This window comes from Salvelinus alpinus, chromosome 4 (genome assembly GCF_045679555.1).
Source record: "Salvelinus alpinus chromosome 4, SLU_Salpinus.1, whole genome shotgun sequence".
Classification (NCBI taxonomy): domain Eukaryota; kingdom Metazoa; phylum Chordata; class Actinopteri; order Salmoniformes; family Salmonidae; genus Salvelinus; species Salvelinus alpinus.
In genome coordinates this window covers 47,861,672-48,005,850 of record NC_092089.1, presented here as the reverse complement: position 1 = coordinate 48,005,850, position 144,179 = coordinate 47,861,672, and the positions used below count along the sequence as shown (strand labels likewise).

At 42.3% G+C, this 144,179-nt stretch overlaps 6 protein-coding genes and 1 pseudogene across 8 annotated transcripts; 5 read left to right on the top strand and 2 right to left on the bottom strand.

Moving 5' to 3' along the window:
• Positions 1-1,090: 1,090 nt before the first annotated feature.
• LOC139573794 (tetraspanin-13-like) lies at positions 1,091-4,286 on the bottom strand. The gene is made up of 6 exons (XM_071397667.1): positions 4,044-4,286; positions 3,200-3,367; positions 2,700-2,780; positions 2,325-2,438; positions 2,099-2,212; positions 1,091-1,305 (listed from the first exon to the last, which is right to left on the bottom strand). Exons 1-6 carry the CDS (start codon positions 4,104-4,106, stop codon positions 1,231-1,233), a joined length of 615 nt encoding a protein of 204 aa, XP_071253768.1. The 5' UTR covers positions 4,107-4,286; the 3' UTR covers positions 1,091-1,230.
• Positions 4,287-5,378: 1,092 nt separating this feature from the next.
• LOC139573792 (ankyrin repeat and MYND domain-containing protein 2-like) lies at positions 5,379-12,124 on the top strand. The gene is made up of 10 exons (XM_071397659.1): positions 5,379-5,606; positions 6,070-6,134; positions 6,497-6,635; positions 6,761-6,859; positions 8,949-9,109; positions 9,466-9,680; positions 9,993-10,128; positions 10,582-10,710; positions 10,861-10,990; positions 11,238-12,124. Exons 1-10 carry the CDS (start codon positions 5,540-5,542, stop codon positions 11,390-11,392), a joined length of 1,296 nt encoding a protein of 431 aa, XP_071253760.1. The 5' UTR covers positions 5,379-5,539; the 3' UTR covers positions 11,393-12,124.
• A 524-nt stretch (positions 12,125-12,648) lies between these two features.
• Positions 12,649-14,823, bottom strand: LOC139572601 (leucine-rich repeat-containing protein 72). Its single transcript, XM_071395298.1, is given in 6 exon segments — positions 12,649-12,830; positions 13,079-13,214; positions 13,677-13,765; positions 14,381-14,450; positions 14,633-14,717; positions 14,818-14,823. Coding segments are annotated over 6 exon segments (549 nt in total). The 3' UTR covers positions 12,649-12,667.
• Positions 14,824-16,810: 1,987 nt separating this feature from the next.
• On the top strand, positions 16,811-19,280 carry LOC139573791 (sclerostin domain-containing protein 1-like). Its single transcript, XM_071397658.1, has 2 exons — positions 16,811-17,140; positions 18,245-19,280. Exons 1-2 carry the CDS (start codon positions 16,933-16,935, stop codon positions 18,691-18,693), a joined length of 657 nt encoding a protein of 218 aa, XP_071253759.1. The 5' UTR covers positions 16,811-16,932; the 3' UTR covers positions 18,694-19,280.
• Positions 19,281-20,066: 786 nt separating this feature from the next.
• Positions 20,067-55,314, top strand: crppa (CDP-L-ribitol pyrophosphorylase A). Of its 2 annotated transcripts, none has more exons than XM_071397656.1 (10): positions 20,067-20,425; positions 20,908-21,184; positions 21,940-22,089; positions 30,830-30,934; positions 31,252-31,297; positions 31,985-32,082; positions 35,138-35,215; positions 35,425-35,517; positions 38,039-38,176; positions 54,755-55,314. In XM_071397656.1, the coding sequence occupies exons 1-10, from the start codon at positions 20,217-20,219 to the stop codon at positions 54,857-54,859; spliced, it is 1,299 nt and encodes a 432-aa protein (XP_071253757.1). In that variant the 5' UTR covers positions 20,067-20,216; the 3' UTR covers positions 54,860-55,314. The 2 variants fall into 2 exon arrangements, with proteins under 2 accessions (XP_071253757.1, XP_071253758.1); XM_071397657.1 differs by having other exon boundaries at positions 20,105-20,373.
• Positions 55,315-80,195: 24,881 nt separating this feature from the next.
• meox2a (mesenchyme homeobox 2a) lies at positions 80,196-90,059 on the top strand. Of its 2 annotated transcripts, XM_071397655.1 has the most exons (4): positions 80,196-80,898; positions 81,040-81,605; positions 86,926-87,098; positions 89,194-90,059. In XM_071397655.1, exons 2-4 carry the CDS (start codon positions 81,059-81,061, stop codon positions 89,410-89,412), a joined length of 939 nt encoding a protein of 312 aa, XP_071253756.1. In that variant the 5' UTR covers positions 80,196-80,898; positions 81,040-81,058; the 3' UTR covers positions 89,413-90,059. The 2 variants fall into 2 exon arrangements, with proteins under 2 accessions (XP_071253756.1, XP_071253754.1); XM_071397653.1 differs by having other exon boundaries at positions 80,196-81,605.
• Positions 90,060-93,159: 3,100 nt separating this feature from the next.
• On the top strand, positions 93,160-136,319 carry LOC139572488 (alkylglycerol monooxygenase-like; annotated as a pseudogene).
• The last annotated feature ends 7,860 nt before the right edge of the window (positions 136,320-144,179 follow it).

Genomic DNA, 144,179 nt, shown 5'->3' with positions numbered 1-144,179 from the left:
GGTGACCAACGGTCATTTGCATGGTGAAACATTTTACCACTGACAGCTAGTGGCACTATACACTAGCAACACATTACCATCACAGAACAGCTCACATTGGTTCCACATGTGCTAAGTTGATCATACAAATATAAAGAGCCAGTTTGTTCAGCTTTAACATTGATTTAGGTATAGCGATGCCTTCATGAACAGGTTGGGCAGCCTAAAGAAGAATGAAAGGGAATACACAGTTGGGTCCTGGTTCCCATCCTGTTTGGAAGGCAGGGATGTAGCCTTAGGCGTGACTAACACAGCACTGAGCTACATATTTTTACTTTGTCATAAAACTGCATTGCAACTCACTGTGCTCTGTATCTAAGGTAGATCTCAGAGGGTGGGGGGGTGGCCAAATTAGGAAAGGCAAGTTTCTATGCAAACCCTAATGTTAACTGGAGAACAGTTAAACTAGTGTGATGGAGGAAGAATTGAAGTCACACTACACCAGTTCCAGTGAAGAAATCACAGCAGTAAACTTCCTTCCTGAATCTCATTTTGAGAATTGTATTTTTGGTTGTGACATTAAGGTAATAGCCTACACCAGATGTTTAGAAATGGGTTGTAATATGAACTGATACCAAATCAGTTTGTGTAATGCTTGACGCTTTCAGATGAATAGGACAATATAGCCTAACGGTTTAGAAATGAAGACAAAAAAAAGCTTAATGTCTGGATTGGTACATGTTCTGTGAAGTGATCGACTATTTAAACTTTAGTAGGGCTGAATCTGAAAAAAAGGATGAATCTGTTGGCATCCGTGTGACATCTAATACCCCCCCATACACTGCAACAAAGACAGCACTGTGTAGGTACCCAAAGAAAGCCGGGTTTGAAACTGGGAATCCACAGACAGCTTACCAGGAAACATTGCTCGCTGCCTTTACCCTATGTCTGTGCTCTGTTTGCATAAGGTGCATGACATTTGCTCACGACTCCAATCAGTGACCTCAGTCAGATTAAACCTTAAAGTAACTGCTCTCGATTTCAGTGTCCATCACTCAAGATTTAAATTGATTGGAATCGTTTTTCACAAACTTTGTCGGAAAACAGCCAATAGTATTAGATATCAACGCATAGTTATATTATCACAGCAATGAAAATATCCTAATAGGAAACATAATCGTAAGATAAAAGTCACACAGGATCTAAATACAAATGCATGACAGTGCAAAGTTGAGTTTATGAACAGGCTAGTTACAGAAATGCACCAGAGTTCGGACGGGAATCCTTCTGATTTCTGTATCTGTGTGTTAGCCACACTCCCAGGATCTGAAATTAGATGGAGAAAAAAAATGGGTGAATATGTGATTCAATTAATACTAAAGCACAATATGTACAAAACATGTACAAAACATTAGAACACCTTCCTAATATCTGAGTTGCATTTCCTTTTGCCCTTAAAAGCCACAATTCGTTGGGGAATGGACTTTACAAGGTGTGACGTGTTCCACAGGGATGCTGGCCAATGTTGACACCAATGTGTCCCAACATTGTGTCAAGTTGACTGGATGTCCTGGTGGACCATTCTTGATACCCATGGGAAAGTGTTGAGCATGAAAACACCAGCAGCGTTGCAGTTCTTGACACACTCAAACTGGTGAGCCTGGCACTCATTACCATACCCAGTTGAAATCTTGTCTTGCCCATTCTCCCTCTGAATGACGCAGACACAATTCATATATCAAGACTTGAATCTCCTTCTTTAACCTGGCTCCTCCCTGTCATCTACACTGATTGAAGTGGATTTAACAAGTGACATCAATAAGGCATCATAGCTTTCACCTGGTCAGTCTGTCATGGAAAGAGCAGGTGTTCCTAATGTTTTGTACACTGTGTTAATAGATTTGGAATTGTTTAATTCATTCCTGACGTCAAAATCAAAAGTCTAAAATGTAGAGTGTATTGATGACATAATATAAAAATGCAGACAGTAAAAGTCCCAACTACAAAGTGTTGTTTTCAGTTCCAATTTACATAGGAATCCCACAGCCTTTTACTATGTTACACAGCAAATTCCACCCATTGCCACTGCATTGCTATGAGGCTACAGCAGGTTGCTAACCTCTGTGAAGCTGAAGAAGCATCCAATCCCACCCACAAAGCGTAAAACCTCCTCAGCATGACTTTGGATGATTGGACCACAAGGGTTGCAGGATAATGGGTTGGAGAAACAGTCCTGTAGTGTGAGGAAGCAAGTAGACAGGACAGAATTTAAGTAAAGTGTCCATCACTCAAGATACTGACAAACATGTTGCTGGTTTTTACTGCTAACAAGCCAGCATCTTTACCGCGTCACAGGTGCCATTATAGTTCGGATGGAAGAAGCCACAGCAGTTTAGAGTTTTCTCCACATCCTTCTGAGTGGCCTCGGACTTGTTCCAGCCCACCTCTAGGAGTTCTTTCTACAGTGGGGGAAATAGATGAAGCGGTGCAGGGAGATGAGGCTCTGGTCACATAATTCAATCAGCATGTCATCAGAGTGCTTCTTTGAGATCAACTGGAAATCATTCACACTTTCCATTTATGTTGTGCATTAGCCATTTGTCAAATAGCTAATACAGGACATAGAAGTAAAGTATGAATGATGTCCAGTATTTATTTAAGGTGTTCTACAGATTAAGTGGTCATGAGTCACATAATACACATCATTTATTGTCACGTACCTGCTGCTCTTTATTGATAGCCAGACATGCGGCAGACACTGACAGCTGCACCATGAACACCAGGAACAGGATAATCATGTACTGAGGCCAACTAAGGAAGCTCACATGTGACAACCAACTAGGCAACACTAGGCTGTGTATTTGAAAGAGAATTGTTCATAAAGTGAGAAAATAGCAGTTAAGTGTAGTCTGGATAGAGCAGTTAAAAACACATTGAGACTAGGATCCTCTAGTATACAACAGTTCTCTGTGTTTGTTTCAATATGTCTTGTGTTGTAGTAGTTTGTATTCACCTGACTATGTAATGATGTGACATGAATAAAACACATTACAAGTACACAAAACCAACCTTGTGTAATCATGTCACATGGTGATGAAAGGATCTAGGATCAGCTTCCCTTCCCCCAATCCTAAACATTAGCTGTAAAAATGCAAAAAAAAAACATGACCCAAGTTCAGTGTCTAGGGGCAACTTCACCCTACTCCTGATTGAAGGATACAAAGAACAGCAGGACCTGGTGGTGCTTCAGGGCACCACAGAGGCCCACGAAGGCCACAAATAACAGGAAGATGCCCACACCAATGATTCCAGCCACCACCCGAAAACTGGAGACCAGGCCAAACCATTTCCCCCAAGCAGCTACTCCAATCAGCAGCAAGCTCACCATCTGAAGACCAAGCACAATACAAAGTGATGACAGAAATCCACTGGGAACGGAAAAGCACTGAAAAGGAAACTTCATGCTGATTTCTTTGATGTGGGCAAAGTCAACACCATCTGTATTCAGGCTACCACATTCAGGCTGATTAAAGTCTGTTTAGATGAAATAAATACATTGAATACATAATACAAGACTTGTTAAGACATTTACAAAGTATCACATTGAGTACTTTGATTATATATTAATTGCAAGAATTGTATGACGATAATTATCACACTTTACAGATATGGTTTAGACAAATGGTTCCCAACCTTTTTCGGTTACTGTACCAACAAAATGTTGTTCTGCCGCGTGTAACCTTGAAGTAATCCCATAAATACATTTTACTAGTAGGTTTATGGTATCATGAGGCTTCTTAAGTACCCCCAGTGGATAGGCCAAGTACCCCTGGTTGGGAACCAATACTGTAGACTGCATTAACTAAGAGACATTTGGGCAACTGTTTGGAATGTAGCCTACCATCATTTTGATAGGTGTCACAACGACTTAATTTGCACGACAGCCTTCTTGCCCTGGCTATATCATTCTTGGCTAGAATCATGTTGTCTTTTGCACTTTCATTAATAGCCTATCATCAAGAACAATACGGTCCCATATGGAAACATCTGTGCGTGGTACTTACAACATAAAGTATGTTCAGAGCGCATAGGGAATTCTTCGTGCAAACAAATCCTCCGCAAACCATTGTCGATACTCGTTTTTTATCCTCTCGAACAAAGCAATTCTCAGACTCAAACGTATCAGTGTTGAAAAGTAATTAAGTCTTATCATTGAATGTCAAACAGTGCCTGTGGCGTTTTACAGGTGGGTAGGATTGCAAGGAGGGCTCAGTCCAGGGAAATAGCTTTTCAACTTACCTGATTGGTCGTCTTGAAATTATGACTTCACATATGCAAATATCGCAAAAACATGGTGTGATGGCTGAGCCAAGTGATTACCAAGGCCAAGTGATTACCAAGGTGTTATTTTAATTCCCAGATACTGTGCATGTTTATTTATTTATCATTTATTTAACTAGGCAAGTCAGCTAAGAACAAATTATTATTGACAATGACGGTCTACCCGGGTCAAACCCTAACCCGGACGACGCAGGGCCAATTGTGGGCGTCGCCCAATGATACAGCCTGGAATCGAATCAGGGTCTGTATTAACGTCTCTAGCACTGAGTGCATTAGACCGCTGCGCCACTAGGGAGGTTAACTAGGACTAGACTGCACTCTAAGACATTTCACATGAAATATTCCCGAACGAAAAATAGAGGGCAGTATGCTGCAAATTCTGCATCCAAAAAGTTTTTTACTGCAATAATTTTGCAGTGTAACTGCAGTTAGAGTGCAGTATAACTGCAGTTCAACTGCATTTGCAATTACTGCTTCAAAATACCACGGTGGACTGCAGTTTCAAAACTGCACTCTTTTTTTGTAGGGGTTTAATCTACAATGGATGAGGAAAAATACTTTTGAAACAATGGGAGCATATAATGACTGGTTATGACACTAATGTATCTCGAATCTTTATTTTTTATTTGGGACATTGATAAACAACACTATTGCTTTTCAATAAAACACCTTAATATTTATTATTCAAGTTATGAAAGTGTGCTAGTGCTTATGGACAAATGTGATGAATTATACCCCACTAAAACATATTGAAGAACACCGACGGCTAGAGCAACAATGTATAATATATGTACAGTCTAAACGCTTCAACATATCAATAATTGACTTTCTAAACTTCTGTGGAACTGCTAACAAATGTTGAAAAAGGGGGGAGAATGGGCTTTGAAAGCAGTTCATATTATGCTAAATAATTAAGGTGTTGCAATTTTGTATACTGCAATAATATCTGTGCTTATTATTTACTTTCTGTTTTAATGTCTTCAACGGAAGAGAAACATTTGAAATAGTTAATATGAATTTCAATGCCCACCCCTGTATTGTACAACGTGGTCCAGTCTGACTACCTTTTTAACCCCAACAGCCAGCTAGCAAGACTCGCAAGCTTCAGGATGAAAACCAGACATCGCGATAGTCTATAATTTAGTGTCACTCATAATTATCAATATTTGTCTTATTTCATTCATTGATTTTTTTTTTTTAACACACAATTGTAGCCAATATGTCAGCTCCGAAAAAGGGAGATCTATCTTCCACTGAGAGGGAATTATTCGTAGTTATTGCTGCAGGTAAAGCCTCTTTACTTTAATGCTAGCTAGCTAGACAATACGCTTGCTACTGTAGTCTAGATAATATATCTGAGATTCATGTACCATTTTTCATTTAGCTAGTGCGTTATCTAATGGGTTAAATTATGTTTCTAATGGTGGTGGCTATATGGCTAACTTGATAGCTCAATCCAGCAAGTTGCATTGGAAGGAAACTTGCTAACTACTGTAGCTAGCTAGCCAAGCTAATAACGGTACTACAGATAGTTATAACTCTACTAACGTTAGTACTGTTCTAGAAGTTATGTTAGCTAGCTAGCCAGTTCATGAAATTGCTTGAACAGTTTTCTAGACAAGACAACTGTTGGTTGTTTCAAGCCTTGGTTAGCTTGAGGCAGTGTTCATAGCTTTAAATGCAATACAATCCCTTGAACGTACAGCATGCGTGTACAAGTAATGATTGACCTTTGATGCTTTTTCTCAGGAAATGTTCAAGAAGCCTCAAGATTATTGGGCTGCAAGGATGTCAGAGTCAACTGTTTGGATGAGGTAAAGGCAGAAATGGGTTCGAATTTTTCAACGATATTCTATTATAACATTCGTTTTTAAGTTATTGATTTATGCTCTTCATAATTTGTCAGCAAACTGGACAGTAAGAAAACGACAGGCAGCATGTCTCTTTTTGTTTCATAACATTGCCTATGTCTGCTCCTCAAGAAGCAGGCAGTGCAGTACAGGCACTCCACAGTTTAGCAAAGGCTATTTTCCGTAATCTCATTGTGCATTCTACAATGTTGTGCAATGGGAAATTTCTTTGCGTAGATTTAATTCAGCATCATTTGTCTAATGGGCTACTTAAATTATGCATATCTACAACATACACTACTGACAGTTCTGTTTCTCCTCCTCAGAATGGGATGACTCCCCTCATGCACGCTGCATACAAGGGCAAGGCGGACATGTGCAAGCTGCTACTGCAACACGGGGCAGATGTGAACTGTAATGAACACGAGCATGGCTACACGGCACTGATGTTCGCTGGGCTATCAGGTAGGCACATTTTCTCATAGTTTGTATCGCTGAGAAAGGATATCCCTGTATATCAGGTGCACCATGGGGGAATTCGTTGATTTGACTGTGTGCGGTAACTCTTTTCTCCCCGCCTTGCCATATAGGTAAGACTGATATCACCTGGATGATGTTAGATGCAGGAGCGGAGACAGATGTGGTCAACTCCGTCGGGCGAACAGCATCTCAGATGGCTGCGTTTGTCGGTATGTACAGTAAGGATTTCACACATAATAAAAAATCTAATCAAATCACATTTTATTGGTCACATACACATGGTTAGCAGATGTTAATTGCGAGTGTAGCGAAATGCTTGTGCTTCTAGTTCCGACCGTGCAGTAATATCGAGCAAGTAATCTTAACAATTTCACAACTACCTTATACATACAAGTGTAAAGGAATGAATAAGAATATGTACATATAAATATATGGATGAGCGATGGCCGTGCGGCATATGCAAGATGAAGTAGATGGTACAGAGTACAGTATATACATATGAGATGAGTAATGTAGGTTATGTAAACATTATATAAAGTGGCATTGTTTAAAGTGACTAGTGATACATTTATTACATCCAATTTGTAATTATTAAAGTGGCTAGAGATTTCAGTCAGTATGTTGGCAGCAGCCACTCAATGTTAGTGATGGCTGTTTAACAGTTTGATGGCCTTGAGATAGAAGCTGTTTTTCAGTCTCTCGGTCCCAGCTTTGATGCACCTGTACTGACCTCGCTTTCTGGATGATAGCGGGGTGAACAGGCAGTGGCTCGGGTGGTTGTTTTCCTTGATCTTTTTGGCCTTCCTGTGAAATCGGGTGGTGTAGGTGTCCTGGAGGGCAGGTAGTTTGCCCCCGGCAATGCGTTGTGCAGACCTCACTACCCTCTGGAGAGCCTTACTGTTGTAGGTGGAGCAGGTGTCGTACCAGTCGGTGATACAGCCCGACAGGATGCTCTCGATTGTGCGTTTGAGTGTTTTTGGTGACAAGTCAAATTTCTTCAGCCTCCTGAGGTTGAAGAGGCGCTGTTGCGCATTCTTCACCACGATGTCTGTGTGAATGGACCATTTCAGTTTGTCTGTGACGTGTACGCTGAGGAACTTTCCACCTTCTCCACTACTGTCCTGTCAATGTGGATAGGGGGGTGCTCCCTCTGCTGTTTCCTGCTGTTTCCTGAAGTCCACTATCATCTCCTTTGTTTTGTTTACGTTGAGTGTAAGGTTATTTTCCTGACACCACACTGCGAGGGCTCTCACTCACCTCCTCCCTGTAGGCCGTCGTTGTTGGTAATCAAGCCTACCACTGTAGTATCATCTGCAAACTTGATGATTGAGTTGGAGGCGTGCATGGCCACGCAGTCATGGGTGAACAGGGAGTACAGGAGAGGGCTGAGAACGCACCCTTATGGGGCCCCAGTGTTGAGGATCAGCGGGGGGCGGCCCTTCAGAAAGTCCAGGACCCAGTTGCACAGGGCGGGGTCGAGACCCAGGGTACTATGGTGTTAAATGCTGAGCTGAGCTGTAATCGAGGAACAGCATTCTTACATAGGTATTCCTCTTGTCCAGATGAGATTGGGCAGTGTGCAGTGTGATTGCGTCATCTGTGGACATATTGGAGTGGGTCTAGGGTGTCAGGTAGGGTGGAGGTGATATGATCCTTGACTACTCTCTCAAAGCACTTCATGATGACGGAAGTGAGTGCTACGGGGCAATAGTTGTTTAGCTCAGTTACCCCATCTTTCTTGGGAACAGGAACAATGGTGGCACTCTTGAAGCATGTGGGAACAGCAGACTGGGATAAGGATTGATTGAATATGTCCTTAAACACACCAGCCAGCTGGTCTGCACATGCTCTGAGAACGCGGCTAGGAATGCCGTCTGGGCCGGCAGCCATGCAAGGGTTAACACGTTTAAATGTTTTACTCATGTTGGCTGCGGTGTAGGAGAGCCCGCAGATTTTGGTTGTGGGCCGTGTCAGTGGCACTGTATTGTCCTCAAAGCGAGCAAAGAAGTTGTTTAGTTTGTCTGGGAGCAAGACATCGGTGTCCACGACGGGGCTGGTTTTCTTTTTGTAATCCGTGATTGACTGTAGACCCTGCCACATACGGACACCGATGGAAATGTTTTTGATGTCTGTGAAGTAGAATTAACTAGAATGACTCCGTATTGGCATTGCCCCCCTTTATTCTGATTGTGTTCATTAGGGCACATTCTGTTTGGAGCTTTATGAATGCAACCTCTGTCACAGTGAGACTTCGGTACTTGTTTCTCACCCAGGTGTATCTCCTCTCCCTCTCCCCAGGGCAGCACGACTGTGTGACGGTGATCAACAACTTCTTCTCGCGGGCCAAGCTGGAGTATTACACCAAACGCCAGGGGCTGGAGAAGGAGCCCAAGCTGCCCCCCAAACTGGCAGGGCCCCTCCACAAGATCATCATGAGCACCAACCTCAACCCCGTCAAGGTAAAATACCATCACTGCTGTCTCTGGGCCACATTATGGAATAGTGGTTTTGGAGTGAGATATTAAGTGATGCATATTTGATCAAAGCAATGTGTACACTGGACCACTCAGACCAGCAAGGATATCAGGCAAAAAAAAGAAAGCAGACCTTTTCTGTGGGAGAACTGTAAAAGACAAAACACAAAGACCACCAATATAACCCTATCTGTGCTTTATGTCACCTTTTATAAAGCATAGCTTTTTGGGGAATAGTGGTTTATGTGGCAGTTGGCAATGCATCCTACATAGGGAGCTGTTATGTCACCCTTTATAGTGTATGAGACACCACCCCCCCCTTCTCTCTCTGTCTCTCCCAGATGGTGCTTCTGGTGAAGGAGAACCCGGTGCTGGCCGAGGCGGAGGCCCTGGAGAAGTGCCGGCGGGTGATGGAGCTGATCTGTGAGAAGTGTGTGAAGCAGCAGGACATGAACGAGGTGCTGGCCATGAAGATGCACTACATTAGTTGTGTGCTGCAGAAGTGTGCCTCCTTCCTCAAGGAGTGCGACGACAAGCTGGAAGGACTCATCAAGAGGTGGGCGACGGTTTTGGACTGTATGGGCTTGTTTCCCGGACATGCATAGAGTATACACATATGAACATGTAAATACATATGGGGCCGATTTCCCGGACACTGTTATTACAATTTATTTTTTTATTAAACTGGACGGACAGAGGATCTCAATGCAAAAAGTCAGAAAGATGAGGAAGAAATTGATGTGTGATGCATATATCTGGCTGCACTGATGATGTGTAGAAACACTCTGACATACTACATCTTTTTGATTGTTATATATACTGTATTGCAATGTATATAACCCCAGATGTCATTGCTGTCCCAATGCAGCTTGTTGAAGGGCCGGGACAGTGACGGCTTCCCGCTGTTCCAGGAGAAATTCATCAGAGAGTGCATCCGCAAGTTCCCCTACTGCGACGCCACACTGCTGCAGCAGCTGGTCCGAAGTATCGCTCCCGTGGAGATCGTGAGTCAATCAGTCATCAATCAAATTGATTTATGAAGCCCCTTTTCCATCAGTAGTTGTCACAAAGGGCTTTTACAGTCATGCTCTCTCTCTGTCTCTCTGTCTCTCTGTCTGTGTCTGTCTCTCTGTCTGTGTCTGTCTGTCTGTGTATTTAGTAATGACTAATTTTGCAACATCAGTTTAAGTAAAGCTCCACTCGTAATAGTTTCCTGTTGTGAGCTTAACCTTTTTAAGCTTTTATACTGTTAGGCCCGGTTTCCCGGACAATGATCAAGCTTAGTCATGGACTAAAAAGCATGCTCAATGAGGATTTCCCATTTTAAAATATATATATTTTTTAATTCATGACTAGGCTAAATCTTTGACCCTTAGTGTCATTTTCAATTGTTTGTACTGTATATCTAGTGTATATTTAGACTTTTCTCTCCCATTTCCCCTTTCTGTCCTGGTCAGGGTAACGATCCTACAGCCATCTCAGTTTTGACCCAGGCTATAACAGGACAGGTGGGCTTCATGGACGCGGAGTTCTGTACCACCTGTGGGGAGAAGGGAGCAGAGAAGAGATGCTCCATCTGTAAAATGGTAGGCACAATGCGCGTTTCTACGGTAACTTATAGCCACTGTCATCATTCATAGACCTGCAATGGTCAATCTGTCATTATGTATCCTTGCATCCGATGCATGGGCCTCTATTTTTCCACCAACACGTGCAACGTTTTTGTGTTCCTATAGGTGATATACTGTGCCCCAGCCTGCCAGAAAATGCACTGGTTCACCCATAAGAAGGTCTGCAAGCAGCTTCAGGACCAGAGAGAAAAGCACGAGGCAGAGTCAGCCAAGCTGATGGAGCGACAGAGGAAAGGTATTGGAGAAATCTTCTTGGGCTGTACATTTTCATGTCACCTCTTGTTTAATTTGTATATGTCTCATTGTAATTTCCAAGTGACCATGGATTACATTAAACACCTACTGTACATTGGTTACGAAAGGATTCTTGGTTTTGAATAGGACGCCTCAGCTTCAAAAGTGGTAGTTAGCTTAAATAGTCTTTCCATTGCGTTGTGTTACAAGGCATCATGCTAACAGTGGGCTCCTTCTGTGTTTCTCAGAGCAGAGCCAGGCGGTAGAGTCGGCGACAGGCTCCATGCAGGACCTCTCAGTGGGACCCAATGAAGACTCTCCGTCTTCCCCGTCTCCCTCTGACAACCAAGCAGACCCCCCTCTCCCCAGCCCTGTCTCCACCACTCCAGACACGGAGAACTGAAGGGGGGCCTGTAAGGGACGTCCAACACAGGTGCACAATGCCTATACACCCTGCTGTCTCCCCTACTCCAGGTCTACACTGTTGTCCTAGAAGGTCTAAGGGAGGCCTGCCGTGTAAGGCACAACAGTTAACCTGGGGATGAAGTAAGCAGGAGTTTCACACAAGCTTAAGGCCTAAACCCATGGGAAAGGATCCCTTATTTATTGATGATCTGACATTGTTTTCCATCAAAGCAACGCAACATTATTGCACACGATGGAAGAAGGGTTAGGGTCACGAGTGTCTATGCTTTAAAAAAATATATATACTTATTATTATTATTATTATTATTATTTCCATTTTTTTTCATCATTCATATTCAATGTTAAATGTCTATGTAGACTAATATAATTATGTTGGTGGTTTTTGTTCAAGAGTAATGGAAAGTGCTTCAGGGAGTGTAATGTGAAGAAGTAGTAGTAGATTTAATTGCTATTCTGTTTGTTCTTGTCCTTTTAAAACTAATAATTCTGCGTCTAGTCATTTCCCTAGTTAATAGAAAAAGGACATTGTTTCCAAACGTACAGTGGCTTGAATTGGCCAAGAACAACATTATTTTGAAGTTACTTTAACCTCCGGAAAAAGAAACTTGGCAAATCCCTCTAACAATGTTGCTGTTTTGTTGAATACTGATGTTTCAAAGATGTCAAATGACTGATTGTAATACAACAGAATAAACACAGCAGTACTGTTTCTATGTGCTTTTGATCGTATGACAGAGTAGACTCGCCTGGGTATCAGTCTGTTGGCATGATGACTGATACAAATCTCTTGCCACTCCTTGACATGCCAAACACTGTTTCGTATGACACTGAGTTATGATAGCACAAACATCTGGGATCAGGCTAAGACTAGACTCCACTCACATGGGAAAGCTGCTTAATGTAGACCAGTGAGGATTCAGACTCCCAGAGTTCATCCTGTACTGTGTAACAATAAACTGGGGTGTCTGTAGTGTGTTAGTAATGAGGAAACTGATTCTATTGACTGGTTTAATTCAGCTAGAGCTCCCTCTACAGGCTCATACAGCATGACACCACACTGGTATGACCTTCAGGTGAGAATCTCAATTGTATTTCCTCACATCCTCCTCCTTCTCAAAGCGTAGTGGGGCAGAAGATCTGAGGTTCCTCCCCTGGGATATTCTCTCCTTGGCTTCTCAAAATGCATTGGAGGAGAGGACATGAAGAATCTGTTAAATAAAATTGAGATTCACCCCTCGTGTTGCTGGTGCAGTTAGCTGAAGATGACAGTGAGGATGTTGGCCCCTGGCCGGTTCCATTCCCCTAGCTTTCTCTGTTCGGCGGTGGAAATGGCCTTCCAGTCCACAGTGGAGAACTGCATGATGGATCTCTGCATGGCCCTGCGCACACTGGGATCTGCTGTTTCATCCAATGGGCTCCTGGGCAGAGATAAGCATCACAGAGAAGCACATGTATATAGACATTGAAAACATTCAATACTTTAGGAGTCATACATTCAATTGTAGAATTTGTATCATGAGATAGTCACCCATATCCCTTATTTGTCTTGAGCCATAGTGACCTGCAAGTCAGATGAAAATGATCAAATTGACTGCATATTATCTACATTTTTCAAGTCAATATATTAAAAAAGCTCCTTTGGTACAGTACTATGGTACAGTACTATCCCTCCCCATAGATGCCAGTCTCTCTACTGGCAGAAGTCTCTGCCCGCCTGCCAAATGCCAGTGACTGGGGGACACAATGGCGTTCTATACTAAACAGCTGTAATGAACTGTTCCTCTCCTCCTGCTTCACCACTGGCAACCGGGCATCACTTTAGGTTCAACAAGGATCCCAGACTTCATATCCACTCCATAATGCTCTGTAAATGTTTCAAATTAACAAACTCTTCTACCATTTCCTCAACTGTTGCATAACAGAACATTAGCTCCAAAATAATAAAATATCTATTTCATGTAAATATTACAATCTTTGTTTTCCTAAGCATATGCTATAGCATTGCATTGCATGTTCTCTGTGTGAGTTTGTCTTGTTGTGGATCTGTGTTTTCCATCCCCAAGTGCAGACATGCCTATCCTGTCTTTATAGCCTGTTCCCAGATCTGTTTGTGCTCTTGCAAAGTCCATTACTATCATTGTCAAGCCAAGTTCGGCATGACAATTTCACATGGAGTTGTTAAGAGAGCAGAAACAGGCTGGCACTCAGGCTACTGTCTTTACTGTATGTTTCCCATTCCTTGGCGCCCTGAGACACCTAACCTGCCATTGGGTTCTTCTTCTGCACAAACACCAGATGAAGAGGCTGGAGGACTGCGTGGCTGAGCTGAGGAACTTGCAGCATCTCCACACTGTCAGTGAGTGAATAGGGATTCCACTGATACTGTGCAGTCCAAGGCCCTCACATTTGACATGGTTATGTGAGGAAGAAACAGATCGGACCCGTGGAGGCTGGTGGGGGGAGATATAAGAAGATGGGCTAATTTTAATGGTTGGAATGGAACAAATGGAACGGAGTCAAATGTGGTTTCCATATGTTTGATACCATTCCATTAATTCCATTCCAGCCATTACAATGAGCCCGTCCTCCTTTACCTCCCCCCACCAGCCTCCTTTGGATTTGATACAGTATTGTAGATCAAAGTTTGTTTGACAATTGCTTTTCCAGCTTTTTTCCTGAATCGCTACTCACAATAGACCAGATATCATCAATATGTGGTCCATAACTTGCCGTCAGTGCAGTTATTGGATAGAAGAGGTATGTCAACAAATATTGAAATCATATTCCAAAAATGGGAAAATAAGCAACTTACTAGTGAAACTGTTACAATACATTGTTGTGTCAAAAATTTTATTTTTCCTTTCTTGGCTATTCTGACATGATATGCCTCGTGTTTGAGTGTCACACATTCCCACATTTAATATAACTGTATACAGTATCATTATCTGTTTGTGATGTTGGCTACAGTATCTTGTTGTTATTCAGCCAATAGTATCTCAGCATGGATAATCTTGACAAGTCTGGAATATTGACAAGTATAATATGATTTAGTTAATTTGCAAAAAAGCATTTTATGTAACATAATACTGGCATATACTGACATGATAGATATTTTCCAACAAATTATAATTTACAGGTCACATCACATCCACAGCCTTGCAATGAATAGGGCCTCATTTGACATTCTCAAGTTATAGATTCCGTAGTTAGAAGTAATGATAAGACTACTATTTGCCAAGGTAAAGTTGACAGACATCAATGTCCCTCCTGATTTCATACTCCTGGAGAGCATCATCAATGTCCTGTAGGAATATGCAGTACAATTCTAAATATCATTACATCTTCAAAATATTTGATCAATCTTTTAGGTAAGATATATGAAATATAGTAATTCAGACACACCTCCATGTCTATCACCCTACGAAGGACAAACCAAACCTGACCAACCGCCCTACTACAGTAGGTCTACCTGTAACCAGGAAACCCCTGTTTTCATTTTGAATCATAACAATCAAAGAAAGCTGTTCTCTTGTTCATCCTCAGATTGCACAGGTTTCAGAAATGTATTTATTCCCATGCTATTAGTTTTTTTTGTGGGACAGGAAGCAATAATATATATATTTTGTTATAATGTGAGGCTAAATGATAACATTCATAATATCACCTTAACCATGCTGCAATTCAATTCCTTCAACAATGGCAACAACTGGTCAGTAGATGGCATACTATCTCTACCCAGTGTATTGACTGTAGGGTGATAAGTTTCAGAATGACATAGGTTTTCCCTATATTGCATGCATTTATTTCATTACATTATCGTGGGCCTGTTATTGAACTGTGGCCCAAGTTCACAATTCTATTCTTCACAGTAAATTGGGATATTTCACAATTTTGACATAATAATTAATATCAATAATAATACACAATTGGGAAAATGAAATCAGTACCTTGAATCTGGTGGCTAAAGGCAAACCGAGAACAGCTCTCTCTAGAATAAGACACACATCCATTGTCTGCATTTATACACTGGGCTTCCTTGGGGATTCATACTGAATTCTACGCACCCATTAACTTTTTTCTCTTGGCTTTGTTCCCATGTTATGCATTCCTTTTGTCCCTCTCTAGTCCCCCCTTCCCCCCTCCTATTACCACATGAGGGTCCTTCCTGCTAATACACACACTCCTGTCATGTTGCTTGTCAATATGTTAATAACTCACTGTGTGTGTGTGTGTGTGTGTCCGTGCGTGTTTGTGCATGCAGGAATGTGTGTGGGATTGTGTGCCTGTCCCTTTACTTCCCACAGGATTATGTCACCTGATCTACTCCTATATGTCACCGTCTCCATGGTCTGGACACATACAGACGGTGCTGTCTCAGCTTTCTGCTCCTTTAGATGGGAGAAACATGACAGTGGCATATCGTATGAACTTCTGCATCATTCACCCCATCACCTAAAGGACTGTAGATGGGAAAGCCATCCATGTATTACTAGTCTCCTGGGATAAAATGGTGGTATTGTCTTTATTTTGTGGTCGGAAGTGAGGTAGGTGAAATACCTATTTAGTGAAATATGCCTTGTATGTAAGTAAAAAGAGACAAGGCCATTAGTTACAAAACCAACAATAGTATAAAAATATATTATGGCTTCACCTTTACATGTATTCAGGCAGATATTATATCACAAGATACAGTACATCTGATTTGCTTTCAATGCTTTCTGGTATTCTACACAGGAGGAAGGATGCCCCTATATTTTAGGTTCATATGATAATGACACTGAACAAAAGTGTATCAGATTTCCTTCACATGAGCAACAATTAGTGTCTATGTGTGACACTTCTTTTCAAATCTGGAAGACAAGGCTGAAGTGAATGCTCCCACAGAAGTAATTATATCTCTCCTTGCCATGAGTAGCACACACACAAAGACTCCAGTTAGTCTAGGCACTCCAATCATTAGGTGTAAAAATGACAGGGGATTGAGAGGTCGAGAGGAAGAGAATGACAGAGACCGAAAGCAAATTACACAGACCCTATCAGCTTTCATTTTTGAATTAAGAGAGTAGGTGAGACTGCGTGTCAGAACATGGAAGATGATTAAATGAGGGAATAAAAAAAAAAAACATTTAACAGAAGAAGAACACATTATTGCAGAGACCAAAAGTGGAGTCTCTTCTAATATTTTGAATAGATTAAATGTGACGAATAGATGGGGATCTGAAGAAACACAAATTACGCAATAGCACCAAATCCCATCAATTGGAGAGACAGGAACAGGATCACTCCAGATGTTGTACACGCGCTGGCTCTGTAGCGCACAGACAAATGGGCGTGGTTATCCAGTTACGCCCAGCCTTCAGTCAAGAGAGCGGTTACCTGAGCGGTTGCCAAAACAAGACTCGGACAGGCCTATATAAAACAAGCTCAGAACGTAGTAATTCTGCCGCAGACATCAGAGGCACAGAATCAATTTACCTGACACGGGATCTGCTTATTTCCTACATCCCCAGAAGCAATATGCACTTGAGCGCATGCAAGACGTGCCACCTGGTATTCTTGTTTTGTATTCTTGTGAGGAGTTGCCAGGCGTTCAAGAATGATGGTACGGAGATCCTATACTCGCACGTGGGTACTCCTGTGCAGGATGCCCCGAGCAATGTCTCTTTAAATCGGGCAAGAAACGGCGGGAGAGGCGCGGGAAATACTGCTGGGAACGATAGAGTTGGTGAGTATTGTTCAGTATTCTTTCTTAAATTGAGAAATTGTGCTTTAAGGTTTTTAACTATTTTCCTTGGTTTTTAACTTTTGTAAACGTTTTTTTTTTTTAATTTCAAGACAAGTGCATAGACATATTTATCCCAGCACAAGCAGGTTTATAGAGGTTTCTACAATTAGGTTGTTGAGATTATGTTCTCTAAATTATAATATACTACAGTCTTAATGTAAAAATGTAACTGCTAAAACTACAACCAGCTGTTATATACATAGTGGGCCTATATAGTACAATAGGCATGGATATATATATATATATATATATATAGTACAATAGGCATGGATATGATCAGCTCTGGTCAGTAGCTAAGTAGTCACACTCTCCAGAGACAGTATCAGATGCCCCCACTGAGTGAGACCAGGCAAAGCTTGGCACTATGATCTTCAATACACACACACTCCTGGCAGGTGTCCAAGCAGGGCAGTAGAGATGAGTCACCCAGGGCAGCCAGGCTAGTGTTTGGGGAGTGATCGTGTGTCAGCGCCACTGAATGGATGTGTGTTCCCATACACAGGAAGTCTGTGATTCTGGCACTGTTTGACTAGAGCTCTCTAAGGACCCCGAGCATGAAGTAGAGAAAGGGAGCCTCTCCTCTCTTCATTCATCAAACTCTGTCATAGAGAAGGGGGCACATTGTCACAGAGGTGTATGGCAGTCTGTGAATGGTGCCCTGGCTTGGATTACAGGGTGAGTGAGGAGCTGTAGCCTGGAGCAGAACAGTGCTGATTGTCCTACCAGTTGCCCGCTGATAATCCTATAGGAAAGCCAGCTCCATTGACATAGCTCAGAACACTAAAGCCCTTCCTCTCATGCAAGAGCAATGCACCATTTCCTCTCTACAAGCCAGTAATCGGTATAGGCTTATAGTCTGTGTCAAAAACCTCCAAATTAACTAAATAGACGGCTGTGTTTGTAAGGTTTTCTGATCGAAAACCCTTTATGTTACCTGCAGTAGAATTTAAAGTGAAACCAAATAGTTTGGGGCCACAAAAGGACATTTTAATCTTCACTAGATGTTCAAAGTTGTTTGATTCTCATCGTTTCTCTCTCTTACAGATCAGAGAAGTCAAGTTGGCTGTAGAGAGCTGAGGTCCACCAAGTACATCTCTGATGGCCAATGCACAAGCATCAACCCCATAAAGGAGCTGGTATGTGCTGGTGAGTGCCTCCCCGCTCAGATGCTTCCCAACTGGATCGGCGGCGGCTACGGCAGAAAGTTCTGGAGCCGGAGGAACAGTCAGGACTGGCGTTGCGTCAACGACAAGACGCGCACCCAACGCATCCAACTGCAGTGCCAGGACAGCAGTACAAGAACGTACAAAATCACCGTGGTCACCTCGTGCAAGTGTAAGAGGTACTCCCGGCAACACAACGAGTCGAGCCATATGAAGTTTGAGGAGCCTGCCTTGTCTCGGCCCCAGCTTCTCCACAAACACAAAGCCAAAGCCAAAAGGAGGCTAGGGAAGATCAAGCTAAACGAGAATTGGCATGAAGCAGAGCCCTAAGGCAGGACTGCAGAATGCCTCAGTGAATGTGGTCTTGGATTATCTTTTATTGGGACTGGCTTGTTGTGAGGAGGACCACTGAAAGTGACTTTGTAAAAGCGAATGGCATTGCTTGCTTGCTACATCTGAGGACCAATGGGCACCATTGAATCATTAGCTAATAAGATGAAATGAACCTAAATGGGGTCATCATGACCAATAGAACTGTCTGGAACTTTAAGATAATTCGCATCATTCAAGTTCTTGTATGACAATGTAAACCTGCTCTTCACTCCATTATACAAACACAGTTTTACAGCCAATATAATGTAATAAAATAAGCTCTGCATGAAAAGGGGTTTCCCATCACAAAAGCACCACAAATACACAATGTAAATATGTGTACATATATAGTATGATATCACATGTCCTCTGAAGTATGGTAACAGATGTATAAACGTTTTCTATAAGATGTATATGATGTAATATATATGTTGTATTGCTCTTCATTTGATAAACCTTTTAATATGCATCACACATATTTAGCAAAAAGCTGTCATTGCTCATGTTTTCATTTGAAAAAATAATAAATGTTAACGTAAATTTCACCTTATTGTATGTTGATTCTTACATTAGAGATCTAATTTGCCACTTTTAAAATAGAATATTACCCAGTATTATTTTTTTCCCCCTGCAATTATTTGTGGTCCTAAGGGCCGTTTTCAAGTTCTTGTTTCCTTGATGTAAATCCATGTTCTGTGGTAGGCTACTTACACATTGTAATTTAGTTTTAAACATATCTTGGGTGGCAGTGCATGTCGACCACCTACAACTATGTAGGCCTACCCCCAAATTGTTCTATGGAACATTAGATGGCATTTTAGTGTTGAAGCATGTAGATAAAGTAATCCCATATAGTATAAACCTACACATACAATTATCATATCACACTAGTTATACTTCTGCACCAGATCAAGCAAGCTTGAATAAATAAATGAATATAGCAGGTAGCCTGGCGGTGAAATGTTGCTGGTTCGAAACCCTGAGCCGACTAGGTGAAAAATCTGTCAATGTGCCCTTGAGCAAGACACTTAACCCTAATTGCTCCCGTAAATCACTCTGGATAAGAGCATCTGGTTAAATGACTAAAATGAAAATGTATGCTCAATTCCATCAAGCAGTCAAAATTAAAAAGGCATGAAAGCATGCAGGATAAGCAAAAATGTCATAAATAACCACATATACATAGTAGATATGATAGGTGATATTGAAATCTTGAGACATCAGCAAAGACCCCACAGATAACATCAGTGACGTAGAGCTGGTATGGGGCTTCCTTGACAGCGCGCAAGCGCAGCACTGTGGCTACAATGTAGCAGGATACAAATCGAATCAATCACTAGTCTACGCGACTCCGCCCATAAAGGAATGAATGAAACTGTATATGGGGATACCGATAGGACGTATTCGTGACATCAAGTGTTAGTCCGTTTTAACTTCAAATCACTCAATTGCCCTGAAGCACGTAAAAGGAAACGGGCGACATGGACAGGCCTGTTGAACCACGACATTTCTCAGCATGCGAAGCCCGGTTGGACAAGCACATTGCGGGACTTTGCAGCGTCGATTTCCCGGTAGCTGTGGTTCTTCCAGCTGGTGGCAGTGGAGAAAGAACGGGGCTACTGACACCCAAACAGTTCTGTACGTTTCTCAACAGACCTCTGATAAGCTACACAATTCAAACTTTCGAGAGGTAACACTTGAAGTGTCGAATGTTTGCATGCTAAAACATATGTCCCGTTTGGAATACTGTAGTTTTATGGCCCTGCCCCTTAATCTTGTCACTGCGCAAGACAGTGGCCACATGTAAACAAACCATTTCACTGGGGTTTTACGCTCTTTTATGTTATGGTTGAATAAATGTAAGGTTTTGTAATGTCTCATTACCTCATTTAATTGATCTTTACTGAATCCATCAGGTCACACATTTACACTTTTGAGTCTTTCTACAACTTCCAACAACGTCCAAAATAGTCTACTTGTTCTTGATACTACTAGGTATTTTTGTTTCATACTGACCATTTCAGTGGAATTCTGTTGAAATAATGTAAAATAATTGTTTAATAATAAGTCATGACACAAGTAATGAAACAAATATACTCAACAAGAATGATATGTTCTAACCATAGTGCGAAAGGTGTTGACTTATGACTATACACACTGTTTCTTTGACAGAGTGCCATGGATCCAAACCATCGTTGTGGTGGTTGCCAAGGAGAGCTTAGATTTGATGATGGACATTATCCATCGCTTCCACCACAGAAATGTCCTAGTGGTACATGGCGGATCCACTCGCCACAGATCTATATTCAATGGGGTCCGCGCCCTCAGTGAGGGAGAGGATGGTATGGCCCGCGTCAAACCAAAGGTGGTCATCATCCATGATGCAGTGCGGCCCTTTGTGGAAGAGGACTTCCTCCTCAAGATAACAATGGCTGCCAAAGAACAAGGGGTTTGTACATATTCAAAGTCCTCTATCTCTTCCAACGCAACACAGTCAGTGGAGCTCAGACGGAGCGATTCATTGCTCTCAACTGTAGCCATGTATACCTTCTGTAAGCCATGACAAATTAAAACCACATTGGCTGATATTAGTGGCTAAGGAAGACATTGATATGTTTAGATGGTGATTTATATTTTACTAGATGTGACGTGATATTGTTGAAGGCTGGTCACAAAAGTGAGAAGTGTGAGCAGGAGCTCTTTGACATTGGGGCTGACGTGTGTGTGTGACTAACTCTCAAAGCCAGCAGTCTGGTCTTCATTAACTTGCCAGTATCCTCGATCATGATAAAATGTCAGTATCCTCCGAAGAGCATGAGATTCATTTTGATTTTAATAACATGTGTAACACACATAACACATGTTTGCTTTCATTCCATTTTCTAGTCATTTTGCCCCCCCTTATCTCATTGACCGTACTTGTTCTTGGCACAATGGGGATTTTCATCCTCAATCATGTCATGGTCACAAGAAAATACGATCTCAGGAATGTTGCTTATGAAGAACTTCCAATTGTACAGGAAAAGCATTGTGTGCACAAGCTGTTGTTTAGCTGGGATTTATTGTTGTTATCCAGCCATGGTTAGAACAAGAGTGGTAAGCCTCAAGACACAATAGGATCGGAACCATTTGATACATTTTGGATTGATGTGTGTATTTCCATAAGGAAGAAGGACATATTCCGTTCCGTTTATTATTTTGCAGGCTGCTGGGGCTATCCGACCTCTGGTTTCCACAGTGATTGCTACCACATTGGAGGGCTACCTGGACCATTCTCTGGAGAGAACCATGTACAGAGCCAGTGAGATGCCCCAGGGATTCATCTATGATGTCATCTACCAGGCTTATCAAAGGGTAGGTACTTCTAGGCAGTTCTTGTACACAAAACATCACTTGTAGTCTACCCAAGGTCTAGTTAATAAAAACTGGTTGCCTGGTTTTGGGGCTATGTAAAAAAAATACATAACCCCGTGAACCCAGCCTGATCTCGCGATAACTCACATTCTGTTTCAATTATACAGAACGTGAGTGCACCGGTCAGTCTGTTTGACCTGGCCAAAAATTACTATGTTTACCGTGTACATTTGAATTAGGGATGTGACTCATAAAACAACAAACTATTGAATGATTTTCTTAAATACAAATATGCCAACAAGGATGCACCTTGAAACAAAGTCCAAACCTAGCCTTGTACAGTAGTTAGTTCTCATGTTTACATAATGTTTTTGTGAAGTTTCTTCACCTCTGGTCAGGGAAATTGAGAAACTTGGATGTCTGCAAAACCTTTTTCCACGTCGATCACTAGTCATGTCCTGCAGGTTTTGAATGTTCCCTCTCAATGTCAAATAATTGCTTTAAAAGGTCCCTCGAATCACATAAAATGACCGTCGGAGAGATTTATGCTTGAGAAATAATTTACCCCAGCAATGCGACTAGATGACAAAAGACTTTATGATTCTCATACATCACACTCAGTCTTTACAGTTGTCCATTGTTCACCAGATGTGCTGGAACCTGCAGGGTTTCAAGCTGAAGAGTTTGTGGTGTGGGTGCCATCATTTTCACTACGGCGTGATTATGTCTGGGAAAGAAATTACACATTAATATACTCTGGCACTGTGCAGCATATCACTCTGTCGAACAAAATAAAAATACCTCTTGGCTTTGGTAAAGGTAACGTAAAAATAACATTGAAGTAGTGTGGTTACTACAGGTCTAACAGTCTGTGATTTTTAAAAATCTTTTTTTAATTATCATGTGAGATGATTTGAACGTCCCAGAATAATTGCGAAATAATAAGGGAAATTATTTCACCTTTGGGTGATATCTCACGACAACTAGAACAACATTTTTTCACAACATTTAATCATAGAAGGGTCCTTTGGAGGAAGGTTTGTTGACATATATTTAACATTTTTATTTTCAAGCATAATTCAAAAATAATTAATTGAATTGGGAATATTTGGAATTTTGGCCTTGCCCAGGCCTCCTTTAAGATTTCATAGTGATTCACCTGTAGGTGCTACAAAACATTGGTGTTATATGAAGCTTTACAGCTTGCTCTGCACTATGAGTAGTATTTTACATTTTGATTTCAATAACAATTTTCTTACAATAATGAATGAATATTTAAAAATCTAAACATGAACAGAGTTTGAATTCGTTACTTGGAAAAGCAATCTATTACTTATTACTCGTTATTTGGCTTTTTTTTTATACTGTCCATTCAGCACGAAGCTCTACTATAGGCCTATCAGATGAGCGAAGGTGTAGATTTTCCTTTGGTACTTTTTGCCGTTGTTTGGTCGATTTCGTTAGACTTAAATACTGTAGTTCGTTGATGATAAGTTATCCCTTTGATTATAATCCTTTTATTTCAATGCATTATTATGTGTAGGATTGACCTGACATAGTTTGCATTTGCGCTGCGGTCAGTTAATGCGGGGTTATTTGAACTTTGACGGCGGCGTTTGAAGTTGGCCTTGTTGTGACTTGATAGCCTACATATTAAAGGCATTAAATACAGGCTATGTACTGTATCTTTTCGTAAAGCTGCCAGAATGTTTATGGCCAATATTCCTTTGATATGTTAGATTTATCAAGATATTATTTTGTTGTGATAAAATACACTTTTCCGTTTTGAATTGCATTTGTCAGTTGTCGATTGTTTATATGGAAATTGTGTTAGAACATATTAAATATTTATGTTTTATCATAATGAGTATAAATGTCTCTTTCACACATTTTTGTGGAACCATTCCATATAAGGTGAGTATTGGTTAAATGGGACACAGAGAAAAGTGACTTTTAAGCTTTCTAATAGATATCTTAATCAACAATCAATACCTGTGTGTTAGTGAGGAAGTACAGTTGAAGTTGGAAGCTTACATACACCTTAGCCAAATACATTTAAACTCCAGTTTTTCACAATTCCTGACATTTAATCCTAGTAAAAATTCCCTGTCTTAGGTCAGTTAGGATCACCACTTTATTTTAAGAATGGGAAATGTCAGAATAATAGTAGAGAAAATTATTTATTTCAGCTTTTATTTCTTTCATCACATTCCCAGTGGGTCAGAAGTTTACATACACTCAATTAGTATTTGGTCGCATTGCCTTTAAATTGTTTAACTTGGGTCAAAAGTTTTGGGTAGCCTTCCACAAGCTTCCCACAATAAGTTGGGTGAATTTTGGCCCATTCCTCCTGACAAAGCTGATGTAACTGAGTCAGGTTTGTAGGCCTCCTTGCTCGCACACGCTTTTTCAGTTCTGTCCACAAATTTTCTACAGGATTGAGGTCAGGGCTTTGTGATGGCCACTCCAATACCTTGACTTTGTTGTCCTTAAGCCATTTTGTCACAACTTTGGAAGTATGCTTGGGGTCATGGTCCATTTGGAAGACCCATTTGCGACCAAGCTTTAACTTCCTGACTGATGTCTTGAGATGTTGCTTCAATATATCCACATATTTGTCCTCCCTCATGATGCCATCTATTTTGATAAGTGCACCAGTCCCTCCTGCAGCAAAGCACCCCCAATACATGACGCTGCCACCCCCCATGCTTCACGATTGGGATGGTGTTCTTCGGCTTGCAAGCATCCCCCTTTTTCCTCCAAACATAACGATGGACATTATGGCCAAACAGTTCTATTTTTGTTTCATCAGACCAGAGGACATTTCTCAAAAAAGTACAATCTTTGTCCCCATGTGCAGTTGCAAACCGTAGTCTGGCTTTTTAATGGCGGTTTTGGAGCAGTGGCTTCTTCCTTGCTGAGCGGGCTTTCAGGTTATGTCGATATATGGCTCGGTTTACTGTGTATATAGATACTTTTGTACCTGTTTCCTCCAGCATCTTCACAAGGTCCTTTGCTGTTGTTCTGGGATTGATTTGCACTTTTTGCACCGAAGAACGTTCATCTCTAGGAGACCGACCCGCTCTTTCCTGAGCGGTATGACAACTGCGTAGTCCCATGGTGTTTATACTAGCGTACTATTGTTTGTACAGATGAACGTGGTACCTTCAGGAGTTTGGAAATTGCTCCCTAGGATGAACCAAACTTGTGGAGGTCTACAATTTTTTTTCTGAGGTCTTGGCTGATTTCTTTAGATTTTCCCATGATGTCAAGCAAAGAGGCACTTAGTTTGAAGGTAGGCCTTGAAATACATCCACAGGTACACCTCCAATTGACTCAAATTATGTACATTAGCCTATCAGAAGCTTCTAAAGCCATGACATCATTTTCTGGAATTTTCCAAGCTGTTTAAAGGCAAAGTCAACTTCGTGTATGTAAACTTCTGACACACTGGAATTGTGATACAGTGAAATATATCTGTCTGTAAACAATTGTTTGAAAATTACTTGTGTCATGCACAAATGAGATGTCCTAACCGACTTGCCAAAACTATAGTTTGTGAACAAGAAATGTGTGGAGTGGTTGAAAAACGAGTTTTAATGACGCCAACCTAAGTGTATGTAAACTTCCGACTTCAACTGTATATAATAATAAACAATGGGTTCAAAGGGTATGACATCATCATTGTGGGTGTGGCATCCTGTGTAATAACAGAGGCATAATGGTAAATAAAATGACAGTGTTATGAGGTAAATAATGTTACGGTTATAAAAAAAGGAAGAAAGGATATTCAGTGTCTCTTTACAACATATTTTGTAATGGGATGTAATTGAGAATGAAAATGACGAAGTGGTTTTTGTACTACAGTACTCTCACCTTGTTAAAATATTTTAAAAAATTAATAGTGTCCCATTATTTTTTACAACACTTATTTACCAGGTAAGTTGACTGAGAACACATTCTCATTTACAGCAACAACCTGGGGAATAGTTACAGGGGATGAATGAGCCAATTGGAAGCTGAGGACGATTAGGTGGCCATGATGACGTCCAGTTTGGGAATTTAACATCCCTACTCTTACGATGAGAGCCATGGGATCTTTAGTGACCACAGAGAGTCAGGACACCTGTTTAATGCCTCATCCAAAAGACGGCACCCTATACAGGGCAATGTCCCCAATCACCGCCCTGGGGCATTGGGATATTTTCTTTAGACTAGTGTAAAGAGTGCCTTATACTGGCCCTCCAACACCGCTTCCAGAATAATCTGGTCTCCCATCCAGGGACCGACCCTGCTTAGATTCAGAGGCAAGCCAGCAGTGGTATTTCAGGGTGGTATGCTGCTGCCTACTGTCAAACTGGGAGACCATGTTACTTTTGAACTGACACTCCCCTAGGTCATTTTAATGGAAAAATACTTTTTGGGGGGATTATGAAATACATGTTTCCTTAACAGAAATCCATTTTCTAAATAGGATCAAATGTTCCATTTAACTTTCCTTAAATCTGCTATCGGCTAGCTTGCTAGAGAAAGCTAACATAGCTTCATTTTACTTGGAAAGATATGACCTCACCAACATTTAAAAACCCTAGCTATCTATATTCATAACCATACAGGTACAGTGCCTTCAGACATTGTTCACACCCATAGACCTTTTCAAATGTTGTGTTACAGCCTGAATTTAAAATTGATTACATTTAGATTGTCTGGTCACTGGCCTAGACACAATACCTCATAATGTCAAAGTGGAATTATGTTTTTTGAAATGTTTACAAATAAATAGAAAACAAAAATCTGAAATGTCTTGTCAGTAAGTATTCAACCCCTTTGTTATGGCAAGACTAAGTAAAAATGTGCATAATAAATGGACTCACTCTGTGTGCAATAATAGTGTTTAACATGATTTTTGAATGACTACCTCATCTCTGTACCCCACACATACAATTTTATTTAAGGTGACTCAGTCGAGCAGTGAATTTCAAACACAGATTCAACCACAAAGACCACAGAGGTTTTCCAATGCCTTGCAAAGAAGGGCACCTATTAAAGAAAAAAAAGCAGACATTGAATATCTCTTTGAGCATGGTGAAGTTATTAATTACACCTTGGATGGTGTATCAATACACCCAGTCACTACACAGATACAGGCATCCTTTTTAGCTCAGTTGCCGGAGAGGAAGGAAACCACTCTGGGATTTCAACATGAGGCCAATGATGACTTTAAAACAGTTACAGAGTTTAATGGCTGTGATAGGAGAACTGAGGATGGATCAACAACATTCTTCATTCAAAGACTCGATCATGGACACTTACTGAAAGTTGTGGCTGCTTTGCGTGATGTATTGTTGTCTCTACCCTCTTGCCTTTGTGCTGTTGTCTGTACCCAATAATGTTTGTACCCTGTTTTGTGCTGCTACCATGTTGTGCTTCTGCCATGTTGTGTTACTACCATGTTGTCATGTGGTGTTGCTACCATGCTGTGTTGTCATGTGTTGCTGCCATGCTATGTTGTCTTAGGTCTCTCTTTATGTAGTGTTGTGGTGTCTCTCTTGTCATGATGTGGGTTTTGTCCTATGTATATATTTTTGTTTTATCCCAGCCACCGTCCCCACGGGAGGACTTTTGCTTTTTGGTAGGCCGTCATCGTAAATAACAATTTGTTCTTAACTGACTTGCCTAGTTAAATAAAGGTTAAATACATAAACATTTTTTTTTTTATTGTAGTTAATCCACAATACTAACCTAATTGACAGAGTGAAAATGATTTTTTTTTCTCTCCAAAACATGCATCCTGTTTGCAACAAGGCACTAAAGTAATACTGCAAAAAATGTGCCAAAGCAAATCACTTCTTATCCTGAAATAAAAAAAAATATGTTTGGGGCAAATCCAATACAACACATTACTGAGTACCACTTTTCCATATTTTCAAGCATAGGGGTGGCTGCATCATGTTATGGGTATGCTTGTAATCTTTAAGGACTGAGGAGTTTTTCATGGAATGGCGCTCAGCACAGGCAAAATCCTGGAGGAAAACCTGGTTCAGTATGCTTTCCACCAGACACTGGGAGATAAATTCACCTTTCAGCAGGATAATAATCTAAAACACAAGGCCAAATCTACGCTGGAGTTGCTTACCAAGAAGACAGTAAATGTTCTTGAGTGGCCGAGTTACAGTTTTGATTTAAATCTGCTTGAAAATATATGGCAAGACTTGAAAATGGTTGTCTAGCAATGATCATCAACCAATTTGACAGAGCTTGAAGAATTTTGATTAGAATAATGGTCAAATGTTGAACAACCCAGGTGTTGAAAGCTCTTAAGAGACTTAGGCAGAACTGACAGCTGTAATCAATGCCAAAGGGGATTCTAACGTGTTGACTCAGGGTGTTGAATACTTATCTAATCAACATATATTAGTGTTTTATTTTTCATATTTTCTTTTACAAATGGTATAATATTTCTTCCACTTTGACATTGCAGAGTATTTTGTGTAGATTATTAATGTTCCACAGAAATACCTAAAGAGTGTTTTAATACATTTAATTTGTATGAATAATTGATGTTTATCACGAATATATATTATTTATTCATGTATATATTATTTACTCTCTCAATTATCCTTCTTTACAATAAATAATTAAGTGTCCCACTTTGCCAATCGAGGTGGCCCAATTTGCCAGTATTGGATGCGTTACTTGAAAAAGTAACTAATAGTATTACAATATTTTAACACGGTAACTTGTTATATTACTCCATTACTGATAGAAGTAATGCATTAGTGTAATGCGATACTTTTGTAACGCATTACCCCCAACACTGAAAATGTTTTGATTTGCAAAATTTTTCAATATATTTTTTAGCATAATATACTGTACGGGCATTTCAAAGTTCCATAGTGGGATCTCTTCTACTGTTCGAGTTATGATCCAATTTGTCAGCATTACAAACAGTGAATGTGAATATCAATTCAAAACAGTTGCCCTCTGCTGGTGATTTGCAGGATGTGCAGTGATGCAAGTAAAAGGAGGGCTGTGATTGGTTACATTGATGACAATTATGACAATTTCTCTGTATAAAATTGTCCATAACATTAAAACTAGCAGAGATCCCACTTTGAAACTTTGATATGCCTGTAGAGTATATTATGTTCAACAATATATTGAAACATTTGTCAAATCAAAAATGATATATTCTCTATATTCATGTTTCTATTTTTAAATATTCATACATTAATGTAAGAAAATCATTATTCAAATCAAAATATTACTCATATTACAGAACCAGCAGTAAAGCTTCATATGAAACATATTTTTCTTTGTAGCACCTACAGAGGAACATTATGCCTGGGTAAGGCCAAAATGTCACATGTTCCAACTTCAATTAATTATTTCTCAATTGTGCTTTAAGATACAAATCTCAACAATCCTTCCTCCAAAGGACCCTTCTATGGATTAAATGTTGTGAAAATCCTCCCAATATTTTTTTTCTTCTTCTAGATTTGTGAGGAATCAGCCTTTTGACCAAAACCATGAATGTGTGGATTCTTATCATAAAACATAGGCTTATAACTTTTACGTTGTAACATTTTCTGTCTATCACAAATCCGTCACTGCAAAAATTCACCAGATTTATTTTTCAAACAGCCCAGATACTTGAGAGCTCTGCTATTTGAACCTTGGCTCGATTTAGATGGTGATGCAGATACCAGTGTTTTGAAGGACGTAGGAAGCCTTGACTAAGACCCGAAGTATGGGTCCAATTGGAGCCCCATTTGTCTGCAGTTATTTTGGTTACTGGCACATACGAATTTTAGATTACCAGGGAGCCCTGTTGGTTTTGGCTTTGACTCTCTCTGAAAATGAGAGCACATTCACTATGCAAGAGAAGCAGAGTGTCAAGGCCAGTCAATTTTCAGTGAAATGCTACTTAAGACAAATTTGTAGTGATGTAAGTGTATTTGTGAAAACGAGAGGCTCTGGCGTGATGGGGAGTGCCCCACCCCCTCTCCACTTGTGTCCATCAAAGTTGGGAAAGTGTAAGGTGTCTCAAGTTAGCACTGTAGGACATTTTCCCCCCAAATCTGCGTGAGCCTCACATTTGTAGTTTGACATGCATTGAGCCTGGCAGAACTCTGGGCTGAAAAGACAAAGGGGAGACACTCTATCCTGTCCCCAGTGCACGCCTTTGTACCGGGAGAAAATGCTACAGGTTCAATTACCACAGGACGCAGTCATATTTCTCCTGTAATTTCTCCTTCAGTTCCAGGGTCCTGAGAAAAAGGCCCTCTCTTTTATAATCCTGATAAAATAATGCCCCCATATTATCTCAGGTAGCATGAGTTACTTTGATTTAGCCTTTGTAGTCCACCACAGTATCTTAAAAGGCATGAGCTCATCTCTTATATCAAATTTTCAATGCAATGCGAGCTACAGCAACGGTCATCTGATTCCAATGTGTTCTCACTGCACTGGGCCAAGCTGTTATGAACTCAACTCTCCTCTGATTTGGGGTGGAAGGTAGCCTAGTGGTTAAGAGCGTTTGGCCAATAACCGAAAGGTCGCTGGTTAGAGCCAACTAGGTGAAATATTTGTTTAGATGTAACAATGGTCGATGTGAGTTGGTGACCTATCCTTTATTTGTCCCCAGAAGACTTGCTCAACTCTGTTTATGAAATGGGAACTAACTCAGTTTGTTATGCATCGTCAACAATCCCACGTCTCTTGTGTCCTGTCCTCATAGTGCAGTGAGTCGGACTTTGAGTTTGGCACCGAGTGCCTTCATCTGGCTCTGCAGTACTGTGGCACCAATGCTAAACTCATCGAGGGCCCGCCAACCCTGTGGAAGGTGAGCCAGCCTGGGACACTAACTCAGTTTGGGACAATGCCTTTAAGCCTAAATTAGGCCATTGTCTTAGCTCTAATTGTATGCTTATTACTAGTTTGTTATACAGGGACAAGTACAGATTTAAATTCATACATTGTGTATTGTATTTAATACTATTTGATATGATGACTGAAAGTAAAGGGTTTTGATAGCGTTGAAGTACGCCAGTAATGGAGTAAGGCCTATGAATCTAAATATATTTTCACTAAAATGAACAATGCTTTTTAGAGCAGGTGTGATGCTAACATGTTGTTAAACTAAGTTTATTTGTCCTGTAGGTGACCTACAAACGAGATCTGGCTGCAGCAGAGTCCATTGTCAAAGGTATGTGACTGTGTATCTGTATATATTTTTATACACAACTTATACTGTTAAGTGCAGTATTTACATGATCGTTGTTTGCCTCCGACAGAAAAACCACGTACTTTATAGACCTAATGTACGTTAGCACTATTTTCTGTACAACAAAAGTGATGTAAAGGTGTTTTTGTCCTGTGTGAGACAATGCCAGTTTAGAATGGAATAGAGTGATGTCGACGAGAAATAAAATAGTCTTATTGTTCTCCCAGGAAGATAGTCTTGTTTAGGTTTGTCAGAAAGTAAGGGAGGGTGTTTGCAGTCTGTGATGTGAACGCCATCCATACAAGTCAGGGCACGGTAGAGCCATCATGGTCTCTACACAGTCATGGTAACATTCATAAAGTCATCAGTCCTACTCTTTACCTCTGTATGCACCTGGGCCGACCAACTGGATTATGACATATTGAGCATAGTAATTATACCAAGAGAGCTTTGTGTGTGAATGAATTCATTGTTAGTATGTGTTGGGAGCATATGCAAGAATACATCTTCGTGTGTGTGTGTCTTTGGCACATCACTTCCCCACGTAAATCAAGTTGAATCCCGAGTGGTGATGACTTAAATGAATTCTCACAATGTTTAAAGATTATTATCATTGCTAAGTAACGGAGATTTGCAGCAAAAGTGGTCAAAGTACACTTTCTTTTTCAGAGACTCTCTCCCAGTCGGCCTGTGTTGTCACAGGTGGCTCTGCACAGGCTACAGAGCTGGCCAACGCTCTGCAGAGGAGCATGAGCGCTTTGGACATGGTATGGTGATGATTATGATGATGATTACAATTACAATGTTTGTGAGATTTTACATTCGATCATCACATTGATGTTTCTTCCACCCCTCCAACAACCCCCCTCTCCCAGACCATGTGAGCTCCGCTTGGGTGGGCCCTGGTTAAAATTGCCATCTGTTGTTAGACCTATAATGGAGCTTGTCTGAAGGCTTCCACACCCTCCTCCCTCCATCCCCCCTCTGCCTCTCCACCTCCCGGCATGACGGAAAGCAGATGGCAGTCATGTAGTTCATGCCATGGGAATTATCTGATTAATTGAGTGTTCAGCGATGACTCTTCACTACCACCCTTCGCCCGTCATGTTGAATGGCTCCCTGTTTCCCCATACTGTCCCTGTATGACATGTCTCCCATTCATTCTCAGTCATGGTGAAGGGGTCACAGGTTGCCATATCGTCCCCACAAATCACATTGCACTTCTCCATTCTCATTCGTTTTAAAACAGACACCCCCGGCCTCCCACCACACCGTCCCCACATTGCCGCTGAGAGTCTCTTTCTTCCTGCGTATATCGGAAAGTGTGTATACATCCTCCCTCAGTAGTTGATAACAGAGGGGGGAAATGCATGGCGGGTGAAATGTTTTGGTGATACAGGGAGAGCACCGACAGCTCATCCTCCTGTGAAGCAGTGCCAAGCTCTTCATCAGGCAGTACGCGTCAAACAGGCAGCGGATCTAGCTGTCGTGGTGCTAGGCAGACCCCTGAGACGTACTGTATGGGATCCTAGGAACCTAAGGCTTTGGCTTTGATTGGAACCATTGTTCCCTGCACTCGGGTAGCCGGTGAGGTCGTGTTGTGGCGCACGCGTGTCTGGGACCAGATGCATCCTTCCCAGGGGTTCGAGGGAGATGAAAGGAGAGAAAATGGAGGAGGAGGAATTAGCTTTGTGATCAATGCCGTTAATGAATCTAATACAGGGGATAAGGGAGGTACAGCCTGAGCTGAGCTGGAGCTTGGAGGCGAGCACACAGTGTGGTGTGTGCAGGTGGAGGATTTTGCAGCGTGTGTGTGTGTGTGTTATTGCGGGGAGAATATGATTAGGGGATTCTCGTAGCAGGATGAATATGGATGTGATCCCATAATCATAGTGGAAGATACAAAATATACATTAAATTGTATTAATATGTAATATATTACAAACAATGTTCTTGTTAGCACTTTTCATTCTTGTTCTGTACATGATGTTGGGCAAATAAAATGTTTTTTTTTAGGTTTATAAAAGTATTTGCCTCAATAACCACCGATCACTTGTCCTTTAACAGACATTCCCAGACGTTATTCAAGCAAACAGCTTTTATAGCCGTTCATTATTCTTTTGATTAATAAGTAAACCTATTAGTGCCACATTTATTTCAGTCTCCTGAGACAAAGGAATTGGAATTTAACCACTAAACCATAATTCTGACATTGCATTAGAGCTGCAACTGAAACATCTGCGTCTTTTTTTAAATTCAGGCTCGGAGTCAATTTGTGTCGGAGCCCAATCTAATAGACATTAGTGTCATGATAGGAAGGGAGGATCTGATGAAGGGAGAACACCTCCATCCCCTCCTTATCTCTAACATTTTGAGCTTAGTATACGATAGTATTTCATATTCACTCAAGATTAAATACAATCTTGGAACACATGAATTATATCACTCCTTTTTCCAAAATATTAACCTTGACCTACTAGATATTTAGTCATGGACACAGCCAGATAGAGGAACAGCTAGGGCTAGGCCGGGACAAAGCTCACTGAACTACACTTTGAGCACTATATTCAAATCATGTCTATCCTTTCCCTTTGTCTGAGTTTCTCAGCATTTCAAACAAGCAACTCATAGTTTGAAAAAGTAATAGGTAACACTTTTTATAGCCTGTTTTAAGCTGGGACTTGGTATTTATATGGTTTTACTAGGAAACAATGTGGTAACATCTTACCACTTTCTGAATTGAAACTCATAGTTTGGGGCAGTTCTCTTTTTTCCTCTGGCAGCCTGGAACTTGATTTCAGACTCGGTCATGGACTCTCTGGTGTGTCCTGTAGTTGTTCCTTGACCTCCTGTCTCTTGAACAAACATCCCATTCCAGAATTTCATGCCCAACTAACCTTATTTAAATCATGTCAGAAAATGTAATCTTGCAAATCTACATTTCTGACTGATGGTTTTCCCTCAGAACCCACAAGCAACTTATCTTTCTGGACCAAATAACCCTCCACATGTTTCCCGTAACCATTTAGATTTCCAACTGTCATTGTTATTCTAAACGGTTAAAATTGTACAAGTCCCAGTCAGTGACAAACCCAGAGCGTGGATGTTTGTTTCTGTGTTTATTTCCTCTTGTGTATGAAATGTTAGACAGGACCAGGGAAGAATTACTGGGAAAACAGAAGAGATGGACATGAAATGGACACACTGACTGTAGCATGTTGTACAGCTTCATTCTATTTATATTCAAGGGCTAAATTTGTTGAAAGATACTCAGCTAAAATGTGGTTACAATTACAGTGAACAAAAATGATTTTATTATTTTGGACTGCACTGAATTTTGATTCGATTTACAGTGTAATGAAATTTAACTTGGCTCGTCTACAATTCTGTCTCCAGGCTTCTTTGTACCCTTTATCATTCTGCCAGCTCAGAGAGACAAAGAGAGCCCAGCAGTGGTTCCCTGTCTCTTTCATTTGTTATAATGAGCAATCCAGCCTTGGAGAGAATTTAGCTTAAGATCAATGGTGTTCAACTCTAGTCCTGGAGCTACGTAATGTATGCTGGTTTTGTCCTTGCTTTCTAATCAGGGACTAATTTATTATTGGGTAACCAGGTGTGTGGACTGAGACTTTCTGGCTGAAATTAATTGATTAAGTGCCAGGGAGAAATTAATACCAGCATGGAAATCCCTCTGGGACTGTAGTTGAGCTCCCCTGCATTCCAATGGAATTTATTAACAGCATTAACTAACATCATTATTTGGTTTATTTCACATTTGAATGTAGTATTTCTGTAAAATGTTTCTTTGTGTCTTTCTTCAAGGAGGTGGATGTGATCTCAGACTTGATAGGAGACAATGCCAAATCTCTGTCAAAAGAGTGGAACTTTATTCAAGTTTCTGTAAGTTCACACTTCAGGAGTTTAGGAAAACAAAATATAACTAAGCCTGTTTCAACATTATGAATATGGTTTGTTAATTATGTTATGTTTATGTTATTACCACTTTGGAAATAGAAGGTTATGCACGTTACATTTTTTTTCTGCTCAGATAGCCAACTCAACAATTTTCCACTATTTTCTGATACTTGCTTTAAATTTTTTATCCGTAGGTCAACAGTTCTTGCTTTTCTGAAGTTGGAAAAATGCTGAGTGCGTTGGAGGAGGCAGACCGAGCACTCCTGCATCCAGTGGTCATTATTTGGGTGAGTTGAGTTCACATGGGGATAAATGTGTAAATAGAGCCTCATATGAATTGAGTTGCCTTACCAACACTCGTTCTGGTACTGGAAATTAGACTGTCTTCAGTCCTCTATGCTTGGGGCTCTTTGCCCCTTACTGATCACTTTGCTTTATGGTGAGTTGGCCATGTTGCTTTAAGGATGGACTGTAAGCTTACGAAGGCCATGGAACGCTCTGATGTTTGGGTATCCCAGTAGCAATCGCACACATTCAGAACAAGGTGAGCTAGCAGTGTTAACAGAGAACATTGTGTATATGGGTGTTGTCTGTGCTTAGTGGACTTAGTGGACGTTTATCATGTCTCAATCAGGTTTCCCACACTGTGAATGAACTTGCGCTGGGTGTTTTCTAAAGCACACGTCTGGTCCAGGCAGGCTCTAGTTTCCTCAAGGTACATGTACTACATGGCCAGGCAACCTTTTTCCGCTTGTAAAATGTTCACTTTGCAGTCTACCTATGGTCCCTCCGACAAAACTATGTTGCTGTTTAGAAACCCTATACCCCCCCCTGAGAGCACTTCACTCCTTTCACTTACCGTTTGGCTCGTGATAGATGTCAATATCAACCACAGAGCAACATTAACTCATGACAGCTCAAGTAGAACCCCCCCCCCCCCCCGCAAATTGATCTAATTGGAACCCAAAATAAACATTTACGTTATGAAGGTACTGTTTACTTTTTGTGATTTTTACCTTTTCACCCCGGCAACAGCACAACTGCCAAAACAAAGTGAGGAGAAAAAGGTGCAGTGGGCTTGGGGAAGTAGCATTCTGGAATTTTCTCTAAGCGAGTCTTTACGTCTTCAAAACAACTCAGTTTTAATCATTGCAAATGTCATACAGGATAACTTGATTAAACCGCCTGCCTTGATTTGTGTTGTACGGCCTTGTTAGGTCCTCAGTGAACCTCTGTGCACGCAAGTGTGTACACACACACACACACACACACACACACACACACACACACACACACACACACACACACACACACACACACACACACACACACACACACACACACACACACACACACACACACACACACACACACACACACACACACACACACACACACACACACACACAAACAGCTCCTCTCCAGTGGTGTGGAGCTTGGTTCCAGGCTGCATTAGGGTGGGAGCAACACTCTCCACCGCACCAGAGTAAATGCATCTGTGTCTGAGCTTTCCCTACGGCTCTTACTGTGGACCAGATGCCCTTTTCACAGGTAGAGAACCCTAGGACCCCCCACATCCAGCACTTTATTCAAAATACATTTACTCCCGGCCTAAGTCGATTTCATGGAAGCTTAAGGATGTCCTACATTAAACATCAGCATCATGGGAAGGCTTAATTCCAAACAGAGTTAGCGAGGTGGGAGGGTGAATTCAAAACAAGAGTTGGCTCACCGAGCGATCTCAGAATTTCCCCTTCTTAAGCGAGGATGCAGAATTAACAGTGAGGGATATCTGGGTGGCGTTAGATGGCACACGTTGTTCTTTCTTAAGGGCTTAGTCCAGCGTTTCCCCAACTCGGTTCTCGAGATCCCAATGGGTGCCTATTTTGGTTTTTACCCTAACAGCTGATTCAAATGATCAAAAGTTGATGATTTGTTCATTATTTGAATCAGCTGTATAGTGCTATGGCAAAAACAAAAACAAAAACGTGCACCTCTTGGGGCCCTGAGGACCGAGGTTTAGGAAACCTTGGCTTAGTCTGTAGCATTAAACAATGACCTAGCAATCAGAGTGGGAGATAATCGAGTTTCACAGAGTGCGTGGCAATTGATTCAGTATGTGCCTGGTAATGATCTCGTCTAGACTTAAGCCAAACTGGCACCTTCTACTGCAGCAAAACAAATCAATAATATCACTTATTTGAATTGAAACAGATGTTGATAGATGACAAGTGACTTAATATACTTATTCAAGAAATACTTGACTTATAGTCATATAATGATGTATAATAGAAGGTTTATAACAGATTAATTAACACATTTGACATTGAGCTTACAACACACGTCCTGTATATGAAGACATAATTGGAGTGAATTCACCCTGTCGAGCGTCAGTCAACAGCCCAATTAGAAATCTAAGTTCTGCAGCAGCAGTGTAGATGCTTTCACATCCCATGCATGACACACTAAGTGACTCATCAGTGCTGGTTAATGCTGTCTTAAGGTGGGCCCATCTATCTAAATAAACACCGTGAGGCCTTTCCACCTGAACCAGAGGCATTACTACCTACCAGAGTCCTATCTGACGTGTGTTTACCCCGAACAACACACTCCTCCAACATCCCTCCCAAACGAGGACCTTTAAATAAACATGCTTGTTCAGTCGCAGCACGCCTTTCTTACGAGTGTTTTGAACAATGTGCTTTAATTGATCCAAAGGTTGAATCATTCTCTAAGTCTCCGTCAGAGAGTGTCGTTATTGGCAGGAGATGCATGTCTGACTGGGTGTGGCGGGGCTTCTTTTGATAGGTTTATTTGAACGTGTCGGAGGACGGTTCGTCCGCCAGCGAGCCGATGGGAGGAGAGCTGGCGGCCATGATGGAGCTCGCCACAGGAGCCAAGCTCGGAAATATTTTAGTCTATGGCATCCAGCTTCATCACTCAAAGGTATGCCCCCTTGTTTTGTTATTTAAAAAAAAAAATGTGCCTGGTCTTACGTCCTGCTCAAATGGATTTAGAGTACCCCTGGAATGCTTGTTTCAAAAAAGCCAAACAAAACACAATGAGACCTGTGTAAGTTCTTGCCTCCTCATGCATTTGGACTTCAGGCTAATTATTCTGTCTGTGTTAGATGTTGGACGTGTGTGTGTGTGTGCTTACGTGTGTGGAATATAACCTTTCCATCCAGACAGATATTCTGTTTTGTTTTTAATAAAAGAAACATGCAGGGGATAAAGATGTCCTCCAAGTGTGAAAAAGCCATGTTACACGTACACACACATTGGTTCAAGTGTTTTCCTTACCGCATACATACCTCAGCTGTGTCTCATGGGAAGGCTCTGCTCTGGATGGTGTTTGAGGTTCCCCGTTGGCCTGTCAAAAGTTCACTGGAGTTGTCAGGGTTGATGTGGTTGATCTGAAATGTGTTTCTGTCGGCATTTACATGATTATATGAATGTGAAACCCTCCTAACACGGGATTAGAGATGGCGGGATATGTGTTACTGAAGCGATTGGATTACTGCTGGCTAGTGGCTATGTTGCGCTCACCCACAACAGTAGGTCGCAATAGCTGGAAAGGATATAGAAAAGCCAGATGTTCTCACATTAGAACCCCCCCCCCCCCCCCCCAAAAAAAAGATAATAATAATATAATGGTTGTAATCTTGTTTGTGCAACAATTGATATACATGCCAGTGAGCTTCGTGTTTGTGATAGATTGAGCTATTTGGACAAATGACAGCTTCGATTTCCTGGCGGCAATAACACATCACAAACCAATGGCAGAACCTCACTGTTCAGGGCAGATCGAGAGAGGTTTCAGACATCTCTTTTGATTTTAGCCTTGTCAGCATTAGCTAGGGGGAATTCAACCTGAGTAATGGAGTGACGATGGATTTCCATTTTTTGGAGTGTAGACAACATGCGGTGGTCGGTCTTTGACGTCAATGTGTCATCTAATTAAAACAAGGTGTTTTGTATTCTTTACGGGGAACTTCACATGTGAGTTTGATTGCGCTATCAGTTGTTTCTGTCTTTGGTCTGCGATTCCCAGCATGCCAGAGTCTTCCACTGACCTATGGAGAGTGATGCTCTTAATTAGTCATTCCTGTTCCAGTTTTATGAGAAAATGCTTATCCTTATCAGATAGTGGAACACCGACTAAGACCTTGCATAAATCACTGTGATAGGTTTTCTGTTATAATGAGGATAATTCTTCCCATATGGGCTTATTCATACTTGTTAAAAAAGGGTTGCCAATACTCCCTATTTCAGTCCACCTGGCCTCCAGATATGTACAAATATATCTATGTTAATGCACATCCACAACTTAAACTCATTGCGTCTGTGTTATTTCATTTTCATATCACCCAAATGGCTGGACAGTATTTAATGAATTGTAATTTAATACAATATCCCAAATGTACTTAAGGCCCTGTTGAATCAGACATTGTAACTCCGTGACTGGGAAACCTAACCAAGATTGCATGTAGAGTTCCTATACTGTACATAGTGCAAAGAGCAAACCTTAGGTTACCATTGTGTGAAAACAAATTGAAATGTATCGATCTATGACTACGTTAGCCAAGCAGTCACTGACACACATTGACACTGTAATTATAACAAAAATTGAAAGTCAGTGATTGTTTAGTTGTGTGTTTGTCTCTCCAAACGAAATGTTAAATAGCAATATTTTTTTGGGTGTTCTCGAATTCCCCTGTTTAGAGATGGAATTCTTTAGTTAGTCATGTAGAGTGATTCTTGTTGTAAGAACTCGATAAGGATCAGTAAACCTACTCTCTGGTAAATACAGTCTCAAATATCATATTGAAAACAGTCGTTCTTATTGTCGGAGACTCGCCTGATTTCCCCTTTGACATTTGTAAGTATAGATTTTGTCATGTTTAATTTCCTCGTATGCCAAGACATTTGGCCATTCTATGGGACTGCTGCAATAATTCCACTGTGGAGAACGCGGGGCGAAATGTCACCCAATCTAATCGAATGTGAGGAGATTTGTTATTTTAAACCTTCACTGACTGGAATGAAACACATTATCTTGCTTATAATATACACTACCGGTCAAAAGTTTTAGAAGACCTACTCATTCAAGGGTTTTTCTTTATTTTTAATATTTTCTACATTGTAGAATAATAGTGAAGACATCAAAACTATGAAATAACACATATGGAATCATGTAGTAACCAAAAAAGTTTTAAACAGATTCTTCAAATAGCCACCATTAGCCTGGATGACAGCTTTGCAGACTCTTGCATTCTCTCAACAAGCTTCACCTGGAATACTTTTCCAACAGTCTTGAAGGAGTTCCCACATATGCTGAGCACTTGTTGGCTGCTTTTCCTTCACTCTGCGGTCCGACTCATCCCAAACCATCCCAATTTGGTTGACGTCGGGAATTTGTGGAGGCCAGGTTAGCTGATGCAGCACTCCATCACTCTCCTTGGTAAAATAGCCCTTACACAGACTGGAGGTGTGTTGGGTCAATGTCCTTTTGAAAAACAAATGATAGTCCCACTACTGTTCACTCTCTACATAAACAATATCGGTGATGAGATAAGAAAGGGTCAAATTCATTTATATGCTGATGACACTGTCTTGTACTCTATCGCTTCAACGGCTGACCAACCATTATCACTATTGGAGACAGATTTTAAGATATTACAAGGGTCTTTTATACAGCTGAAACTTGTTTTAAATGCAAAGAAAACACATTTTATGATTTTTAATAGGTTCAAAAAGTTGGTTGAAAATACACTTGCACTTACGAGCTTAGATGGTTTTCAAATGATCAGGTCTCTGCATATAAATACTTAGGGATATGGTTGGATGATAAACTGTCTTTTAAAATGCATATTGACGAACTTTGTAAACGGCTAAAAATCAAGCTAGGCTTCCTCTATAGAAACAGGACATGTTTGTCCTCTACAAATTGTGCAAGCATCTTTTATGTCTGTTATAGATTATGGGGATATTATTTACATGCATGCTACGGCATCAACACTTAAATCGCTGGATGCTACTTATCATTGCGCACTTAGGTTTATTACGGGTGCTAGCTACAGAACTCACCACTGTGTTTTATATCAAAATGTGGGTTGGACTTCGCTGTCCGTGAGACGAGAACAACATGCTCTCGTGTTTGTCTATAAAGCACTTCTGAATAAGCTACCTTCTTATTTATCATCACTCATGAATATTATAATTCCTATAACCAGTTCTCAAGCATGGACTCTTGTCCCCCTTGCTCATTTTCAATATTTGTTGGAGGATTTTTATTTTTGTATTGCTTGTAACTGTTTCGGGTAATGCAAGTTCTTGTGCTGTTAGGGGAATAACCTATGTGTAAATGTAATCTGTTGCTGTATTTCTTTTGTGTTATCTGTGATCATTTTGTTTGTATCGTTTAGCTTTTTTAATCATTGTACCTAAACTGTATGTGTAAACATGTATACGCAGGGCCCAGCTGTAAAGGAGACCTTGGTCTCAGTCTGTGTTCCTTGTTGAAATAAAGGTATAATAAATAATAATTCCCTAACAAGATGGGATGGTGTATCGCTGCAAAATGCTGTGGTAGCCATGCTGGTTAAGTGTGCCTTGAATTCTAAATAAATCAGACGGTGTCACAAGCAAAGCACCCCCACACCATAACACCTCCTCCTCCATGCTTTATGGTTTGAAATACACATGCGGAGATCATCCGTTCACCCACACAGCGTCTCACAAAGACACGGCGGTTGGAACCAAAAATCTCCAATTTGGACTCCAGACCAAAGAACAAATTTCCACCGGTCTAATGTCCATTGCTCATGTTTCTTGGCCCAAGCAAGTCTCTTCTTCTTATTATTAGTGTCCTTTAGTAGTGGTTTGTTTGCAGCAATTCGGCCACAAAGGCCTGATTCACAGCCTCCTCTGAAGAGTTGATGTTGAGATGTGTCTGTTACTTGAACTCTGTAAAGCATTTATTTGGGCTGCAATTTCTGAGGCTGGTAACTCTAATGAACTTATCCTCTGCAGCAGAGGTAACTCTGGGTCTTCCTTTCCTGTGGCGGTCCTCATTAGAGCCAGTTTCATCATAGCGGTTGATGGTTTTTGCGACTGCACTTGAAGAAACTTTCAAAGTTCTTGAAATTTTCAGTATTGACTGACCTTCATGTCTTAAAGTAATGATGGACTGTTGTTTCTCTTTGCTTATTTGTGCTGGAATTGGTCTTTTACCAAATAGGGCTATCTTCTATATACCCCCCCACCTTGTCACAACACAATTGATTGTCTCAAATGCATTAAGAAGGAAAGAAATTCCACAAATGAACTTTTAAGAAGGCACACCTGTTATTTGAAATGCATTCCAGGTGACTACTCATGAAGCTGGTTGAGAGAATGCCAAGAGTGTGCACAGCTGTCACTAAGGCAAAGGAAGAATCTCTAATATTAAATATATTTGATTTGTTTACTGCATGATTCCATATGTGTTATTTCATAGTTTTTATGCCTTCACTATTATTCTACAATGTATAAAATAGTACAAAATTAAGAAAAACCCTTAAATGAGTAGGTGTTCTAAAACGTTTGACCGGTAGTGTCGATCCCCTACTGCAGCAAGAGGAGGTTGCATCGAAATTACCTGATGGTGTCTGGTGATAGTGGAGTACATTTTCACTATTGCTCCATTGCACACTGGTATACTCTGCAACCTGAATGCCATGTAGTATATTTATCAGGACCAGTAATTGAGTGTTTTAACTGATATCTTACTGGGAGACAATGTTTTGTTGCATTAGGAGACTATGTCTTTGATATTACCTTCGGGGTCCCCCATTGGATCTATTGTTGGCCCCTTGCATTTCTTCATATCCCCCCCAAAACTAAATGTTCTTGTTGTTTCAGGATTATTACTGATTGGTTGTATTCTCTGTTTTTGCTCAGTATTGACTTTGTCCTTAGAGAGGAGGAGAAGGAGAAATATAATGTAGTCTACGTCTGAGATAATGTGACCCCAAAATGACCTGTTTAACAGCATACAGGTCTTGTTCCTCCCTAAATGTTTTCACTTTTGGTGTTAAATGAATGGTTGTTCTCAACCACAGTAAGTAGGGATAGAGAAGAACAATAATGGAGATAATTGAAATGCTTCTGTTATGTATCATACTGGGGGAATACAAGACACACCCTGAAGTCAGTACAGGATAATGGAGAACTGAATGTCTGGTGTTGAGTTATATTTATCTACAGTAGAATGGATTGCCACAAGTACACTTTTGCACATATTAATGGCAATTTTAGTAGTATTTTAGCTTTAAAGATTAATAAATGCGTGCCATTTTAAGTGTATAAAAATTATGAATTTCTTCATCCCCAACTCATTAGCCTTCAGAAAATGTATTTTTGGACCCAAAGTTGATCTACTTAAAGGAGCCATGACTGTGGTTTCATGTTATTCAAGGCAACACCCACAGCTGGAACGCAGCGTGGCAGAACCATTCCTATGTTTACCTAAGGTAAAGATTTCTTCCAAGCTGAACAAATGGAGTCACGGACAATGAACTGCCGCCTTTGTGGAAAGATCTGTGATCAAAGCCCCTCCACAGACCTGTTGCGATGGTGTTATTCTACCTGACCAAAGATGCACACCTGACATGTGTGCCATGATGTGTGAACACTGAACACTCAGACCATTTAAGCCGTTGGCTGAAGTTGTCGGTGGTGAGAGTTGGGAGACGCTCTAGTGCAGTAAACCGATCTGACGGTGTGAAAACTGATCGTATCCCCTATCAATGGCTGCCGCGGCGATAGGAAGTGTCACCGGATCCCCCACAGCGCAGGGTCCTGGCAAACTGTCACCGCATGAAAAGAGGGTTGTCACAGTGATATATGGGTGCTCTAATCCCCTCAGTGAGAGCCCTGATGTTTACCCGCCCCGCGTTTCCTTCTCCTCAAAGATCCCAGACCAGGAATACCTTAAACCTGAGAAGAGATTAGCCTCTGGAAAAGAAGAGAAGAATAAAGAGAAAAGCGAGAGAAAGAAAAAGGGAAGGCTTTATAGGTCTATTCTCTTCCCTGTTTTGGTCCACCATCCGAATGGCAGGCAGGCGAAACTGTACACCCTTCTCATAGTCTTACCTGGACGTGCACCCTCACCAAGGTCACAGGGGATCATGGGAGAGCAAGGACGACCACCGCCACTGTGGTTTCGGGCACGCTCCCAATCACTCTCAACCACAGCTCAAATATTCTCCTGGGCTAAGATGCCACGTGTATTTGTGTTAACTAAGATATGTTAGACCTTGAGTAACACCCTTCAAAAGTACTTTCATATGGGCGGCAGGTAGCCTAGCGGTTGGAGATTTGGGCCAGTAACCGAAAGGTTGCTAGTTTGAGTCCTCGATCCGATAAGGTGAAAAATCTCTCGATCTGTCCTTGAACAAGGCACTTAATTGCTTAATACCCTAATTGCTCCAGGGTCGCCGTGAATAATGGCTGAACCCTGGCCGTGACCCCACTCTACGAGGGTGTCTCAGGAGGAGTTGGGATATGTAAAAAACACATTTCCATTTCAAACCCCACACTGGTACATGTTACCTACTTGCAGTGAATGTACATGCAGTGAAACAGGACAAATGTAAGCACTATTTTACCTTTGTTAGAAAAGGACCTACACTGACACGGTGAGAATGCAAGGAATAAGGTAAACTGTAATTAAAACAGTAATTCAAATACATGTGGTTAGTTCGCTCTGTTGATTTGAAATCTGTCTTGTACCAGGGTTTGGAAAAAGTGTACTGTATAATTTGAGGCACTGCATAGGAAAAGTGCACGGCTGGGACGAACCATAGATAAAGTGAATCAAGTGCTTGCAAAAACTCAACCCCAATGTGAAAGCTGTTTTGCGTCACTCCAATAACATATCCGACAGCGCTGACAGATTTGGCCAATCTTCTGTAGATCTTCTAATGGTTAGCATCAGATTTATGTTCCAATATGCAGCCGCTCATCCACACAGTATTTTCCCCTGTCATAAGTCTAATTAGTTCTCGTTTGTTTTCTCATAATGACGTCTGTAACTGTTATGGTGGATCCCTGTGGAAACCAAGATAAGAAACCCCCTGGGTGAGTCTCAAATGCCACTCTTTCCCTCGATATAGTCCACCAGGGCCCATAGGGCCTTGGGAAGATGTGGACCCAGGAGACTTGCAGGATATCAAGCTTGATCTTTTGTGCCCAGAGTGCGCCAGATGTGTGTTGGTATGTGTGAAACTCAACCGCAGGAGTTTGGCTAGGCAGGACTTAGACATACCAAAAGCACTGTTTACTCAGCTTTGATTTGGTCGATTTTTAAAAAGACCAGCAATGGGTTTTCTCAGTGATAGGACTTGACTTAGATGTCCCAATCGGGGAAACGGCATTCCAACTACGGGAACTATTACAAACAAAAGGACATGTTCTTTTATAGTGGATTAATACATTCCAGGTCTCTCTAAATTAGTTTGTAAACATATACTCAGGCAAAGAACGCCAAAGTGTATTCATATGTGAATTTACTTTACCACTAGCTTTGTGCGCTGTGACCACCCACAGTATTGACCACCCACAGTATTGACCACCCACCGTATTGACCACCCACAGTATTGGCGGATAGAGTTAACACGTCTTTATAATGTTGTGTGAGAGAGATGTCACTGGAAGGATTACACTTTTGCTTTACAGGCTCCTTTATAAGGCTTCTTTGAGAAGTGTTCACCTTTCAGATGTGTGCTTGTGTCTACATTGGGGGCAAGACCTCACTGTGATATGGTATTGTGTGTTTTTTGGGCTGTGGAAAATCCTCACAGTAAACCTTGAATGTGATTACAATGTTAGAACATCATTACCTACAGATACTGTAGCTTTGAAGGTGATGATAATAGAATCCAATTCCAAACGTTTAGATTTGATTGAAATCAGTGATGCGTCTGTCTCAGCCACCTATTGGTATTTTTAGTGAAGTGTTTTGATATCAATTGCACGGCCCATTGCCTGCCCACTCAGTCTCACACTCATCGTCTGGTAGGCCGCACGGCCTGCATATCCCCTCGTTGTTTAGTCTGTGAGATGCGGTTGTTTTGACAGAAGTATAGAAACACATTGTTGCACCGGTGTTTGTATGCCTGGCTTATGGGAGATATGTCTGCGATTAAATTCTACCTCCGTGTTTGGAGTGGAAGTGAGGGCGCTAAGCCGTGACCAGGATGTACTGGGTTTAAGTCCAGGGTGTGTCATGTCTGGGGTGTCAGTGAGCAAAATACCAGTACCTGTATTTGACCTAAGATGTCCTACGATACAGACTGTGTCATGTTTATCTGTCATATGGGGACTTTCTACTATCATAACCAAATGAGGCGTGTGTGTGTGTGTCTGTGTATGTGGGTGGGTGGGTGTTTGTGTGGGTGGGTGGAGGTTGGTATTTCCCAGTGCATACATCCTCCCCATGTCTTCATGCCTCTAACTGAAGATTCATTGTCCTGGTTACTGTTTAGAGGTATGTCTGCCGGTGGGCCAAATTCAAGTCATCACTCACTCGAGCTTGTTGAAATAACACAGCATTCATTCTGAAAAGACCCTATGGAAACACAGACTTCCTTTTATTTTCTTTGCTGAAATGCTCTGTGTCCCATTTTGACTGGGTTTGTTGTTTGGTTAGATATTTTGGAAACCCCGTTTCAAAGTGAGTTTTCTCGCTGTACTGTGAGCAGTTTGTGCAACAGCAATTGTTGTGTCAGTGGGGTCTAAGAAGCAGCTATGTATCAATGCAGGTGCGGTTTTCCTTGGCTAGAAAGTCTGAGGAGACTCACAAAAGTTCCACACAAGTGGTGGAGGATAAACTTCTACGCACTTAAGAATTCTCATATAATACGTGTCCTTTTCAAATGAAGTGCAGCAGAATGGGAGGGACAAGGTCATCCCAAATACAGACATTCTGGCAACTTGCCACGTCCAACGCCTCACCCTAAAATCATTGACCAGCGGCCTGTCACATTTCCTCACTTCCAGACCCTTTGGCCTGAATCACTAATCCCAAGTCAATGGTTTAACTGTTGAGTTGGGTCCTCCTAATTTAGCATGGCCCAAGCAGTAGCCTTGTAGGCTGTACTTTGGATGAAGTTACTCAAAATCTTGGGTGTTAGGTTTGGGCTCATATCAAGTCTCTGAACCAGACATTAACCAGACCTGCTATCCCCCCCTGTCTGTTTAGCCCCTAGCTACCGCCTTCCCATAGAATTAGAGGGGAGGGGGGTGGTGGGTACTCAATACCAAGAAAAGGACATGCTGTCAGGAGGATGAAACACAATCCTTTTAAACCAAAGGGAATAGGTGTCTCCCCCCCCCCCCCCAAGTCCTATTGTACCAACGGGACTCACCTCATAGGTCATTTGGGGAGAGCTTCTTATACAACTTTTTCTTATTTTAGCCTACTATTTTAGATGATAATGAACAAGAAGCAAATGTTCAGCGTTTTTAGCAAGGCGGATCTGCTCATGGAAGAGTTTGAAACTGCCCACAGAAACTGATACTGCCCTCGTGGGTAACGGTACAACAAGCATAGAAGAAAATTACAATGCGTCCCAAACATTTTGTCATACAGTATGTCTCAACAGGCCGTTTTGGACGATTTCTTCGCTGGGTAGTGTGATTCTAACAACTCTTTCCAGGGCACTTGGCCCGGCGCTACTGAAAGCTTTTCCATGAGCTGTTGTTACTGAGGACTCCAGCTCCACTGGCAATCCATGAAGGGAACTGAAGTGGGAGCCCTCGGTAGCTAGTCCTCAAGGCTTGAGATCTCAAAATGACAGAGGCGTGCAAATTGTCACTGTTAAAACTCCTAATTGCTAAAACCCAAAGCTTCAAAGAGCCCCTTCATGTGTGGCGGTGGACTGCTATACACAGCTCTGCTTCCATGATGGAAAGGTTGATCCCATCTGTGGCATTTTAAAAGTAAAGTTAGCTAGTACGCAAAGGATTGCTTATTGTGTGGTCTGCTGATGCTTTCTCCTCTTTCAAAGACATATAGTTTTACTCCTGTCAAAATCCTCCTCTTAAACAGTATGTAAAAATAGACTCTGTAATGATTTGTAGTTCCATTCTGTAAACGTGTGGTTTCAGTTTGGAATAACAAGGCTAGTGTGTGTGTGTCCGTGTCCGCGTCCGCGAGAGAGCATTTGTGTTTATCCCGTATGTCACTAACTTTTGATACCTATTCTAAGTTAATTTGTCGACGCCCTTTTAAGTGAACACATCCACGTAGAAAGAACATGTATTAGGTACTAAAATATGAGATGTGGATGATTGCTGTAGAGGAGTAACTTTTATATGAGTATAACTGTATGCTCTGCTCTTGGGTTACATATGGCATATAATGTATAACTTGTGACACTTTTCCCACTAATATGTACAAGTGATGAACTTTTGTCAGGGAGATTTTCTATGTGAAAGTCCATGGCAGACTGTCATGATAAAGTGGAAAGTGAGGTTACCCCATGTGTAATATTGGTGAAATATATTCTATTTATATTCCGTTATCAAAGTGCTCTGTGGTTTTAGTCTAATGCTGCATTTGTCAAGCTCATTTGGGTTAATTTCGTATTTCCTAGTTTAATATAAAATGTCCCAAAAAATGGACCTACCCTTGTTGTGAGAGCACTAGGTCTCAGATACATGTGTTGGGACTTTTTTTCATTGTGTCCCACAACACAGGTGGGCAATATACCTGTGTGTATACGTATTTATACCTGTGTGTATACGTATTTATTGGTACACACATTTAGATCAGGCATTTGACAAGCATCGATTACAATGCAATCATTACATGTATACTGTTTCAGCCAATCAGCATCCAGAATCCAAACGGCCTGTTTTATAATACTTACTTCTACTCCAGGTCAGGTGTCTTTCTATTCCACATGTCTCAGCACTCCTCTATGCCTCAGATACTGTAGGCCTCTTTGTGTGTGGTGTTGCACCCCAACCAACTGTTTTCCCCATCCATATTAAACCTCTGGAAGACATGGTGAGACTGAGAGCCAATGGAAAACCACCTCGGCCCTGGAGGACATGTTATTGGGTCCGACTAGACTAGATGGTGCTAGAGACATGGAGAAATGAACCCCCCCCGCCCTCGTTTCAGATTCCCTCTTTCTCAGCAAGTGAATCAAATCAAATGTTATTCGTCATATGCTTCGTAAACAACAGGTGTAGACTAACAGTGAAATGCTTACTTACAGGCCCTTCCGAATAGAAATAGTGACACGAGGAATAAATACACAGTGAATAACAATTACGAGTAAAAATAACATGGCTATATACAGGGAGTGGAAAATAACTATACAGGGACTACCTGTTAAGTGTGCGTGTGTGTCTTGAGTGCATGTGTTCGTAACAATGGGCCAGATAGGGCCTCATTAGTGAGAGGGGTTTATGGATCCTGGAGCGCCAGCAGTGGAAAGAAGAGAAGAGGGGAGCACTGAACAGACAGAGACTCTGCCAATGACAGAAAAGTTTAGTGGGTGAGCTAGGGTCAGGAGAGGTACCCGCCATGTCTGGCAAGCCCATCCAGAGTAATTTGAGTGAGCTGCCATTATTTATGCCTCGGTTTCCTCTTTCTGTCATCGGATAGGCCTACATTTCAATCTGCAACCAGTTATACGCTGCATTCAGAAAGTATTTAGACCACTTCACTTTTTGTAACGTTACAGCCTTTTTCTAAAATGGATTAAATAAAAAAATGTCCTCATCAGTCGACACAGAATACCCCACAAGGACAAAGAAAAAATAGTAAAAAAATTAAATAAAAAGTATTACAATTAAAAAACAGATCACATTTAAATAGGTATCCAGAACCTTTACTCAGTACTTTTGTTGAAGCACCTTTGGCAGCGATTACAGCCTCGAGTCTTGGGTATGACGCTACAAGCTTGGCACACCTGTATTTGGGGAGTTTCTCCCATTCTTCTCCTTAGATCCTCTCAAGCTCTCAGGTTGGATGGGGAGCGTCGCTGCACAGCTATTTTCCGGTCTCTCCAGAGATGTTCGATCGGGTACAAGTCCAGGCTCTTGCTTGGCCACTCAAGTACATTCAGAAACTTGTCCCGAAGCCGCTCATGCATTGTCTTGGCTGTGTGCTTAGGGTTGTTGTCATGTTGGAAGGTGAACCTTCACCCATCTGAGGTCCTGAGTCCTCTTAAGCAGGTTTTCATCAAGGATCTCTGTGTACTTTGCTCTGTTCATCTTTCCCTCGATCCTGACTAGTCTTCCAGTCCCTACTGCTGAAAAACATCCCCACAACATGATGCTGCCACCACCATGCTTCACCCTAGGGATGGTGCCAGGTTTCCTCCAGACGTGACGCTTGGCATTCAGGCCAAAGAGTTCAATCTTGGTTTCATCAGACCAGAGAATCTTTTTTTCTCATGATCTGAGAGTCCTTTAGGGGCCTTTTGGCAAACTCCAAGCGGGCTGTCGTGCCTTTTACTGAGGAGTGGCTTCCGTCTGGCCACTCTACCATAAAGGCCTGATTGGTGGAGTGCTGCAGAGATGGTTGTCCTTCTGGAAGGTTCTCCCATCTCCACAGAGGAACTTAGTCAGAGTGACCATCGGGTTCTTGGTCACCTCCCTGACCAGTCCCTTCTCCCCCGATTGCTCAAGTTGGCAACAGCCAGCGACAGTTGTGTCCGCTCAAAGCTGTAGTGACTTCAAAGGGACTCAATTCTTGCTCATGTACCAGAGAGTGACTAGTTGATTTAATAATGCGTTGTTATGAAGTATAATTCATATTTTAAAGGCATGTATTTCCCGAGTGGAAAAAATTCAGTGCAAAGGCTTAGACAGGGCTTTAAACGTTGATCCTCCTTGGGGATCTCCAGTTGCTTTCTCTTGATTCCTCTCTTTTTTTATTCCTTTCTTTTTTATTTTCCAGCAGTTAGACTTGTCATGCTGCGCTCATAACCAAACAGACCTCGTTAAGGGGAGTGATCATTAGCTTGGTGGTTAGAAGGGCTGGGATTGTAGCTGTCTCAAATGAGCCCATGACATGGCACTATACTCTTAAATCTTTCCCGGACTTTCCCTTAGACAATGCACTTGGGTGGTAAATAATGGACTAATTAACATTTATCATCCTCATAGTCCACTAATGTCTCAAACACATGGAACATTCTGGAATCGATTCCGTGTGATGAACTGATTGCCATGGCCTTTATCAATAAGTTATTTTTCTGAATTAGATTGAAGACAGTTTGAGAGAGGAAAAAAAATAATGTATTGGTGATTTACTTATGGTGCAAATAAAGGGGAAGAGTTGCAATCAGGTTTCCTAGAATGCTTTGATTTCTCGCAAAGCTTTGGCTCCCAATCTCTGACAAACTAACGTGTATTTCTGTAATTTTGGTATATCCAGTCAACGTTGGGGTGAAAGAGTACATTTGCTGCCATATTCTGTTGACTGCTCACAGATGTATTGACCCCCCCATCCTCATTGCCCAACCTGGTCTCAGAGCATTTCATATTATTCTGTATGTAAATCTAAGACACTCCATTTAGTATGTTATGTTTCATATGTATTAATTGGTGGATGTCCATCATCCATTTCGTGTGGTATGTTACGAATTACAATTCGTATTATACATTACGAGTTTGCTAAACGTACAATAGGTTACGAATTTGCAAAATGTATGATATGTTATGAATTCTAACTAGGTGGCTACTGTAGCTAGCTGGCTAACTTTAGATAGGTTAGGGTTAAGTTTAGGAGTTAGGTTAAAGGGTTAGGGGAAGGGTTAAAAGGGTTAAGGTTAGGGGAAGAATTTGCTAAAATTATTAGGGGAAGGGTTAGCTAACATGCTAATTAGTTGCTAAGTAGCTAAAATTGTCCGTGATGAGATTTGAACTCGCGACCTTTGGGTTGCTAGACGTTCGCGTTATATCACCCCCATCCTCCCAGACCAACCACCCTACTTTAGTTTTTACCTTAAGTAACCAACCGTTTGGTATGGCATGTAGCCATACCAAACCAAACATATCTTACTAATTTGAGTCCAACGAAATTATGTTTACTATGTTACGTCTAGTCTATGAGACCAGGCTGCATTGCCAAGTACAAGTAATTAAAGGGATACTTCAGGATTTTGGCAATGAAGCCCTTTATCTACTTCCCCAGAGTCAGATGAACTCATGGATACCATTTTTATATCTGCATGCAGTTTGATGCAAACTCCTAGCATGCTAGTAGATACCATAGACCTCCAGTCATTGCGCTAACGCTAGTTAGCATTCACTCGCGAAATTGTCTCCAACTTCCTTCATACTGAATGCAGAGACATAAAAATGGTGTCCATGAGTACATCCACCAAAAATCTGTCGTTCTGCCCCGGAACAAGGCAGTTAACCCACTGTTCCTAGGCCGTCATTGTAAATTAGAATTTGTTCTTAACTGACTTGCCTAGTTAAATAAAGGTACAAATTTAAATCTGACTCTGGGGAAGTAGATAAAGTGCTTAATTGACAAAATCGCAAAGTATCCCTTTAAATAAAATAACAATGACTTTGGTATATCTTAAAGAAAGACATTTTTTTCATTCCCTGCGCTTTTCTGGTTTCTTAAAACCAAGGCCAAATGTAAATCGAAAAACATAATAGGCGAACACAGGAAAAGCTGAAATGAAATACTCCTGGAACCTGCTCAAAGCTACCATATTTTGACTCCATTATGATTTTGTGTTGCTTTAATCAATAGATGATTGCTGATCCATCTAGCAGCAGTTGTAGCCTCGGATCCCCTTTTGGTGTGGAAAATGATTGTCATCTGACTCCCCAACACTGGTTCTGATTAGGGAGTTGCTCCAGGAGTTCTGGATCCCAGTGCTCAGTCACATTAACCACAGTCAGGCCTGATTCCACGCTCACCGCTCTGAGCGCTCTCATACCTCACCACGTACATTCCCCTGCACCCCTACACGTCTTTTAGGTCTGGTCACTGATAACGTTTCATCTGAATAATACCCAGGAGGGGCTGAATTAGAAATGTTTCTATTACAATTTTACACAATCAAACAACAATCCAATTACACGTCATTCCACTGGGAGATGAGTGCAGAAACTAATTCCTTGTGACTCTGAGTCTGTCCTAATATGGACCCCGTAGCAATAGATTAAGCACTATAGGTTCACAAACGAGTAGTCGCTCTAACAATCATTCAAATAAATTCAAACGCGGAGAACGTAAGTCTTTAATGAATTCTCATTCCATCACAGTTTCCAATGCTTCGTGACTAGGATGATATTCAAAGCCGCGAGGTCCAATGTGAAATTGACCAGGCTGAATAGAGTAGAGTACATGTCGAGAGATCCCCCTCAGATCTCAGATCAGTGGTGGAACAGGGCGGCAGCACCATAGTTCTCTAAAACACTGCTGGCTCTGAAAGACAGAAACCAGACTTATCCCAACGTTGAGGCCTCATCAAGCAACTACTAACCCAAACCGGGAGTCACTCACTGATGTCAGGAATGGAGAAGGGAGTGAAAGACGATTACGAAAGGCATTCGCAGGCAGCCTGAAAAAAACACACAAGGCACAGAGGAATCACGAAAGCAAATGACCACAACAGTAGAGAGTCTGCCTTTTAAAAGCAGTGGGACCCTAGCCTGTTAGATCAGACACACACATTCTGTCTGTAGTTGAACGTGTGGTTTTCTGCAGATCTGTCCAATATCATGCACTGTAAACTGTAAAGAATGCCCTCGCCTGGGCTTACGAGTGCAACGGGACCTGTAATTCAGAAACGCACTTTCGAAAAAATCATAGAGGTTTAATTTTGAAGTTCTCCCTTTTCAAATTGCTTCCGTCTGTTGATTGAACTCTCTATCGAATCACATGTGGGCAACGATCATTTCCCCACCCACCCTGCAAATGGGAATTCTTAACAAAATTTGATTTAGGAGAATTCAGATGTGTGTTTGGTCAATTTCATGGACATGCGGTAGTCATTACAACACCGGAGAATGTGAGAAGGGCTGCTTTTCTAGGGAGGAATCCTCCTAAGAGACAATGGACTCGACATGGGACGTTCTGTGTAAATCACGGTATCTGTCAGTCACAAGGCTTCTGGTGTGATCCCAGCAGGTTGTGTGTGTGTGTGTGTGTGTGTGTGTGTGTGTGTGTGTGTGTGTGTGTGTGTGTGTGTGTGTGTGTGTGTGTGTGTGTGTGTGTGTGTGTGAATATCGATGGGTATACTTGGTGGATTGTACTGTTTTTGTCTGTTCTAAATAAGCTCAAAGGGCTGTGTATTGTATTTGAACAGTCAAACGTGTGCGAAGGAGATCCTCCCCACTGTGATTGGTTTGATAGATCAGGATATGCAGCAGCACAGTATGTCTGTCTGTGGATCAGATTATGCAGACGATCCAAACGCCATCTCTTTTTGTGTGTCTTTGCACTGAGGATCCTCACAGTGTCTCTCTGTAATGTATGTGGATGCTGCAGGAAGCTACACTTTGGGGGCGGTCAGTGGAGAAGGTGGCCCAGATGTCATGTGCTCTGATCCGGGACAGAAGCCCCGCCCTTACAGGACAGCTGCTCCAGGCGTGAGCCAACCCGGAAGAGCAGATCACTTCGTCCAGCCTCGCCTCGGACCACCTTTATCACTACCCACCTACGGCTTGGCCACAAGGTGTGTGTTTGAGAAACACTCCAAGCCTTCAAACTCTGTATGTCATGAACTGCACTAGAAAAAGGAACAGTGTGATGGATTGGGAAGAGTTTAACATGAGACGGGTGTATATGAAGACAGTTCGCTTTGCAAGTGTGTGAGACTGTCTATAGTCCTATGGTCTGAGACTTCAAACAGTACTGTGTTTCATTCACATGAAGAAATACTACAGTTTACTATAGAATACTACAGTACTTACTATATAATTCTGTAGTAAACTCTAGTATAATATACTACACACTGTAGTATCCCTCGATCATGTGTAGTCCTTACTATAGAGTGCTGTAGTATGCAGTAGAATACTATAGTAAATACTACAGTAATGTCAGCATTTTTTTTTAAACTATAGTAAATACTGCAGGATTTAATTGGCATACACCATGCCCATTACCCTCCCCCATATCCCTATTTGTGCCACCCATAATTGTGTTCCCTACAGGTTATAGAAAAGATCAGAAGCTCTGAACTATCCGTTCAGAACCCAGTCCTACCTACCTACAGGTTATGGAACATTTGCTCTTTTAGTATTTCCCCAATAGGTTTCCTGAAGGAAAAAAGCCTCCACTTCTATGTAAAAGATAATAAAACTACAGTAAATACTACAGTAATGTCTGCAAAAACACTACAGTAAATACTATAGTATACTACAGTCTGCAAAAACACAACAGTAAATACTACAATCTTCAAAAACACTTGCATTAATTACTATAGTATATACTACACTTTTTTTTACGATGGTATTTATATTATAGTTAGCTATAAATGCTACAGATTACTATAGTAAACACAGTCTGCAAAAACACTATACTTATTACTATAGTATATATACCATAGCATACTATAGTTTTTTAAATGTGGGATGGTCTCTAGATCACTGGATAAAGGTGCTGCTGAATGGAGGAGAGGAGTTGACTACTGTATACATGTGTGATTTTGTACTGCCATGTTTGAGTGGAGGTATAAAATGTTTAAATGTTATTAAAAGATTGCTTTCATTAAAATGACTTTTCTTTTCATTTTAGCCATCACATAAATTGTCTTTGTTTTGATTATACTATGACCACAACATTGAGGGTTCGCAGACCACCTCGGACATCTCACTCTCCCTTTGGTTTCATTGCTGTATCGACTGTTTTGTAGAGAATCTCCCTATGGCATTATAATGACACAATCCCTACGGTTATATATTCCATTCAAATGGATACAGTAGCACAGACCTTACATCAGTGTTTCTGATAAATATACAGAACATGAAAGGAACGAGTGTAATTGCTTTGTCTGAGACCCCACACATCAGTTGAGCCCATAATGAAGCAGCTTAGTCCTATTGAAGCTCCAGCTTCCTCACAGTAATTCCCTGGAGCTGTATGGACTAATCATACACAGTAAGAGGGAGCCCAAGGCAATAGTCTATCATCCTACTGTAAGTCTTTAAGTGAGGCATAGTACGAAGGTATACAGAACCCAGGTTAGTAGTGTAACCTTGTTTATCCCTCCTCTGTCAGCCATCACTCACACCTGTGTGCGTGTGTGAGTGCAAGTGCGCAAACGTGTAGGCTACAGTAGGTGTGTGCTTGTGAAGATAAGCGTGTGTTGTAAGTGTGCTTGTGATAACATGTGTGTTTGTGAAAGAGAGAGAATCACAGTGAGAGAACAAGGATTCCCTCAGGTTGATGTTTTTCTCACAGGAGTGGAAGAAAGTCTCAACATCAACGACTTTTTACTCTTTAGCCCTTAACATTCCACAGCAGACCGTACCGAGGTGGAGAGCGATTGGTTTTGTTGTTTCTTTGTATATGCCGTTTACACTTCCAGGGAGGATGCGATTTCCAACGTTTTACATCCTCCAAAATGTAGTGGAATTCCGACTGTTGAAGGAAGCTGCCTCAGGGAGAGTCAGGATCACTCAACTCTGCATGCTTCCAAACATGAGAGGGAATGTCTTAAAACATTTGTTTACCTTGTTTCAGTTTTCAGAGGGAAGGTTTTATCATAATATGATGACATGTCTTGGTGTTCAAACATTTTCTGCATGTGATTTGCACGTCTCAGTTCATCAGTTGATTGTCTGAGGACTAGACACAGATCAGAATCAGTGTACTCGGATTTACATTATCGTTCATCTCTGACAATATAGGGACACCTGGTGGATAATCATGGTACAGCATGAGCTCTTTAGAGTTGTAGTTTGTTCATTCTCCACAAGGGACTCTCATTGAGCTCACTTCCATGGTGGTATTTGCTGTAGCACAGCATTTCCCAACCCTGGTCCTGGAATACCCTCAACAGAACACATTTTTTCATTGTAGCCCTGGACAAACACACCCCATTCAACTCATTGAGGCTTGATGATTAGTTGACAAGTTGAATCAGGTGTGCTTGTCCAGGGTTACAATAAAAATGTGTACTGCTCTCATCGCGCTCTAGTGCCTCCTTGTAGTGGGACGGGCGCCTGCAGCTTGACTTCGGTCGTCAGTTGAACGGTGTTTCATCCAACACATTGGTGCAGCTGGCTTCCGGGTTAAGCGAGCGGCTGTTAAGAAGCGCGTCTTGGCGGGTCATGTTTCGGGGGACGCATGACTCGACATTCGCCTCTTCCGAGCCCATTGGGGAGTTGCAGCGATGAGACAAGCTCGTAATCACAACAGTGGGGAGAAAAAGGGGATTAAAAATAAAATAACAAGTCGTGTACTAATTGGGGGTACTGGAGGATCAGGGTTGGAAAACACTGCTGTAGCACACCATGATATGAGGAGTCACAATGAATTTAGCGTAAAACAGTTGTACAGGCAATAAACATATTTTTATTTTGTAAAAGAAGTGTGATCACTGATCTTTATCTCTTTTGTTTGTTAAAAAAAAAGTTATTTGGTAACCAGTGTTTCTGATCTAGACACCTTGGCTTACCCTCTCCCTCCTTTAGCCTCATGGTTCCAGCCTCATGGCCAGGGTTGTTGAGTAACGGATTAGGCCTAATGAAATCCATAGGCCTAATGGACACATGTTCATACCTGTACACTTTTGATAGACTTAAAGGGGCAATATGTAGTTGCTACATCTACTTTTGGACATATAAGTATATATACAGTACCAGCAAAAGTTTGGACACAGCTACTCATTCAAGGGTTTTTATTTTGACTGTTTTCTACATTGTAGAATAATATTGAAGACATCAAAACTATGAAATAACACATAAGGAATCATGTAGTAACCAAAAAAGTGTTAAACAGTGTTATATTTTAGATTCTTCAAGGTAGCCACCCTTTGCCTTAATGAAAGCTTTACACACTTGGCAAAGCATGCCATTCAATGAGTGCAGCATTTATTTTTCAACTCGACTCAATGAGCCCAATCAGTCCTCCATGACAACAAAATCATAAACAACAGAGTAAGGCTGGCTAATAAGTCCTTAGTTTTGGGGTCAAGCTCAGGTAAAACAATTAGGCTAATCTATACTTCCATATTTCCAAGTCCTATTCTTGAAGATCAGGGGTATAACATTTATTGGAATGACTGGAATTCTGATAGACTTTGGTTTTTAATGTAAAGATATAATTTAATGGTATTATTATATGTAATAGAAAGGTTAGATAGGTTAGGTTAGAAGACGCCTGCATAACCAACCCGTAGAGTCAAATTTAACATCCATTATGGCCAGCTATGCAAACTTTGACATTGATTTATCCTGCAATAGATGTCTTTCAAGGAGGAGGCCCCGAGGCGTGTGCTCGCGCGTGTGTGTGTGCGTGTGAGAAAGAGTGTGTGCGTGTGAGTTTGCGTGTGTGCGTGTTAGGGTTTACTCTAAACTTGGATCACTACTTGGATCACTAAGTTTAGGAACTCTGGGCCAAAGGGTCCCTTAGAACACAAAGCAGCAGAGAATACACCCACAGACCACAAGAAACCCGTTCTTCCTGGATACTGAAAAACAAATATATCAAGGGTCAAAAGAGCAGTCAAAGCGAAGAGGATACCGTATACAGACGGGATGCACAGTTCAGGGCGTGGAGGAGATATGGTGCCAAGTACAACAGTGTTATTTACAGTCAGGAGGGGATGTATTTAGCGAGCTGAACCCAGGTCAGGGTGTGTAAGAGATATGGTGCTAAGTACAACAGTGTTATTGACAGTCAGGAGGTGAGGTATTTAGTGAGCTGAACACAGGTCAGTTTTGCTGAGTGCCTCTTATGATGTCATTCCAATTCTAGATCCTCACTAAAGCTATTATGAGAGGCACAAAGCATAGCTACGGGAAGTAGGGGTGCTGAAAAATCTGAATTTAAAAATATATATTAAGAAAATATACTAGTTCTGTATTAGCGGACCAATTTAACCATCGGGAGCACGGTCAAGAATACACCAAAAATTCAGCAGGTTCAGCATTTTTGCATACGTCAGTACTGCCATCTAGTGGAGTGAAGTGTGTGAATTATAATCGAGGAGATTGAGGTAGTTTATCCGAACTGGTTATAATTAGAGCAATCACCAGCGCTTGGGCCAACCAATGCAAACAGTATCTGTCTTCATTCAGCACCAGTGCATGGTTGTCTCAGGGTCGGTTTTATACACACAATGACCACAGTTATGGGATCAACTATATTGGGGTATACAAGACTGACATGGAGGGTTACATTTTCCAGTATACAACACATTCATCAAAATCAACCAGATAAAGGAGAAAATGATTGAGGTGAGATGAAAGTGAAATGAGTGTGGGGAAGGACAATAAACTGAGTACTGATGATGTAAATGGTTAACACAAAGAGCAGACAGAGTAACACAACTTACAGTAAAATGCTCCAGTTTTGTCTTATGCTCATTTGCACCTAGAGAGAATATATTGAACAGAGATGTAAGAAGAGATAAGGAGAATCTCGCCGTGTGAGTGAGGGAGACGCTCACACACTACATCTGGAATGTAGACATTCACACCCTATGGACCATTACCTTTTACTCAAACAGCCATGTGTTTTACAGCTACACACACATCCTGTGTGCTCGCCATGCTCTCTCAGCCCTCTACAAATATTGCACCTTCCTCCAATACCTCCTCAAAACGCTCCTTTCCACTTCTCACTTCTCCAAATTCTGTTGGTAACACTCCTTTGTCTCACCCCTCTCTCTGTTGCTCTCTAAATAAATGTTGAATAATATTTTTCTTCAGTGATTTTTCTGTCCCTTTTAAAACATTGTCTTTTCTTTCCCTCCATCCCACACTCCCTCCATCCCACACTCCCTCCATCCCTCACTCCCTCCATCCCACACTCCCCCCCTCCATCCCTCACTCTCCCCTTCCCTCATTCCCTCCTTCCTTCACTCCCTACATCTCTCACTCTCTCCTTCCCTCACTCCCCCATCTCTCACTCCCTCCTTCCCTCACTCCCCCCATCCCACACTCCCTCCATCCCTCACTCCCTCCTTCCCTCACTCCCCCATCCCTCACTCCCTCCTTCCCTCATTCCCCCATCCCTCACTCCCTCCTTCCCTCACTCCCCCATCCCTCACTCCTTTCATCCCACGCTCCCTCCATCCCACACTCCATCCATCCCTCACTCTCTCCCTTATGTCCTATATGGTCTCTGCTTTTCACCACATAAATTCGTTCCACATTCTCTCTCGCAGAGCTGTCACTGGTCCACACATGCAGTGAGCTTTATAGATGAGAATCAGCAGGGTATCAGCTCTCTGATGGATTCCTATGAAACTGGAGGAAACGGAGACTCAGGCAGACGGTGTTGAAGTACTGTCTGACATCAGCCCCATTCCTGGCCTGTCCCATTCCCCACTGTGCTCAACACACATGGCCTTGGGTAGGTCCAGGAGTTTCACCTGACCACATGACATGACCAGGAAAGATTCTTGTCCCTAGTTATAGCCTGGCCTCAGTGGAGGCTGCTGAAGGGAGGACGGCTCATAATAATGTCTGGAATGGAATAGCATCAAACACATAGAAACCATTTGTTTGATGTATTTGATACCATTACACCTACTCCGCTCCAGCCATTACCGCGAGCCCGTCCTCCCCAATTAAGGTGCCACCAACCTCCTGTGCATGGCCTGCATGTCCAATCCCCCACTGTGTTCAATTCACATGGCCATGTGTGTAAAGCCAGGTGTGAACTGACAAGGAAAGATTCTGGGCCCCAGTTACAGCCTAAACCAGTGTTTCCCAGACATCTCCTTGAGTACCCAGAGGCAGTTCCACTTATTTGATTTATTCCAGTAATAGCACACCTGATTCAAATAGTCAACTAATCATCAAGCCCATCATTAGCTGAATCAGGTGTGCTATTGCTGGATTACATCAAACATGTGGAACTAGCTTGGTGTACTCGAGGAGAGGTTTGGGAAACAAACCTGATCCAAACACATCCAAAAGACTCCATCAGCAGGAACGAGGTCCAAATCCAGCCGACATAGCAGCCCCATGCCAAGATCCTAGGGTGGGCTTGGTTTAGTAGAACGAAGTGGTCTAAATTGGGCTCGGTGATTATCCGCCATTATGATTACCTCCGCAGGCCGGCCCTATCGCTCATCATGGCTGATTATTTGTATTTGGAAGGGTAGAAGTGCTCTGTCGTAGGTGGAGAGTGTGAGTCGTGTGTGGAGGGGGATGTGGTGATGAACTTTACAAATGGGGATGTCCCTCTTATGTAAACTAAACAGCTGAAAAACCAAACAGAGGGAAGAGGTCTAGGAGTTAGACTGGGATTAGGATGGAGCTCTACAGTTATTTCACTCAAGTGTGCTGTGTGTCATGGACTCCAGACTAAACCACTCAGTTACAAATGGTCTTGCTGTAACTGCTAGTCATATATATGGGGTAGTAGGGGGGTCTAAATGGACTGGATGTCTGGTAAAGTACATCACTTAGAAACAATTACATTTTTTACTGAATCCCATTTTGATCTGTGTGATCTGCGCAATGATTTGTGTGTGTGTTGTGGGGGGAGGGAGAGAGAGACAGAAAGAGAGAGCAGGGACGGAGAGAGAGAGAAAGGGAGAGCTGTTAGTTGGAAGCAGCTGTGGACCTGGCACTGGTTTTACCTGTGAGTTTTCTTTCCCGGCAGGAGCTCCATCACTCTGACGGCCATGTTGCAAAGCTGTATGCAATATAGAGGATGGAATATCAACATATTTCAAGGTATCTTCCCTCCTCCTCCGCCGGAGGAAGCAGTCATCTTTGTTTCTTTCCTCCTCAACTTCTTGGATGCCTCTCAATCAAGGACACCTTCAGTGAGAGTCGAGTTTGACACACACACACACACACACACACACACACACACACACACACACACACACACACACACACACACACACACACACACACACACACACACACACACACACACACACACACACACACACACACACACACACACACACACACACACACACACACACACACACACCTATGCAAACTCCCAGTCCCACTTTTGAATCCCATCGGTACAGAACTGAAAACATTAGAGCAGAACGTGCCTCAGGGCCTGAGCATATTCCGATTGCAGTGCTGTGAAATTGTAACCGTTGTAACCATTCCCCAGATGAAACCCTCAAGCCTAAGGCGACAAACTTTGTTATCATATCATAGCATCGTGACTTGTATTATGTTCTGGGAAGAAATGACTAGTAACACACAGTTTCTGCCATCCATCTAGCCACCACGCTGTGCAGTGGAACGTCTTTGGAGACCTCTCTCAGTAGTCTACATGGAAAACGCTCTCCCTGTGGCAGCTCCCAGCGTCTCCCCGAAATGATTTACGACTCTGAATCAGTCATACTGTTCACTTCCTCTGGGGGAAGTCTCCAGACGTCGCTCTGACTTTTCTTCTACTGTCACGTCCCATTTCGATAGACAGCTCTGGGGTGGGATTGAATGTATGCCTTGTTGGTGCATGTGTCTCACTGCGGGAATGTTTTGTATCGTTTAAACCCACAATAGTTACCAATGAATCAACTTCAAGCAGTTGATGAGCCATTGATATTTATTATATTTTCTATTTAGCTTTTGGATAATGTATTTGAGCAATTTTTTTGATATATTGTAGAGCCATGACTTCTCATGCTTGTTCTAGGAGTTTGGCCCCTGTTATATACAATGTATCATACCATAATGCCACCATGTTGTTTTTCTTGCTGGGTAGACAACTTCAGATAATTCCATAACTTGGCGCAAGACGAGAGTTCCAGTCGCTGTACTTCAGAGACTTCAGTACGCGTCCAGACCGACAGCCTCATTCCTCCTCTTTCCCTTATTCCTTACAAATGAAGTCTGGGCCTCTGAGTAGCAGCGCCATGCTCGGGTGAAATTTATTGATCTGCAACAGTCCCTGCGCTTCTAATTGGCTGTTTTGGAGTTGACCCGGGTGGTGATGGTTCTCTCAGCTGCGGCCCAAATGTCTTCCCGGCCACAGCAGTGCAGCCTGTGGTGCTTCTGGTCGGGTGTGCACTTTTCATAGAACCTGGGCCGTAAATCTCAATTGCTCTCGCACTTTTAACATCTCCATTACCCTGGCTGTTTTGTCAGCACACCATTGGGTGTAACAGAATCCTGTCTAACCGATATTTAAGTCATTTCCTACCCTTAAGACCAGATATTACGGTGCCGCGGCCGGCAAAGGTACTGTAGCGGGTTGGCAGATTGGAACATGGAGCCCAGGCAGCAGAATGGCAAAATGGGGACCCGGTTATAATCTAATTAAAGGGAGAGAGAGGGAAAGAGGCCCCAGAGGCACACAGACCTGCCCAGCGCCAGGAGTGTTCCCCCAAACTGCACCGCAAAATACAATGTGGTAATGTCTCAAGGCCTAACTCTTCCGGAGGAGAGAAAAAAGGACCCTTTCCTGCTGCAGATGCTGACGGCCACATCCCACGCTCTGACATCAGAGAGGGAGCGAGAGGGAGAGGGAAAGAGAGAGAGAGAAGGAAGAGAGACAGAGGGAGACAGAGGGAGAGAGTGAAAGAGGGAGAGAGAAAAAGAAGGACAGAAAGAGAGGCAGAGGGACCAGAGATGATTTATGCCCTGCTGTGCAGACACCGAAATAAATCTGGGGACTTACACAGACAGGCAGGCCATAAAGAACAGGATCAGTCCAGACGCTTTCCTTTTTTAAACCCCAAATGAGCTAACTTCTCCTAACTTCTCCTCCCTCGACGTCAAAGCTAATGGTTTTGTTTTATGTCACTACAGGCCTTTTTGATATTGTTTCCATTCTGAGGGGTGGGGGGAGGACTTACTCTATAGTTGGATGATATATGGGGCTCCTTTCTCTCCTGGAGCTCATCTGGGGAGCTCCACAGTTAATTATTAGGCCTGCCGTCGTGAGCACTTTGTTAACAGTGTGTGGGCAGGCTTGTTAAATGTGCTACTAATTTGAGGGGTAGAAGTTATCGCCTCACGCCCCTCTTTGCCATCAGATTACATTAGCCCACGGGTTAGATGTCAGTCGCCACTCACACATGCGCACACACACACACACACACACACACACACACACACACACACACACACACACACACACACACACACACACACACACACACACACACACACACACACACACACACACACACACACACACACACACACACAAACGCATGTACACACACACGCATGTACACATGCACATGTGCACACATGCTAAGCCACACACATGCACACACTTGCATGCAGGTCTGCATGCACACAAATGGACTTCCAGGTGGCAAAGGGCTATGATACACTTCACTCATTCAGTTGACGCCGAGATCAATTTCACTGAGGCGATTCCACTTGCATGTCTCTGGTGTGCACCTTTTTACAAGGGAGAGGGATCAGTTTCAGTCACTGCTAGAAACGGCAGCTTCCTCCCCTCTCCTTTTAGTGAACCTGATGTTGACTGTTAAAATGACCGTGAACTGTGACCTTTGATAGCTGCAGCGAACGCACGTGTTCAGACCAGGAACCACTTTACATGGGCACAAAGGGTTGGGGTTAATTCCATTTCATGAATTGAAAATTGCCTGTTGTTTTCTATGTGTACATTGAATTTCAATTCAAGAGGTGAATTGACTGAATTAGAAATGGAATGGACCCCATCCCTGCATAAATAAGTGTAAATGTCCATTGAAAATGACTCATATTTGTGAAGTAATGTATCAACACAGCCTTTCAGTACACACAGAGGGTGGCCTATGAGACTCCCTCTCCAGTTGACCCAAACCTTGCCTCCTCCTCACCATTCCTACATTTCTGACTAATTTCCCCCCATGTGATTAAAGCCACCAGATGCTCTGGCGAAACTCGTAAATGGCCAAACCCATAAACTCACAGCTTTATTTCTCCAACAGCTCTTTCTTGTGGAGAGCGCCAAGAGTGTCAGCCGGCATCTCCCTTCAGCACGGGATGCCACAAATACGAATTTTGAACAAAGTGTTTACAGTAGAATGCTACGCTGATGTGATCTAGATGTATTACCTGTTTACTCTACCAGCGCTGCTGGAGCATTTGTGAGTCAGATTTCTGATCGTGTTGATTATCACACGCCACCGCAAAATGGAGCCCACATGTAAACACGCCACATGCACGCTGGATCAGGGTGTGTGTGTAAACGCCTGTGTGTGTGTGGGGGTGTGTGTGTGTGTACCAGCCTCTGTGTGAAAACCAGGGTTTGTGTGTGTGCGTGTGCAAGTCTGTGTGTTTGCATGTGCGAGTCTGTGTGTGTATTCCAGCCTGTGTGTGTACTGTGTTTGCCTGCTGTGTGTTCTGACTCCAGCCTTCTGTGTAGTGTAATTAGCATGTAGTAATCAGCTCTATAAAAGGTCAATCTGGTTTAAGGTAAACAGAAGGGGGTTGTATGATACAGTCGATTAAGAAAGAAAATGGTGCTTGGTGCAGTGTTTAATCAGCAGGCCCTCAGCAGAACACAGTTATTTACACGACTTACCACAACTATGGCAATATCGCTCAGTGTTAGGCATTCTAATGCCAGGAGGCCATCTTTTAATAGGGTTTATTTATCGAGGAGAAAGGGAAATGGTGTGTTGATTGCTGAACAACAAGACTGATGTGAGTGAACATGAGTGATGTGTGAGAATGTTCCTGTAAATGTTTGGTGTTCTTTCATCTTGAATTGAGAGATGTGTGTTACCTCAATAACGGCACGGGGGTACACTGTACCTGTGGGAAAAGTTGTTCCATGTCTGTCAAACGTGTTTAGAGGATTTCAAAGCTCATGCTTTTAAAAAATTCTATAAATATACAGTGCATACTTTGTATAAACACATATATTCAAATTATGCTGAAGTTGAAGTTAAAGCAGTTACTATAAGTGACATTGAGACAGTATGTATAAAAGTCGTATAGGCCTAAAGGAGCTAACAAGTGTAGGGGGACAGATATAAACATTACAACCGACAGTTCATCGTTATGCTGGCCAACAGTGATGACTGAATAAGGGATTTTATCACACTTGATCTGTGACTTCTCTGGCAATGCATGGTGCTTTGGTGCATCAGTGTGGGCCATTCAGTATCAACAACTATCATCAGTAAACTTAAACAGCTGGGGAAGACACTGAGGAAGCACTGAGTCAAAACTAGTCGAAGGAGAGGAGTTTATTTCTTCAAAGAGGTGTGAGGAATTTGTTAAGACAATGTGTGATTCAGGAACAGTCAGCGACAAGGGCCGGCTCTAGGCATAAGCAACATATGCGGTCGCCTAGGGACCCCGGCCGTTACAGGGCCCCTGACTCAACTTACTGTTGACAGTTAGAATTGTAGTGGCGAAGGAAACGCACACCTATTTATTTAGACAAGGTGCTGGCTAGCGGAGTAGAACACTTGAAAAAGAAAAGGAGAGCCACACACTCTAGGAGCTCAGACGCAATTATTGAATAACCAACGTTTTGACAGACAAGCTGTCTTCATCAGGGTACAGAATTGTAGAACACACTAGGTGCAGGTTCGAAATTTGCTTGTGCATCAGAGTTTATTATTATTTTTTCAGTCATTAGTCTCAACGGGGACATCAACAACCAGATGTTCCAGTTTTCAGGGGAAATGGAAGAGAGGGCCTGAGTGAGAGTGACTAACAAAATCAATGGGGGCCCCCTGGAGGTCAGGTGCCCTGCGTGCCCGGTCGTATTCGGCCATGATTACTATAACGTTTTTTCACATTAAAAAGGCGTGACTCCATCTTAACTGGATTGGTTGAACAGTGCAGAAGAGAACCTTCCCGACAGTTAAAAAAATTCTCGTCAAGACCATACATAATGTAGGGGATCTAGTTTCAGGCATTTATTTTACGCCTGCTACGTTAGGTTAGTCCGTCACTGACAGTCACTCCATTAGCTATGTCAGCTAACAATTTTTAGTTTGGTAAGTTAGTCTAGCCAGTTAGTCTAGCCAGTTATCTAAACTTGTAGCAATCATGGCCGAATACCGACCGGGCATGCAGGGCACGTGTCCAGGGCCACTGATCTCCAGGGGGCCCTACTCTCACTCAGATATCATTAACATGGCATACATAAGTCATGGCAAAATATGTAGAAGTGCAGAAAACTTGCTTTAAAATTGCTAAAATGTCTCACTGCCTCCCTGGCAAAATGAGTAGAATTGCATGAAATTTGTCAAAACATTATATTATAATTTCTCTCCGCCCCATGGCAGAATGTGTAGAATTGCAGGAAATTAACTTTAAAACAAAATGTTATCTCGCCGCAGTCAAGAAGGGGGCCGCAAAAAAAATATTGCCCGCTTGGTGGGGGGATTCCTCACTTAGGGCCCCCAAAAGGCTAGAGCCAACCCTGGTCAGGGAAATACTAACCCAAAAAGTTTAAAAAACATTAAACATTTTCACATTTATGAACTAAGTGTTTTTTATTCATTGCCATTGTTGTCATTGCCATTTACCATTGTTTTCTAATAGCCCCATACAAACAATTCAAGGAGAACTAATGTGGATATTAATTCACAGGTAAAAAACTATGTAGGCTACAATGTTTTTAAATTTTGGACAGAAGAAACACACTTTTAAAAGAATAGTCTCAAATCCTATACTGTCCCATCCCACGCTTCTTCCTGAGTGAAGTTGTTCTGTCCTCTTTCCCAGATTGACAACATCCCTATTGTTCCCTATTGGATGACTAATAGCTGCAACTTTCACGCCACAGGGAGATTTCAATTCCTTCTTGAGTCTGTAAAACTCCCCTGCTCATTTTCTTTAAATCTGCACACCCTTTCTTTCTGTTCCAGCTTCTTACTTCCTGCACTTCCCATCTCTCTCTCTCTCTCTCTCTCTCTCTCTCTCTCTCTCTCATCACAGTGACATTGGTTCCTTCGCAGTGTTTCTGTTTGGGCAGATGGATTATTTGTCACAGAAAGTCCCTCCTCCCCCTCCTCCTCCTCTGTCTTATAATGAAGCCCTAGGGAGGTCTGGAAAGCCCTGGAACTGATGCTGTTCTCCTTCCTGTACAAACCTCCTCCTCCCCTTCACTCTTCAGTCCCAACGAGCTAGCCCGATTAAACCCCCAACCTCCCTCCCAGCTCATGCACACTGCACTGTCACCTGACGACCACAAACAAGAGACAGGATATAGGGCCATGTCTTACTGTATATTTGTCTTCAACAGATGTCATGGGGATGCATTTGATTTTACATGTTGAAGGATATATAGGAATTTGTATTTAATGTTCAACTAATACATAAAGAGTAAAACATGTTTTATTTCCAGGGTTATTTAAGCTACTGTATGATCTAAATTACTCAGATAGAGACAGGACAATAATGTATTTTCTCAACTACCAAATCATAAAACAATAAAACATCAGAGACTTTTACAATCTGAGACTGTTTTGGACGATTTCCAAACGAGCCTCCATAACATCACCTATACCAGGGCTGCCCAACCCTCTTCCTGGAGATATACTGTCCTGTAGGTTTTCAGTCCAACTCTAATTTAGCATATCTGATTCAGCTAGTTAAGGTCTTGTTGAGCTGGTAATTAGTAGAATCAGGTGTGTTAAATTAGGGATGGACTGAAAACCCATAGGACGGTAGATCTCCAGGAAGAGGGTTGGACTGTAAACACACAGGACGGTAGATCTCCAGGAAGAGGGTTGGACTGTAAACCCACAGGATGGTAGATCTCCAGGAAGAGGGTTAGACTGTAAACCCACAGGACGGTAGATCTCCAGGAAGAGGGTTAGACTGTAAACACACAGGACGGTAGATCTCCAGGAAGAGGGTTGGACTGTAAACACACAGGACGGTAGATCTCCAGGAAGAGGGTTAGACTGTAAACACACAGGACGGTAGATCTCCAGGAAGAGGGTCAGACTGTAAACACACAGGACAGTAGATCACCAGGAAGAGGGTGGGACTGAAAACCCACAGGACGGTAGATCTCCAGGAAGAGGGTTAGACTGTAAACACACAGGACGGTAGATCTCCAGGAAGAGGGTTAGACTGTAAACACACAGGACGGTAGATCACCAGGAAGAGGGTTAGACTGAAAACCCACAGGACGGTAGATCTCCAGGAAGAGGGTGGGACTGAAAACCCACAGGACGGTAGATCTCCAGGAAGAGGGTTGGGCAGCCCTGACCTATACTGTCTAAGCCAGTGGTTCTCAAACCTCTGCTCGGGGGACCCCCTGACGTATCGGTGCAACTCTGAACTAGCTCACTTGATTCACCTATTCAAGGGATTCATGTTTGTTGACAAGTTGAGTCAGGTGTGCTAGCTCCAGAATAGATGAAATACATGGAACGGTTGGGGGTCCCCGAGGAGAGGTTTGAGAACCACTGCTCTAAGCCCTCACTATCAGAGTTAGGGGCGATTTCATTTCAGACACCCTTACAGTATGTCTCAATATCCTCCTATTGTCCCAGACGGCTGGTCTTCGTCATCTCCACACCGTGTGGACTCAGTAAACGGGTGAAGCCAGCTACTAGATGCTCCTGATTGGGAAGACATGGGATTGTTCTGGAGGGAAGAAGGGAAATGCTTGGGAACTCCACTTCCCAGCGTGAGAGGAGACAGAGAGGATAATGGCTCCCCGTGGACCAGCCAATGACCTCACTGAGTGCAAAATATGCAGAGGTCACAGAGTTCCTATTGGGCCGCTGCTAAATCTGACTGACACCGGGCAGCAATAACCCTTGACTTCAGATCTGCTCTGCGCACGCTAATAATAGATTAAATAAAATGTCAAGAAAATATGTCTGACCTTCAAAGAAAATTCACTTGACAACATCAGAATATGTAAAAATATGGATATTTAACCCATTGTAATTATGTCACTTTCAGCTTCACAGGTGACATACTATGGTTAATACAGTATGTCAACATTCTGACATATTTCTAATGACAATCTGTAGTTGTAGCCATTCTTTTCAAATGTTTTGGAGTCATCAATCTAATGATTGCTGATAAGGGATGGGTAAAAAAAAAACGTTGATACTTTCCCATCTGGTACATTGTACAGTATATGATAATTACCATAAATAAAACTATAATGATGATTGTGATTACCATTTCTGATTGCTATTAGTATCGTATTCCTCTCCAGATGCTTCCGTAGTGGAAGTGAGATCAGCATAACCCCATCGGCTCCAGAGGTCAAGTATGCGTTAGCATTACTCATAGCTATAGGTCAGTTGGGATCACTTGAAGCATGACTGTAGCTATATTTTAACCCCCTCTCACACCTTCCCCCCCTTCAACACTTACCAGTAGAGGTCAGCGTTCACATAGCATCGCATACCTCCCCACCATGAGAGAGTTGAGAGTCCTAGGTCATTGTGTTGTTTAAACCACTTGGAAACAACTTCACCGATCACCAACAATCCAATAGATTTGATAGTGTTCATTGGACCAGCCACCGACTCCATTTTGTTGATTCCAGCCTACAAACAAAAACTCAAACAACAAGCTCCCGCGCTCAGGTCTGTTCAACGCTGGTCCGACCAATCTGAATCCACGCTTCAAGACTGCTTCGATCACGCAGATTGGAATATGTTCCGCATCGCGTCCAACAACAATATTGACGAATATGCTGATTCGGTGAGCGAGTTCATTAGGAAGTGCATTGACGATGTCGTACCCACAGCAACGATAAAAACATTCCCAAACCAGAAACCGTGGATTGACGGCAGCATTCGCGTGAAACTGAAAGCGCGAACCACTGCTTTTAACCAGGGCAAGGTGACCGGAAGCATGACCGAATACAAACAGTGTAGCTATTCTCTCCGCAAGGCAATCAAACAGGCCAAGTCTCAGTACAGAGACAAAATCGAGTCGAAATTCAACAGCTCAGACACAAGAGGTATGTGGCAGGGTCTACAGTCAATCACGGATTACAAAAAGAAAACCAGCCCCGTCGAGGACCAGGATGTCTTGCTCCCAGACAGGCTAAACAACTTTTTTGCCCGCTTTGAGGACAATACAGTGCCACTGACACGGCCCCCTACCAAAACCTGCGGGCTCTCCTTCACTGCAGCCGAGGTGAGTAAAACATTTAAACGTGTTAACCCTCGCAAGGCTGCAGGCCCAGACGGCATTCCCAGCCGCGTCCTCAGAGCATGCGCAGACCAGCTGGCTGGTGTGTTTACGGACATATTCAATCAATCCTTATCCCAGTCTGCTGTTCCCACATGCTTCAAGAGGGCCACCATTGTTCCTGTTCCCAAGAAAGCTAAGGTAACTGAGCTAAACGACTACCGCCCCGTAGCACTCACTTCCGTCATCATGAAGTGCTTTGAGAGACTAGTCAAGGACCATATCACCTCCACCCTACCGGACACCCTAGACCCACTCCAATTTGCTTACCGACCCAATAGGTCCACAGACGACGCAATCGCAACCACACTGCACACTGCCCTAACCCATCTGGACAAGAGGAATACCCATGTGAGAATGCTGTTCATCGATTACAGCTCAGCATTTAACACCATAGTACCCTCCAAACTCGTCATCAAGCTCGAGACCCTGGGTCTCGACCCCGCCCTGTGCAACTGGGTCCTGGACTTCCTGACGGGCCGCCCCCAGGTGGTGAGGGTAGGTAACAACATCTCCACCCCGCTGATCCTCAACACTGGGGCCCCACAAGGGTGCGTTCTGAGCCCTCTCCTGTACTCCCTGTTCACCCACGACTGCGTGGCCATGCACGCCTCCAACTCAATCATCAAGTTTGCGGATGACACTACAGTGGTAGGCTTGATCACCAACAACGACGAGACGGCCTACAGGGAGGAGGTGAGGGCCCTCGGAGTGTGGTGTCAGGAAAATAACCTCATACTCAACGTCAACAAAACAAAGGAGATGATTGTGGACTTCAGGAAACAGCAGAGGGAGCACCCCCCTATCCACATCGACGGGTCAGTAGTGGAGAAGGTGGAAAGTTTTAAGTTCCTCGGTGTACACATCACGGACAAACTGAACTGGTCCACCCACACAGACAGCGTTGTGAAGAAGGCGCAGCAGCGCCTCTTCAACCTCAGGAGGCTGAAGAAATTCGGCTTGTCACCAAAAGCACTCACAAACTTCTACAGATGCACAATCGAGAGCATCCTGTCGGGCTGTATCACCGCCTGGTACGGCAACTGCTCCGCCCACAACCGTAAGGCTCTCCAGAGGGTAGTGAGGTCTGCAGAACGCATCACCAGGGGCAAACTACCTGCCCTCCAGGACACCTACACCACCCGATGTCACAGGAAGGCCATAAAGATCATCAAGGACAACAACCACCCAAGCCACTGCCTGTTCACCCCGCTATCATCCAGAAGGCGAGGTCAGTACAGGTGCATCAAAGCAGGGACCGAGAGACTGAAAAACAGCTTCTATCTCAAGGCCATCAGACTGTTAAACAGCCACCACTAACATTTAGCGGCCGCTGCCAACATACTGACTCAACTCCAGCCACTTTAAAAATGGGAATTGATGGAAATTATGTAAAAATGTACCACTAGCCACTTTAAGCAATGCCACTTAATACAATGTTTACATACCCTACATTACCCATCTCATATGTATATATACTGTACTCTATATCATCTACTGCATCTTGCCATCTTTATGCAATACATGTACCACTAGCCACTTTAAACTATGCCACTTTATGTTTACATACCCTACAGTACTCATCTCATATGTATATACCGTACTCTATACCATCTACTGCATCTGCCATGCCGTTCTGTACCACCACTCATCCATATATCTTTATGTACATATTCTTTATCCCTTACACTTGTGTGTGTGTGTAAGGTAGTAGTGTGGAATTGTTAGGTTAGATTACTGTTGGTTATTACTGCATTGTCGGAACTAGAAGCACAAGCATTTCGCTACACTCGCATTAACATCTGCTAACCATGTGTATGTGACTAATAAAATTTGATTTGATTTGATTTGATTTGACAGGGTGGTATGGTATGGCAATGCACTGAGAGCAGATCAATGGTGGAGACTGGAGGGCAAACACTTTGACACGTTGAGTGTTAGTCAGAGTTTTGAGTCAGTGACTAGCGAGAGAATCTAGCGCACTGGGAATATGCCAGAAACGCCAGGAACCTAAAGAGAGAAGGAAGACGTTAAATCATAAAACGTTGACTTCACTCTTCTGAATGATTTGTTTTGTTGAACAGCATGTTGTACTGGACGATCAGACGGATGCTGAAGTGATGCAATTGGCCCAACGCTGTTTTCAAGCTGCTGGAGTGAATGAGATTTGTGGGGGTCAGGAACAAATTGTGAAACAAGGCAAGGTGAGGCAATCGCAAAAACACTAAGGCCTAATGGCACTGAAGGCATCATTCACAGATTGGAGTCTGGATCAACTCAATGCCTTCTGGCACCCATTCACATCTGAAGTATGGAGCCTTCTAGGGCTCACTAAGTGTGGTGGGGGGGGGGGGGGCAACATGGTGGAGGGCATTTACAAATGTAGCTAAGAGGAAAGAGGCTTAGCGCTGTAGTAATGCATATGGAACCCGCCAACCTGGGACTTTGGGTTTTGGTGGTTGTACCAGGTCCAGATCTGAATGGAGTTTTAGTGGGTGACCCTGAGCTGTTTGAGGTGTGGTCTGCCTGGTGCTAGGCCCTGCTCAGTATCACACGAGTCTGCAGCCGTGCAGCCAGCCAGGCTCTGTCGCCCTGCGTTGAGAACCTAGCAGGACCCTCACGCTATCCACAGCTCCAAGCAGCACCATAGATGGTGATGTCACCCCTGCTGTCTATAATTGTTAAATCGATAGAAAATGGCCACCTCACTATTACTGCCTTCATTCCTCTGTAGTACAGGGATATAGGCATGAATCTGAATTTGTTAGCTGGATTTTGATTTCCAGGCATTTTAGATGTTAATTATAGCCTCTGAAAAACGAGATGAATTCAACTATAACCAGGACCTCTAGCAGATAGAGAGGTTAAGCTACAATGAATTTGTATAAAAACAAAAAAACATTAGATTTGTTGGATTTATTAAGCGATCGTTATCTTGGTGGCAGGTTTAGAAAAATCATAGTCATCATAGTTATCATTCAGTTTCTAACAGGATATGAGATTAAATGTATTTACACAATGTAATCAAAAGTAATAAAAACAAAGCTATGTTACATTTTATCCAGAGCGACCTTCATTCAGTATATTTGACAGTCCATATTTACAGTATGAGAGATATTACCTTTACTATGCAAGGTCATTCAGTAATAAACATTAGCTTTATTGTACAGTACTTACTCAAAATAAAAAATATACAGCATATTCAAGTGCAACCAACGTCCCACAAAATGAAACAAGACCATTGCAATCCTACTCAACATAACAACGTACACTGAGTGTACAAAACATTAGGAACACTTGCTCTTTCCATGACATAGACTGACCAGGTGAATACAGGTGAAAGCTATGATCCCTTATGGATGTCACTTGTTAAATCCACTTCAATCAGTGTAGATGAAGGGGAGGAGACAGGTTAAAGAAGGATTTTTAAGCCTTGAGACAATTGAGACATAGATTGTGTATGTGTGTCATTGAGGGTGAATGAGTGAGACAAAATATTTAAGTGCCTTTGAACGGGGTATGGTAGTCGGTGCCAGGTGCACCTGATTTGAGTGTGTCAAGAACTGCAACGCTGCTGGGTTTTTAACGCTCAACAGTTCCCCGTGTGTATCAAGAATGGTACACCACCCAAAGGACATCCAGACAACTTGACACAACTGTGGGAAGCATTGGAGCCAACATGGGCCAGCATCCCTATGGAACGCTTTTGACACCTTGTAGAGTCCATGCCTCGACGAATTGAGGCTGTTCTGAGGGCAAAAGGGATGCAACTCAATATTTGGAAAGTGTTCCTAATGTTTTGTACACTCAGTGTATGCTTAAAAATAACAGCAGCTGAAAAATACTGCATAAATAAGTTCATAAATAAGATAATAATGTAAAAAAAGTCTAACTCTATATTTATAAGGCATAGGTTTTTGATAAGTACTTGGTTTGAAAGATAGGTTTTTGATAAGTACTTGGTTTGAAAGATAGGTTTTTGATAAGTACTTGGTTTGAATTAACTGGGACCTTTTTTTACTTTAAAGATCTACCACTCAAATGCTGAGTGTAAAGAGACAACAGTTAGTGCCTCATAGCACCATATATCAAGTACATAGTTTTCACGTCCGCATGTATTTTACTGACAACGGTCATAAATCTAAACTGAAATTCAAAGTGAAACAAGCAGCGATTAACATTTCCCTGCCACAGTCACCGGGACTGTCCACACACAATAATTTAAACAGGACTAGCCCTTAAATGGCTAACTTTATTGTGAGGAATATATAGTAATTTTATTTACGGTCAAGTAATGCATGCATTTCATTTGTATTTTAAATTATCTTGTCTTTGGGTTTAGATTAGAAAAATTCTATATAAAACATATGTATAGTATAGCTAAATTATGTTCAAGTAAATATTTTACAAACAGTTGTTTTGTGAAGTAGGATTTTAAAAAGCTTGGTGTATAAATACTACAGTAGAGACCATGTGAAAAACAAGATGTATCATTTAGATTAAAATTATATTAAGTTGGATTCAAACAATTTTACCAACCAAATATTGTTGTCTTTTATAGCTGTCGAATAATTTATTAAATTAAGTAATTAACAACCTCATTAATATATAATTAGCCTATGTACATTAAAGAAACATCATAATTATATCCATATAATAATTATGGTTGTGTATAAATTGCAGTCCCTCCTAATCAGTTCTTAAATATGGATGTTATGACAAATCAGGTTTGAAAAATCAAAATACATGATTTTCACATTAAAACGTATCCAACTTGCCACGAATGAGAAAACAACTATCAGTACACACCCTTTAAATTTCTCTCCCTATATTTATATTAATGTATTCATTTGGGATGTATTGGATTACTGTTTGTTGTATTAACAAACATACAAGTGTGGGCCTTCTTGTGCTTAACGCTTCATATTCCAAGGTTTAAACCAGATTACGTAAATGTGTATTTACGCATCCCGATTGAAAGTCTTTATACTGTATTATCAAAAACTCGTTGTCTTTCAGAAAAACTCAGGCCCCTTTGACAATGATCATGGACACTTCTTAAAGGGCATAATATATGATATTCTTGTGGAGATATACTTCAAGGCTTTCTGACTGAAGCACAACATTAAAACTCAGCCAGGTAAGAGGCAGGCAGGTAAGTCAAAAGAAAGAGCTCATGGTGATAACCAGGCCTCAGTTACACATGACATTTTTAATGTTAAGCACCAAACGCATAACTCTTCTTCAATCAAATACATTTCATATGAAATATTCAGTTAGTATGGTCAGTTATACCCAAGCACTAAATTTGTAGTATGTAAGACAAAACAGACACCAAAAAAACTGCAAAAGGATTTTACAAAAGCTTTTTTTTTTGTACAATTCTTCTACTGATTAGATTTTGGAGACCCATCAGATCTACAGTCAGACCAAGGACTTCATTTTATTTTTCTCTTAAAGATAAGATAAGAAAGTACTTTGTTAATCCCCAACGGGGGAAATTTGATTGCACCAGCCAATACATACAACACCATTAACTACACAATTAATACACACAGACTGAAAGCACTATACTATAATTTCATAGTGTTTTTTTTGTTTGTTACACATCATCCTCTATGTCTATAACCACATTGGTCTGAAGTATTGGGCCTGTCTGACTGACTGACAGGGACAGGTTGGATGAGTAACAGCGGGTCTCTAGCTAATGTCTACAGCACTGTGCCATCCTGGTCTTGCTCTATCTGCCCGTCACGGCTAAAGCCTCATCAAACACGCTCCAAATTGGAGCCATTCCCCCAGCTTAATCTGTAACATCACTGACCCGGGGCTCCTAGTCACAGCAGAAAATCTGGGGATTGCCCCATCGCCTCTTCACCATCCCCACCTGTAGGGGGTTTTGACTCATATCACGGCGGCTCGAGCAACACACCACACGAGGGGCAACAAGAGTAGGATTCACTGAGACACTCTCACCACAGGGTACTAATGCTGCGAACAGAATGTCCAGAGAGTGAAAGCACATGTGTAATAATACCAGAAGAAGAGCTGAATAAACATCTAGCTTTCCTATCCTGCTAATAGCTTTAATTTGAAAGGTAAACAGTAGAAGGTTCAAGCTCACCTAAGGAGTTTGTAGACACGGTGCTGCTCCCTTCGAAAGGCACGGTAGGAATGGGAAGAGCGTTAGCGCCCAAGTTACAGCCTGCCTCCTCTCTATCTGCTAAAGTCATTTTCTTTCAAAGTGTAATTAATTTCCTTTCTCAGGCAGGCCTGCATACATGTGGCACAGCCGGCTGTAGTAGCATAGTCTCTGAAGCCCTGGTGTGTGTAGTACTGACCATGATGCCGAAGCAATAAGCATTAGCCGTACATCAGGTGAACACATGCAGCTATTGGAATATCTTGATTGATCGAAAAAGGTTGGATTGTTTTATTTTGCTAATTTAATAGTCTAATGCCATTTTGGTCTGTTAATTTCTAATTTGTAAATTCATTAGCCACTTATAATTTCTAATTCTAGCTGTAAGATTTGAATATACTTATCTGTATGTTGAATATAACGGTATAATGCTTTGTGTGTATGCAAACAATTGTTTACAATTTTGCACACAAAAATTCAAAAGTTGAACAGCAATTTGTTTACAATATCAAAATTAGACTGAAATCTGATTGTAGGCTTATTTGTGTTTTATCACCCCTTCCTGCTACTAAATTTAAATCATCAATGATTGGATTCAGGTTTCATCCTATACAATTTAATCTATTTAGATGTGCATTAGATATATGTTAGATACAACCAACTATTGTAGAGCTAAACAAGTTATGTATATATCTGATTATGACAAACTTAATAGTTTTAATTCTTTCAATCTGTCTCACTGAAATAGGAAATAAGATAAGAGAAATACCTTCTCCTCTAGGTATTTTCATGCTACATTAACTCCTACTGGTTATATTACACTCTATAGTATGTAATAGTATCATCCTCCTCTCTGTAAAGATAATATAGGATCTATATATTTAGGTATTATAGAAAAGTTTATGTTTATATTTATATATATATATATATATATGAACATATATATATATATATAGTACCAGTCAAAAGTTTGGACACACCTACTCAGGGTTTTTCTTTATTTTTACTATTTTCTACATTGTAGAATAGTAGTGAAGACCTCAAAACTAGGAAATAACACATATGGAATCATGTAGTAACCAAAAAAGTGTTAAACAAATAAAAATATATTTTATATTTTATATTCTTCAAAGTAACCACCCTTTGCCTTGATGACAGCTTTGCACAATCTGGGCATTCTCTCAGCCAGCTTCATGAGGTAGTCACCTGGAATACTTTTCCGACATTCTTGAAAGAGTTCCCACATATTCTGAGCACTTGTTGGCTGCTTTTCCTTCACTCTACGGTCCAACTCATCCCAAACCATCTCAATTTGGTTGAGGTCAGTTTATTGTGGATACCAGGTCATCTGATGCAGCACTCCATCACTCTCATTTTTGGTCAAATAGCCCTTACACAGCCTGGAGGTGTGTTTTGGGTCATTGTCCTGTTGAAAAACAAACAAAAAGTCCCACTAAGCGCAAACTAGATGGGATGGTGTATCGCTGCAGAATGCTGTGGTAGCCATGCTGGTTAAGTGTGTCTTGAAATCTAAATAAATCACTGACAGTGTCACCAGCAAAGCACCCCCACACCATCACACCTCATCCTCCATGCTTCACGGTGGGAACCACACATGCGGAGATCATCCGTTAACCTACTCTGCATCTCACAAAGACGGGGCGGTTGGATCCAAAAATCTCAAATTTCAACTCATCAGACCAAAGGACAGATTTCCACCGGTCTAATGTCCATTGCTCAAGTTTCTTGGCTCAAGCAAGTCTTTTCTTCAAATTGGTGTCCTTTAGTAGTGTTTTTTTATTGTTAGCAATTCGACCATGAAGGCCTGATTCACGCAGTCTCCTCTGAACAGTTGATGTTGAGATGTGTCTGTTTCTCTGTGAAGCATTTATTTGGTCTGCAATTTCTGAGGCTGGTAACTCTAATGAACTTATCCTTTGCAGCTGAGGTAACTCTGCATCTTCCTTTCCTGTTGCGGTCCTCATGAGAGCCAGTTTCATCATAGCGCTTGATGGTTTTTGCGACTGCACTTGAAAAAACGTTCAAAGTTCTTGAAATGTATACCACCCCTACCTTTTCACAACAATGATTGTCACAACTGATTGGATCAAACGCATTAAGAAGGAAAGAAATTCCACAAATTAACTTTTAACAAGGCACACCGGTTAAAGTGACTACCTCATGAAGCTGGTTGAGAGAATGCCAAGAGTGCGCAAAGCTGTCATCAAGTAAAAGGTTGGCTACTTTGAAGAATCTCAAATATAAAGTATATTTTGATTTCTTTAACACTTTTTTGGTTACTACTTTATTCCATGTGTTATTTCATTTTTTTTTCTTCTGAAATATAAAATATACACTTTTTTGGTTACTACATGATTCTATATGTGTTATTTCATAGTTTTGATGTCTTCAGTATTCTTCTACAATGTAGAAGAAAAAAAATGAAAATAAAGAAAAACCCTTAAATGATGAGAAGGTGTGTCCAAACTTTTGACTGGTACTGTATATAAATATGGTAAAAAATGTTTTGGGGTGTATACAAACTACCCATACAGAGGTACAGTATACTAGTATGAGATAGCTTTGGAAAGGAAGCAAAGCAACACGTGCTTTAACATAACTAACCTCACAAAGATATCAACAAAGGTAAGACAATACATAACGAGCTATCCCTTGACACCAACAGTCATGTCTGTTCACATTTTTACATCCCATCTCTTATGGTAAGTATGGAGGTGCAAATGGTACAACCCCAACACATAACACCATCATCATCTTAAACATTATGGACTATTTTCTAAGAAGAAAAGGGGCCACTAGAAGTCAAGATATCCAAAGTCGAAAAATAAATGGCCTTCTTTCCTGAGACACCAGCCATTTTAATAGTGCTGATTTATTCTGCCATGTTTTTTGGAGGGCGATCATATGCATGTGGTCAGTAGTACGCAGTCTGTGACCCAGCCTCCCTCTCACGTTACAGCCTATTTATAACGTTCCCTCAGCCGGCTCCCTTCTTACTGCAGTTCCTTGGAACCACCTTTCCCTCCACTCCACAGGTCTCCAGTCTCCTCTCTCTCCTGTCATCTGAGAATCTCTCCGGCAGCTTATCTAGGGTTCACTGTTTATCCTGCGCAGCCTGGCAACTGTCCGCATGCCCAGGATTATTACTGGAGCCCCCTTTCAACACACACACAACTTTTTTATCGAACTCTTATCAAGGAGACACATTTGGGGTAAGCTAAGGAAAGATCACAAGTAGTGGATTTTGGATATTCTGTCTTTTGTTTGACCCCCTTTTAAAAACTTATTGGCTTACTTTTTTGTTACCTTTAATTTTTTGTCCCCCTCTCCCTCCCGTCCTTATCTTTCTGGAGGGCTGTGTGTTTGCATGCGATGGATCACACACTCTTTGGCTGCCTCCGCAGCCCCCATGCCACTGTGCAGGCCCTGCACCCTGCCTTCACCCAGTCTCCGCTGACTCTCCACGGACGCTCGGACCACGTCTCCTACCCTGACCTGGCCTCTTCCACTGCCACCTCCTCCCCTTCGGCCTGCATCATCTCCGGCTATCCCGGTGACGAGGGCCTGTTCGGCGGGCATCACCACCATCACCGCGGGCATCACCCGGCACAGCAACAGCAGCATCACCTGCCTCAGCACCAGACCGGCTGGCACATTCCACAGATGCCCTCTCCTGGCAGTGCGAACTCCCGCCACAACCTCTGCCACCCCCACCCCCACTCTCACTCGGCCCAGGAAAGTGCCCTCGCACCCCCAGACCTAGGCACCCCTGGCAGGAACAGTCTCTGTACCAGCACCCCCAACCTGGGCAGCAGCACCCCCACGGGGGCCAACTGTGTGCCTGCAGACTTTGGAAGACAGACACTGTCACCTGCTGAGGCAGAGAAGAGAAATGGCAAGAGGAAAAGTGACAGCTCAGGTAAGACGAGAGGAAAGATCGACTTTTGGGTTGACATTTATTTTTATCTGTCTTCTTCCTTCTTCTTTTGGCTGCATGTAAAAATGGGTTGATTATAATGTTACACAATGTAAGTGGGAAACTAAAGCTACATATCTTTATCTTATTAATAAATTGTCATACAGTTGAAATACAAACAATTATCAAATACACTTGCAGCGCATCTATTCAAGACGGGTACAACTTAACTGTACATTAACGTAATGTTTTGAAAAGAGATTAAGAGTTTAATTTAGGTGTGGTTTCAAGAGCGACATTATCACTCAGACTTCTAAGGCTTTCCGTGGAGACGGAGTGGTGGAGTTTTATGCTTCACTGACAGAAAATGTGCTATAATATTCTTTGAAAAGAGGTTTGAAATGTTGGCTGACATGAACATAGGCAATTACAGTATGTTGACTAAAGGGGAGATCAAAGTCCAGACGATAACTCCGTGTGGGCATTAGACTTCTGCCATGTTTTGGTCTAAATCCCATCTGTTTCATTTCAACGCATTTTAGGTGGCAGAAAATGAGGCTCACTGTTAAATATTAATGTCATGGATTGTAAAAGACTACACCAGTGCTTCGAATGACACTAAACACCCGAGAAGATTTAGGCTTTTCGTACTGTGGAGTGCGCTTAGTTTCCAGGATTATTGTTGATGCAGTCATTTTAATAAAAGAGACTGGGAAGTTGAATCAATAAATATATTCAATTAAAAAATGTGAGTTACAGTAGCATTATGTAAAACAGCTGATATACAGTTTAGTAGATTCGTTGCAATGTTAATAGTCTTTAAACAAAACATTTTATTTAAAACTAAAACTAACTTTCAAACGTCCAAAGAAACCTACTCTCTATTTCCTACAAGTTTGTTCAATGGTCCTAAAAAATGTATGAAATGTACAATCAACCACAAACATTTTTACTGCTAATGTTTTCGTGCTTCACTACTAAACATTTACTACACATATTTTCTGTCAATAAAATGAAGATCACTTTGTCAATCACTGTTGAGCAGTTATTAACATGCAACATAAAAAAAGGTTTTGCCAGCATTTCAAGAACACATGTGTTGAGCAATTATATGGTCTAAATGAAAACATGCATTTTGCATTAATAAGGTTTGGAATAATGACTTACTACCTCAAGTAGATACTGTACAGGCGTGACTTGTGACCTTGGATTTCATAGTCATTGAGATTTTCTACGTTTGTGAAAAGGACCATGAACTTTATACACAGAAAGTGTAGAAATATTGACAAAATATAAACAATACAAATATGGTCATTTATTACGTTACGTTAACTGGAACAGACATTTTAACATTATTACATAGCCTAGCAGTGTCTTTATAATTCTGAATAGACCAATATCTCTTTAATATATCAACTTTTTACGATTTCAACCTTTCTAATCGATATGAAGCACTTTGTAAGTGTTAAAGCGTTTTTTTAAATGGAAGATTTTGTTGTCAACATATTAGCAGCAACTGATCAGTTTTCCATGGAAAGTGTTTTTGCCGTCCTACCTGAAATGTCATCCTGCAGCACTGGGCCTAGACCTCTGTCTGTTTAAACACCCTCAGTGTGGCTCACCTGGCTGTGGTTCTGTACACACCACTTGAACACTTGGTTGATATTTTCCCTATGTGGTTAGTGCCCTGTTTCGCTTGACTCACGCAGGATTACTGTTGGCCACTTCAGTCATGGATCCCTTCTGACACATGACTCATTCTAACAGATGATGGAACGTTTTCACAAAATCACAGGGACTTAAACTAATTAAGTGTGCAATTAAATGTGTATTATTTCTGTTTGAAATTAATGGGCAGCATAGAGACAGAGGGCATATAAAATAGAGGCTTATTACAACCCTATTTAAAAAAAATTGTTACCAAAATAAGAACTCATGGTATTTGGATGTAGAGGAATACCAAAAAGATGCATAGAAATGATTAACACACCTGACTTATAGAATTGTTCAGATGTTGGGAATGTTATTTTGTATTATTATGCAAATCATTGTACAAGTAGCAGCACCACACTGAAATTGCCAGAAAAACGACACAAAGTTACTAAGCTAAGAGAGCGCAACTTCGAAGGCAGTCACTACTATTTATAATACTGCTCTTGTTTGACCATACTAACCTCTCCTATATTCATACATTTAGAACTCCATCCTCTATTTCCTGTTCTCCTTGGTCAAATCATTTGGAAACTAACACTTGGCCACCAAGCTCCATTTCAATTCCCTAGTTCCAATGGTTATTGCAGCCTCATTACGTGGGCCTTGCATTCTCTTCACGCTAACACCAATCATGCTGATTATTGAGCGTAGTTAGCTTATCCAATCAGCTGTCCAAATAGCACCGTGTTGCCAATTCGATGAGATAGCCCTGATTTGGTTTCACCATCTGGATTGAAACCTGAGTAAAATCCGCCTGTGAAACTTTACATTGGATACCAAAAACAATAATAAAACATTTGAACCCAGATTTCCATGCAGAACACTCTCCTGGTCAAGAAATACAAATCATTTTATGTGATTATTTTCCCAAAGGTGGACTGCAGGGTATACACTGTCACGTGATGAGTGGTCCAGCTGGTATTTGGGTGTCTGGTTTCTGTGAAACCTGCTCATTTTAAGGGTTCCAGCTGGAGGGAATATGGTCGTGCCGTTTGGTGTAACCTGGGCTGGACGATCAGGTATACTGGAGCTCTGAGAGAGCTAGGGGTCAACCTGGCAGATTTGAAAGTTTGGGAACAGTTTAGCCTGCAGGTTTAATGCTTTATACATTATGTTATGCACATGTACATACTGTCTTACAAAAAGTCTTATAATGTTATGTGTCACTATGTCTCAACATTTTTACTGACTAAACAACTGCTGGTTTTTAGTCAGGATCATTCTATAATTATATGACATTGGTAGCAGGTCATCATACATGCTCATGTCAAGTCTCCTACTGTGTATTATAACTGAATTATAATGCAGTATACATGTAGGCTTTAAGTAAAGTGTAACCAAAACTTCTTACGAAAGTGTTAATAGATTTTAAACATGAAGTAATAGTAATTGCTTGTATCCTATTTTGTTATTGTGGAGAGTATTTTTGAGTGCTGCTGTAGCAAGTGATGCTCAGGGACTAACTCAGGCATGGCTTTGTGATTCTCGGTATTGCCGCTGAGGTTATTTTGGTAGATCTAGCATTACAATATTCTATGTCACAATGAAATTGTGTTTGCCGTAGATAAGATTTCTCAACAAAATCTACAAAATTATTGGCCAATGAACTGAAAATGTAAAACTGAAAGGAGTGAAAAGTATAATCATTTCATTTTGCAGTCTTTCTGTCAGAAACGTTGGCAGGGACACTAACACTATTTTTTAAAGGGTTCCCTGATCTGGCTTCAGACCATTTGCGAGCCCTAAAACTACCCAGTGTCTGGGCTCTGTATTTTCCTCCCATTATTCCCTTTTGTGTGGAGAGATGAAAGTTCCAGCAAGGACCTAATTGCTGTGGTGTAGTGGCTGTGTCGTAAAACCTTGGGACTCTTTTTAAATCGGCTTTGCGCTGGTCTCCAGCAGCTGGCCATGTTATTCTTTATTCTTACACAATGTCTGTGTTTACCAGAGAGTAAATACATCTAAGAGGTATGTTTGAATGAGGCCTGCTCTCTGGCACACCGACAGTTGGCCTACCCTGGTGAAATTACAGATATGTTGAGATGGAAGGTTACCAGCTATAGGACATTTGCTATTCACCATACAATGACACACAGAATGTCAGCTGCTTTACCACACTGTAAGAATAGTCTTATCATTTATGTGGGAATAACTAGACAATATATTTGCAGTGTATTCCTGTCTTGGATGCCAGTTACGCAGTAAGACATATCACCATGTGCTTGGAGTTTTCCTTTCCTTTTTTCCCACAATATCAATGATGAATGGCTTTTTGCAAACAAAAGTTGTGTAACTTTCCATTCTTCTCTATTTTCTATGACACAAAAAGAGATGGGCAATGTATTTCTTTTTAAAGAAGAGTGTGAAAAAGAGAAAGAAAGCATTTTTTTCCTGTGAGAAAATATTTTGAAAGAGACACTTTTTCAGTATGAACTTCAAGAAGTTTCTCGGAGTGTCTCCTGTGACGTGGCGGAGTGAGTGACTCCCATCACTGGTGGTGTATCTGGCCTGGCCCTGGCCTGTAAACTCCCAGCCTATTTACAGTTTGGATTTGGGACCGCCTGTTGGGATTAACACAGACTGCAGAACAGAACCGCAGATTAACTAGCATGCAATCGCTGTTGCCTTGAAGTGCAATGTGCAGCTGAAGCATATCCAAACGGCCCAACCACAAAGTCTCGTCACAATAGGAACGTTTGGGAACCAAATTAACAAAACATGTTCCTTCTGAGAAACAGTCAAAAATAAAAAAAGTTACAATATCTTCTCCTGAGGTTGAAACAAAATGGGAATGACAAGTAGATTTTTTAATCCACATTGGTTGTATAAATATATCCTTTAAATCTCAATTAAACAATTTCCTCCCGTCACTCCAGTGAATCATCAGGTGGTAGACTTGCATATCTTTGCAAAAAAAGGATCTGCATTGCTTCATGTTCATCTGGGGAATCGTAACAGTTTGTCCTTATGTGTATGATATCATAATCATAATCCTAGATCAAAACCAGACTGACATACATGCTACTCTCCCTGTAGTCCATCTCATAGTCTAGCCACTCTCAGTAAGTTCAAAAGTTTGACAATATTGTTCAAATTCAAACAACACCAATCTAAACGAGAGATTGGACAAATACTCCTTTGCAAATTGTTGTGAGTTGGCAGCTTGTTAGTCATAAAGGGGAGACGCTTATAAAATGGAGGTAAATAAACTGAGGAAACATATTTTCACACATCCTGCAGAGCTGTTTCGTTGCATGTTAAAACTACGAGGGTAGCAGCCGATTCCATTAACAGTAAGACAAATGAACTCCATATTGGAAAGAGTAGGAGCCAACCCATTGTGTGTGGGAGAGCACAGCTGCCAGAAACAGGCACATGTGTAGACGCTTCTGGGTCCTCCCAGCCACTTACAGTGTGCGTAAACAATGCCGCTACAATAAAAGGTGATTGGCAGCTCCCATTGTTTCCCATATCTGACTCCTTCCCTCCTCTGCCTGTATTTGTGTCTCTGGCCTGGACCTGCCATATAGTACTCATTTTATCATTATTTTCTTTGAGTATAAATCTCCCTGACTGGAAAGAAAAAAATGTGTGTCGTGTTTGATTTCAGAGTCCCAAGACGGGAATTACAAGTCAGATGTGAACAGCAAACCCAGGAAGGAGCGGACGGCGTTCACCAAGGAGCAGATCCGTGAGCTGGAGGCCGAGTTTGCCCATCACAACTATCTGACGAGACTGAGGCGCTACGAGATAGCAGTCAACCTCGATCTCACAGAGAGACAAGTATGTAATGTCACCACTCTAACCTCATTCTCCCACTTGTCCCTTTGAGTTCAAACATATTGACCCCATAACACATCAATGCCGGGTGGTGGGAAAAGTCTGCCTCAGTCAGACCATACAGAGGTTTTCGGAGATATAGTGTTTTCCTAACTTTAGAACTTCTGGTTTGTGTGCTGTTGTGCTCCAGCTGTGACTGTGAAGAGGGACTATCATATTCCAGATATTTGGGTCTATTCTTTCAGTCAGCCTACAGTCAAGTAATGGAGACAGGCACAAAGGCAGGAGGTGCTGTCTAGCAAGTCACTTCCTGTTTCCCCCAGCTAGGACAAATTAGTCTCAGAGCATAGGCAGAGGGGCCGCTGTAAACACACATTAAATAAATAATAGAAGACAAATTGCGGGGAAGGAAACATCGTACAGTGTTCTGTAACACCTATTTGGGGTGTCAGAGAGAAGCTAAATGTCACATGTGGCATACATCTGGCCGTAGGTAGTTTGTTATATACAGTAGATATTAAATGGATAGAACAGACTGGTTCCTGACAGTATATGTTTCTTACGTAACATCAGAGACTCAAAACCTTCAACCTTAAGTTTTCAATTTTCGACAAAGTGCTTCAATATAAAACTTCTAAAAGTCATTTCAAATGCCCAAATATAACCATAAACTAAGATACAAAATATTATGCCTACCATCTAAACATGAATGTAACAATAAATAATGGCCACACTTTACATTACCCTAAACACAGTGAATATCATTGGGTTATTCCATTAAGTAATTATGTAATTACCCCATAACAGCCTAGTAATTATGTACAGTTTTGGAGTATTTATATTGCGCTTAGAACATCCAATATTTTTCTTGTACAAAATTAAAATTCATAACCAACTCTTAGAAAACATGAACCTACCTGTTATTCCAGAGAGGCAACATGATCCCTTAGGCATTACATGACTCAGACAGGCCTGTGTCTTACCTTCAGTAACATGGAAACATCTAGTAACAAATATGACTGCAAAACAGCCCATACAAACCAGTCATAATAATAACATAAGTAATTGAGTCATTAGCCCACTGATGATAGCATTAGTAGAAATAACATGTACTATACAGTAGCCATGTGACAACAAACTCGGTGACCTGCGCCTTGCCTTACTGCACTATCAATAACAGGAGAGAAAAGTGCAAGCTTGCAGATGTATTTTAAGGACGATCCATTTACAGTAATGTCAGTAGGAAATCTGGGTGGCTGGGTTTGGAACTCTGCCCGTCAACCTGATAGTGATTTTATAACTACGAAACTCAATGGGACTGGACTCAATGACACATTGACAAATGGGAAATTGTTCTCTGAACTAAAGATACCTTTGAGTGGTATATCACAAACAGGTATATTAGGTAATATAGCAACAAAATAGTAACAAAATTCATCCATCCCCGTTGAGCTATAGGCTGTATTCAGGTGGAAAAGGCTTCCGTTCACACGTGCTCTTCTGACGTGCTATCATATGGACCAAAAAATGATCAATAACCACAACTGATGTGATCGTCAGCATGGCATGTATAGCTGAAGGTTTAAGACAAACGTTGTGTGTAAAATCAAGTGACTACCTGCCCATGTGACCCAGCTAGGCCTCACAGCATGACACTCCCCAAAATAAACCAACCAAACGCAAGGAGAGAAAGAGAGACTCATCCAGAACCCAGTCAGTGTTGACTCTCACGTCTACTCGGACACAATCTTCTACGTAAACCCTTTTAAGCAACAGCCTAATCATCATTCTGGGAGACGTAAATACTGGAGGAGTTGTCGAGTCAGGGAAAAGAGGAAGCAGCGTCTTGATGCCAGGGAATGTGACAGTACATCAGCACACAATCACTGCTACAGTATAGATATAGCTGCCAAACCTTTACAGCAGCGCCTGTATCAGGTTTTAGGCTTACCATTTGAACAATATCCAGGTCTTTTAATAGGACTCTACTCAGTATTCATAACAGTCTCCAGCTATGCAAAATGAACCCCCGACGCCAAACGCCATTTTGCTGTTCTTTTCAGAATAACTCAACTTGTCTTTTGTGGTTGTTCCACAGGTAAAGGTGTGGTTTCAGAACAGGAGGATGAAGTGGAAACGAGTAAAGGGAGGTCAACAGGGGGCTGTAGCGAGGGAAAAAGAACTGGTGAACGTGAAAAAGGGGACATTGCTGCCGTCCGAATTCTCCGGCATAGCGGCTCTTCATCACTCCACAGACTCCCTGGCCAATGAGAACAGTCACGACAGCGACCAGAGTTCCGAGCATGCTCACTTATGATGCACAGCAGCAGGCCACTCCTACTCAAAGTGGGCTCAGCCTCACATCTCAGGAACGTCCTTAAAAGGGCATGGTGTCTGGTCGTCTTTAGCAAAGTTCAACGATGCTAAATAAATGTGTACAAATGTACAAAGAAATGACGTGTGTTACTTGATCTAAGAAGATGCATGTAAGGACGTTGCTTAAACCAAACTAAGATCACCAATACATTTCAAGAACTGCGAACCCAACGCAGGAATATGAGATATTGCAAAAGGTCAATGCACATTAAGCATATGTTACGAACGTGCCTCCGCTCAACACTCTGCTTTTGGAAGCAGAACATATTCTTAGAATATTAGGACAGATTCAGAATTGGCCGAATTGTTATGAACATTCCATGTTGTGTGTCTTGCATTGAAAAAGGGGCAAGTTCATGCTTTTGATTTGCACTGTTGAACACTTGCCTCAATTGGTTTCTACTGTATGTCATAGAAATTGTGATGTAATTGAATTATTGATTAAATCAAGTGTGCAGGAGAATCAAATTTCAGCTAATTTACAGTATACTCTGAACTTTATTATCTGTATTTTTCTTGCCTTCGCTATAGCAATAATTTCTAATACACACTATACCACTCACACAGTAATAAACATTTCTGATGTTCCTTAGTGGCCATTTTCTTCTGCCCTGACTGATATTTGTAAACAAAACTGAATATTGCATGAACAGAGGTTCTACTGAAATGCTTCTCAGATCAAATAAATTAAACCAGAGGTAAATGGAATTCACGTTGGGTTGAATAACGTCATGATGCCTCCCATCCACATGAATCCAGGGTAATGTATGACTATGCTGTGAACTGAGATGACATGAATTAAACATTAGCCAACGTGTAGAGAACTGTTGATGGGGTGCATGGCTAATTCACCTTTTCCTCAAGGCAGGGTCGGGACTTCTGCCAAAGCCCCACAGGAGAACCTGCGAAAGGATCATATTCTATTACAAAATCATTGAATAATTTCAAGACTTGATCTCCTCTTTCACCACAATGTGAGTGTGCATTCTAATTTGGAGCTAGAACAGTATTTTGGAGACTGTGAACTTTTTAGTGCAAGCTAGCAATAAAGTGTAGTTTTGACCAAAAGCTAACTGTGTGGTAAACACAGTGCAGTCAAAATTCTGTTTTTACTTTGTTTTGTATCATATTGTACAGCAGCTGATGAAACTAACACTGTAAAAGTGTGAAGAAATTTGGTCAGTGTTATTTCCTGATAGTTTCTGGTTGAAAATACAATCTATACAGACCTTCCAATCCAGCCTTTCTTAACGTATGGGTTGCGACCCACTGTTAATTGTGTGTTGCGACGTGTGAGAGTAAATGTATAATTATTTCATTAATTTCTGGAATTGATTTGGCCAAGTGCGCTCTCTGCTTAGAAGCGGTCTCTGCTCAGTTTGGCAGCTGCGTGAGTGTGAGAGGGAGATGGCCGTGTGTTTCGCGGTTTACCTGATATTTTTTCTGCAGTTTTCTAGAAGATTACTCCGCGACACACGCGATGCAGCAGATGATGCGCTGTCTGCCACTGACTTGTCATTCATACTCGCCGCTGTCATCAAATGGATTAATGCTAGCAACAAGTTTTGACTGGGCTCAATTGTCATGAAACGCATAAACAGCGATGAGTTTCTCTTTCATAGAAACGTATAACGAGGAGCGCCCACAATGTGTTTTGTGCGGGGAAGTGCTAAGTAATGAAACGACACATCCTGACCAAACATCCACTGCATGATGGTAAACCCAAGAAGTTATTTCAGAACAGGGCAGCATGCTTCAGGAAACAGTGCTTCGACAGTGGAAAAGTAAGTCAGCTAGCAAGGCATTGTTGTCATTTTATAACAGGTGATGATAAGCAGAAATAAGGGAGTACTAACTAACTCTCATAGTAGTAGATGTGAGTTTCTCATTCAAACAATCCCCTGGCCTTGTACACAGCTAATAGCTATCATTCGCCAAAGCAAGCTAGCTACTGGTAGTGCAACCCTAGTAACAGTACCAATGAAGATGAAAAATGATCAGGCCTACTGTACATCTTACTGTAGAAATGATTGTTGAAAACTGGTCTAGGTTGGAACTGTTGCTGTTAAAATACAATAATAATTTTTATTCTTAACTGGAATAAACTGATTGAAGCAAGATGCTTTTTGAGCCAAACACACTCACACAGTTCTGGGTTGCTCATCTACAGCAGGAAGCGGTCTCCTGCCTGACTGGGAAAGCAGTAGATGTTCTGGTCCAGTTTGGCACCACATACCTATGCGAGTCAGGGTTCTCAAATCTGACATACATAAAAAAACAAGTACAGAAAAGAGTTTCAAGGCTGAGCATGACCTCAGTGTTGTACTGTCAGGAACGGAGCCCAGAATAGACATGCTCTCAATAGGACTGTGTGTCTGTGTGTTTTCTGGTCTACATCTGTGTGATGTGATCAATCAGTTTATTCCAGTTCAAAATTAAAAAATATGTATTGTATTTTAACAGCAACAGTTCCAACCTAAACTTTCTTTCAACAATCATTTCTACAGCAATATAGGCCTGATCATTTTTCACCTGTACTGAAACTTAGGGTTGCACTATCAAAAAGCCTGTGTGTGTGTTCTGTTATTCATAACATCCAGTTCAGAATGAAAATGATTTATTATATTTTAACAGCAACATTTCCAACCAATACAGATATGTAAGAGTGTTTTTAATGGGGGAAAATACAAATTAATATATATTTTTATGGATATTCAATTTCATTGTTATTTGTTTTTGTCTATGTTGCATTTGTTTAGGCATAAGGGCAATGAAATGTACCAATATTTATGTATAGTTGCATATTTTCCTAAGCTTGGGTCCCAGGAAAACCCAGAATTTCTCATTTGGGTCTCATGCTGAAAAAGTTTAAAAATCCCTGTTTTAATCAACAGGTTTGCATGGGCGGGAGTTTCGGTTTGTACACTGGTTAATAGACTAATAGCAAAGAGCATCCCAAACTATTTTGATAAAAATGGCTGCATTGGGCCTTAAAATTAAATGCGCAATCACACATGCAAGTATTTTTTTACATTGAGGATTTCTAAAACTGATAACTGCTCCCAGTTTGTACACCAAATGTCACCCATCTCTCCATTATCTTCTTTATGCGCAGTTGATTATTTAATGCTCTCTGCCTTCTTTTCATGTCAGGTGATGCAACATTCTCCTTTTTCGAAATAGTCTCCTCTCCAGCAAGAAAAAAGTTAACTTTGAAAGTTGACATATTTAACATCAATTAATAGGCTAATTACATGTCATGTGAATTAATAGGGCTTCATTATTCGATACCGAACAATTACCCATGACCTGCAAATCAATGGAACGTAGGAGTAAAGACAGACCACAGACAGAATGGTCTGACAATGTCATAGCTGGTTTCTTCGTAATATACATGAAAGACCCCCACACTTATTTGTTGTTATCTTTTCATTTCTGGAATTGATACTATGGTACGATTTAATGGCAGCTGAAGGCATTGTCAGTCCTGAGACAAAACAACCAACCCCACACCTGACCTATGATCCATTTACTGTATCCCGCCCCTGAAGAGTGCCAATAAAACGACAGTTATCTCGCAGTACAAATGACGTTTGATGACTATGCGTGTTAAAGTAGTTAAAATTCCCCAGACGATTGGTTTAGCATCACCTTGCGTCGAGGGATTGACGGATTGAAGGCGCATACAATGGCACAATTCATGGACGTAGTCTCATTGACCAAGGGTATTAGGTTAATGTTTTACATTGTAACACCGAACAAATCGTCATTTGAAAATGTGGAGGATGTCCCGCCATACTTTCAGCAGGTGAGTTCGTTGTTAAAAATGCTGGAGCGGTTTGATGTGTTTTGTGGGTTTTTTGACAATCGATAGTGTGGCGCTCATGCTAGAAGTGACACACTTGAAATGTCTAAACATAGTGAAGGAAAGTCTGCACACTTAGTTTGAATGATATCATCTATGCTACTGTATATTCATAAATCTTCACAAATCCTTAGTTTTAGACAAAAAGTATTTAATCATGAGCATGGGGAGGTGTGCCCTTGTTCAGTCCAATGGAGGGGATGTCTGTTAACCCGCCTGAATTGGACCTTTCTCTCTGGAAAATGTAGTTAATTTAATCTGATTGTCTTAAAGTTCAATGACTTTGTCCACACAGGGCATCTGAACAGACAAAATACTTTTTGATGATTTTCATCAACATTTTGGGTGTTTTATATAACTTTTGTACACCTATGGTGTTCCCGGTCATGACCGGTCATTAGAAATTAATGTGTGAGACTACAATTAGTGTATAAAATTGGGTTCAGGCACATGCCCATTCATCAGATGGACACACTTCCTCTCCCAGACTCCCACATGCATGTGTGTTTGAGCACCCACCCACACGCACGCACGCATGCACGCACTGTCAGGGGTGTGTACGGGAGGCGAAGTCAGATGCAGGAGAGCAGAGTGTAATAAACAGGCACACTTAAATTCCAGTCCAAAAATGACAGCACATAAGAACAATAATGTGCCAAAAATATGAAACATAGCAAAAGTAAAGCGCCTGACATAATCCACATAACAATAAACAATTACACACAAAGACATGGTGGGGAACAGAGGACTAAATACATGCAGTAATTATGGAATGAAAACCAGGTGTGTAATGGAACAAGACAAAACAAATGGATATATGAGAAATGGAGCGGTGATGGCTAGAAAGCCGGTGACGTCGATCACCGAACGCCGCCCGAACAAGGAGAGGAGCCGACTTCGGTGGAAGTCGTGACAGTGCCCCCCCCCCCCCCTTGACGCGAGGCTTCAGCGGCGCGCTGACACCAGCCTCGGGGACAACCCGGAGGGCGAGGCGCAGGGCGATCCGGCCTGCGACGGTGAAACTCCCGCAGCAGTTCGGGGTCCAAAACATCCGCAACCGGAACCCAGCACCTCTCCCACTCCACGAGGTACTAAAGGCCCCCTGCCCGACGCCTCGAATCCAGGATGGAACGAACAGAGTACGCCGGGACCCCCTCGATGTCCAGAGGGGGTGGAGGGACCTCCTGCACCTCAAATTCCTGGAGTGGACCAGCCACCACCGGCCTGAAGAGAGACTCATGGAACGAGGGGTTAATACGGTAATCAGAGGGAAGCTGTAATCTGTAACCCACCTCGTTCACCCTCCTCAGGACTTTGAATGTCGTGGCACGCACGCACGCAAGCACGCACGCACGCACGCGCACACACACACACACACACACACACACACACACACACACACACACACACACACACACACACACACACACACACACACACACACACACACACCTCACTCCCCTTCTTGGCTTCCATGGCAACCCCCACGGGAACCTTTCCCCAATAGAATCTTTCCCCCACAGGAACCACACCTGTTAGCATTCTCACAAACAATCGCAACATTGTTTCAATAATATATATAACTTTCCTCGAAGCTCTGGTATATAAAGCTTTTTTGAGGCCTTGCTCACAATTCATTCTGTGGCAGCACAATGACCAAACAATATACTGTATATGAGGCTCTTGATCATATCTTTGATCATGAGAGAGTTCTTGTTAAACTTTGACACAAAGTAGTCTGTGATAAATAGCACAATATTATGTTTCATCTGAGTATTTGTTATTGTCAAAATAATCCATACATTATGCTTTTCTTTACTCAAAAATGAGTTGTATGAGCTCAGGTCAACGAGGTCTACAGGCCATAAATAGCAAATAGAAGTTCAAAACGTGTAATGTTCACAAGAACTTAAGTTGATAAAAAGATCTAACACAACATTAGGTGATAATATATGTATTACTTTGGATTTGTAATCAGCTATAATGGGGCAGTCATTTTGGACTGGGAACACAGAATTAATTAACATGAAACGAACACAACAGGAGGGTTAAATAATGTTGTATTTTAGGACCACTTTTGACTCAAGAGCACCCAGTGCAAAAGAACAGAACACACCAATACTTTTTATTGTGACATCTGGATTATAAAGGTTTAGCGAAATCCTAAAATCAACACGTTTATTATCTGAGGGATAAAGCTCACATTTTAACAGGCTTCTATAAAGCCATGTGAATAGAGAAAATACAATTATCCAAACAGCAGGACTCCTCAGTGTCTTAATCCTGCTCCAAACAAGCTGTAATGAAACAACCTCATTTACTACAGTATTGTTACAGAGTTGTATGTGATGTTTGCATGGGTGTGTCACGCTTGTTTCGGTGCTGAATGTTGTTTGTGATGTAGTCATCACTCTGTGCACTAGTCTGTGTAGGATAGCCTACATGTAAGTGTCAAAAACATTTGGTTGGCTGTATGTACAGGTGTTGGATCTTAATTTGATCACCCTGTTGCAGGATAACTTTCATGCATTGCAGGAAATGTAAAACTGGCAGTGTATATGAGGTTAAAAAAGGCTTCTGAAGTTTGTAATTTCCACTTTGAAATTTCATGCTTGATTTTCCCTTACGAAAAATGTATCAACACCTACAAAAATGTCTGTGAATTATAATCTACATTTCCTGTTTCTGCAGGAGCAAACTAGCTTCCGTCCCATTCCTTGTTTCAATCTGGGCTCAAACTCGGGACCCTCTGATCACATCAACAACTGTCACCCACAAAGCATCATTACTTGTCCCTCTACAAAAGCCGCTGGTCAGTTGAACCTCTGTATAGCGTGATTATCATCATAGCTCAGTATGTAAATAAGTTGTTTTTAAATAAAAACACTGCATAAACATTGCTTGTCCGATTTAATTCCTGCCATAGTTTAATTGATTATCCAGTTACAACAAGATACATTCTACCTGTTACTTTAGGACAAAGTAGACATACTTTCATAAGAGAGTGTACAGGGTTTGTGTCTTCCCCATCACAAACCCGCGGCTAACATCACTCATCTACAGCCTGATAAAAATGGCCCCATTTGGGATAATACCAACATCTGTTCCACAATGTCATTTGCCTTGCAAGATCTAAGACCAAAAACAGAGATTTATATAAAACTATTAAAGACTCCCTTGACAATTTTCACAAACCCAAAGTATGTTACAGCCTTCATAAGACTTGTTTTCATTTGTCCTGTTGTTTGGAGGAAAATGCCACACAGAGTAAACACAGTGATTGTGAAGGTCAAACAAACACATTAAGAATGATTTTTTTAAAGTCCAAACCCCCATTCCCTCGGCATCCCCTTTTTCGCATGGCATGAGAACCTGAATTCCTTCCCAAATAAAGTGGAACGTTGTCAAGAACACAGCCCTGACGAGGTAAAACAATACTCTAGACATGAGAAAAAGAGGGAACGTTCAAGCCAGAATCCAAAATGATAATCTCTCTCTCAGTGGGTTTGGAGAGAGAGTGCTTGTGCTCTGAGCCCATTTGTTAGATGCAGTCCGTCAGTCCTCTGCCAGATGTCGGAGTGTAGCGTGTGATCGTCGGTCCCTCGTGGTCCTCTAGATCGCCCCAACACACACACACACACACACACACACACACACACACACACACACACACACACACACACACACACACACACACACACACATCCTATTCCACCTCCAGGTCTACACCTAGCGATCCACATTCCACACACACTCCCTGGGTGCAGTCACGTGACCAGATGAAGGTTTAGTTGACCAGGTCAGGTCAATCACAGGAGTGACATGGTCATTTCCTAAGACTAGCCAACAGGTCCAACACACTGTTGAAGTCACAATTATGGCATGATGGAAACCATTTTTGGTAACCTCTAGTAATTTCCTAGTAAGTACCTCTCATTCTGTTCTTGCATACTCCACGCCTACGTAATACCTAATGCAGCAGATACTGTATGTAGCATACTTATAGAATGGAATACAAAATAATAGAATAGAATAACTTTAGCCATATGAAGACATAAATGTTTTTGTTTTTTGGCCTATCCAAAAATTGCCCTAATCGGAGGACAAAATAATAACTTTGTTTATACAGCATCTTTAAAAAAAAAAATATTTTCCCTTTGTTACATGAACATAGTATATACATTTTACAAACATGGTCCACTTTTGTATATTACTTATTATATATGGATGGATAATATTCAGACACATCAGGTATTCATGTTTTCAGTCTGAACTATTATCAATCATACATGTTGTTTGCGAAACGTGCACGTGTAGTCGTCTGGTCATGTGATGTAACGGGACCTATTGAAATGAAAGGTTCCTCCAAATATTATTTGTACGGGTTGTTCAACTGTTTTCTTCTCCACTGGAGCTGAAATAAATCCTCAGGGAGAGATGATATGTGACTATCCCTGTGTAGCTTCACCATTGAGCCACCAGGGAAGCATCATGCATCACAAGACATGAAAGACCTTTTTACACCATGTCCTCTTGTTCATTTTCCAAGTCAAACATGTGAGGTTACTGTAAGCGTTCAAGGAAACACAAGACATAGAAGTGGTGGAGTTTTCATTGTGCTTGGACTGTTGATTCGTATTTGTTCTCCTTTGCTGTGACTACAGGCCACCACGTTCTTTATGGGCTTGATGGTTGTAGAGCTGGTGGTGAGCCTGCTGAAGGATGGAGCCCAACTGGCCTGATTCAGTGATGTCGTCACCTCAGTGTCAGCTGGTATCATTTCTAGAATGCCCACGTGGGTAAACTATAACTTTCTGGTAGGTTTCTAGAATTGCTATAGGGAAGCCTAAGCCTAGTCCTAAACTGAAAATAATGATCAATGGAGAATCTCCATAGAAATGGCTTTTTAGTCCAGGACTAGGCTTAATTTGTGTCCAGGAAACTGGCCCATTGAGTTCTATAGAAAAGTAATTACAGAAGTGCATCTCTTATGATAATGTATGGCTGTATATGTAAAAAAAAATAATAATAATGGTATACTGTAAGATGATCTAACTGTGCACCTGAAATGTATTGTGGAGAATCTGTGTGCTTATCTATTTGCAGTCTAGCTACTTAAGGGATTATTTTTGTTGTTGTTGTAATATTTGTTTTTACTTTTACCCCCTTTTCTCCCCAATTGGTAGTTACAGTTTAGTCTCATCGCTGCAACTCCTGTACAGACTCGGGAGAGGCGAAGGTCGAGAGCCATGCGTGCTCCGAAACACGACCCTACCAAGCCGCACTGCTTCTTGACACAATGCCCGCTTAACCCGGAAGCCAGCCACACCAATGTGTCGGAGGAAACACCGTACACCTGGCAACCGTGTCAGCGTGCATGCAGCCTGCCCGCCACAGGAGTCACTAGAGCGCAATGGGACAAGGACATCCCTGCTGGCCAAACCCTACCCTAACCCGGACGACACTGGGCCAATTGTACGCCGCCCCATGGGTCTCCCGGTCGCAGCCGGCTGCGACAGAGCCTGGCCTCGAACCAGGATCTCTAGTGGCACAGCTAGCAACTGCAATGCAGGACCTTAGACCAATGTGCCACTCGGGAGGCCCTACTTAAGGTATTTTGAGTAATATTCAGTTGTGACTGAACTAAATACATTTGTTATTTTCTTCCAGGCTATTTGCAAGCGGTTTTGAAATAACCACTTACATCTACATGTGGAACAACTTCTGTCTACTGGAACTACCCTGGGACTCTGCCTGAGCATGGTGGCTGGCTTTCCTAGCGGTGGACTTCGCCTACTACTGGGTCCATCGCTTTGCTCATGGTATGGCCATCAGTCTGGGTTAGCTTCTGACCTGGGTCAAGTACATACAGTATGTCAAATACTTGAGGTGCACTTGATTTAGCTTGCCAGGTACAATGGAACCAATGAGAAACAAGGGTCGACACTTTACTTGAAGAGGGTTATAAGAGGGTTGTAAGACATAACAGTCATACATTTGTTATGACTGGTTTCACGAATGCCTTATGTATACCTCCTTCAATTAAAGTGTTACCGAAGCTGGTCAAGTGAAATATACCACACCTCAAGTATTTAAAAGTATTGGGAAGTAGTTGTACTTGTATTTTTGGGTAAGCATTGTATGGTATGTGTCACACCCTGACCATAGAGAGCCCTCAGGGTTCTCTATGGTGTTTTAGGTCAGGGCGTGACTGGGGAGTTTCTAGGTTTTGTGTTTCTATGTTGGTGTGTGTGTATGGTTCCCAATTGGAGGCAGCTGATAATCATTACCTCTAATTGGGGATCATACTTAGTGTGTCCTTTTTCCCACCTGCGATGTGGGATATTGTTTTGTGTTAGTGCCATTGTGCGCTACGTATTTTGACGTTCGTTATTTCTTTGTTGTTTTTTGGAAGTTTCACCATCAATAAAATGTGGAACTCTACTCACACTGCGTCTTGGTCCGATTATTTATATAACGATCGTGACAGAATATCCCACCACCACAGGACCAAGCAGCGTGCCCAGGACGTGAAGGAGAGTTGGACATGGGAAGAAATACTAGGTGGATGCGAGACCCTTCCTTGGCGGGAGTCGCCAAGGAGTAAAGGAGGACAGCGACGACGCCGGGGTCCGCGGCCGCAAACAGCCCAAGGGCAACTTGGGGGGCACAAGGGATGTTCGGCCGCACCGAGGAGAGAGCCAGATACCGTCTGGGAGTCGATGGAGCAGTTGGAGGAGGGATATCGGAGAGAGATGTTGGTTAGGTGTATTCTGAAGCGCACTCGCCCTGAAGAGCGTGTCATCAGTCCGGTGAAACCTGTGCCGGCTCCCCGCACTCGCCCTGAAGAGCGTGTCATCAGTCCGGTTCAACCCGTGCCCGCTCCACGCACCAGGCCTCCAGTGCGCCTTCCTAGCCCGGTACGTCCTGTGCCGGCTCCCCGCACTCGCCCTGAAGAGCGTGTCATCAGTCCTGTGCCACCTATGCCGGCTCCACGCACCAGGCCTCCAGTGCGCCTTCCCAGCCCGGGAACGTCATGTGCCGGCTCCCAGCACTCACCCTGAAGAGCGTGTCATCAGTCCGGTGCAACCTGTGCCGGCTCCACGCACCAGGCCGCCAGTGCGCCTTCCTAGCCCGGTACGTCCTGTGCCGGCTCCCCGCACTCGCCCTGAAGAGCGTGTCATCAGTCCTGTGCCACCTATGCCGGCTCCACGCACCAGGCCTCCAGTGCGCCTTCCCAGCCCGGGAACGTCATGTGCCGGCTCCCAGCACTCACCCTGAAGAGCGTGTCATCAGTCCGGTGCAAACTGTGCCGGCTCCCCGCACCAGGCCTCCAGTGCGCCTTCCCAGTCCGGTACGTCCTATGACGGCTCCCCGCACTCGCCCTGAAGTGCGTGTTTACAGTTCAGAACCTCCAGCGACGGTTCACAGTCCAGAGCTTCCAGCGACGGTTCACAGTCCAGAGCTTCCAGTGATGGTCCACGGTCCGGAGACTCCAGTGACGGTCCACGGCCTGGAGCTTCCAGTGACGGTCCACGGCCCGGAGCTTCCTATGCTGGTGCCATGGCCGGAGCCTTCCTCTGCGCCGATGCCCAGTCCAGGCACGGCGTCCAGTCCCGCTCCATGGCCGGAGCCTTCCTCTGCGCCGGTGCTCAGTACAGGCACGGCATCCAGTCCCACTCCATGGCCGGAGCCTTCCTCTGCGCCGGTGCCTAGTCCGGGCACGGCGTTCAGCCCGGTTCCATGCCGGATCCGCGGTCTGAGCGCGGATCCGAGCTACGCGGATCCGAGCTACGCACTGGAGCCGCCACCGACGCTAGTTGCCCACCCTAACCCTCCCCATCTAGTTTCAGGTTTTGCGGTCGGAGTCCGCACCTTTGGGGGGGGGGAAGGGTACTGTTACGCCCTGACCATAGAGAGCCCTCAGGGTTCTCTATGGTGTTTTAGGTTAGGGCATGACTTTCTATGTTGGTGTGTGTGTATGGTTCCCAATTGGAGGCAGCTGATAATCGTTACCTCTAATTGGGGATCATACTTAGTGCGTCCTTTTTCCCACCTGCGATGTGGGATATTGTTTTGTGTTAGTGCCATTGTGCGCTACGTATTTTGACGTTCATTATTTCTTTGTTGTTTTTTTGGAAGTTTCACGATCAATAAAATGTGGAACTCTACTCACGCTGCGCCTTGGTCCGATTATTTATATAACGATCGTGACAGTATGGAAGGTTTGATCAAATATGAAATCTCGTATTGATGCAAATTGTCTTGCATGTATATCAATTCTACATGTCCAATCAGTCTTTACTGATTTTTCTATGGATGCAGCGTGAGCTATATCCGGTGATGAATGATTCTATAATGCACACATCTTTTTTTTCTTTTTGAGAGGAAGCAATTATTTGTGAGTTACGTCCAGATGTTTTTGAACTGACCAGATGTGAGAGGCTGTGATCTCTTGAGACATGTTGTCTTACCTGGCGCTTCATAGGGAGAAAGCTGTAAATTGTGATGGCTCAATAGCAGCACGGTTCTGGAGCTGCACCAAAGAAGCCCTCTAATTCTTCTCCCCATGCAGGGCTGTCTGTAATATCCTGGGATCTCAGCCCTTATCACTTAAACTGCAGTTTGTACTGGACAATAATAACTTAGCACCCAGAACAAAATCTCCCATGTCCCACTGGACACAGACGTCAATTCAACTTCTATTCCACATTCGAAACAACGTTGATTCAACCAGTGTGCGCCCAGTGTTGAATGGCAATGCAGAAATAATGTTTTTCTGACACACAACTTGCTTAGCAGCAGCAACATTGTGTTTGTGTGTCAAAACAGGGCCCTTGCTAAATTCTAGCTCTATTTGTGTCAGTGGCACATCTAACCCTGCTCCAGATCTCTCTCTAATCCAAATATGTCTGGCTTAAAGTCCAGACTGTCCCTGTGTTGACATTTGAGTCATGGGTAAATTTAAACTGTGTTTTTGACCTTGGGTCAGACACCTACCAACTGTATTGTATGATAGAAAATGACCCCTGCCAGTGCCAACCTACCTGATTGAGTGGCCTGCCTGTCTATAAAACATGTAAACAACATGTAAACCTCCCACGGAGGTTTATTATCCTCAATGGAAGGTCGTTAACCTTAGCTAAGCAGGTTTTTATTGTGGCATATGAAGGTCGATGACACTCTTCTCAGGCTAAGTGGATTGTAGAGATAGGTTAAATAAATATCAGCCGCAATTCTGCCTATTTTACCTTATTTGTACAGTCACCATGGCGATTGATCTCAATAGCATTTCACTAGTCCTGAGTAAAAATGTGTACAGTATATTGTAATGAAGTGCTTGTGTATGTTATTCTGTCATTCTCTCCATTGTTTAAAAAATGATTTGTACAATATTATATATCTCTGGTTTATTTGGTCAGATTTTTATTTTGGAAGTGTGGTATGATTTTTATGTCTCGAAACTTTCCACTTACTTTCATTTCCTCCACTCCAGCTTTGACTTATTATGGAACGTTGTGGGGTCACAGTTAATTCTCTGGTGCCCGGCCACTGCACTCGGTCAGGATAGAAGGATAGAAGCTTTTCCCCTTAACTACCAGAGGGCGCTTCCTCCCTCACCGCAGGACAGGCCAGACCCAGTCTTCATTCACTCTTCACTCTGGCCCAGTGAGGTCATCTTGGTTAACCAGTTGTTGACCTCCTGGCCTATGCCAGGGTAGAGTTTGACCAATGCACAGTTCTCATTTCCGTATTGGTTGTTGTTTGAGTAAGTGAATGTCTACAGTATATGTTTAAGGCAGTAGAAATGTACCTGTATTTAGTTGTAATAGTCACTGAGGCAAGGATAATTTAGCTCTTGTAAATACACAAGTATGAAAGCTCACAATGTGTATCTACATTTAATTTCATATTTCAGGACTTTCCTCTATTTTATAATGTTCTGGTATGACACTTCCATCAAAGCAGTTGAAATAGTAAATGTCGGCATCAATTGAGCATGTGAAAATGTATCTACAATTCTATTCTGTCAAAACATATGACCTATAAATCTCAATACTGTGTTAAAAGTGAAAATACAATAGAAAGCTGTGAAGAGGGCAGGGTGACATCCTCCATCGGGAAATGTGAATCCTAATTAGAAGGACTGTAAAATACGAATGTGGATTTGAACAGTTTTATGGCCATTTCATAGTTTCTCCTCATGTCACTTGAAAGGACAGTCTCATTATAATTGAATGGAAAGAGCTTTGAAAGTAAAAAGTCGGCCTCTCTTCGCTGATGCCATCTTTAATGAGAAGACATTACTTGCCCTTGCTCTGGGCAGCCAGTTAGCTCTTGGGGATAGGGACCAGAGAACAAAATGGCCATAGTCTCTAGGGTCCTCATTTATCAATGTTGTGTAGAAAAGCTTCTAAATTAACTCGTACAAAGAGAATTTAGAATGTTCGCAAGTACAAAAAAGTTGGTATTTATCAATTGCTCGTACGCTTGATTTACACACAACTGTAAGTATTTTGCCTTGATGAATCAGACACGTTCTAAAACACTGTGCCAGTGCACGTGAAGTCTCATTTACATAAAGAACCGCCCTAAATGACCATTTATGGTCACAAACCTACCCTTTAAAGCTGCAAGAAATGTCACAAATTTTTGCCTGCCAACATGGAGAAATCAAAGAAGACAAAGAAAAAAAACTTTTCGGACGCAGAAATAGAACTTTTGATCACTGAGGTGGAAGAAAAACAAGCTATACTTTTTGGAGCCCTCAGCAATGGCTTGACAAATAAGAGAAAAAATATTGCTTGGGAGCAGGTTAGAGCTGTGGTAAATTCTGTCTCATCTGACTGCAGAACAGTTAATGAAATTAAAAAGAGATGGTTTGATTTGAAAACATATGCCCCCCAAAAGATTATGATCCACAAAAGGTATATAAGTGCAACAGGAGGAGGGCAGAGTGACATTTCACTGTCTGCTATGGACCAGCACATTGGCAGCATAATTGGAGAGACCTCAGTTTCTGGCATCATATGTGATGGTGATATTGAAGACCCTCTCCCAGACCCTGAAGGAATAACAGACACACCAACTGATGGTAAGTCAAGCTTTATTTTCGCAACCATGTGGACCACCATATGGACCACATCTAAATATTTTTTCTTGACAATAAATATATAAAATATATACAGTATAACAAAATGAATATAACAAAAATAACAAAACATGAAATCTTAACACACGTGGGTGATTTGCCTGACCCCTCAGCCCCAGGCCTACAAGAAGGGTGTCCTCTTTGGCGAGCGCGTCAGCTGTGCCGCGTGTTTTGACTGACGCTGTCCTGAAACAACAACAAGAGATCAACACATCAATTCTTGGACTCAAACAGCAGCTGGAGGATGTATGCAACGGCCCGAGAGAGATAAATCAATCATTGAAAGAACTTGTTGATCGTGTCAAACATGTGAGACAATAAATTCGGGTGCAATGTAAATGTATTTTCCTTGTCAATTTGATTGCAATATTTGGAAGAACAGATACCTAAACCCGTTGTATGATTTTGACTCGTGTCCTCAGTGCCAGGGCTATGGATGGTGGGAAACACTCCCTGTCAGGAATGGGCTCATCGGGTCTGGGCGGATCATTCGGTGGAATGCCACTTTTGATTGCAATGTTGTGGAGCACACTGCAATCCTTGGCAATGTAGCAAACCTAAAAAGGAATTTGCACATTGTATTACATTCACGTAATGGCATTTGAAGGCACGTCATTTCAGAGGCAAACCTTGCTAGGCTGGTATTGCAGTGTGCCTCCTGTCTCAGACAAGCACAGCCAACGCCCTTTCAGCAGGCCTATGGTGCGCTCCACTGTTCTTGTGCGTGCGTGGGCTTGGTTGTACCTTGCCTCTTGTTGGTTTGAGGGGTTTGTGAGGGAAGTCAGCCATGTTTTTAATGGGTAGCCCCATTCAAAATAAATTATATAAAACCTTGCAAATTAAACAGAAGTCACTTACCAATAAGCCATCCATGATCAACAACTCATTCCTGGAGGTTAAGGCCAGCTGAACTGTTCTGCACAATGAATGAATCATGTGTCCCACCTGGCCATTTGGCCACTACGTTCAACAAAGCCAAATGTGAATCATAGATGACCTGCACATTGACAGAATGGAAACCTTTTCTGTTGACGAAGTTGAATTCGCTCAATGATGGTGATTTTATAGCGATGTGGGTGCAGCCAATTGCTCCAATGACATTGGGAAATCCAGCTATGGTATGGAAATCCCTTTTCACTCTGGCCTGTTGCACAGCAGTGTACAGAAACTGTATGTATTGTGGGGTCAATTAAATAATGCCATGAAGGACTGCAGGCAATATTCAGCTCATGGTTGGTTGTTAAATGCCAGACCGATCCGCATTCTCCCGTTGGAATGTTCCAGTGGCCAAAAATCCCAGGTTGGAGAGGACTTGGGTATGCACTGGGATGGCATTGGTGCGTTTCGTCTCCCTTTCTAATACTGGAGAGAGTTGGTTGCAGAGATACAATAAAATATGCCTTGGAAAACTAAATCTACTAATAAGGCAAGCGTCGCTCTCAGCAAAAAAAAAATCTGCACGCTCATTGAAAACACGCTCCCTGCGTTATTGCAGCTTGTGCTAGATCCTCCAGCAATGCACGATTTGCCATTTTGGACAAGTCACAATGCCTCAGTCTTGCCTTTTATATAATTTAACTGGTTTAACTAAATTGCCTCCAACCTTGCATTCCACTCTTTTTCTAATTGACTTTATTATTCAATTCGGCTTAAATTAGGAGAAAACTATTAGTAGCTTAAAACCTCTAACGAGTCACAAACCCGGATCCGGGATCCCCCCCATCAACAGAGCTGACTAGCATAGCCTAGCCTAAAGCCACAGGGATATCATATAATCAAATGTTCATGAAATCACAAGTCCAAGACACCAAATGAAAGATACAGATCTTGTGAATCCAGCCATCATTTCCGATTTTTTAAATGTTTTACAGGGAAGACAAAATATGTATTTCTATTAGCTAACCACGATAGCAAAAGACACAACTTTTTTTACTCCACCAGTTTTTTACTCCATCAGTAGCTATCACTAATTCGACTAAATAAAGATATATATAGCCACTAACCAATAAACAACTTCATAAGATGACAGTCTGATAACATATTTATGGTATAGCATATGTTTTTTTAGAAAAATGTGCATTTTTCAGGTATAAATCACAGTTTACCATTGCAGCCACTATCACAAAACTCACCCAAAGCGACTAGAATAACTACAGAGAGCAACGTGTATTACCTAATTACTCATCTTAAAACATTTCTGAAAAAGACACAGCGTACAGCAAATGAAAGCCCAACATCTTGTGAATCCAGACAATATTTCAGATTTTCTAAGTGTTTTACAGCGAAAACACAATATATCGTTATATTAGCATACCACATGAGCTAACATCACCCCAGCATTGATTCAAGGCAAAAAGCGCGATAACGTTATCACCACCAAAATATATTAATTTTTTCACTAACCTTCTCAGAATTCTTCAGATGACAGTCCTGTAACATCATATTACACAATGCATATAGAGTTTGTTCGAAAATGTGCATATTTAGCATCACAAATCGTGGTTATGCTATGTAATCAGTCAAAACATGGCATGCATTCTGGCCGGCGCCATCTTGGAAGGGCACCTAAGTTTACGATTATTTATCGATTAGATTGACAAAAAAAATACAGGTTGGACAGCTAATGAAAGATGCATTGGTTATTAATGCAACCGCTGATTTAGATTTTTTAAATTAACGTTACTAGACATACAGTGTGCGTTACAGCCAGACTAGTGCCGCAATAATGGCCGAAAAATGCGTTTACATTTTTCCACATAAATACGGAATAAAATCATAAATAGCTCTTACTTTTGGACGAGCTTCCATCAGAATCTTGGGCAAGGTGTCCTTTTGTCCAAAAGAATCGTTGCTTTGTTGTAAAACGTCCACTTCAACTTCGGAACTAGCAGCTAACATTAGCTACGTGGCACACACATGTCCAAATCCTCAAACGCAATACTACGAAAATTCCGAAAATAGCAATATACTCGCATAAACTGATATAAATCGGTTTCAAATAACTTCGTTATGATGTTTCTAACACCTATTTCGAATTAAATCACAGACGGATATATCTTAGCCCGATAACAAGAGCTATTCAACATGCCATTCTGATGTCCCCTCTTGCACCTTGGCGAGCGTCCAAAAGAACGTACATGTCACTCCATTGCCTTTTATAAACTCTGAGAAATACGTAGAGATTCCATTCCACTTCTCATTGGTTACTGACATCCAGGGGAAGGCGGGTGCAGTTCATTTCGATCCATAGGGCACACACAGAGCTTTAAACTGATCTGAGAACAGAGACTATTTTTCTGACCTTCGCATGTCCTGTCATGATTTTCGCTGTAGAAAGAGTTCTGGTTCACCCACAGACATAATTCAAACGGTTTTAGAAACTAGAGATTGTTTTCTATCCAATAGTAATAATAATATGCATATTGTACGAGCAAGAATTGAGTACGAGGCAGTTTAATTTGGAGACGCAAAATGTCGAAGTTGAAACAGCACCCCCTGTAGTGACAAGAAGTTTAAGTGTCTATAAAAAAATAAATGAATAAACTATTCATGTATTATCTATTTTCTTCATAGTTTCTGATTTGGTCCAGTATGTCAATCCTTTCTCCATTTGGTGGATGGTATTTCATTAGCAGTTTGACTTTTCACCCACAAGGTGCTGTGCATACGCATGGTCAGAGGTGGGCTTACATTTACGCACATTCTCAAGCGTAAGTATGGTCAGAGGTGGGCTTACATTTACGCACATTCTCAAGCGTAAGTACAAATTGATAAATCCCACACTTTGCTTAGAAATGATCACACGCAGCATTGATAAAGGAGGGCCTAGGTATTTAGGGTTAGAGGCTCTCTTAACTGTCTGTAGGCATTCTTTATCACAGAGTTAATACAGTGTAACGTGAATGGCAAAGTAAAGCGCAATTTACATGTGACATATTTTATTCAATCCCCAAGTCAATGCTTGGTCAAGGTTCAATGAGAGGCACTGTCACAGGGGAGCTGCACTGGGGCGTTGCGAAAACAGTCGATTTTTAGCTTTTAAATGCATACAGTAGTTTTTGCCGGTGTGAGCAGAGAGCAAGACACTTTCTCAAGTGTTCTCGGGCATTGAATAATCCACATATATAACCTTAGAACCATTCATAGTACTCCCAGTTCCAGTCTCACCACTATTTCCTCACTGTGCTCTGCCTTTCTGTTAGGTAGTTCTGCATTTCTTACTCGGTGTCATTTTCCAGTCACCACCTCTGTTTTCTCAGTAAGTCTATGCTGGCATGTAGCTCTGCCAGTAGTCCTGCCAGTGCAATCTGTTATTACTCTAACCTTGTTCCAACAGCAAGGCCTCTCTCCTCATCAGTAGACTGGCAGACCATTGAAAATATATTATTTACGGATGCTTGCATCCTTTGTATGCTAACTCACTTCCAGAAATATCTTCTAAGGTAAGCTGCATAGGGAATCATGTACTGTACCATGTTTTGTTTTTCATTTGACCTCTTCCAAAGGGATGACATTTGCTTATTATTGATTGCCTTTCACATTCTTCTTTCAACCCGAGAAATTATATAGTCCAGAGGCAGTTATGTTCAGAAGGCAATATGCTTTTTGGTGGTACCGAGTTGAAATGGGACGTTTTTTTGGAGGATGCGGCTGACTTGTTGACAGTTCTGTTGATTCTGTTTATTCTCCTCTAACCTCCTTTAACCTAGGATCTTAATTTGATCACTCATTTTTTTGCTGACAATTTTCTGAATGTTGTGATTTACATAAACTTACTGAAAACACACAATAACACATGGTTATTTTAACAGTATTGCACTTTTCAGCCTAATTTTGGCCAACTAATAGCCTAATCACCCATCAAGAAACATTATGGACTAAACATTAAAATCCTGTTGCTGTGGGATTATTTTGCTGTGACAATATAGGTCAAATTAAGATCCTACATCTGTATACCTCACACTAACAGCTAGAATCATCCCAGGACACATTTATATCCAGCCAGCTTTCCTAAACCACAGATCAGAACCACAGGTCTCCCTCACATTGGTTCTACGTGAGATCATGGATCTAGAGGAGTTTCACCACACCAGCGTACTTCACCAGCTTAATTCATTTGAAAAGATGTCCCCTTCGGAAGATCGGTTTGCTCTGTTCTCACACAGTAGTAGCTACAGTAGTATTAACACATACTCATGTTACTGTACAGGGACAGTTGGTTCAGTACTCCAAGTATGCTGTAAAAAAAAATGCAGCATGAAAACTAACTTCTTATAATCCATGAAGGTATTTGGTTATTCTTAGCACACTGATTGAAGGTGGCACTGGATACACACAACTGGATACACAGCTCAAAAGCTGGGACTCATGCAGTTTAATTCCTATTTACCTGTGACAATCGTCGCCATTATAGTTGTCAGTTGACAGAGGGGATCATATATATTTCTGCCAATATTACTGTAAATATAAAAAATCTTCCCCCACAATATTTGGACAACATTTCTTTCTCATCAGAAAAAGCCATGATTCATAGTCTACGCTGTACTAATGACAGCCTTCACTTGAGATAATGTTTTCCAGTGTGTAGAACCTGGGTGCCTGCGTTTCACTCTCCATAGCATCCTGTTGTGTGTGTGTGCATGCGTGTGTGTGCGAGTGTGTGTGTCTGGCCGTGCCGTCCTCTCTGTACAGTACCATAGCCTAGTCCTACGGACAGCAGCAGTTGTCAAGACAAACAGAATTGGTCGTCGCTGCACCGGTGCTGGGGTTGCTGGGGAGTCCCTGAGGAGGCACTGCTGATCTGAATGTTATTGTTTTAAAATGAACTTTTTTGGGCCGTGCGGCAGGGCAGGGGTTAACCTCCTTGTGGCCAGGGCTTCATAACTATTCTCTGTAACTGGAAGTTTCTGGCCCGGACCAGGTTAAAGGGTTGGAGGGCGTACAAAAGAACCAAACCCGGGCGGTCAGGATGTGGGCGCTCACCGTGCTACAAGAGACCCGGGCTGCTAGCACCTCTGGGACCCAGGGATATTATCAACAATGGGTAGCAGTGGGTAGCAGGCCACGAAGCTGTGTGTGTGTGTGTTTGTGGGTATTTGTTTGTACAGTGTGTGTGCATAGAGGGGCTAGACTGGGCTGAGTAAGAATAAAAAGTCTTCCTGATGAGCTAAGTGACTGAGCTGAGCTAAGCACTCTGCTGCCCAGGGGTCTATTGCCCTCATGTTTGGTCAATTGCGGCTGTCCCCTGTCACTTCGGTTTTTGTAGGATAGACAAGTGTCACTAATGATGTTTACAGGAAAGGTGAATCATGGTGGAGTGGGATACCAATCAAAACGGAGCTTGAACACATTTGGTAATGGCGCCGGAGGAGATGGCTGCCGTTTTACTGTCCCCTAACCAATTGTGCTATTGTGTGTGTTTTTTCGCATTATTTGTAACTTATTTTGTACATAATGTTTCTGCCACTGTCTCTTATGACCGAAAAGAGCTTCTAGATATCAGGACAGCAATTACTCACCCCGTACTGGAAGAATCCTTTTTTCTTTAACGAATCTGATGCAAAGGATTTACTCCAGACGACCGACAAGGCCCTTGTCCCCATCATTCGCAGGAGAAAGAGACGGAGATATCGGGGACGTAAGTCTGGCTTGTGCCTTGTAAGGATCCGACGGCGAGTGGGTAATCTGCCTTTACCATCGATCCTATTAGCCAACGTACAATCACTGGATGGTACAATAGACGAACTACGAACATGTATATCCTACCAACGGGACATTAAAAACTGTAATATCTTATGTTTCACAGTCGTGGCTGAATGAAGACATGAATAACATACAGCTGGCGGGTTTTACACTTTTTCAGCGGGATAGAACAGGAGCCTCTGGTAAGACAAGGTGTGGCGGTCTATGTATATTTGTAAACAACAGCTGGTCCAGAAATTCTAAGGAAGTCTCAAGGTTTTGCTCGCCTGAGGTAGAGTATCTCATGATAAGCTGTAGACTACAGTTTTTACCAAGAGAGTTTTCATCTATATTCTTCGTAGGTGTTTATTTACCACCACAAACCGATGCTGGCACTAAGACCGCACTCAATGAGCTGTATACGCCCATAAGCAAACAGGAAGACGCTTATCCAGAGGCGGCGCTCCTAGTCTCCGGGGACTTTAATGCAGGGAAACTTAAATCCGTTTTACCTAATTTCTACCAGCATGTTAAATGTGCAACCAGAGGTAAAAAAAAACTCTAGACCACCTTTACTCCACACACAGAGATGCGTACAAAGCTCTCTGTCTCCCTCGATTTGGCAAATCTGACCATAATTCTATCCTCCTGACTCCTGCTTACAAGCAAAAACTATAGCAGGAAGCACCAGTGACTCGGTCAATAAAAAAGTGGTCAGATGAAGCAGATGCTAAGCTACATGACTGTTTTTCTAGCACACATGGGAATATATTCCGAGATTCTTCCGATAGTATTGAGCAGTACACCACATTAGTCACTGGCTTCATCAATAAGTGCATCGATGACGTCATCCCCACAGTGACTGTACGTACATACCCCAACCAGAAGCCATGGATTACAGGCAACATCCGCACAGAGCTAAAGGGTAGAGCTGCCTCTTTCAAGGAGCGGAACTCTAACCCGGAGCTCACAAGAAATCCTGCTATGCCCTCCGACGAACCATCAAACAGGCAAAGCATCAATACAGGACTAAGATTGAATTGTACTACACCGGTTACGATGCTCGTCCGGTGTGGCAGGGCTTGCAAACTTTTAAATACTACAAAGGGAAGCACAGCCGCGAGCTGCCCAGTGACACAAGCCTACCAGACGAGCTAAATCACTTCTATGCTCGCTTCGAGGCAAGCAACACTGAAACATGCATGAGAGCATCAGCTGTTCCGGACGACTGTGTGATCACGCTCTCCGTAGCTGATGTCAGTAGGACCTTTAAATAGGTAAACATTCACAAGGCAGCAGGGCCAGACGGATTACCAGGACGTGTACTGCAAGCATGCGCTGACCAACTGGCAAGTGTCTTCACTGACATTTGTAATACCAACACGTTTCAAGCAAACCACTATAGTCCCTGTGCACTCCACACTGCACTTTCCCACGGGGACAAAAGGAACACCTATTTGAGAATGCTATTCATTGTCTACAGCTCAGCGTTCAACACCATAGTGCCCTCAAAGCTCATCACTGAGCTAGGGACCTTGGGACTAAACACTTTCCTCTGCAACAGGTTCATGAACTTCCTGACGGGCCGACCTCCAGGTGGTAATGGTAGGTAACAACACATCCGCCACGCTGATCCTCAACACGGGGACCCCTCAGGGGTGTGTGCTCAGTCCCCTCCTGTACTCCCTGTTCACTCATGACTGCATGGCCAGGCACGATTCCAACACCATCATTAAGTTTGCCAATGACACAACAGTGGTAGGCCTGATCACCGACAATGATGAGACAGCCTATAGGGATGAGGTCAGAGACCTGGCCGTGTGGTGCCAGGACAACAACCTCTCCCTCAACGTGATCAAGACAAAGGAGGTGATTGTGGACTACAGGAAAAGGAGGACCGAGCACGCCCCATTCTCATCAACTGGGCTGTAGTGGAGCAGGTTGAGAGCTTTAAGTTCCTTGGTGTCCACATCACCAACAAACTATCATGGTCCAAACACACCAAGACAGTCGTGAAGAGGGCACGACAAAGCCTATTCCCCCTCACGAGACTGAAAAGATTTGGCATGGGTTCTTAGATCCTCAAAAGGTTTGACAGCTGCACCATCGAGAGCATCCTGACTGGTTGCATCACTGCCTACGGCCCAGTACATCCCCGGGGCCAAGCTTCCTCCACCCAGGTCCTCTATACCAGGCAGTGTCAGAGGAAGGCCCTGAAAATTGTCAAAGACTCCAGCCACCCTAGTCATATACTGCTCTCTCTGCTACCGCACGGCAAGTGCTACTGGAGCGCCAAGTCTACGTCCAAAAGACTTCTTAATAGCTTCTACCCCCAAGCCATAAGACTCTTGAACAGCTAATCAAATGACTAACCATACTATTTGCATTGCCCCGCCCCTTTTTTGTGTTGCTGCTACTCTCTGTTTATTATCAATGCTTAGTCACTAACTCTACCTACATGTAGAGAATTTCAATAAGCATTTCTCTACGGCTGGCCATGCTTTCCTCCTGGCTACCCCAACCCCGGCCAACAGCTCCGCACCACCCGCAGCTACTTGCCCAAGCCTCCCCAGCTTCTCCTTCACCCAAATCCAGATAGCAGATGTTCTGAAAGAGCTGCAAAACCTGGACCCGTATTAAAATTGTCCGCCGCCATTGTTGCAACCCCCATTACCAGTCTGTTCAACCTCTCTTTCGTATCGTCCAAGATCCCTAAAGATTGGAACTGACTATCCTACCGATCCTCGACTTCGGCGATGTCATTTACAAAATAGCTTCCAATACTCTACTCAGCAAACTGGATGCAGTCTATCACAGTGCCATCCGTTTTGTCACCAAAGCCCCTTATACCACCCACCACTGCGACTTGTACGCTCTTGTCGGCTGGCCCTTGCTACATATTCGTCGCCAGACCCACTGGCTCCAGGTCATCTATAAGTCTATGCTAGGTAAAGCTACGCCTTATCTCAGCTCACTGGTCACGATAACAACACCCACCCATAGCACGCGCTCCAGCAGGTATATCTCACTGGTCATCCCCAAAGCCAACACCCCCTTTGGCCGCCTTTCCTTCCAGTTCTCTGCTGCCAATGACTGGAACGAATTGCAAAAATCGCTGAAGCTGGAGACTTATATTTCCCTCACGAACTTTAAACATCAGCTATCTGAGCAGCTAACCGATTGCTGCAGCTGTACATAGCCCATCTGTAAATAGTCCACCCAATCTACCTACCTCATCCCCATATTGTTTTTATTCAGTTTTCTGCTGTTTTGCACACCAGTATTTCTACTTGCACATCATCATCTGCTATTTATCACTCCAGTGTTAATTTGCTAAACTGTAATTACTTCGCAACTATGGCCTATGTATTGCCTTACCACCTCACGCCATTTGCACACACTGTATATAGACTTTCCTCTTTTTTTTCTATTGTGTTATTGACTGTACGCTTGTTTATTCCATGTGTAACTCTGTGTTGTTGTTGTGTCGCACTGCTTTGCTTTATCTTGGCCAGGTCGCAGTTGTAAATGAGAACTTGTTCTCAACTAGCTTACCTGGTTAAATAAAGGTGGAATTTAAAAATAAATAAAAAATAGCATATTACCTCAATTACCTCACTAACCGGTGATCCGCAGATTGACACATTTTTCTGCTGCTCTCTAATTATTTGTTACTGTTATTTTTTATTTTTTATTTTTTAATTTTTTCTTAAACTGCATTGTTGGTTAAGGGCTTGTAAGTAAGCATTAGTAAGTTCTACACCTGTTGTATTCGGCAAATTTGATTTGATCAGGTGGAAATAATGTACTGCATTACGTATACATTAAACATTTTCATGAATATGTTGTTTCTTTAACAAGATTAGTTTGGATTTAGATGAGTAGACTTCTGCTGCAGTGGCACTAAGACATGAATCACAAGTCATGAATCGTATGTGCTTGACATAGAGTCCCTCACAAGTCACTGTTGATTGGGAGAAAATGAAGTAAGAATTCCTTTAAATTCAGAGTTCTCTTTAAGTGGGTCTGACTTAGTGTGTGTGTGTGTGTGTGTGTGTGTGTGTGTGTGTGTGTGTGTGTGTGTGTGTGTGTGTGTGTGTGTGTGTGTGTGTGTGTGTGTGTGTGTGTGTGTGTGTGTGTGTGTGTGTGTGTGTGTGTGTGTGTGTGTGTGTGTGTGTGTGTGTGTGTGTGTGTGTGTGTGTGTGTGTGTGTGTGTGTGTGTGTGTGTGTGTGTGTGTGTGTGTGTGTGTGTGTGTGTGAGAGAGACTGGGGGATGAGGACAGCATGAAGTATTGCAGTGACAGGGGGGAGCTAGTTGGATGTCCCAGGGTAGGGGTTATTGTGTTATATTTGGCACTTCAAGTAAGGACCTCCAATCCAAACACTGAAGGCCCTTCATAGGCCATTACAAACGTCATTGACATGGAATCCAACCACTCGGAGGCCTGCCGATCAAAGACGAAACGTTATGCCAAGGTCTGGTCACGGAGGGTGGCAATTCAAGCAGTTGATTATTATTACTTTCAAATAGTCTGCGTTCTATTGATTTGGGACTATCGGCTATAACCGATGTCCCACTATAGTTGTTGGTGACCTTATTATCTTGATGAAGGTTGATACAAATGAAAATAGATATGTTTTATTGTCACCTACTGTATACTGGATAGGTGCAGTGAAATGGGTTGTTTCCGTGGTGAGCCATAGTTAAATTAGGGTTAAGTGCCTTGCTCAAGGGCACATTGGCATATTTCCCCCCTTGTCGGCTCAGGTATTCAAACCAGCGACCTTTACTTCCATTGACTGTCTCTGTTCAGTTTTGCATATTAGTGTGCCATTATCTACTTATCACTAATATTCAAAAGATGTGCAAAGCCCTACTTGAGACCTGTGGATGTGCAGTCCTCAGCGTTTCTGCTCCTGGTGGGAAAGGTTCTCTGTGGCATTTGTTCTCATCATTAAAGGAGTTCCCTCCTGAATAGGGCCTGCCAAACTATGCGATGTCCTGCTGAGCCGCAGGATGAGGAATGGCTTGCAGCGAAGCCTAGCAGTTCATACTTCCTACTAGTGACACCCAGCATCAATCTTAGCCCGCTCCGGCCCCTCAAACCAAAAAAAGGGTGCTAGCAAAAATCGAACAATGGCTAGATTATAACTTCTTCTGTGTGTTTCTTTAACAGTTGATCTAGTTCCTCCATGGGCTCTGACAGGAAGAAGTGTAAAAGCACACGTTAACGACTGGAGTTATTACACACAACGTCCATGACTCTTTTTCTCTCTTTCTCATTCCTCTTACCCTCCTGTTCGGTTTATGGTGGAACTACAGATTGAATTCTGTTCCGGAGAGTAGGGAAAGTTTGAAATCCAGTCCAGTAATATCATTGCACTTTTAAACCAAAATTGTACTCTCACTGTAGTTTGAACCATCTGTCCTCTCACACTAGTTGATAGCTTGTTGACATTACAGAGGTGTCGAGTATTGGCAGGCAGTTTTTTCTAAGAGGTGAGAGGGTTCACCCTGTCTCCTAGGCTTTGGGAGTTCCTCAAGACAAGGCTTGCTGATTTTGATGGTTAGGCCGCAGCTTCTCGGACGTTTAATTTGAGGTGTTCGAGGACCGATCATGGCATTCTCTTCACAGACACCTACTGTACACACCTTCACACACACTTTCTACACGGTGTGTTTGTTCAGGTGGCGTCTCTCGGCCCATTGGGTTTAATGGCTCTCTGTTTCGATAGAATTCACAAGTTTATTAAACACTGAAAGAGCCATACAGTACCTTCAAGATGTCAATTTAGAATGAACTCTCGAAATAGAACGAATGGAGAGCTAGACCAGTGAGTATACGCTCATCGTACGCATTACTATATTTAGCAGGCAAAAAGCAGGCCTCTCTACATTTTCAAAAGCCAACTTTGTTATCAACTTTAATTAGAGTTGAATTATTTGTTTTTGTTATCATTTATTGTGTAATCATAGCACAATTGCACATCAGGGCTACCACATGGGTTTTTAATGGGTATTGAGTAACTTTCACTGCTTTTAATGAAATGTATATGTTACTATAGATAGCCTATATGGGGGCTTTGTGGTCCAGACTTAGCAAAGGTTCCTCTACTCCCATGTAGATGAAGCCAACGCGTTTGAGGGGTGCCAATGCCAAAGAGCACAGAGAAATGGGTGGTCCGGAAACAGGAGATCCAGTGAAACTTAACAAGCGTGTTTCTTTGGATGTTAAAATGAAGTGTAATAGTAATATTAATGTAGCAAGTATCACAACACAGCAGAGGAATGTAAACTGCAGCACAGGGACATGGCTGGATGGTCAACAGCTGGAGACTAATGCTTTTATATCCTAGTTGTCATAAAATCCTAATGTCCCCCTATGGTTTGCTAGATTCTTGGTTTGCTATATTTTCTAAAGACTGGCAATGAGTGTTGTGTGTCGTTTTTTTTATTCAATTCAATTATGCAATTAATTCCATTCATTAATTAGATTTCTCCATTTTTTTATTCAATAAATTCAAAGTGTGTGCAAGCGGAGTGCAAGCGATGACATGCATGTACAGTAGCTATATGTGCAAAACGCCCAGGCTTTGTAGTGGCAATATGTACGTTTTTGGGCGACCCAGACCAAATTCACATAGAAACATGAGTTATAGATATATCATTCTACTTGAAAGCAAGTCAAAGAAGCGGTAGATATTTCTGTGTTTTGTTTTTGCGTATTTTACTTTTGGTTTTGTACACCAGCTTCCAACAGCTGAAAAAACAATATTTTGGGTTTTGGAAAATAGCAGTTTAGTCTGTTCAATGATTCCCTACACTATACTATCTTATTTTGTCACATAAACTGAAATTAGGCGAACTATTCGAGTTTTAGCAACCAAGAAATGGGGGAGCGATTTCTACGTAGTCCACCTTTAAATCTGTACAGTATAGGAATACTGTTTGCACTTTGCAATTGCTCCTCATGGTCATTGACAGATTAAAAGCAGATCACTTTGTAACAGTATGAGATTAAGAGATTGGATTGTTAGACAGTGTTATGTGATGCCCTGTCTATCTGTTGCTAACTCTCTGTGTGTGTGTGTTCCCACGATAGAGTTGAACCTCCTGTGGGCTACCCACCAGGTCCACCACAGCTCAGAGTACTACAACCTGTCCACAAGCCCTCAGACAATCCCTCACACAGCAGTTCTCATCATGGGTAAGAGCCCTACTCAACCACTGGAACATCTATGCTATTTTATTCTATTCTATTCTATTGTGAACAACATACTCTTTGTGTGATGCTGGAGATGGCAAAAGTTGATAAAAAAAACAGGTTTTATTGTCACACACCGGATAGATGCAGTGAAATGTGTTGTTTTACAGGGTCAGCCATAGTGCAAATTAGGGTTAAGTGCCTTCCTCAAGGACACATCAACCGATTTTCCACCTTGACGGTTTAGGTATTCGAACCAGTGATCTTTCGGTTGCTGGCCCAACGCTCTAAATGCTGAGCTACCTGTCGCATTAGAAATGCAGATAAGTCCAACATTTGCTCCTTCAACACAACATATTCTGTGTTATTCACAAAGTATGGTATACTGTTCTATAGCCATAGTCATTGAGTACATTTACATGTACACTAATAATTAGATTTTAAACTGATTAACTGATCATGGCAGTAGGCCGAGTATGGCATTAGTCATGTAAACACCTTACTCTGCTTGTCTTAATCGGCGTACTGTCACAAGTACACTCTGATTAAAACACACATTTTTTGTTGTTGTTGTTGCAATCTTTCGAATGATTAGGACATGTAAACACTTTAAATCGTAGTTCCAGTGGTGTATTTGATATGCGCATGTGCTAGCACAAGCCAAGTGTGCCTCCCTCTTTAGTGCGAGTGAAGTGTTTTCAGAACAACTGAAAGTATGCATCTTCGAAGTAGTTTCACGTACAAACTTTATATGTCCCAACTCAGAACCAAATAGGCTCCCCAAAAACAACATGATCACTGTGGTAGATTGTTTATTTTGATTGGTGGTTTCCATGTAAACAGGATTATTGGAGAAATTGTTTTTCTTGCAAAGCATGTAAACGATTTAAATTGAACTATTATATTGATCTGACTATCCACAATAATCGTCTTATTGTGTGCATGTAACCGTATTCATTGTGTCTGTCCTCAGGTGTTCTATCTCCCCATGGCGTTGGCAGTACCACCCTCTGTGTTTGCTGTTCACATCCAATTCAACCTGGTCTACCAGTTCTGGATCCACACTGAGGTAGATACAACCCATAGTACCACCCAGTCTCAGGTTACCATCCACAAGACCTTAGGGCCTACCTGGGTCCTATTCATTAGTGCACACCGTAGCCAAACTTTTTGAAACGGAAAACAAAAATAAGCACTTCTTATTGGATAAGCTTAGGTAGTCTCTCCCTGTTTTGGCCCATTTGCTTCTTTTTCATGCCTATTGAATGCGACCCTGTTTAATGATGATTATTCATGTTGTCAATATTCTACAAGATTCATTATGCATATTTCCCAATTACTGTAATAGCTTTAAACTGTAAAATAATTCAGAGATAAAGCTACTTTGGCTGAAAGTTATCTCACTCTAGTCCCTATACTATCTGCTGTTAAGGGGAGCTCAAGTCAAACCTGTGTTTAATAAAAAATAATGAGATTTTATGAAATATTCCAAACAGAAGCAAGACCAATCGTTCTCCTTTAAAGTGACTCGTAGTATCATTTTTACAATCCCCAATCGTTAGGGGAATGAATGGAGTTGGAATCACTTCCATCTTTTACTACACTATTAGTGAAAACAGTCATAAAATCACAATTTTCTGTGGGATATAATTTATGATTTCTTTATAGACTTTTTTGATGTTGAGTAATTTATTGGCATGCGATTCCCAGACCTGATCTGGGAATAAGAAGTTTAAGTGAAGCGGCAAAACCTTTTTCATTCAAGATAAAACTCTGGCTGTTGCCAGACCACTCATTACATGGAAATAATGAATCTTTTAAAAATCATTTCCCAGACTGACTCTACGATTACTGGTAGACTTTAACATCAAAATGTCTGTAAAAGTCGCACCCAAAGAAAAATCAGATTCTTCTGAAATATGTGCCTTATGGCATGATCTGTAATGATTTTTTTTGTGTGTGTGTGTGTGTCTGCTTTATAGAGTGATTGAACAGCCATACGTGTTTGATTATGAATGACTGAGATATTGTTTTGGAATGCTTGTGCATGCATTCATTTGTATGTCTGGAAGGAAGTGTGTGCGTTCATATTAGCTAGTAGCTACTATTACAAGCATGCTTGTATGTATACGTGTGTGTGTGTACAGTGTGTGTTCAAGTGTACTGTATGTAAGAGCATTATCAACAGTGTCAACTGCTTTATAGTCTTGGCACCGCTCGCCATCCTAGTGTTGCTTTTACTTCAAATCTATAAATATTGTTCTTTCCATCTGGGAATTTGGCCACCTCATGATTTCCAACATTCTTAAAGCTTAGACCTAACTCATCAAATAAGAAAATGCTTTAGTCTTATAAATAAGGTGTCGAGACAGATACATTTAACCAAATTGCCAAAAAAGATCCCAGGAGTGCACGACCAGTTAAAACATAAATTGGCAAGAATCTCTATTACAATATTTTTTTAGTCCAGGACTAGGTTTAATCTATGTTTAATCTATGTCTATGGAAACCAGCCCAAATTGTAGCAGCTAGGCTATTACATTTTTGAAATCTTTTTTTTGTTTCATTTATGTACATTCTCTGTCTTTCAGGTGATCAGAGATATGGGACCTCTGGAGTGGGTCCTAAACACCCCCAGTCACCACAGAGTTCACCACGGTAAGAAAGAAAGCCTCTTCTTCTCTCTCAAACACACATATTCTTGCCATATTTGACGTGAGCTGATCAGTGCAGTATTGGCGAAAAAGGAAAATGATGCGTTGCATTTCATTGGCAGGGCGAAATTATTATTGCATTGATAAAAATGACAGGGGAACTCTGATAATATGGAACAGACTATTTGGTAAGTAAAGGTTCACAGGGTGATTGCTTATTGTAATATGGCATTGTCGGTATAACTACATTCTCTTACTTTGATTTATCAGGTACCTTTGCTCCAGACGGCGATAAAGTTGTCTACGGTCTCGTACACAAAACAAACACATTAGAAATCCTCCATATTCAGGTTAGTCCCAAGAGAAAATACAAAATACAAGATTATTTTCTTATTTGCTGTGATTTATTTTGTACAATGTAAGATATAAACTACTAGACTATAAATGTATATACAAGCTATCGAAGAGCAAATTGTCACAGTGTTTAGACTGAGCTGACACTGCATAAAAACAGTCTGATTGTCCCCGTATTACATCAGTGGAATCAAACCATTTGTAGAGCAGTTACTCTCAATCACTTTGTACGAGTAAATGTTACCACTGGAACAGCCATGCTGTAACCATAACATTATTACGCAACCTTAAACAAACCGCCCAGCAGAGGTGAAAGAATCCAATAAAATGAAATACTAGAAGTTGTGTTTGATTATTTTCACTGCCATTACCGCTGGCAACTTACTGCATGAGTAATCCCTTCCAAATGGAGGAACATTCTCGACACAGTATTAACTAACGCACAGATTAGCATTGACAACACTGAGTATGTAGTAATATCAGGGCTTTTATAGTAAAACTGCTTATGTAATATAATGTGACTGTAATGTGACGGTATATCTATTATGTTTTTTCTTTAGTTCAATTACTATAAATACTTGTGGAGGAGGTACAACAGATACAAGAAAATCTTCAATAAATTAGGCGTCCTCTGGAAAGGACCAAGTTGGAAACCTGGCAAACGCAAAGCTGGGGGATCACGCAGAGGTGCCCGAGGTACTGCCACATTCAAAAGGAAGACACGTTTTGTCATTAGAGGGGGAGAGAAAACGAGAGAGCGATAGTTAGAGAGGGTGTGTAAGCCGTGGGGAATCATGGAGAGAAAGAGAGTAGGAAGAGGGAGTTGAAGACAATGTTCTTGCATTTTTGGTGTATCTGCATTCCCAAAAGGGGCACATTTGACACTTTCATACTTCATTACCTATCATTATGATGCAAAGAAAAACACTATCCTTACTATGCAAATGACTCACAGTGTTCTCACTTGAAAGATTCACATTTTATACAGCCTTCACATGGAAACACCACACCAAATAAATCCTCGAGGCCTTTGTAGGGGGAACACAATAAGTTCATTTTCACTTTAAATAGTACGTCTGTGGGTGCCCTGCTCGGGATCAAAAGGGTGTGTGTGTGTGTGTGTGTGTGTGTGTGTGTGTGTGTGCTACTATAGTGCCCATCAGGAGCCCCGGCGGTTGGCTTTGAAAAAGCGCTGATGGTGGCACATATTTAGACCTTTCACACTTTAAAAAACTCCACCCCTCGACTTTATGATTAAATTGTCCCTAAACGCTTGCATGGTGATTCTAAACATGTGGAGGGTGCTGGAATTTGACTGAAATATCTTGAAAGGCTTGCCATTGTAGGCCTAGACGGGTATTTTCTAAGGAGAGCGAGAGAGAGAGAGTCAGAGTCGAATGTGTTGGCTTTTGAGGCTAAGCAGAGCTGTGGGCTGGAACACCTACAAGGGTAATGTGAAGGAAACGCACATGTGGCTAACTCACCCAAGACCTCTGGAAAACCCCTGCAAGAATCCTGTACCAATTCAACATCTAGTTCTCTACAATTTTGTGTTTTAAACCAAGTTTAAGGTACATACCTTATCTACATACAGTGTAGATGTTCTATATTGAATTGTTTCAAAGTATCTTATGATCTGCATATAGACAAGCCATGACAATATGGCCAGTTTAAAAAATCGCAGCATTCAGGAATTATGTTATATTGTCTTATCTTTTTGCTTAGCTGTATTATATTTCTGTTTTAATATTTCTGATTTATGTCATTGACAGGTTACTGGAGAAGAGCTGCCATACAATCCCAGTTGGCCTTCTGGCTCTGCAAGTCTATGTCTGCATACATGGTCTAATGTTGTTGTGTGTTTACCAGGATCTGTTTGAGTCAAGACTGGTATGTACTGTCAATCCCAAGAGTTACCAGTCATAGATAATTAACTGGGATTGAAAGCACATGGGCTCTATCTTATTTTAGCCATTTGAAATAATGTCATTTTCATTTTCTTCAAAGGAACGAAGTCACAAACATTCAGTTTATTTTATCTGATGACATGCTTCATGTGGTTGTTTTTCTACAGTATTTACACAGAACATAGTGACTCTGCTACCATTAAGTCAGAATGACTCACTGTCAATCCTTTTTAAAATAACCTTTTGTCTATTATTTTCCACTCTCAGAGCCAAAAGCCCCCTCCCCCCACTTTCAAAAAACCCAAGTCAGGTTTCCTCAGCAGTTATCTTTGGACTGCTTTTTTCCCCAGGCATAGTTTCGGTTAGCCAAAATGTGATGTCCCACCCAACACTTCAAACTGAGACAAAATGGCCTGTCTTCATGTGATTCCTACCTCCATGGTGTTCCCTTAGTTGTGGTCCTCCCTCCACATAGGCCCACAATCAAAGAGTTCCCCCCTCTTATTAGCCACCAGCACAGCAGCTGGTGGTCTAACAGTGAACAATAACACCTTAATTGCCAAGTCAACCACTTCCCAACCATTTCCCAACCTAAATAGCCTTCAGGATGCTGTAATCAGGATTTCCAGGGAAAATAACAAAGTTAGGACCTTGGCCTGACAATAAATCATGTGCATGTATGTATGTATACCTCCATGTTCACTAGGCACGTATTTACGGTGACTATTGATGATACGGTGTAGCGCAATTTATGGTCTTAGCCTTAATTTAAAGACATTAAAACGTTTCAAACAAATGAAGTTAGCCTTTAATTACATCATGGTTATAGCCCCGTGTAGCTCCAGTTTCTTTCAGGTTGGGTAATTTTACGATTAGGACAGACAGGTAAATTGACCAAGTCGAAACGCTAACTCCTCAACTCAGAATCCAACCAATCTCTTGTCCTGAAAATAATAATGGTAGTGATGATAACCATGATAATAACACGTTCATCTCCAGGTCTCTGGGGATATAGAAACAATAACATAATCCGTCCAGTGCTGGAGTCACTGAAGCACCAGCAGATGGTGAATTTCATCTGGGAGTTTTATTTTCACTCACTGTTATTGTTGAAATATGATATGGGACAAGATTTTAAAAAATCGCACTAAGCAGGCATGAAAATCCAATCATTTAAGTTGTGTCTAGGGTCCATTCCCCCAGGGTAGAGAGTCAAAGTAAAGATCATGTAACCTAACTGACCTGCTTTGACTCCTGGGTAACAGTACCAGTGGGTACAAGACAGTATAATAACCTAATACAATGTAATAAATCAATAAAATACAATTACCAAATAATACATTGCTGAATAGATTGGTAATTAGCTTACAATAACTGTGTAGTTACTGTATTACTGTCAATTTAGACCTCACCTTAAGCGTTACTGACTGTAGTGATGGTTAAGTTTACTGTGTGTCTTTGGAATACATATAATGGAAACGTTTTAGTATAGTTGATTCATAGCCTCTTATTTGCCCCAATTGAATACATACAGTAGCGCCCCGCCTATACTTTCCCACGTGTGGGTTAGGGGAATATAGGGTTTAACGATTATAGGGCCTGTACCATATAAACGTGAAGAAATACTACTTTATTCCTTCCTGTTGATATGTTGATGCCATATACAGTGGGGAGAACAAGTATTTGATACACTGCCGATTTTGCAGGTTTTCCTACTTACAAAGCATGTAGAGGTCTGTAATTTTTATCATAGGTACACTTCAACTATGAGAGACGGAATCTAAAACAAAAATCCAGAAAATCACATTGTATGATTTTTAAGTAATTAATTTGCATTTTATTGCATGACATAAGTATTTGTTTTTTGCCCCAGCACTACACATCTGATTCAAACAATCAAAGCTTGACAATAAGTTGGTTATTTGAATCAGCTGTGTAGTGCTAGGGGGAAAAAACAAAACGTGCACCCAGATGGGGGGGGGGCAGAACAGACCTTGGGAAACCCTGCCTTATCTATGGAAAAATAACACTGCTATTTTGAATGAACACGCGGATCATTCCACATCACCATTTCCTTGCCAAGGACTCTTCCCTGGCCCCAATAACAAGAGAGCAGTCCGACATCACAAGTTATCCTGCAACAGGGTTCTCAAATTAAGATCCTACATCTGTACTTGATGTTTATGTATTTTTCCCATAACTTTTTCTCAAGATAAGCATTATTTGTGTGTCTATGTTATAGATGCTATCCCAACTGACTGTTCTGATGACTGGCTACATTCACCGCAGTCTGACCTCCATTGGCTTCATCATTAACCAAAGGTACTGTACTGTCCCATATCACTGTTACTGTACTGTTATCCATCACTGTAAATAGCTTGGAATTAGCACACACAGATTGGTCCTCTTCAAGGTTATGTGATCCAACCCAATTTAAATCAAACAATTTAGAAAATTGACATGGGGGAAAAAAACTCCAATGATGACTGATCAGTAGATTCTCTCATATCTGTTGGATTTCAATGCCATGACTGAATTGACTTGAATCAATTGAGTTCCTTATTGGCGGTTGTTACGTTCTTTCCCTATGCAGGTCAACGGCATCCATGTTGGAGTTGCTGCGCTGTGTTCTGATGGTGATGCCGCTGCGATACGGCTACATGACGGCACCAGCACCACTGGCTGTGCCCATTGAGGTAGGAGACTGACCGTGCTGCTCCGACAAAACATTTTAGAACCCCCTTTTGGAGAATGATACAATATGCTACTCTAACATTTACAACACTAATTCTTCAAGAGGTGTGATAACTTGGTATCTTACTGTAATGTGAAGCTAGAGATAAAAGTAGGCATTTATCCACGCCATTTCATTGTCCCAAACATATTACTAGGAAATACAGACATACTGTACGTGACAATGAGACATAAACATACTTTCAGAGGTAACAATTAGTGTAATACAACCCTATTAACCAATCAATAAGAACGTTGTTCTTGACGATGACCGTGTGAAAGAGTGTCAGGAAATAGTGCACTTAGCAGTATGCCCTCCGGGCGATGGTAGGATGGGTGGGGCGTGGTGTGTGGGGAGTAGAGTGTGCGAGTTGTCTCTGATGATGAGCGGTGTCGACAGCCAGTCTTTAGGGGCCATTAGGCCTAGTTAGAGCATTGGCCCTTCCTGTAGCCAGCCATGCTCTGTGGATAAAGATGCACTGTGTTTAGCTGTGACAGATAGGCCATTACTGTAGCGTGTGTGTGAGTGTGTCCCTGTATCTGTCCATTGTGCCTCATTGTGTTTGTACGTGTGCGTTAGCGTGTGTGTGTGTGTGTGAGAGAGAGGGGGGACTACGTGTGTGTGTGCGTGTGTGTGAACCGTCCTTGGCTCTGGCCCCACATTTACCTGTGATGTATGACTCCAGATGTACGGCCCAATTGACCATAAAATTGCTGTGCGTTTCTGGCACTTGCGGTGGAGTTCTAGCTCGTGGCTGACCTCTCATTACTTGCCTCTCTCTCTCTTTCTCTCCTTTACTCCCTTGTTCCCTGCCATCCCAGGCAGTGCGACCTGCAACACTTCTGGAACCAATTAGTCTAGTCTGCCGCTAACCAAAGCTGGCTGATGAGATTCACACGTGAGCGCTGCGGCTGAATCGCTACTTTTATTGTGTGACTGCACATCTGCACACTCAGGTGTTCAAAAAGGAGACTGGAGTTTTTCCCAGGCACTTTTTTTTCAAGATGATAAAAACAAATAAAAAATGTTGTGAATTAATTACAAATGCATTCAACTTCAACTTGAAAAACGTGTTCATCGTGATTTATTCACTACATGCTACATGGCAGTATTTTCTCCATGACATCTTTGTTTAATATACTCTGTCTGTGAATGAGTCATTAGGCCCTATTCGATGTCTCAGTATTTCAGTTGGAGCGTAATAAATGTCACCTAAGCAAGTGGTGCCCATTGAAAAGCGTTATGATTTTCATGAAACGTTTCCTGACTTTGTACCTTGTTCCCCATTGCTACAAGTGAGGCAGCAAAGAAACCGAGGTACGGTAATGATATATTGTCCTGACATGTGAGGTGAACGGCCAACTCTTTGCTGCTGGCGGGTAGGCGTTTTGAAGTCGCGCAGATCAATTCATGCCGGGGACTCAAAGTGGAGGGAAGTTCACATTTCATTGTAGTCACTCATTCGATTCCACTATTAAAAAAGAACTACAAAAAATAGGTTGAGTTGAAGCACCCAAAGCCCACTGGCATGATATACAGCACCCTTAAAGCTCACTGTGGTATTTATAGTGGCTCTGGATATTTCCCTTGTAAAGCTGCAGGCTTGACCTGTAAACCAAGGCTGGGGTACCTCTCACCCTCCCTTCCCCACCCACATCCAATGTCTGAGTGGCACACATGGAGCCAGGCTGTATTAGGTAGAATGGAGGTGTGTGGGCGGGCGTAAAGTGTGTGTGTGTGTGTGTGTGTGTGTGTGTGTGTGTGTGTGTGTGTGTGTGTGTGTGTGTGTGTGTGTGTGTGTGTGTGTGTGTGTGTGTGTGTGTGTGTGTGTGTGTGTGTGTGTGTGTGTGTGTGTGTGAGAGAGAGAGAATATATATGTGTGTGTGTCCGTGTGCCTGCATGCTTGCGTGTATGTGCGTGTGTGTGCCAGTGCATGTACACTGTATGTGCATGTGTCTGTGTCTGTGTGTGGTTATGATTAGGGGCTGGGCGTTGAGACTTGGGAGGACTGGCCTGTAATGATGTAACATATGGTTTTTAGGCCCATGGTCTGTCTGCCTGAAGGCGTAAGGGAACGTGCTGTAGATCCCAGTTGTACTCTGTCCCACAGTCATTAAGGAGCTACTCTCCCAACAGGTTAACCCCCTGACTAGTGAAGTCATAGCAATTTAAGAGACATAATAAAAATACACCTGTCCTCCCGTGGACCGGTGTATTGGAAAAGACCGGTGTATTGGAAAAGACCAGTGTATTGGAAAAGGAACCTCTGAGCGGCTCTTCTCAGCCCTGCTGTGAGAATGATGACTCACTTTATATTCAAAATGAGTCACTCACTGCACAATCAATGAGAAAAGAGTTGTCTGTAGTCAGATTCAGTATCATGAGGAGGCTACTTTGCCAATGAGGGTCTGTTTGCAGTTGGCACTTTTCGCTGTGAGCAGGGCTCATATAACACTATATTACTGAATCCATAAGTTTGCCAGAAATCGTCATAACTTATTAATTCATCATTTTTGATCACTTCCTCTATTTTGTGTAACACTTATTTTGATTTTCTCAAACTTTTTGAGGGGGAAAAAATATTCCATTGAGTCAGAACAATATTATCAAGTTCACGTCAACACCAAAGCTCACCTCAGCTCAGCTCATGGCAGCTCTTATCTAGCCCAACACCTGACCCATCTACAAAAACAACATCTCCCATAAACCCAGAGTTCCACCCATTGTTGACACACCAACCCTGAATGAAAAGATAAGACAGCAATCAGTGAATATACACTGTTATCTGAGAGATCTGTTTCCACTAGCTCATTTTCAGGTGTGAGAGGTTAGCGTTAGCGCCCTTTGAGAGAGAATGCCTGGTAGCAGAAACACACTGAAACGCCTGAGGTTAAGGGATCATTTGGGGCTATGGAAAGTCTGAGAGAATGACATCATCTGAATGCTCCCAGGGATGGAAAGCAAATCTCCTCTTTGGCAAAAATTGAGGGATTTGAAAGAAGTGTGGGGTAATAGTGTTTTCTCCAAGTAAACAGTCCAAACTACCGCCTGTGTGAAATAGTATCAGTCAATGTCCTGGGGTTCACGTCACTCAACAGTAAGAACTGTTTATGTGTTGTCAAGGCTCACGCCATGGAAATCTAAATAGATTGCTTGTTTTTTGTGGTAATTCCTGAAAGCCATCTCAGAGTAGGAGTGCTGATCTAGGATCAGGCGCCCCAGCCATATGATATTATTAATTATGATCAGCACTCCTACTCGAAGACACTTTATGAATAATGGCTCTGACTTGATATCCTCAAAAACCAAAGCACACCATAATGGTTGTCTTGGGAGTTTAAATAATTAATTGTCCCTTAATCGTAGATTATTCATCAATGAAATACAAAACCATTACCAACAATATACAACATGACTAGATGGTAAATTTACAATCCAAGGAAACACTTATGTACTTATGGATTTACACACTCATATGCCATTTCTCCTTGAAATCCAGCTGTTGTCTCACTGGTCCAAATTCCATGTAATCAGATGTCATGCCGCAACAACAGCAACGCTCTCAAAACAAGTTCTGTATGTATTAGTCACAATATAATAAACTGAAGCCATAGATACAGACAGACACTGGGGATAGAAGTGTTTATTTCTAAGGCCTACACTCACCAACTTAATGATGGTGTTGGAGTTGTGCCTGGCCATGCAGTCATGAATGAACAGGGAGTACAGGAGGGGACTGAGCACACACCCATGAGGGGCCCCCGTGTTGAGGATCAGCGTGGCAGATGTGTTGTTACCTACCCTTACCACTGAAAATGTCAGTGAAGACACTTGCCAGTTGGTCAGCGCATGCTCGGAATACACGTCCTGGTAATCCGTCTGGCCCTGTGGCCTTGTGAATGTTGACCTGTCTAAAGGTCTTACTCACATCGGCTACGGAAAGCGTGATCACACTGTCATCCGGAACAGCTGATGCTCTCATGCATGCATCAGTGTTGCTTGTCTCGAAATGAGCTTAGAAGTAATTTATCTCGTCTGGTAGGCTCGTGTACCTAGGCAGCTCGCGGCTGTGCTTCCCTTTGTAGTTTTTAATAGTTTGCAAGCCCTGCCACATTCGACGAGCATCGGAGCCAGTGTAGTACGATTCAATCTTAGTCCTGTATTGAAGCTTTGCCTGTTTGATGGTTCGTCTGAGGGCATAGCAGGATTTCTTATAATCCTGCTCCTTGAAAGCGGCAGCTCTACCCTTTAGCTTCGCGCGGATGTTGCCTGTAATTCATGGCTTCTGATTAGGGTATGTACGTACAGTCACTGTGGGGACGACGTCATCGATGCACTTATTGATGAAGCCAGTGACTGATGTGGTGTACTCCTCAATGCCATCGGAGGAATCCCGGTACATATTCCCGTCTGTGCTAGCAAAACAGTCCTGTAGCTTAGCATCTGCATCATCTGACCACTTCTTTATTGACTGAGTCACTGGTGCTTCCTGTTTTAGTTTTTGCTTGTAAGCAGGAATCAGGAGGATAGATATATGGTCAGATTTGCCAAATGGAGAGCGAGGGAGAGCTTTGTACACATCTCTGTGTGTGGAGTAAAGGTGGTCTAGAGTTATTTTTCCTCTGGTTGCACATTTAACATGCTGGTAGAAATGAGGTAAAACGGGTTTAAGTTTCTGTGCATTAAAGTCCCCGGCCACTACTAGCCACTAGCCAGGATGTTTGAATGTGATCAGGCTCAAGGTTCCTACAGTACAATACGCTGACAGAGGATGAAAGGGAGGAGAAGACAGAGGTGGAGGTGGAGCGAAAGAAGGGAAGGAGGGAGGGAAGGGTAGTTATCTCTCTCTCTTACAAGCCCCTGGGGTTCCATCCATCTTCGCCCTTCTCTGTGGAATCCCATTGAACTGATTTACAGAACGTCTGCTGAGACTCTAGTTCTAGGGCTCTGGCATGGCCTGATTGCTCCATCAAAGCACTCCAGGCTTGATTTTGCAAGGCAGAAGTCTCCCCTTTTCTCCCTCTCTCTCCTTCTCGCTCCTTTGTTTTTTCACCCCTTGTTTCTGGACCCACTCCCGTCGCGCCGCGGCTGCCAACTTTCCGCCTGCGCTCTCTGTCTCCGGAGTGGGCCGCCTCACCGCTGGAGCCACCTAGAGCATTATGGGTATTAGTAAGATTGAGACTTTCATGGCTGAGGCTTACAGTGTGCATCCCAAATGACATCCTATTCCCTATAAAGTGTGCTACTTTTCACCAGAGCCCTATGGCCTTATGCTCAAAGTAGAGCACTATAAAGGAAACAGGGGGCCATTTGAGACATGGCCCTAAACTTCCATGGCCGAGGCTTTAGAATGTGCCAAGCCCATGGCTTCTGCAGTAATGACAGTGTAATAGTGTGTAGACACACACAGCCAGGAGGTCGGTGATGGTGAATTATCTTTCACTTTCGCTGACCCCAGAACAGTAGAAAGGTGAAAGGCCTCATGGACGGGATAGGTTTGTTGTGACCTTGGATCTGTCCTCTGACATCCTTGGAGAAAATAGTGTCCCTTTGTGACTTAATCAAGACTATTTTGCTGCATTACTACTGCACAAGCAGTGTGTGTTATGTGTGTGTCTGCACATGCGTGCGTACGTGCATGTGTGTGTGTCCGTTTATCTGTGTGTGTGTTGGCGAGTGTTTCCCATGGCTCTCGTACAGTTGTTAAGCCCCAGACAGAGTAGCCTCTCTGGAGAGACATTAACCTGCTCAGCATCTCTCTGTTGACTGGGTTCAAAGACAGGAGTCAAGTGTGTCTGCTTATAGTGAAGAGGGAGGAACTAGACCCAGCAGGAGGAGCGACGTGTGTGTTTTTGCTACATACATACACTACCGTTCAAAAGTTTGGGGTCACTTAGAAATGTCCTTGTTTTTGAAAGAAAAGCACATTTTTTTGTCCATTAAACTAGCATCAAATTGATCAGAAATACAGTGTAGCCATTGTTAATATTGTAAATGACTATTGTAGCTGGAAACGGCTGATTTTTAATAGAATATCTACATAGGTGTACAGAGGCCCATTATCAGCAACCATCACTCCTGTGTTCCAATGGCATGTTGTATTAGGTAATCCAAGTTTATCATTTTAAAAGGCTAATTGATCATTAGAAAACCCTTTTGCCATTATGTTAGCACAGCTGAAAACTGTTGTACTAATTAAAGAAGTAATAAAACTGGCCATCGTTAGACTCGTTGAATATCTGGAGCATCAGCATTTGTGGGTTCAATTACAGGTTCAAAAGGGCCAGAAACAAAGAGCTTTCTTCTGAAACTCGTCAGTCTATTCTTGTTCTGAGAAATGAAGGCTATTCCATGCAAGAAATTGCCAAGAAACTGAAGATCTCGTACAATGCTGTGTACAACTCCCTTCACAGAACAGCGCAAACTGGCTCTAACCAGAATAGAAAGATGATTGGGAGGCCCCGGTGCACAACTGAGCAAGAGGACAAGTACTTTAGAGTGCCTCACAAGTCCTCAACTGGCAGCTTCATTAAATAGTACCAGCAAAACACCAGTCTCAACGTCAACAGTGAAGTGGTGACTCCGGGTTGCTGGCCTCCTAGGCAGAGTTGCAAAGAAAAAGCAATATCTCAGACTGGCCAATAAAAAGAAAAGATTAAGATGAGCAAAATAACAACACAGACACTGGACAGTATCCCGGAGTCGCCTCTTCACTGTTGACGTTGAGACTGGTGTAGGCTGTCTCGTCGTTGTTGGTAATCAAGCCTACTACTGTGGTGTTGTCTGCAAACTTGGTGATTGAGTTGGAGGTGTGCTTGGCTATACAGTCATGGGTGAACAGGGAGTACAGGAGGGGACTGAGCACGCACCCTTGTGGGTCCCCAGTGTTGAGGATCAGCAAAGTGGAGATGTTGTTTCCTACCTTCACCACCCGGAAGCAGCCCGTCAGTAAGTCCAGGACCCAATTGCACAGGGCGGGTTTGAGACCCATGGCCTCAAGCTCTGACATGCACTGTCAACTGTGGGACCTTATATAGACAGGTGTGTACCTTTCCAAATCATGTCCAATCAATTTAATTTGCCACAGGTGGACTCCAATCAAGTTGTAGAAACTTCCCAAGGAGGATCAATGGAAACAGGATGCACCTGAGCTGAATTTTGAGTCTCATAGCAAAAGGTCAGAATACTTATGAAAATAAAGTATTTCTGTTTTATATATTTAATAATTAATTTAATTAATTTGCTTTGTCATTATCGGGTATTGTGTGTAGATTGATCAGGAAAAAAAATATTTTTATCAATTTTAGAATAAGGCTGTAACGTAATTTTGGGGGCGATAAGTCAAGGGGCCTGAATACTTTCCAAATGCACTGTATGCATGCATGCATACATACCCACACATGCGTGTGTGTGCGCTCATGTGTGTATCCCTGCCTCCGATTGAGGGAGTATGTGTTTGTGTGTGTCTAAGAATCTCTTAGCCCTGTTGTGCAGATGTTTGAGTATTGCATCTCTCTCTCTCTCCTAATGTGGACTGTAGGCAGGCAGGCTAGCCATATGGACGAGAGGGGAGCTCTGGAAACATCCCATTACAAGTCATATATCACACTCCTGACAGCACCCATTCTGCGCTGTTTTCATTTCAATCATGAGTGCAGCTGCATGGGAGAACTCAGGGCTCCACCATGTTAACCCCCTACTGCCCAGGACAGCCACAGGTACCCCAACGTAGGGAGGTGGGGAGTCAAAGGTATAAGAAGAAAGGCTATCCTCTCACCTGGTGGCAGCTTTCTTGACTATTCAATATCTCACTTTATTTATCACATGATGGCAGAATAGTCAATGCAGTCTCGACGATACTGTAGAAGTGTATCCTCCTTGCTCAGAAAGGTAGAACAGTATGTTCCATGTCTTGATTTGGACACACGATAATGGAAACTACTCAAACATAAAGATCTACCACATGCATTTCTATTTGTCCTGCTCTGAGCCCATTTGTTTGACTCATATTGGTCCTCTAATGAACTACCCTCTCTTGAAATGAAAACAAAGTGAGTGAGAGTGGATTTGTTGAGATTCCTACTTGGTGAACCAGTGTTCTCTGCTCATATTGCCTATTTACAGACGATCAAACCCCCGCTTCCGCATGTAATCTATCCCACGTGCATTATTTTCCCAGAGAAGTCTATTAAAATGTAGCGTAGTACGGCCAACAGAGATGGGAGCAGAACCAATACAGTACCCCCGGTCGAGCCAACATACAGCCCTGCCTTTTATGTGATTTGTTGGGTACTCCTGAGGCCTTGCTTCACTTTCGATCCCAATCCATCTCCGGATGGGTACAGCTCACATCACAACTTCATGTCTCTGTAAAGTGCTGCAGTGTAAAAACGTATGTCCACCCTAGACGTTGTGACTTTGGTCTCAGGCCCAGGTTGCCTCCCTCTCCTTCTTTTCTCTTTTCTTCAGCCGCCCTCCTTCCTTCCTTCCCTCCCTCCCTCCCTCCATCCTCTCCTTCCCTCAGTGGGGAACCTGTTGCCGGGACAGGTAGGGAGGGGCGGAAAAGCAGGGGGACATTCCAGGCCCTGTTGTGCTCTCTCACTCCCTCCCACTCTCCCTCCCTCTCGGAGGAAAACAGCTGTGGCGTCCAGAGGAAACGCTGCCTTTTTTTCCCATCAGGCCGTTGCCTGTGATGGACAGGGGCCTGGTTTGGCTTGCGCTGCGAGGTAGGATGCAGTTTATGGGCCAGAACACAGAGGGAAAGGGGGTCGGGGGAGGAGGGACAGGCGCCACAGGACAGCTTTTGGCCGAATTTTCTGGCATATTCCCCCGTGGCTTCCGACTTCTTGACCCCAACATGAGAGCATCATGGGAGATGACTTTGCCCTACTCCTTAACCTTTGCCAGTCCTTATATGTCCCGTGCTAATATGTCTGGCTCGCAGTCTTTCTGTGTTTTCTTTCAATCAGGTATTAAGTAAAAGTTGATGCTGTGTTATTTCCTTTATCAATTGTGGGTCGGATATAATATCTATCCTTCCTTACTATCCTATGTATCTAGCTCTGTCAATCTGACCATCAATCATGTCCAGTGCACACGTATAAATACATACAATGGTACACCAAAAATGAGGGTAAGCGAATGAAGCAAATCAAATCTACTTCGAAGCAATCCAGAGTATTTTGGAAACATACATAAAAAATGTAACGTTTGCTTGGGGTAAGTGCTCAAGAACAGCATCTAGTCACAACAAGATGTAGGTGTAAAATGAGTCAGTCAGTACTCACAGACACCTAATAAAGTAAAGAGCACATTGGCCTAACGCCTCTCTCTCCTCTCTCTCTCTCTCTTTAGGCCTTTGTCTCCATCTCCCTGCTGTACTGGGGCATGCAGACATTCAGCCAATTGATTGCAGTCAAGAAGAAGACTACATGAGATTGTCAGTTCCCATTGGCTTACTGTACCTGGCTTCACCAAATGTTTGAAGGACTTTAGCCATGACTTTAGGTAGCCACACTTTACCATATATTAACCAACTTACAAGCTTCTATGAATCAAAGATGATATATAATGAGCATATCTTGCCTCGTAACAATATTTGTTAGTGTTTTTAATCGGACAAGCATATTATGTATGAATGGCCATAGGCACTATACCTATGGCCATGCATAGTGTTTCTACGCTTTATCTTATGGGAAGGTAGCTTTTCTGATTTTGTTCAAATTGTACTGTTATATGCTGCTATTGATTGACTGATTGATTACAATCAATACAATTACATTCCAGTTTAGTGAGCCATTGAGAATATTATGAATGACTTTTAAAACTTTACCTGTACAACAAATACCTCCTAAAACTGCAGGATAACTTTTCCTCTGATCCCTTTTTTCATGAAATATCATACTTCTTAACTCTATATTTTTCAGTTCCATTTATTTTTTATTTTACCCCCCTTTTTCTCCCCAATTTCGTGGTATCCAATTGTTAGTAGTTACTATCTTGTCTCATCGCTACAACTCCCGTACGGGCTCGGGAGAGACGAAGGTCGAAAGTCATGCGTCCTCCGAAGCACAACCCAACCAAGCCGCACTGCTTCTTAACACAGCGCGCATCCAACCCGGAAGCCAGCCGCACCAATGTGTCGGAGGAAACACCGTGCACCTGGCCCCCTCGGTTAGCGTGCACTGCGCCCGGCCCGCCACAGGAGTCACTGGTGCGCGATGAGACAAGGATATCCCTACCGGCCAAACCCTCCCTAACCCGGACGACGCTAGGCCAATGTGCGTCGCCCCACAGACCGGCCGGCTGCGACAGAGCCTGGGCGCGAACCCAGAGTCTCTGGTGCCCTAGACCACTGCGCCACCCGGGAGGCCTTCAGTTCCATTTTTGACTAAAAAGTTTTCTGTTACCTGTTTCACTCATCAATTTCAGAAATAAACGCTGTATTAGATATTCATGTATTTTATATAACTAAAACTGTGATTAATTCGTATTAGGGTATATGAATAAGTAACACTACAGTAGAAGCCTTCTCTACTTCACTACCATGGGCTGGAAAATAGTTTCAGGATTCTGCACCAGGTGGCACTATTGTTGCCTTAAGACGTCATTCATTTTATAGATAAGGTTTTGCCCCTAGATTCTGATCTTGGGTGAGTTTTGTATTTTCCCAAATAATAGTTAAGGTAAGGATTGGAGAAGGAAGATCTGTACCTGGGGTTGCCTAATACAGGTAACTGACAAAATAATAGAAACGCTTGAGTAAACTAGGGATTCAAAGTATATTGAAAACAGGTGCTTCCACACAGGTGTGGTTCCTGAGTTAATTAAGCAATTAACATCCCATCATGCTTAGGATCATGTATAAAAATGCTGGGCTGACCATTATTTTGGCTTCCATGGCTATGCCCCCATGGGATGACAATGCCCCCATCCACAGGGCAAGAGTGGTCACTGGAGCGGTTCTGGGGTGACACCAGAGACAGAGTTTTCCACCATCATCAACAAAACACCAAATTATGGAATTTCTCATGGAAGAATGGTGTCACATCCCTCCAACAGAGTTCCAGAATATATGCCAAGGTGCATTGAAGCTGTTCTGGCTTGTGGTGGCCCAATGCCCTATTAAGACACTTCATGTTGGTGTTTCCTTTATTTTGGTAGTTACCTGTACATCACACCGTGGGCAGCTGGCCTGGTCATAGAATAAAACAAACAAAAACAGTGTAGGTGGCCTACCCAATAGAAGCCTAGTTGAACTGCAGAAACGTGAGTAGACTCGTGGGCCTACAGTACATATCTCTGGTGCCTGTTATTCAATGTCCAATGAGCTGTTCACTTACTTACCGTCGGGCAGACGGTATCGGAGTATGAGGTCTGATACCCACAGGCTCAGAGACAGTTTCTATCTTCAAGCAATCAGACTGCTGAACACTTGAACTGGACTGGCCACCTGCTCTGATTCTCCTCACCTTAGCACACGTACACCCACACAGACATACACTTTTGTGTACGAAACAGTAAGAAAACACCTGCTCTTTCCATGGCATAGACTGACCAGGTCAATCCAGGTGAAAGCTATGATCCCTTATTGATGAACAGGGCTCCGGGCAGCCGAGCGGAAATGGAGGAAAACTCGCCTCCCTGCGGACCTGGCATCCTTTCACTCCATCCTCTCTACATTTTCCTCTTCTGTCTCTGCTGCTAAAGCCACTTTCTACCACTCTAAATTCCAAGCATCTGCCTCTAACCCTAGGAAGCTCTTTGCCACCTTCTCCTCCCTCCTGAATCCTCCTCCCCCTCCCCCCCCCTCCTCCCTCTCTGCAGATGACTTCGTCAACCATTTTGAAAAGAAGGTCGACGACATCCGATCCTCGTTTGCTAAGTCAAACGACACCGCTGGTTCTGCTCACACTGCCCTACCCTGTGCTCTGACCTCTTTCTCCCCTCTCTCTCCAGATGAAATCTCGCGTCTTGTGACGGCCGGCCGCCCAACAACCTGCCCGCTTGACCCTATCCCCTCCTCTCTTCTCCAGACCATTTCCGGAGACCTTCTCCCTTACCTCACCTCGCTCATCAACTCATCCCTGACCGCTGGCTACGTCCCTTCCGTCTTCAAGAGAGCGAGAGTTGCACCCCTTCTGAAAAAACCTACACTCGATCCCTCCGATGTTAACAACTACAGACCAGTATCCCTTCTTTCTTTTCTCTCCAAAACTCTTGAACGTGCCGTCCTTGGCCAGCTCTCCCGCTATCTCTCTCAGAATGACCTTCTTGATCCAAATCAGTCAGGTTTCAAGACTAGTCATTCAACTGAGACTGCTCTTCTCTGTATCACGGAGGCGCTCCGCACTGCTAAAGCTAACTCTCTCTCCTCTGCTCTCATCCTTCTAGACCTATCGGCTGCCTTCGATACTGTGAACCATCAGATCCTCCTCTCCACCCTCTCCGAGTTGGGCATCTCCGGCGCGGCCCACGCTTGGATTGCGTCCTACCTGACAGGTCGCTCCTACCAGGTGGCGTGGCGAGAATCTGTCTCCTCACCACGTGCTCTCACCACTGGTGTCCCCCAGGGCTCTGTTCTAGGCCCTCTCCTATTCTCGCTATACACCAAGTCACTTGGCTCTGTCATAACCTCACATGGTCTCTCCTATCATTGCTATGCAGACGACACACAACTAATCTTCTCCTTTCCCCCTTCTGATGACCAGGTGGCGAATCGCATCTCTGCATGTCTGGCAGACATATCAGTGTGGATGACGGATCACCACCTCAAGCTGAACCTCGGCAAGACGGAGCTGCTCTTCCTCCCGGGGAAGGACTGCCCGTTCCATGATCTCGCCATCACGGTTGACAACTCCATTGTGTCCTCCTCCCAGAGCGCTAAGAACCTTGGCGTGATCCTGGACAACACCCTGTCGTTCTCAACTAACATCAAGGCGGTGGCCCGTTCCTGTAGGTTCATGCTCTACAACATCCGCAGAGTACGACCCTGCCTCACACAGGAAGCGGCGCAGGTCCTAATCCAGGCACTTGTCATCTCCCGTCTGGATTACTGCAACTCGCTGTTGGCTGGGCTCCCTGCCTGTGCCATTAAACCCCTACAACTCATCCAGAACGCCGCAGCCCGTCTGGTGTTCAACCTTCCCAAGTTCTCTCACGTCACCCCGCTCCTCCGCTCTCTCCACTGGCTTCCAGTTGAAGCTCGCATCCGCTACAAGACCATGGTGCTTGCCTACGGAGCTGTGAGGGGAACGGCACCTCAGTACCTCCAGGCTCTGATCAGGCCCTACACCCAAACAAGGGCACTGCGTTCATCCACCTCTGGCCTGCTCGCCTCCCTACCACTGAGGAAGTACAGTTCCCGCTCAGCCCAGTCAAAACTGTTCGCTGCTCTGGCCCCCCAATGGTGGAACAAACTCCCTCACGACGCCAGGACAGCGGAGTCAATCACCACCTTCCGGAGACACCTGAAACCCCACCTCTTTAAGGAATACCTAGGATAGGATAAAGTAATCCTTCTCACCCCCCCCCCCCCCCCCTTAAAAGATTTAGATGCACTATTGTAAAGTGGCTGTTCCACTGGATGTCATAAGGTGAATGCACCAATTTGTAAGTCGCTCTGGATAAGAGCGTCTGCTAAATGACTTAAATGTAAAATGTAAATGATGTCACTAAATCCACTTCAATCAGTGTAGATGAAGGGGAGGAAACAGGTTCAAGAAAGATCTTTAAGCCTTGAGACAATTGACACCTGGATTGTGTATGTGTGCCATTCAGAGGGTGAATGGGCAAGAAGTGCCTTTGAACAGGGTATGGTAGTAGGTGCCAAGAACTGCAACGCTGCTGGCGTTTTTCGCGCTCAACAGTTTCCCGTACGTATCAAGAATGGTCCACCACCCAAAGGATATCCAGCCAACTTGACACAACTGTGGGAAGCATTGAAGACATCATGATTCCGCATCCCTGTTGAACGCTTTTGACACCTTGTGGGGTGGAGGAGGGGTGGGGGGGGGGCAATTCAATATTGCGAAGGTGTTCCCAATGTTTGGTATACTCAGTGTACACACATCCACAAAGACACACACATATACATTCATGCTATACACACATCACAACCGCTACTACCAGACTCTTACTATGACTGCTAAATACTGCACAATTTAAACACTTTCCCCCCAATCCCCCCTTCCCTGAAACACGTGTAAATATTGGACTATACATTGTGCCTTCCTGTATTATACTTATGCTAAAATGTTTATTCAATTCTACTGAGCCATTTACTTTATGTACGTGTTCTTATACTATATTGTTTCTTATTGTTGCGTTGTTGTGTTCGTATCCCGTACACACGACTAATCAAATTTGAAACAATGTCTCTGCAGACATGATCATGGTTGGTATAGAAGTGTATCAGAGTCACTAGCTGAGCCCTGGTCTTCTGATGCTACTGTTTGTTCTGTTGTTGTTGTGTGAAAACACTGTGAATTATTCAGAAACAAACAGGAGAGTCAGATGGCTTCTGTCTCACATATTCCCTCAGCACTGTTTGATATTGCACTGTCGCTTTCCAAAATGCCAGTATGTTACACAGCATATGCCAAATAAAGCTACATGAAAGATGTGTTCCATTCAGTCAGTAGCATTTACTGCAGGTTGTTTTGGTGTAGGAAAGGATATCACATGCACTGTTATTTGGCGATACACAGTTAACAGGATTTTGCCTCTTACCTGTAAGGTAGGCTTCGACCAAGATGTACTGTTATGGAGTGTAGGCGAGCCTGCTCCTTTTTACGTCCAAGGACTTTATTTGTTATGCAAATGTTGACCCTGTGTTTTGCTTGATCATGTCACATGACCTGGATTTTAACCTTTATTTGAAGCCTTTTCCAGAAATGATAATTACACAAAAAATTTAAGCAATTGTCATAGGATGGTGCTGGACCATCTGATCCAGGTCATGTGACAGAGGTAAACTGGCTCTGGCAGCCAAAACAGCCAAAAACGACATCTAAATGTGAATTGATTCTCATTGTGATACAGTTATAGAAACATAAAGCCCTTTACTCTCATTGCAAATCAAAATCATTTCACAAATGCAAATTATACAGTCACTGTATACGTTTAACTCTGTTTTAACAGTATTTGTCAGTTACAAAACTTTTCTGACGTCCTTCCATTACACACAGGTGTTCGGAGATTCTAGATATCTCATAAGAATAGCTGGTCGTCTCTGCTTTCGTAAACGAGAGCTGTAACATGGACATATGGCCGTGTGGGGACCCTAACCATATAAAAGTGTGTAATAATTTAACATTTAGCTTATTGAAAATTATATCTTGCCGATATGAAAGTATCAGCGTTTCGACAGAGCATTTGGGCAGCGTCAGACCCCCTCCCCCCAGCATATAGGTACTCGAAACATCCATGTAGTCATGGATGGACCCGAGCTCACCCACTGGGGAGCAAGGCCCATTCAATCAGATTGAGCAACAACAAAAAAATACATTATTATATATTTTTTAATGCTCTACTTGTCAGTGTTCCAAATGGGACATTATTTTTCGTATTTACCTAAACATGCAGGTTAGGGTAAGGGACGTGGTTAAGGATAGGGTTTAGAGTAAGGTCATCCCAAGGATCTCTCTTAGCATCTACCGTTTGAAAACATTTTACCCACAATGCATTTAGCCTTGGAACATGCCATTAGCCTAATGTTCCCCAATTACCATATTCCCCCAAAGCCGGCTTGCCTGTCACATTCTCTGACCGGGAAACATGAAGGACCTCTCTCTATAATTATGTGGAAAAACAATTAAGCATTAACATTCCTTTAGCTTAACTATGAGCGTTTTAATTGATAAACATGATCCCTTTTGGTAGCAACATTAAATCATAAAATGCATGAACAGGAAGGGTAACCTATTTGTACCGGGGGACGTGCAGAATGTTGTTTGGCAACAATCTTATTGCCGGCGTTCTGACCATAAACATACGTTTCTTCTCTTTTCACAGGGGATCAACAATATGCAACTTCGGGAAAATATCGGACAGTAAGTAGGCCTACATTTTTCCTCACAGGTCGTAATGCTTGGCTGCCATAATCAGGGCATTGTAGGGCTGGATATGGCTCGACAACGTACCTCAATCCAGGGATGGAAGATGTCGCTGTCTTGCTACTTATCCCAGTTGACAAATTTAGATGATTTAAATACTGCTAGTTTTTAATTAATGCTAGGTAGCAGAAGCCACAGCAGCCATTTTGGAATGGCATGTAGAACGTTGTGTTAACGTTGTGTTAAACAACAAAGGATAGTCAGCAAATCAGGCAGCAGAAATGTAATCATCCGAGATATCAAAAGGACTGAACATCCATGATATCAAAATGATAATTTTAAGGTTATATGGTGTTTTGTTTAAATGTCCTTTTTTTTTTTACAAACATTGGAGTAAAAGAAGCTTATATTTTGGGTTCTGATGGGGTACAATTATTGAACTAAACTCTTGAGGCATTTCTAAGTTATATTCTTCAAGAATCAGTTGGTACATACAGTGGGGAGAACAAGTATTTGATACACTGCCGATTTTGCAGGTTTTCCTACTTACAAAGCATGTAGAGGTCTGTAATTTTTATCATAGGTACACTTCAACTATGAGAGACGGAATCTAAAACAAAAATCCAGAAAATCACATTGTATGATTTTTAAGTAATTAATTTGCATTTTATTGCATGACATAAGTATTTGATACATCAGAAAAGCAGAAGTTAATATTTGGTACAGAAACCTTTGTTTGCAATTACAGAGATCATACGTTTCCTGTAGTTCTTGACTAGGTTTGCACACACTGCAGCAGGGATTTTGGCCCACTCCTCCCTACAGATCTTCTCCAGATCCTTCAGGTTTCGGGGCTGTCGCTGGGCAATACGGACTTTCAGCTCCCTCCAAAGATTTTCTATTGGGTTCAGGTCTGGAGACTGGCTAGGCCACTCCAGGACCTTGAGATGCTTCTTACGGAGCCACTCCTTAGTTGCCATGGCTGTGTGCTTCGTGTCGTTGTCATGCTGGAAGACCCAGCCACGACCCATCTTCAATGCTCTTACTGAGGGAAGGAGGTTGTTGGCCAAGATCTCGCGATACATGGCCCCATCCATCCTCCCCTCAATACGGTGCAGTCGTCCTGTCCCCTTTGCAGAAAAGCATCCCCAAAGAATGATGTTTCCACCTCCATGCTTCACGGTTGGGATGGTGTTCTTGGGGTTGTACTCATACTTCTTCTTCCTCCAAACACGGCGAGTGGAGTTAGACCAAAAAGCTCTATTTTTGTCTCATCAGACCACATGACCTTCTCCCATTCCTCCTCTGGATCATCCAGATGGTAATTGGCAAACTTCAGACAGGCCTGGACATGCACTGGCTTAAGCAGGGGGACCTTGCGTGCGCTGCAGGATTTTAATCCATGACGGCGTAGTGTGTTACTAATGGTTTTCTTTGAGACTGTGGTCCCAGCTCTCTTCAGGTCATTGACCAGGTCCTGCCGTGTAGTTCTGGGCTGATCCCTCACCTTCCTCATGATCATTGATGCCCCACGAGGTGAAATCTTGCATGGAGCCCCAGACCGAGGGTGATTGACCGTCATCTTGAACTTCTTCCATTTTCTAATAATTGCGCCAACAGTTGTTTCCTTCTCACCAAGCTGCTTGCCTATTGTCCTGTAGCCCATCCCAGCCTTGTGCAGGTCTACAATTTTATCCCTGATGTCCTTACACAGCTCTCTGGTCTTGGCCATTGTGGAGAGGTTGGAATCTGTTTGATTGTGTGTGGACAGGTGTCTTTTATACAGGTAACGAGTTCAAACAGGTGCAGTTAATACAGGTAATGAGTGGAGAACAGGAGGGCTTCTTAAAGAAAAACTAACAGGTCTGTGAGAGCCGGAATTCTTACTGGTTGGTAGGTGATCAAATACTTATGTCATGCAATAAAATGCAAATTAATTATTTAAAAATCATACAATGTGATTTTCTGGATTTTTGTTTTAGATTCCGTCTCTCATAGTTGAAGTGTACCTATGATAAAAATTACAGACCTCTACATGCTTTGTAAGTAGGAAAACCTGCAAAATCGGCAGTGTATCAAATACTTGTTCTCCCCACTGTAT

What these genes read in the sequence shown, in the direction of transcription:
- LOC139573794 (XM_071397667.1), bottom strand. Translation starts at nt 4,106, where the DNA reads ATGGTTTGCGGAGGATTTGTTTGCACGAAGAATTCCCTATGCGCTCTG. An exon ending in CTCTGAACATACTTTATGTT is followed by an intron (nt 3,368 to 4,043) that starts GTAAGTACCACG and finishes CTTGGTCTTCAG; the next exon opens with ATGGTGAGCTTGCTGCTGAT. An exon ending in ATAATGGCACCTGTGACGCG is followed by an intron (nt 2,213 to 2,324) that starts GTAAAGATGCTG and finishes CTCACACTACAG; the next exon opens with GACTGTTTCTCCAACCCATT.
- LOC139573792 (XM_071397659.1), top strand. Translation starts at nt 5,540, where the DNA reads ATGTCAGCTCCGAAAAAGGGAGATCTATCTTCCACTGAGAGGGAATTA. An exon ending in ATTCGTAGTTATTGCTGCAG is followed by an intron (nt 5,607 to 6,069) that starts GTAAAGCCTCTT and finishes GCTTTTTCTCAG; the next exon opens with GAAATGTTCAAGAAGCCTCA. An exon ending in CTGGAAGGACTCATCAAGAG is followed by an intron (nt 9,681 to 9,992) that starts GTGGGCGACGGT and finishes GTCCCAATGCAG; the next exon opens with CTTGTTGAAGGGCCGGGACA.
- LOC139573791 (XM_071397658.1), top strand. Translation starts at nt 16,933, where the DNA reads ATGCACTTGAGCGCATGCAAGACGTGCCACCTGGTATTCTTGTTTTGT. An exon ending in TGCTGGGAACGATAGAGTTG is followed by an intron (nt 17,141 to 18,244) that starts GTGAGTATTGTT and finishes TCTCTCTTACAG; the next exon opens with ATCAGAGAAGTCAAGTTGGC.
- crppa (XM_071397656.1), top strand. Translation starts at nt 20,217, where the DNA reads ATGGACAGGCCTGTTGAACCACGACATTTCTCAGCATGCGAAGCCCGG. An exon ending in GCCCGCCAACCCTGTGGAAG is followed by an intron (nt 30,935 to 31,251) that starts GTGAGCCAGCCT and finishes TTTGTCCTGTAG; the next exon opens with GTGACCTACAAACGAGATCT. An exon ending in GGAACTTTATTCAAGTTTCT is followed by an intron (nt 35,216 to 35,424) that starts GTAAGTTCACAC and finishes TTTTATCCGTAG; the next exon opens with GTCAACAGTTCTTGCTTTTC.
- meox2a (XM_071397655.1), top strand. Translation starts at nt 81,059, where the DNA reads ATGGATCACACACTCTTTGGCTGCCTCCGCAGCCCCCATGCCACTGTG. An exon ending in GAGGAAAAGTGACAGCTCAG is followed by an intron (nt 81,606 to 86,925) that starts GTAAGACGAGAG and finishes GTTTGATTTCAG; the next exon opens with AGTCCCAAGACGGGAATTAC. An exon ending in TCGATCTCACAGAGAGACAA is followed by an intron (nt 87,099 to 89,193) that starts GTATGTAATGTC and finishes GTTGTTCCACAG; the next exon opens with GTAAAGGTGTGGTTTCAGAA.